General features: G+C 38.0%; 2 protein-coding genes and 1 long non-coding RNA gene across 3 annotated transcripts; 1 reads left to right on the forward strand and 2 right to left on the reverse strand.

Moving 5' to 3' along the window:
• Positions 1-9,536: 9,536 nt before the first annotated feature.
• Positions 9,537-34,513, reverse strand: APIP (APAF1 interacting protein). Its single transcript, XM_058161647.1, has 7 exons — positions 34,357-34,513; positions 28,847-28,947; positions 24,424-24,472; positions 21,627-21,744; positions 18,693-18,828; positions 11,226-11,393; positions 9,537-10,328 (listed from the first exon to the last, which is right to left on the reverse strand). Exons 1-7 carry the CDS (start codon positions 34,414-34,416, stop codon positions 10,229-10,231), a joined length of 732 nt encoding a protein of 243 aa, XP_058017630.1. The 5' UTR covers positions 34,417-34,513; the 3' UTR covers positions 9,537-10,228.
• Positions 34,514-36,184: 1,671 nt separating this feature from the next.
• Positions 36,185-93,744, forward strand: PDHX (pyruvate dehydrogenase complex component X). Its single transcript, XM_058161648.1, has 11 exons — positions 36,185-36,345; positions 40,291-40,374; positions 45,190-45,290; positions 52,232-52,422; positions 53,998-54,096; positions 71,003-71,180; positions 71,592-71,739; positions 77,913-77,971; positions 80,962-81,120; positions 85,262-85,326; positions 92,761-93,744. Exons 1-11 carry the CDS (start codon positions 36,204-36,206, stop codon positions 93,023-93,025), a joined length of 1,491 nt encoding a protein of 496 aa, XP_058017631.1. The 5' UTR covers positions 36,185-36,203; the 3' UTR covers positions 93,026-93,744.
• On the reverse strand, positions 71,754-89,756 carry LOC131187414 (uncharacterized). The gene is made up of 4 exons (XR_009152546.1): positions 86,983-89,756; positions 84,784-84,865; positions 78,004-78,150; positions 71,754-77,563 (listed from the first exon to the last, which is right to left on the reverse strand). It is a non-coding gene; the product is annotated as an uncharacterized LOC131187414 (long non-coding RNA).
• Positions 93,745-144,179: the final 50,435 nt, after the last annotated feature.

Here is a 144,179-nt window from a genome sequence, read left to right on the forward strand (position 1 = left end):
AATAATATGAAAAAAAAACTTAAGGGATAAGGGATAAAAGACTGCAATAACAACCATCATTACTATTGGTGACAATTTTTAGTATTTCTCTCCCTGCCCCTGCCTTCTAGCCTCTATCTTAATATTAATGGTGTTTTTAAATAAGGGGTTTCTAAAATATGTATTTTAGTCAGTCCTAGAGGAGATCAACCCTGACTGCTCTTTAGAAGGCCAGATCCTGAAAAGGAAACTCAAATACTTTGGCCACCTAATGAGAAGGAAGGACTCACTGGAGAAGAGCCTAATGCTGGGAAAGATTGAGGGCAAAAGAAGAACGGAACGACAGAGAACGAGGTGGCTGGATGGAGTCACTGAAGCAGTAGGCATGAGTTTAAATGGACTCCAGAGGATGGTAGATGACAGGAAGGCCTGGAGGAACGTTGTCCATGGGGTCGCAATGGGTCGGACACGACTTTGCAACTAACAACTACAACAAAAATATGTATAGCAGTGGTGGGATTCAATTTTTTTTTTACTACTTTGGACATTTCCAAGGGAGGTTAGGGTAGAGAGCTTCCCCAAGATTACAAACAGCAAATTGCAGAAGGCTACCAAGTTGAGTAGTACACTGCTTACTGCTTCCATGTCTTAATCAGACACCAGGAACATTGAAAAGAACAATAAAATCTTTCTAGTACTGGATCAAATCTTTGGTCTACCCAATATAGTACTATCTTTTGGAGTTGTTTGCTTCCAAATCAAAGCTCAGTGTGACAGTATCATATTCAGTTTCTAAATGATTCTCTAAGGATTTATGTGAAGTCGTTAATTACTAATGTACTTTTTCATGAGTTGTTCTTTGTTAGACTCCTACACTGGCACTCCTGTCTTTATAGACAAACTGAATAAAACACACCTAGTCATATTGTGAAATTTTATTGTTTGGTTTTTGGCTAGATCTCTCCTAGGTGTAGACTGGAATTCTTTATTTTTGTAACATGATAGGTGTATCAAAAGTCAAGGTAACCTGCTGACTGATACACATAATAGAGCTTTGACCCAAGAAAATATGTCAGCACAAATTATGGCGTTTGAGATAAGTAACACCCCAAAGGATTGAATTTATACTATGTTGGCTTAATTAAAACATATCCATTGTGGCAGCAAAGTCATAATCTTCTAAATTGTCTTTGTGGACAATGACCTACCTGAGAATGTGACCCTATGTTATAAGAATAGTCCAAAATTCTAAGAAACTGAGTAATAAAAAGCTTCCATATAAATACAGTATATTTTGGGTTTGGTAATCTTTCAGGTTTTCCCTTGCTCTTCCCTGATATGCTTATGCAAATCTTTAACTGGAAATTATACTTGATTGTAGATGTTTTCATGCAAACCACCAGAGTTGTTGCAATAAAAAGTGTGTGAGTAATAAAAATCTCATGATTTGTTGGAAATATGTCCTTGGCTAATAAAATAGTAATACAGTCTGATGTCCTTAGTAAGGCAGTCCCTTGCCTTCAATGAATTATGATAATCACTTTTTTTTTAATAACAATCACTCTGTTCACCTGGCTTCTAAATTAGCAACAGCTAGTTAGTTTGATGTGATGGTTGAAAGTGGTTGACTAGAAGTAGGAAAACCTGAGTTCTAGTCACAGAACTCAGAAACTAGACATAGAAACTAGGTGACTGATTTGGGGCCAGTTTTCACTTAATAAAGAGGTGATTGGCAAGTAACTAAAAATGTTGCCAATACAAATATATTAACCTGTTAATGTGATCACCAGGAATCCTGACCATAGATAAGGACCATAACAACAGTTCTTCCTTAAGACACTCAAAGTGCCTTGAAGAGTCCACTTGTTGACCCCTCTTCTAAAGTGTAAATTGCAGGATTGTTTTTCTGGATTCCTCTTGCAATATTGTGCAAGGGACAGATTGTAGAAACTATACTAGACAGCTTAGCTCATGAATCACCGACATGGCACCTGCAGACACTAACATCTATATAGAAAACAATCCTTGGTGTTTACTGTGTTCTTAACATCCCTGGTTTTTAATTGATTATTTTAATTAAAATTAAAGAGGACCCCAACATGCAATAAAGCAAAATGATGGCCCCAGACATGATTTTTAAATATATATATAGGGAAATATATATAGAGAGAAGATTTCCGATGCTTTCCAGATTCCAAGGAAATTCAGTGGGGAATCCGGAAGGAAGTCAGAAGTTGCTCCTGCTTCTACTACTTTTTTGCCTACCCTTGTTGATTTTGTTTCTGTTTTATAAAGTAATAGCTCAATACCAGAACAGAAACAGAATCACCAAGGGTTGGAAAAAATTGGTGGAATAAATGGAGAAAATCAGTTAGCCTTTGAGTTCATATCAGCCATCTTGTTTGCCCAAATGATTCTTCATCTGAAGCATTTGCTAGCAGCCCAATACAGTTAGAGATCCTGGAATTATCTTTGACGTAAGTTCATCATAAATTACTTTACAGAATGCTTAACATATCTAACTCAGTATCACCCTGATTAACACTATGATTTCAGGAAGAGGCTTTATGCAGATCTAAGGATTACACCTGGTTGGGATTTTATCCAGTGGTGGGATTCAGCCAGTTTGCACCACTTCGGGAGAACCGGTTGTTAACTTTCTTAGCAGTTTGGTGAATTGGTTGTTGGAAGAAATCATTAGGGCAGAGAAGCGGTTGTTAAATTATTTGAATCCCACCACTGATTTTATCTGCACAAAACATGCTATATCTGAACATGAGTAGCCTTTTTTATATATATAGTACAATGCAAATTACTGGCACTTTCCACCTTTCCCTTCTATATTTTCACTACATCACCATATTAGAGCTGCTAGCAAATGATTCATTGAAATCTGAGGTTACCAGAAAACCCACACTGACAATGCTGATGCAACAGATGACCTAGCCCAGCCCTTTACTCTATTGACATGGTGATTACAAGGAAGTTAATTGAAAATATTAACTATAAAAGTTCAAAATAGAGGCTACCTCTGATTGTTTATTCTTTAACATAATATTATAAATGCTGAAAAACAAAAGCTATCTACCTCAACCCTGCAATTTTAATTTCTGATCAAGGAACTAATGGTAAACTGGATGAATTGTGAATTGTATTGGGTTTACATATTGTACTATGCAGCATGGTTTAATTGGTTTGGTATTAAATTTTTGTTTATTTTGTTCACAAACTTCACTCTTCTCTTCACTGAAACAGGCTTTATTTTTAATTAACTGAGTACCTTGCTGAGGTCTAAAAAGCCTACATATTCAATAGAAGTAATTCATTTTATGGATTACATTCTTGTTGAGCAGGTTTCTGAAGATTAAAAGCTTTACCATTATATTTCAATGTCTGCTCATAAAAAATTCTCAGAAGAGAAAAACAATGAGATTGTCTATAGTTCTTCCTATGGTAGTTTTGAATGATGCCATTCACCATCATCTCTGTAATGGACAGAGACATAAAGACTTAATAAGGAATAAATAACATCTTCCTCTTATACAATGCCTCTATGTAAGATTCACCATGGCAGTTAAGGTCTTCCATGTTTGATCAAGTTAACTCTGATATAACTCACTACCTATTGTATCCCACCAATGGGAAATGTGTGTGCGTGTTCTTATAAACTTTAAATACAAAGTCTTTTCCATAATTACGATCATTGTCCTAACTATAACCCATACTGTACTGAAGATAAGTTGTAAAATATTTATCAAAAAATAATTCGCATGATGAAATACTAATTTAAAAATGGTAACATTCTTTAAATGTTTAAGGCACCAAGCTAAAAACCAGAAGATTTTGAGTTCTAGTCTTTCTTAGGCATGAAAGCCAGCTGGGTGACTTTGAGCCAGTCACTGTCTCTCAGCCCAATTCACCTCACAGGCTTGTTGTTCTGGAGAAAATAGGAGGAGGAATGTGTGTTAAGATATGTTTCCTGCCTTCAGTTATTTATAAAAATAATAAAAGTAGGATTTTAAAAAAGCTTTTAAAAAGACTAGGGCAGTTTTTAGCTTTGGAGACCTCCTCCAGCTTATGAAGCAGATTTGGGTAAGTAAGTTCTCATTCATATAGTGGTTGAATGCCAAATGGAACAGGCATGGGAAAATTGTAAGTAGGAAGTAAAAACAATCTGGAATAGTGTAGAACAAAACATCTTCAAACTAATTCTGATCAACTGTAAATTCTTTACAGCTTGTTACATGAGCTCATCACATTAGCTCAAACTATTAATCTGATATGTTAGACAATGAGCTATCTAATATATATAAGAGTTTGCTTTAGCTGTGAATGGCTAAAAACTTCATGTGCTTTTTCTTCCCAATTGCAGTTGCATAATATATATGCATAAAAAAATTAATATTTTTGTATGACATATATATTGTTGTAACAAAATAAATAAATAAATAAATACTTTTGAAAAATTATCCTAAAAGCTATATATTCAAGGAAAACTAAAATATTTAGATGCATATTATGTAGTTACTTTCCCCCCCCAACAGAATTGGGATATTCTATTTCATTGATTAACTGGCCATGTACCATCAAGGTGGTGTTGACTCTTGGCAATATAGATTTTCTCCCAGATAACCTGTTCTCAACCTGGTTCTTCAAGTCTTTCGGTAATGCTCCTATCACTGCTGTTAAGTGAACCCATGCACAGATTTGCTCTACTCTAGAGCAACCTGAAATCAAACTATTGACAATAGCTTTGAAGTCTACAATTGGAGGGTAATCTATACCTTTGTAATACATCAGCAGCTTCAACCTGGAAATATTCATGGAAGATGCCATCAGAATAGCCATCACTTTAGGGAAATGTCAAATACAGATACAAATACAAATTGACTGCTATAGCATTTCCCATAAACAAAACTAGATTGCCATAAATATCAGCATAATGGAAAAGAACAGTGATGTTCCTCCAACTTCTCAAATGTCTTTATTTGAACACTATGTGACGGAACATTGGACCAGATAGACTTTTTCCTTGACGATGTAGTGCTCTTGTGACCAGGAGCTATAATGTTCCAATATGATCTTTCAAAAGGAGCTAAAAGAGCTAGAACATTTTGTGAATCCCTTCTGTTCCAAAGTTAAAACCAAATGTTGTGTTGAAGTGGAAATTTTTTTTTAATGGTGGGAAGCCTTTGCGTCAAAGTCATATATCATGCAGAATATAAAAAGAAGATATTTTACTATTTCTACGATCACTTCGACTTTGGAAATTAAGAGCCAATTTAGATACAAAGCTTGTGCCACACATCTGGAAGATCCTCAAAGAGATGCCTCCCATGACTCATGTTAGAAATATTTCTAACAAATTTCAAAGCAAACTTCTAGTTTGCAAAGAACCAGGATATCCTGTATGCTTCCATTAAGCTTCTGAAACGGTTTTGATCTAGTGGAAACCTTTTTCCTCGCTCCCTACTTTAGTTGAACTAAACTTTACCTCACCATTGCTTATCACCTTTCATGTTGTTCACCAAAGAACAACATGAGCCACGGTGTGGCTCAGGCTGTAAGAAGCCTGTTATTAAACACAGCTGCCTGCAATTACTGCAGGTTCTAGTCCCACCAGGCCCAAGGTTGACTCAGCACTTCCATCCTTTATAAGGTAGGTAAAATGAGGACCCCCATTGTTGGGGGGGCAATAAGTTGACTTTGTATATAAATATACAAATAGAATGAGACTAATGCCTTATACAATGTAAGCCGCCTGAGTCTTCGGAGAAGGGCGGGATATAAATGTAAAAAAAAAAAAAGAACATATTTCTACGCCCCGCTGTGGCTGCAGCAGAAAAGGGGAGTAGCTGAAAAACGCCTGCCCTTTGATAGTGGCAAAAATGCCTACTTGATGAAAAATCATTCTGCAAGCATACTAAAAGCTTAATTATTCTTACCAAAATACCTTTTATGTACAGCATGCATGTGCACCTATGCATATGTGTATATCTGTCTGCATGTACATAGGTATCACAGAATAAAATCTGACACTGGAATTGGAAGAATCCAGAGAATTCAACCTCTTCCTCAATGCAGGAATCCAAGCTAAATAACTTCAAGAGACGACTAACCTTTCACTTAACATATCAAAGAAAGGGAAGCCTACCACATCTCTAGATAACTGGTCCCCTTGTTGATCTGCTTTTCCTAACTGGAATTCCCCCAACAGAATTGGGATATTCTATTTCATTGATTAACTGGCCATGTACCATCAAGGTGGTGTTGACTCTTGGCAATATAGATTTTCTCCCAGATAACCTGTTCTCAACCTGGTTCTTCAAGTCTTTCGGTAATGCTCCTATCACTGCTGTTAAGTGAACCCATGCACAGATTTGCTCTACTCTAGAGCAACCTGAAATCAAACTATTGACAATAGCTTTGAAGTCTACAATTGGAGGGTAATCTATACCTTTGTAATACATCAGCAGCTTCAACCTGGAAATATTCATGGAAGATGCCATCAGAATAGCCATCACTTTAGGGAAATGTCAAATACAGATACAAATACAAATTGACTGCTATAGCATTTCCCATAAACAAAACTAGATTGCCATAAATATCAGCATAATGGAAAAGAACAGTGATGTTCCTCCAACTTCTCAAATGTCTTTATTTGAACACTATGTGACGGAACATTGGACCAGATAGACTTTTTCCTTGACGATGTAGTGCTCTTGTGACCAGGAGCTATAATGTTCCAATATGATCTTTCAAAAGGAGCTAAAAGAGCTAGAACATTTTGTGAATCCCTTCTGTTCCAAAGTTAAAACCAAATGTTGTGTTGAAGTGGAAATTTTTTAATGGTGGGAAGCCTTTGCGTCAAAGTCATATATCATGCAGAATATAAAAAGAAGATATTTTACTATTTCTACGATCACTTCGACTTTGGAAATTAAGAGCCAATTTAGATACAAAGCTTGTGCCACACATCTGGAAGATCCTCAAAGAGATGCCTCCCATGACTCATGTTAGAAATATTTCTAACAAATTTCAAAGCAAACTTCTAGTTTGCAAAGAACCAGGATATCCTGTATGCTTCCATTAAGCTTCTGAAACGGTTTTGATCTAGTGGAAACCTTTTTCCTCGCTCCCTACTTTAGTTGAACTAAACTTTACCTCACCATTGCTTATCACCTTTCATGTTGTTCACCAAAGAACAACATGAGCCACGGTGTGGCTCAGGCTGTAAGAAGCCTGTTATTAAACACAGCTGCCTGCAATTACTGCAGGTTCTAGTCCCACCAGGCCCAAGGTTGACTCAGCACTTCCATCCTTTATAAGGTAGGTAAAATGAGGACCCCCATTGTTGGGGGGGCAATAAGTTGACTTTGTATATAAATATACAAATAGAATGAGACTATTGCCTTATACAATGTAAGCCGCCCTGAGTCTTCGGAGAAGGGCGGGATATAAATGTAAAAAAAAAAAAAGAACATATTTCTACGCCCCGCTGTGGCTGCAGCAGAAAAGGGGAGTAGCTGAAAAACGCCTGCCCTTTGATAGTGGCAAAAATGCCTACTTGATGAAAAATCATTCTGCAAGCATACTAAAAGCTTAATTATTCTTACCAAAATACCTTTTATGTACAGCATGCATGTGCACCTATGCATATGTGTATATCTGTCTGCATGTACATAGGTATCACAGAATAAAATCTGACACTGGAATTGGAAGAATCCAGAGAATTCAACCTCTTCCTCAATGCAGGAATCCAAGCTAAATAACTTCAAGAGACGACTAACCTTTCACTTAACATATCAAAGAAAGGGAAGCCTACCACATCTCTAGATAACTGGTCCCCTTGTTGATCTGCTTTTCCTAACTGGAATTCCCCCGCCCCAACAGTCAGTCAGAATCAGGGGTGAAATCCAGCAGGTTCTGAAGAACCGGTAGCGGAAATTTTGAGTAGTTCAGAGAACTGGCAAATACCACCTCTGGCTGACCCAAGAATGGGGTGGGAATGGAGATTTTGCAATATCCTTCCCCCTAGAGTGAGGTGGGAATGGAGATTTTGCAGTATCCTTCCCCTGCCACGCCCACCAAGCCACGCCCACAGAACTGGTAGTAAAAAAAATTGGATTTCACCACTGGTCAGAATCTGCCTTTCTGTAATTTAAATCCATTAGCCCATATCATGCACTGTGGGAAGTGAAAAAACAGGACCTGACTTTCTATTCCAACATCCTGTCAGGTATTTGGAGAGTGCTATCATATTCTCCCTGTAGCTCTTTTTGCAGGCTAAACATGCTCAGCTCTTTTAAAATCCCCTTCATGGGGTTTAGTTTCTAGTCCCCGATCACTTAAATTTTCCTAAATCCACTTTCTCCAACTCTTTCAAGTTCAATATCCAGAGCTGGGCACGCTACTTGGGGTGGGATCTGCTCAAAACAGAATAAACTGGTGTGATTACTCCCCTTGAAGTGGCATTACTTCCATTCATGCATCCTGAAATGACATATGCCTGTTGCGGAGACAATCCACCTGGTTAACTCACAGTAGTTTCCAATCAATTACTTTTCCAATATTATTTTCACAACTGCCATTACCAAGCCAGCAGTACTGCATTCTGTACCTCTGCACATAGATCTTTATCTTTTATGGTATAGTAAAACCTGAACATTGCTCTTTGGAGGCTTCATGCAGCTTTCCCTGTACTATCTTTTTAATGGTTATGGAGCTGTGTTGAAGTTAATGTTAGTAACTAGAGTCAACATAAAATCATCTCTGTGTATCAAATGCTTGTACAATTGGAACGCACAGTTCTCTTTTCAGCATTACTTGTTTTTATTTCTGTAGCAGATTATGTGATATATGTAATTGAAAAATAAATATTTAGTTAATTCTAGACAGTGTTTGCATAAACCGTCACCAGGGCTAAAGAGGTCTTCTGTTCTTTCTATTGCACACAGTGTTATATATTTTAATGGCAGGATACAGTAAGTGGCTCATATCATTTTGCATTTTAATAGTATTTTAATAGGAGGGATGCGGTGGCTCAGTGGCTAAGACGCTGAGCTTGTCGATCGAAAGGTCGGCCGTTCAGCGGTTCAAATCGCTAGTGCCACATAACGGGGTGAACTCCCGTTATTTGCCCCAGCTTCTGCCAACCTAGCAGTTCGAAAGCACGTAAAAAATGCAAGGAGAAAAATAAGGACCACCTTTGGTGGGAAAGTAATAGTGTTCTGTGCGCCTTTGGCGTTGAGTCATGCTGGCTACATGACCACGGAGACTTCTTCGGACAGCGCTGGCTCTTCGGCTTTGAAACAGAGATGAGCACCGCCCCCTAGAGTCAGGAACGACTAGGACGTATGTGCGAGGCGAATCTTTACCTTTACCTTAGTATTTTAAAATTTGGCTGGAGGACCTTTTAATAAATAATTTTGATATCATTTCATCTATGGCAATATTCAACTCTTTAGTTACTAGTCATCTTCACAAATGTCTGCCTTTCAAATTTTGTTCCTGGTAACCCTCATATGCCCACAGAGCAAGTAACACTGAAGTGTAAATTACAGCAATATTTCCCATTTTACTTTTTCTTAACATATCAAGTTATAAGATGACATATGGAACTTTTATAATGTTATTAAATACATTGGCAAAATCTAAAACATTTTGATATAATAAATATACTATTCATTTTTGCATACTTTTTTTTCCAGGATGCTTTCATTACTTTTCAAATACTGGTACCTAAAATTTTGGAATCATTTCCCTGCTGAATGTATATTGAATTATCTGAAGAAAACAGCATGTAGGAGAAATCGGCTCACTGTCATTTTTCAAAAATAAAAGCTAATGTCTTATTTTGGCATACTTTTATTCATGGTAGTCTTTCAACACCTATATGAAATCGTTTTGAACATTTCCCCTGTTGGATACCATGATGTGCTACTTCGATAGAAAAATAAATTTTAAAAAATCCTGAATTTAAAAGTTGCAAGGCCATCATGTTTTAATAATGTATTGTTCAACTCTAGAATATGAGTTACAAAGAAGATTCTAAAAACAAGAAGTTATCACATAAATTTAGAGGTAAAGGGGTTTTATATAATTTAATATCTTCATGAGAAATATACATTAAATTGGGTATCCTTCAGACTTTTAATAAACAATGCTGAATGGTTAGTGTTTAATAATCAGACACATCCTAGAAATCCAGTAATATTGTACTGAAAGGTAGTTTTTAGGAAAAAAGTTACTAAACGATTCCATTTTCTCCACTAGGAATTATAGAAGGATCAATTCCATGCTGTTTCATTTGTACTGCAATGTCAAAAAGGTAGTCGTAACATTCACACCTGAAGAATACACAAAGGAAAAATAAAGTTATATACTTTGGTTATATACACTTTGTTTTCAAACCTGTTATATAAATATAAATCAACTAATTTACTATTACAGCAGAAATAAAAGTGAAAGTTTTCACAATGTACAATACTGCATTCACAGTAAAAGAAGACAATTCTGAATTTAAGATAGATACAGACAGAAAAAAACCAGGTTATCTCAAATAGCAATAGCATAGCAATAGCATTTAGACTTATATACCACTTCACAGTGCTTTGCAGGCCTCTCTAACTGGTTTACAGAGTCCACATATTGCCCCCAACAATCTGGGTCCTCATTTTACCGAGCTCGGAAGGACGGAAGGCTGAATCAACCTTGAGCCTGGTGAGATTCGAACTGCCAAATTGCCGGCAGTCAGCAGACGTAGTCGGCAGTATTGCATTCTAACCACTGCGCCACAACTCTCAACCAAACTAAGGCAACCTTTCCCCTGTAGAATAATGTACTTGAGGGGGAAAAAACCCTAATATTTTGTTAAGGTGAATATAGTATTATCTTGTTAATAGTATCAATTTAAAAATATTTCTCACTACGGAAAAAAATAATTCTGATGTACCAGTATTTTCCTTACACAATTGGTAAACCTATGCTGTATTTCCCTTATCACCATTCAAAAATATTTTTTAAACTTTGTTGTTAATAACAATAGAAGCTCTGCAAGTGTAAAAATAGAATGGAACAGTGGATAATATTTTTATATTTGGTAACTGGAATAATTCTCAATTCTCAAAAATAAAAACAGAAAAATCAGGTGAAGTAGAAGCAAACACAATCCAGCTATACTTATATGTTAAGAAGAAGATATAGGCCCACCAATATATATTGGTTTACTTCCTCATTCTACTCACATTGTCTTGGCTTTTTCCCATGTTTCACCCCAAACATAAACACCATGACGCCTGACCAGCACAGCACAAGTGTCTGGATATATGTTCATTGCATGTGCCATTCTCTCCTTCAAGTCCTTCTCTTCAGGTGTATTCTCAACAATAGGGACTACTAACATGTCATCGTATCTGAAAAAAAATGAAGTAACACTGACATGAATAACATGGTCATTTTAGCCTCTTATACAGTACCTAGTTATCATTGGATTGCTTGTTCAATTTGTTTATGTCCATGTTTTCTATTTAATGTATCCAAATGTGGCAACAATTAAAGCAAGCAATAACATACCCCCATTTCAGAAGCAAGAATCTATGAAATCATTACAACAAAGGTAACTGCAGTACTGTGCTATCCTAATAGAGTAGACCATCATCAAGTATACAACTGCCTGTTTAATTTTGACAAAGGAAGTAAATGAGAAAAAATGTAATAAGCATTACAGCTTATTCACAATGGGAATCTTTAAAGACTTATTTTAAAACATTGTTTTTTCACCTATTTCAAGATATTGACCATCACATAGGGGAAAAGTAATTAGGTACATACATTCAGTGGGCATAATCCAAACAAGAATTAAGATAGCAATGACAAAATTACTTAGAACGAAATTTGATTGAACTCAGTGGTGTTTGCCTGTGTCTTTAGTGTCTAGTTTCGACTGGATAATATACGATTATACTGTACCAATTATACGATTATCTGAAATTTATCTTAGATATAACAGTGAAAGATATTGCACTTTTTTTTACCAACAGTTGATTATATTCTTGTTTTCAAAAAGTAGCAAAATGTACCAAAAGTAGCAAAATGTACCAAAAGTAACAAAATGTACCAAAAGTAACAAAATGTACCAAATCACTACTTGTTACCACTTGTTATTTTTTACCTAAAAGGAAGATGAGTTTAAATGTAAAAGTTTTCTTTTACATTTTACAAAGTACAACATACATATTATTCTCTCTTGCATAATAGAAACAGCTCTACCAATTCAGGAAAAACATCAGATAGAGATGGGATGGAATATAGGAAGGAAAAGAAAGTAAATATATAAAAATGGGCTGTTTTCGGGAAGTGGTAGAAAGCAATTTGTGCTAGTTTCTGTAAGCATAAACCCATCCATGTTTATACCACATTCAGTTCTTCAGCTATGAATTGAATGGCTCTTATTCCCAGAAAAGATTTGCAGACCATGGCTTTCTAGGAATAGATCTCTCTTAATATGGTTTACTCCATGTGGTAGTTGGAGGATATCTGGGGGGGGGGGGGTGTTTGGAGAAAACTGGTTTGGGAATGGCTTATTTCTTTGGGAAATAAAATCAACAGACATTTGTGCTAGGCTGGAAAGCAAATGAAGGTTAGAGCATGTTTACTTTGTAGCAAGCTGAACTGAGCTCAGTGGCTCTTACTAGCTAGGTATGTCCAATCCAACTGTTATGAAATCTGGCAACAGCTTACTTATGTTCAAAGAATGCAAATAAATATTCTAGCCCTGATCTCCTCTTATTGCCCTCCGTATGGAAAGGCTGAACGTTAGTAATGGCATATTTATTTAGTAGCTTTCTGAATGACTGAGCATTCTGATCTTAACCCAAACCTGGTATTCTGCTAAACAGAAATAACATTCAAACTGGCACCAGAATGATAGGGAAAATTGAGGAGTATGGAGAAGTTACAGGATTGAAAATAATAATTTAAAAAACCTCAAAAATAATAGTTAAAAATCTTACAGAAAAACAGAGAAATGAATTGGCAAAGAAGGTAGACCTTCAGATAGTAAAGAAAGTGAAATATTTAGGAATCTATCTAACAGCAAGATACATAACAATTAAAGAGGATAACTAGACAAAGTTAATGCAACAAATTAAGTTGGACCTGGAGAAATGGAAGAACGTACAACTCTCAATGATAGGGAAAATAGCTACTATAAAAATGAACATACTACCGAAGTTACTTTTCCTATTTCAAACAATATCGATAAAACTAGAGAAAAAAATATTTTGAAGAAATAAATAAAATGACTTCGATGACTCTTTTATTTGGCAAGAGAAAAAAGAATAAAATTGAAAGTATTACAGGAATTTAAAAGACATGGGGGCTTTGGGCTACTGGACTGGGAGCTATACCTCATTTCGGACATTAATACAATTGAGCGTGTCCAGAAATATTTTACAAGAGTTCTCCACTCCTCTGAATACAAAAAAATACCTTATGCCACCAGACTTGAAATCCTGGGTTTAGAAAATTTAGAACTCCACCGCCTTTGACATGACCTGAGCTTAACTCATAGAATCATCTGTTACAACCTCCTTCCTGTTGAAGACTACTTCAGCTTCAATCACAACAATACACGAGCACACAATAGATTTAAGCTTAATGTGAACCGCTCCAATCTTGATTGCAGAAAATATGACTTCAGAAACAGAATTGTTAATGCCTGGAATGCACTACCAGACTCTGGGGTCTCTTCCCAAAATCCCCAAAGCTTTAACCAAAAACTATCTACTATTGACCTCACCCCATTCCTAAGAGGTCTGTAAGGGGCGTGCATAAGAGCACCAACGTGCCTACCATTCCTGTCCTAATGTTCCTTTTGATTGTATACAATTTCATATAGTTATTACATACTTATGGTTATATATATGCTTATATATCATATAGTTATTTCATGCTTATGCTTATATATACTGTTGTGACAAATAAAATAAATAAAAATAAATAAAATTATCAGGCATCTGTACTTACATGTATTAATATTTATTTTTATTTATTTTTTTATTTTGTCACAACAGTATATATAAGCATAAGCATGAAGTAACTATATAATATATAAGCATATATATAAGTATGTAATAACTATAAAAATTGGATACAATGAAAGGAAACAGTAGGACAGGAACAGTAGGCACGTTTGTGCTCTTATGCACGCCCCTTACAGACCTCTTAGGAATGGGGTGAGGTCAACAGTAGATAGTTTTTGGTTAAAGTTTTGGGGATTTTTAGTAGATATCACAGAGTCTGGTAGTGTGTTCCAAGCATTAATAACTCTGTTACTGAAGTCATATTTTCTGCAATCAAGATTGAAGCGGTTAACAATAAGTTTAAATCTATTGTTTGCTCTTGTATTGTTGCGATTGAAGCTGAAGTAATCTTCAACAGGAAGGACATTGCAATAGATGATTCTATGAGTTAAACACAGGTCCTGTTGAAGGCGGCAAAGTTCTATGTTTTCTAAATCCAAGATTTCAAGTCTGGTGGCATAAGGTATTTTGTTATATTCAGAGGAGTGGAGAACTCTTCTTGTAAAATATTTCTGGACACGTTCAATTGTATTGATGTCTGAAATGTGATATGGGTTCCAGACAGGCGAGCTGTATTCAAGAACTGGTCTAGCAATTACATTTTTTACATGGGTAAAAGAATGGATAAATTTGAAGCATAGAAGATTACTATTACTGGAGAGACATGATCTCCAATTAGGATGGCATTCCTTTTTATGGTAGAGAAGGAACACGGCACACAGATGTTTTCAAAGACACTATGTGAGGAATGCTTTATTTTTACCGTGTTTCCCCGAAAATAAGACCCTTTCTTATTTTTTTTTGAACCCTGAAATAAGTGCTCGGCCTTATTGGGGAGGTCTTATTATTTTGGGGCACGTGGAACAAGACGGGGTTCCTCTTGCCGTCTTACCTGATTTCCAGCTCTGTCTCCCTAACCCTAACCAGAGGAAATGGAAGGGACTGGCTATGGATGTGTTTAAATATTTTCGGGGAGGGCTTATTTTCAGGGGAGGACTTATTTTCAGGGAAACACGGTATTATGGGAAAAAATCAAATCACAAAATTATATGAAAATACCAGTCTGGCTCTCAACAATGGAAGCATTGATACAGCCAAATGTTAATTTGGAAAAAACGGTAACCTATAAAGACATTTTAAAATTTAAATGATAAAGGAGAACTTAAAACAAGACAGGAATTACAAAACCAAGGGGTGAATTTAGCGTGGTGGCCAACCTGCAAATACAATTGAGTTATGAGAAAGATGCGAAAACATGGTGTTTTTATAAAGAACCAACAATATGCGACAAGGCGTTATTAGGGACAGATGAAAAATTGATAAGGAAAATATATACTTATTAAATTTTAAAATGGAAGATGAACAAGTAAAAGAAACAATGATAGTATCTGCAGAAAACTTTGGCTATATAACAGAATTAGACAAATGGCAAAAACTTTGGGATAGAAACTATAAACTGACAATGGCTACTACATATAAAGAAAATCTTTACAAATATTTTATAGGTGGCATTTGCACTGGCTAGGTTAGCAAAAATGTTTAACAACATGTCCATCAAATGTTGGAAATGTAATCAGACTGCAGGTACTTATTATCACATGGACATGTGTGAAGGCAAGAAAGTATTATCATATGGACATGTGTGAAGGCAAGAAAGTATTGGATAAAAATACATACATGGTTGGACAAGATCAGGGGTCTGCAAACTTGGCTCTTTTAAGACTTGTGGACTTCAGCTCCCTGAGTTCCTCAGCCAGCAAAGCTTAAAAGAGCCAAGTTTGCAGACTCCTGAACAAGATGATTACCGATGAAATATTTTTGCAAGGTATAATACCAGAAAATTATGACAAAGGGACTACATACTTAATATTACATGTATAGACAGCAGCAAAAATTGTATTTGCACAATATTGGAAAAATGACACCCCAGATGAAAATATAATCCAGAAAAGACTGGACTGTGCAGAGATGGATAGACTGACACTGAAAATAAAAGATAAAGGAGACACAGAATACTATTTAATGTGGAATAGGTTTTATCAATGGTTAGAGATAAAAGGTAGAAATTAGATGAAGAAAGAGTATTGTTATGTTTAAGTAATATATGAATATTTCTTATACTTACTGTATATGTAAGCCAATATATTTAATAGGAACATAAATAAGCTAATATTTATAAATATGATTAGAATTATTTTTATTATTATTATTATTATTATTATTATTATTATTATTATTATTATTATTATTATTATTATTATTATTATTATTATTATTATTATTATTATTGCTATCAGTATATGTGTTGTCTTTTTTTTCTTTCCTTTTTGTAAAATGTTATGCCTGGACAATATACTGTATTCAAAATACATATATAAATTTTTTTAAAAATTGACCTAAAAAAAAAAAGTGTTTCAGCTGTTTCCTTCTTCTGCCTCTGTTCCAGTCCTCTGCTTTATTTCCGCCATCTCCTTGCTTTCAACAGTGTTGACCATTAGGACTATATAAAATACGCAGAATATCTAGGGTCTTAAAAGCCCAGTGTTATTATCCATTGGAAAAGCAGCAGAGAGATCATTGGTCAGAAGTCAGATTCCTACTATCAAATTACATATCTATCCGCAGGTTACTAGAAAAAAATCCCATGTTTTCCTAGTAACTTTGGAGTCCTGCATTAAGAGCACCCACTGTAAACTTGGTAGCTAGTTTTTAAACAGAAGTAATAATGATGATACATAACATGTTTACAGCATTGCCCAATTGTTACAACACATCCCCAGTTTCATGAAGGACATGTGGAAACATCTCCTTTCATACTGCTGTATTTTCCAGGGTGTCTAGAATTCTATGTTCCAAACTTAAGCTTTCTAGGTAAAATACTAGGTAAAATACTAGGTAATATATCCCAGTGTAAGAGAAGCTGCAGTATCTTTTATTTATGGTAGTGATATATTATCCTAAAATCAAATAAGTATGAAGTATATAGGTAGTAGTCTGACAATTTGAATTTAATTGGTTTGAACAGTGCCAGGATAACTTAATCCCACTTCATTATTCATTGTGCAAATTCCAGTGAGTAATCTGCTGAATCTTGTTCATAGCTGAAATTTTTAGAATGCTATGTTGATAATATCAATCCACTGAAATGTCCAAGCCATTTTGCTTAGGGACTTGAGATACATTTTACTTGTTTTCTCTCTCAAATTCATAACTGAAAATCACAGGTTCACTCCTGGAATTGTTAGGTGACATAATCTTCAAAACATTAAAACTTGCTTTTTAATGAATACCGTATATACTCGAATATAAGCCGATCCGAGTATAAGCCGAGGTCCCCAATTTTACCCCAAAAACTGGGGTAAACTGGGGACTCGAGTATAAGCCGAGGGTGGGAAATGAGGCACCTACCGGTCGGCGAAACCCTCCCTCCCTCGGCCGAGAAGGCTGGCGGCTCCCCCGCCCCGCCCTCTCACTGCACCGGCAGGGCTTCCCCGCGCTAAAGCAAAAGCCCGCCAAGTTCGCGCCGGCCGGTATAATGTGAAAAAAACGAAAAAAAACAAAACTCGAGTATAAGCCGTATATACTCGAGTATAAGCCGAGGGGACGTTTTTCAGCACAAAAAACGTGCTGAAAAACTCGGCTTATACTCGAGTATATACGGTAGTTAAAGCATAACAGTGACTGCTAAACTAAATAATATTTTATAATGGGTGGAAGTGCGAAGTAGTTTAACCCTCCAGCTGATAAATTATTTTGCCCTTCTCATTTTATCCCTCATACGTTCTCCAAATTTCCAAAGTACTAAGTGATTAACCAATTTTTTATGATACAAAGAATAAAAGAAATTTGTTGTGATCTTAAAAGTTATTTCTTTGCTTGAATAGCTACTCCAATAGAGGGAGGTGGGAGTTTGAGCCCATGGAACTATAAATATAAACAATTCTTTATTGCATCATGATAAATTTATGAAGAACAGGATAAAAAGCTTGCTTTTACCTTTCTGGAAAAGGTTTCTGGGTATTCACATAATTGGGAGTATGTGTTTGGGATGGATTCATTTTAGATTCTGGGAGTTTGGGATAAAAGTTGAATACAAAAACTGTAAATGTTTTTCTAGCACATCAAAGACTAGCAATTATCACATACACTTTTGTGGGTCATAGACCCCTTCATCCAATGCATAATGTGATAATTTAAGGAGTCTACAGATAGTCCTCGATTTACGACAATTGATCCCAAAATTTATCTTGCTAAATGAGAAATTTGTTAAGTGAATTTTGCCCCATTTTAAGACCTTGCCACAGTTGTTAAGTGAATCATTGCAGTTGTTAAATTAGTAATATGATTGTTAAGTGAATCTGGCTTCCACATTGTCAGAAGGTTGCAAAAAGGCATGACTCTGGGACACTGCAACCGTCATAAATATGAGTCAGTTGTCAATCATAAGTGTGAAAAATGGTCATAAGTCACTTTTTTCAGTGCTGTTGTAAGTTCGAACGGTCACTAAATGAACTGTTGTAAGTCGAGGACTACCTGTATTGTTTTATTAGACAAAAACTGACTTTCAAAAATTGCATGTATGAAGAAGTACGCCATATTACTCCAATGTTATTTATTATTGTAAATTACCTGAAATACGCCCCTGTAGTACATTTTTTGATTCCTTTTATCATCTCCTGATGAGTGATTTTAAACTCTTTTCCTGGATACAAAAGTGTAGCCATCACAGCAGCTTTGGAATGAGTATGAATCACTGCTCCTGCTCCTAAAACAATATTTTTAAAGAAGATATAAATTCAAAAATTCAGTATTTGTTCTCTAAGTTGGCCATTTTAGGTACCTTGGTTCAAATATTATTTCCCTATGATTCACTATTTTGCCCAGTTAAAGGTTACAGACCCAAGAATTTGTAGTATACGAGTAATCCTTGATTTACAATCACAACTAAGCTCAAAATTTCCATTGCTAAGCAAGACACTGGTTAAGTGAGTGCTGCCCATTTTACAACCTTTCTTGTCAGAGTTGTTAAGTGAATCCCTGCTAAGTTGGTAACACGTTTGTTAAACAAGCCTGGCTTCCCCCATTAACTTTACTTGTCCGAAGGTCGCAAAAAGGGATCACATGAACTGGAACATTACAACTGTCAAAACAACCAGCCAGTTGCCGAGCATCTGAATTTTGATGACATGACCACAGGAATGCTGCAACCATCGTAAGTGTGAAAAAACGGCAGCAAGTCACTTTTCATTGCTGTTGTAACTTCACTAAAATGGTCACTAAACGAATGGTTATCTATCGAGGATTACCTATATAGATAAGTCCTAATTCTTTTGTGGCTTAATAACTTGTTCCATGTAATTGACTGATGTTTATATATGTGTATGTGAAGTGGCGGGGGAAGGGCAGAGGACAAAATATGTGTCATAATGTCACAATGCAAATCTCATAACTTATTTATTATTTATTTATTTATTTATTTGCATTTATATCCCGCCCTTCTCCGAAGACTCAGGGCGGCTTACACTATGTTAGCAATAGTCTTCATCCTATTTGTATATTTATATATAAAGTCAACTTATTGCCCCCAACAATCTGGGTCCTTATTTTACCTACCTTATAAAGGATGGAAGGCTGAGTCAACCTTGGGCCTGGTGGGACTAGAACCTGCAGTAATTGCAGGCAGCTGCTGTTAATAACAGACTGCATTAGCAGTCTGAGCCACAGAGGCCCCTATGTCTTACCATGCATCTGTCATTATGTCTTCACCTTTGTAAGTTTCCTGAGTACACTTATGCATGTATTCAGCAGTATATATTGCAAGATACCCTCCTCAATTTGGTACCTACCAAAATGTCTGCCATACAGTAAGGCAGAACTGCCAAACTCCTGGCCTGTGGGCCCGATGCGTCATATGCTGGCCATGCCCATGCCTGGGTTTAGCAAAGGGGGAAAAAGTCCTGATACATCACATGACGCCACTGTGATGACTTGAGTTTGACACCCCTGCAATAAGGAGTGTAACATGGACTGCATGATATGGAAGTTAGTGATCTCAATACATCTTTACAGTAGGTTTAGGAAAAGATGCAAGATAGTGCTTATTGTCAGATCTATTAGAATCATGACTATGCAAGGAAATTATGTCTGCATCACTATAGCCTATTATAATAGTCTTAAACTAGTTTCTTCCAAAACACTTTTTAACACTGGGATGCTGCCACCAACAGATTAGAAATAGAATTGTTTCAATATTCATAATTTCCTGTCTTTAAAATTTGAATGTCTGAGAATAAAAAGGATGGATGCAATCTTCTATTGTTATAATTCTCAATGTGGGAAGAAAAGAAGATACACTGACTTTGACTGGACTTCTTCTAAATCAAAAGCTCCCTCTATTTCGATTTTTTATTCAGCATCATCCTCTATTTCAGGATATACATATTCTTAATATAAGGTTTACAAGAATTCAAGAAGCACAGGAAGAGCTTTCTTTGCACACCTTCCAGCTTTCGTTTTCCTTCTCTTTCTTTTTACTCCAACTAACAGGAGGACTCAGACCAGCTAGTAACTTGGGAAGCATATACATTAATTAGTTTTTTTTAAAAAAATTATTACAAAAGTAATAAATTACTAAAGTAACTGCTACAGTAAGATTTCCATTATAACTGGAAACATCCTACTTATAAAATAAGGGCTGTTGTCAATGAATTTGCTGTAGTTTTGGAATCTGTTCCAATAAGACATTACTGGGATCTCTCTAGGATGCTCAGGTCTATAGGCTAGATTGGGAGGTTAAAGAAAACCCCTCAGGAACTAACTACATCCTTTAATTACATAAACTGGTTTAAGGCTCTTTCTCCATATCAGCTTGATGATTCTAAAAAAATGAATAGAAGGGGACCAAATTTGGTATGGGGTAAGAAACTGGTAAAAGAAAAGAGAGTTTAAAAGTGGGCTGAATAAAGCTGGAAGTTGTGGAGCAAAACAAAAATGTCTGCTGTGGGAGAGGCCAATGACTCAGAATATTTCTGGGGTTCCCTCCCTTCTGGCCATATTTTCTACATCCAGTCTATTATTATTCATGCCCTTTTCTTCTTTTTCTTTTTTGGGGAAAAAAAGGGGGACTGTACTGTAATATATCTTCACTCAGGCCTTGGCTGAAGATGAACAAGGCATCCTTTTAACCTAGGTTGTTTTGTTTCTACCCGGTTTGTTAGCCATGTCATCGTTTGTTATCCTTCTTTTGTTTCTCATTTTTATTGTCTTGTTTTTCATGTTTGAAATCATTTGTAAATCATCGAGAATTGCTGGGAGTTTGGTGGCCTCTATAATCGGGGTCTCCAACCTTGGCAACTTTAAGACTTGTGGACTTCAACTCCCAGAGTTCCTCAGCCAGCAAGCTGTCTTGATGAATTCTGGGAGTTGAAGTCCATACGTCTTAAAGTTGCCAAGGTTAGAGATCCCTGCTCTATATCATCATAATCATCTGCCTTCCAGTCACGTTATGGGAAAAAATCATTTTATTATCAATGGCGTCTACCGCCAAGAATATTTAGGCCATACCTCTCATAATGTAAGCATTCATGAACAGAGGTGTACATTGACTCTTCCTGAGTTTCTTGTAGGATGGAGGGCCACTGATGTCTTTTTCTTTGATATCACACACAAACATGTCTTCAGGCTACAATGAAAGAACAGCCAGCTGGGATAACCATCACTTTTCAACAACAACAACAACAACAACAACAAAAATGCTTTAGAAAAGTTTGACAAACTACGGAAATCTATTTTTGACAAGGGTATTTCAAACTGAGAAACCACTAGAACAAAAGCATGTTGATACAATTGATTCAATTTACTGGGGTTCTGAGAAAATGATTTTATGAGGCAGGCAAGCACCTATGCAAGTACACACTACATTACTGACAGTCCAAAAATATCCTTTGCAGGTTCAAGCTGAATAGAAACTGGTTTTTCTACTGTGCAGGAGGAGCTGGCTATAAGCAGCATTGACTGGCTAAAATGCCTGTACTGTCGGAATCTCAGCTCTTCCTATATAGGCAGTATTTTACACGTCTTTAAAATGTATCTTCCATTCAAAGGTAAAATGAAGTGAAAACCTTCTGAACAGAGAGCCTAGCAAGACATTTAATCATGTTATTTTTGTTCATAATATAACTTCTATGGTTAGCTATTTTTGCACATAGTATATCATTTTGTCCCCACTTCAATACAATACAGATGTAACACTGATACGCATACAACCTGCTGAACTTATATATCACAGTACAGCCACAGGAAGGGGCACTGGCTTCACTAAGATTACATATAAGTAAGAGAGTATGATTTTCAATTTAATTGTTCTACTTTATACCCAATGCACTTGCTTGATTTTAATGGACTGAAATTATTAAGCACTAGTATTTGCAATCACCACAGCCTTGGTGATCAGTTTTCAAACATTTCTCCTTGAAAAGATTAAACAAACAAATGAAAACTGAGACTGCAGTTACCCACAATCCATCTTCTAAATCTGGCACATTCAAATGAATAAGTAAACACAGCTCTGTTTAATTATGCACAATGTAATCAAATCCATTTAATTCAGTGGAACATACACCCAAATAAATTGGGATAAGATTCCAGTCTTAAATCAGAAAATATGCATTAATAGCGATGAAGATTAATGCAATCTTAGAGGCCATAAGTTAGTTCTAACTAATAATACTGCTTTTTATAATAGCATCATAAAATTTGAGAATTATAACTTTTCATATTTGCAAAACTTCTAATTTAAAATCCAGGGATTCATTGCAGTATGTTTCTCATACAGGACTAGTATTTTTCATTGTTTGAGAAATGTTGGTAACATTCTAGAATTATAAAAGGGGAACCTCTTCCCATCTAGCTTCCAAATTGAGAGGAAGGGTTCGCCAATCGTTAGATAATAGATAGAACACCCTAAAGCCAAAAGGTAAAACAGATAATCTGTATTTGCTCTTGCCCAGTAAGACTGGAAACTGCTACCCTGAATGTGGTTCTTTTGTCATGCCTTGAAAACGAATTTCACCTTAACGGAGGAACAAGGAATAGGAGAGAAAACTCTTTGCCCTTTTTGTTGCCTGCCACTCTCCCTCAACCAGATCCCTCTTGGGGGAAAGAGAGGGAGGCAGCAGAAAAATGGTAGAGTGTGTTCTTTAGTTCTATTGACTAGCTGACTTGCTGCCTCAATCAGGGCTGGCAGCAGTCCTCTCCAGCAAGCCCAGAGGTCATGGTAGAGGTCATGGAGAGAAGAAGCCAGGGATTTCTACTTGGAGTGGATGGGCAGGGAAGAAAGTAGACATATAGCCCCATGGCTGAATCGAGCAGGATAGTATGAGAATGGGCTAAATGGAGTTCTCCAGGTACCCAACCTGCCTTAGGTTTCTCACCATGCAAATGTTTACGCAGAGGAACTCTTACAGCATTTTCTACTGGAAAACACTCCTTTCTTACTAGATCCTTTTGATTCATCTTCAATATGTCCTAGCGGCAGGCTGACACAGAGATGGAGGCTCCTGTGTAAGGACATCTCCTCAATAACAAGAGAAGAGGCCATCTGTAGAGAGCCAAGGGAATCTCTTGAAGGACAAGAGGAAGAACTATTATCAAGGCAACTGTCAGATAAACGGGGCCTGAGCCCGGGGCAAGAAAGGAAGCGAAATAAATGTCTCAAATGAACCCCTCCTTAGTTTACTGGAAGGAAGGGAGAAGGAAACATATTCAGACTTGCAATATTATCTTACCATAGCTTTACAATAAAAATAGAAGTGACCTCTTTGGTTTCCTAGTCTGGTCTACCTTGAAGGGATGACATCAGCCCAGGTGATCCATATATTTCTTCACTGGTAATTGCCAAATAAAGGCAGACTTAGCTAGTCTCTGGTTTTTCATATAGGAATATAAAATAGGAGAGATGTAAGAGGGTGACTTCCTTTTATGACTTCTAACAAGCTTCCTACCATGGCCTGTCAAAGGGATTGTCTTTTGACCATCTTACAGGAAGGGACTGTCCTTCTACATATTAATAAAATGTCCTAATTAGATAGTATGCAAAAGAAAAGATTCCTACAGTATACTTCACTTTTGCTGCCCCATTCATTCATACTGCCTCCTAGAGTTCAACTTTAAAATCTCATATAGTCCAGTGGAAGCAAATAAGAAAAATGAAAATTCTTTTTAAAAATACATGCAATAACAATTCTACATGTGTTCATCTAGAAATAATTCCGGAGGACTTTCTCATGAATAAGTATGGATAGGCTGTGGATTTATTTTCAAGGCTACATTCCAGATAGAAATACTACTCATGTTTACTTACCTGTATTCTTTCTTTTTGGACACCAGACGGAGCAATATATATTTCATTGCTGGGAGGGAAGGAAAAATCAGAATTGTAGTTGTAGGCACAAGGCAACAGGAAAAACTAAGCTTCATTTACAGACATAACAGGATATACAAAACTTGCTTCCGCTACTACATTTTAGCAACTGTGCTTAAAAAATTGCCAAACCAAAAATAGGTTTGGCTAGCTCGAGAACAATCAGCATTAATGCAATGGAGTTACATTTATAATCCCTGACATTTTGTCTCACCAGTACAATCAATGCGATTATGTAGAATAAGCTTCAAATATGGTCACTGTAAAATGTACCAGTGAAAAACATATGCAGTTAATATTGCAGAGACAAAATGAAATCAACTTAATTAAAAATCAACTTAATTAAAAGAAGCTACAGGATCCTGGACGGAAAAATGGAAACAAAAAGCTTTATGGCCAATGACTACGGTTAAAAGAGAAAAATATTTCACACATCTCTATATAAAATCTGTGGGACAGGATAAAATACCCTTCTTTAAGAGCTACTATTTCAATCATCTTTACTTTTGGAAGCATGAAGAACAGGGACATCTAGTGGTTAATTAGTCAGGTAAAACCAGATTTTCTACTGTTTGAAGGCAAAGTTAGCATTATTTTTACATCAGAAAGAAGAGGCAGAGATTCTATCTTCATGAGTCAGATCTCATTGGAACCCTAATTTGTCAAGTATACACAAACAGCAAAAAGCCTACCGCACAGCTATCGGCAAAGTTCTGAATTTAACCATTTGTAATCTGTTTGTTAATGCTAACACATTCTCCAAGTCACTTATGGCAATATGCTTGCTCTAACTAACCCATTGCAATTTTTTTGGCTTTAGTATGTATAACATTTGGCTGTGATGGCAGATAACCGATGATGGAAAAATGAAAAAATATTTTTATTCCCTAGGAAAAAAGTGATTTTGTAATTTTCCTGCCTCCCTTAAGACAGATCATTATAAAAACAGTTTCAGCAGACATATATGAGCAACTGACACAGAGCTGTAATAATACTGGACATCTTTTAAAACCCCTTATAACTAGGAAGGATAATATATTGTATTCTGAAACGTAAAGCAGCATATGCACAAAAATATTACTTTCAATCTACTATTTGAAATTATTGAGAAATATAAACCCATGAATTTATTATGTGACTAATTTATTTTTTTTACTCTGAAGTGGAACATGTAAATAGCTACATTTGCTCAGCAGAAAACATCTTAAAACAGAATTTAAAATATTTCTATTAGGAATACTTTGAAGAGCCATGGCGGCGCTGTGGTTAGCATGCAGTATTACAAGCTAATTCTGCCAATTGTCAGCAGTTCAATTCTCACCAGTTCAAGGTTGATTTACCCTTCCATCCTTCTGAGGTCAATAAAATGAGGACCCAAGCTGTTGGGGGCAATTTGTTGACTCCATAAACTGCTTAGAAAGAACTGTAAAGCACTGTAAAGCATTGGGAAGCACTAAGTGCTATTGTTATTGCTATTGCTATTGCTATTACTCAAAAATCTAACAATTAAGCTATCCTAAAAGTTTCTTTGTACAAAATTGATCATTATTCCTAGTAAGGTCCTCCCTAGGTGTTGTGCTTCTATATTTTCAACCCTGGTGCTCTGGATCCAACTATTGCCATAACTCTTTGGATTCCAAGAATTCTTGATGGAATCCTGATTGGAATCTGGGAATACAGGAACATCAATAGCAGAAAACTCTTCCCTGCTTTTTCTGATAAATTCTAGCTCCTAACCTTCAATAGTCAGCAATGTCACTCCTCAGAGGGGATCAAAGGGGCAGAGGATTTTACTATCATTTGAAGCAGAGTTTAGTACTCACTCAATTAACAAACATTGTTTTTCTATGACTTTTTGATTTAAAAAAATCCACAATGAGGTTAGTTTTGAGTATGTGAATCAAAGATTTTGGATAAAAAGAAGTATGACAGGGTCCTGATTAAAACCTAAGGATTCTCTTTCAGTATGTGAATAAACATTTCCTTTATCATGAACCAATAAATCTTTCGTGTTCCTAAGATTGAGATTGAAAAAATCTTGAGGTAAAAACGTTAGAACAATTTCATTTGAAGGACCAGAACTTACATTAGGAAGTTATTTTATGTAGACAGATTACATGATTTTCCTTTTATTACCACTATGTGGAGCTAACAACCCGCAAAGTAAAGTACTGACATGATTTCTTTCAAGTAGAAATGATTTTCCGGAAGTTTCCAAGACACCAATAAAGCAGTTTCAGATTGATAACATTTGTGAACGTATATATGTATACAGATTAAATAAAACGTGTATGCAATCATAAAGTTTATTCAGCAAGAACGGAATTTGAATTTTTAAAAGGCATTGTGGTATTATTGCTGAGATTATTTTCCCATTTTAAGGAGATTTCCAAACTTCCACATGTTGGGAAAAAAGGGGATCTCCTATTTCATCAGGTTGAATGACTGTACTTATCTAACTAAATAACCCATGCCCTGTTGGATCATCATTTCAGAAATATGAGAAATCTTACCTAAATACAGAAATAGAATGATCACAGATAGACAAAAAAGCAATAGGAGTGAGAGCAATTTCCAACTTCCTGCCAGCTTGCCTATTGTGTTCACCTATTTATAAAATTTACTAGGCATCCATTTTACCACTGGGTAATTCTTTCCTAGAGTTTCTTCTTTCCTCCCTCCCTTCCTCTTTCTTCCACCTTTCTTCCCTGCCTTCTTTTCTTCTTTCTTTACTCTTCATTCCCTTCTTTCTCCTAAGCTTCCTCCCTTCTTTCTTCTGTAGAATTCCTTCTGGCTTTTCCATGTGAGAAGACAATAATCAGTTGGAATTCCAAGGGCAGCAGGTAGATAAGTAACTCCTGTTGAATGGAGGATGGAGCAAGGAGGTGTTTGGAGATATTGGTCAGGAAGGGTGCGTGAGGATGCACAACAGGTACTTTGCTGGGCAGGAAAGGAAAGGTGTAAGGTGGATCATGAAGGGTGCATCGGGATGCGTAAGAGGTGCTGGTGGGTCAGGGAAGGTACGGGGATGTATGTGTCTTGGGTCAGGGAGGGTGCGTAAAAGAGGCTGTGCATGTTGGAGATGACAATTGGGGTCGGGTGGATTGAGAGGCAAATGGGAGGCTTGCCTGTTCCTTCCAATTCCTTCCACTCCCCCCCTTCCCTTTCCAGTTGGAAGATAAGTATGGCTGCTGCAGAATGCGGAAATGACTAAAGCAGCGGCCCCAACCCATTTTGGCACCAGGAACCTGTTTTGTAGAAGACAATTTTTCCATTGAATGGGGCGGTGAATGCTTTCAGTTTTGCTTGATCACCACTATGCAGCCTGGTTCCTAACAGACTGGTACTGGTCGGTGGCTCAGGGTTGGGGACCCCAGGACTAAAGGATTGTGAGAATGGCTGGGAAACTATAACAGAACATTGAAAATGATCATGTGATTGCTATATCAACCCTGCAGCTCTAAAGCTTCCCACATTTCATTCCCTCAGTAGTCATGAGTCCTGGAATTTGGACAAATTCTGTAAACCAGCCCATTTGAGGAAACTTGGTTCAAAATTATTGCTCTATGATGCAGAGTTTTGCCCCGTTAAGGATCACGAAGTTTCTATAATACCGTTTCCCTGAAAATAAGACCTCCCTGGATAATAAGCCCAATCGGGCTTTTGAGCGCATGCGCTAAAATAAGCCCTCCCCCTGAAAATAAGCCCTCCAAGAAAATATTTAAACACATGTGCAGCCAGTCCCCACCATTTCCTCTGGTTAGGGTTAGGGAAACAGAGCTGGAAACAATCAGGTAAGATGGCAAGAGGAGCCCTATCTTGCTCTACGCGTCCCAAAATAATAAGACCTCCTCGAAAATAAGGCTAAGCGCTTATTTCGGGGTTCAAAAAAATATAAGACAGGGTCTTATTTTCAGGGAAACATGGTATATAGACAGACTTATTTGTGATCTAGTAAATATTTCAGTAAATACAGAATTTTATTTCTTTCATGAATTTGTACCAATAATGTGTGTTATCATTGCAAGCAATTCATATGTACATTTTTTGGAATACTAAAGAGATGACCCCATTCAGAATTGTCTGTTTTGTGTTCTACATTCAATCAATAGATTTGTTAATTATGCTAAAACCATTTGAATTATTTAAGCATCAAAATCTTTTATCATATTCCACAACATTTTTGAGTTATTAAACTGTATGTAGTTTTCTCCTACATCAGGAGATAAATAATATCTACTTAGTTTTGAGTTGCCCGAAGAGTATCATGCACCTTAATATGTGTTGTGTTTTATTTTTCACAAACTATTTTTCAAAAACTGGCATGAGTTAAAACAATTTTAAAACTTCTCGTATTATTTACCCATGTTTCATGCTGATTCCACCACCAGTTCCTGTAACCCATCCTAAATGATAAAATTGCCGACAAAGTTCTGGAATCAAATTCCTTGGGTGCACATTTTCCTATAGGAGAAACATAAAATATCTGATCATTTAATATATTTTCTAAATACATCTGTAATGGTTAGTTTATTATTTGGGTTAAAGATATATGCATTACAGTATTTATATATCCTGTAGAAAATCTCTGACCGCCCCAATAAAAATCATGTATTGAGATGAGCCATATTGAGATGAGCTTATAAATCAATAAATGATTATTGAGAGTCAACATTGTAGAATCAACATTGACTCTACAATAGGGTGGTATCTGCCCAGTAAGGAAAATCATATTAAGAATCCAATGCCATATAGATCAACTATTAGTTTTATTATAAAGCTATAGTAATAGAATCTTGCAAATTTGAATGAGCCTCTCCCCTCCCTCCCTTTATCTTTGTGAGAACTAGGGATAGTGTTGTCCAAGTCATTTAATCAAATTACATTCCTGCAGCTCTTTCTGTTATCCTTCAATGCCATTTCTTTTTCCCTCTACAGATGGTGATAATGGCATGAATTATTCTAGCTAGGTCCTCCTAACCAATAGGTTTGCAATAATCCACTAATTACAGCTGGTTATAGGTCTCTCTGGCTTGGTTTCTACCTGCTATTCCAGGCAAAGCCTGGAATCTAAGTTTTGAGCCTGCTCTCTGATGGCTAGTGCTTACCTCTCAAGGAACAACTCTACTGGCGACTGAGTACTTTAATGAATTTACAAAAGCTCATCTTATTAGGATTCAATTTCAGACTATTCTCTTATCCAGATCCTGACAGCATCTAAGGCATCAGGAAAAGACATTGACAGTATTTCCCTCAGAATTCACTGTAGCAATTTACACTTAGGTATTATCCACATATTGGTAATATGGCAACCGAAATTGTGGGATGACCTCTCCCAGCAGCTTCATACATATGTTAACGGCATTAAAAGCCACTGAGAGGTCCAGTATGTCCTTCAGGTCTTGACAAGTTATTTAGGAGAGGTTTTGAATATACCTTAAGATGTGTAACAGATGTTTCAATTTAAATATTTCATTATGATTGGAATTTTTTTCTTAGAAAAGAACCACTTTCTTTTTCAGATAAAAAGGACAATTTAAGTTTCTCAAACTCATTCCATTTGTTTGAGTAAAGCTGTCAGCATAATCAACTTTTAAAAAAGCTTTTAAATGGAGTTTTCCCTGCAATTATCACTAACATCTGCAGTTTGACATCCTTCACTACCACATTTCAACAGATGCAAAATAACAATCCCAGAACAATTAATGCGAAAGGACGTTGACAGAATGCAGCTTTGTACAAGTTCTTCACCATTAATATGGATTTGGTTATAGTAACAAACCGTCCTTTGTAATTGTTCATATTACTATATATAATCTAGCCTTTATTCATGTACCCTTGAAAAATATTAGACATACTTCCATAAGCTGAAAGGTTTTTCTCATTCAGTATCTTTCAAGATAAGCTGCAGCTTATGTTACATATGGAAGTAACGGCAGACATTTCTGAAAGGATTCACCAAGGATTTATAAAATTACTGTTAAGCCATAGGGCTGAAATACATTTGAGAAAAAATATTCCCAACTTTCTTTAACTGGATGTCTAAGAAAGGTTAGATATTTATTGTGTTTCATATTAAACTGTACAAAGGCTATGAACATTTTTTTTTTTTTTAAATGCAGATAGATCTGAGTTGCAGTTCATCTCTTGTAGACTTTTTTCATTCAATTCTGATCAATTATTGGAAAATGTGTGGAAGAGACCCTGTATTTTTCTTGGCATGGTTTTTCAAAAGAGGGTTGCCATTGCCACTTTCTTAGGCTGAAAGAAAGTGACTGGTCCAAGATCACTCCACTGGTTTTGTGATTTGTGCAGAACCAAAACTCACTACTTCCAGTTTCTAGCCTGATGCCTTAATCACTACACCAGATTGGCTCACACATTCTTTCTAATCTCACACTAAATCAAGGCTGTCTTGTGTATGAAAGACAGCGACCTCTAGATAAACCTAAATTGTAAAAGAATTTTGGATCAAACATGTTATCAATATATAATTCCCTGAGTTAGATTTATGTTAAGTAAAACAATACTTTCAGGAATATTTGTGCAGTACCTTTTTTTAAAAAATTCTGTTGCTTTTCATAGTCTGGCTAATATTCAAACAATTTATGGTTCTGACATAATATTTTAGGGTCTTTCCTATGTGTATGTTTCTCTGACATAGTGTCACCAAATTTGCCAGATTTAAAATTAAGAGTAAGTTATGCAAGATGTTTTCTATTAAATTGTTTATTAATTTCTTTTTTCCCAGAATTCTTTTCTTTTCACTGGCTTGTAATCAAATGTTTTTTTTCTTGGAGATTTTTAATAGCTGATTCACAAAAATTAAACTGTACAAATGGAGCTACTCTTCAGGAAGTACCAGCAAATGTTATCCCAAACAGCAAGTAACCATTATTCTACTTTTAAATCCATAGTAGATGTTTTCTTATCTTTCAAGCTGCACTTGTGTGATAGTGAGTTGATACAAAAATCTTCCAAAAATGTTAAATGCAGCTGTCACTAAAATTGGCCATCTTTAATTTAGTGTTCCATGAATATTGAGCATGTGTTCTCATTTTTCCTCTCCACTGGCTATTATTTTTTCTTTAATGGGAAATTAATAATTTGCTAACATAGTTGGATTGGCTTTTGCTTCAACAGTTTTCTCATTGTACAGCAAATTATAGAAAAGTCCCAATCGGATCAATCGGATCAAGGCTTGCAATTTTATTTTTCATGTAAATTGACAAATTATAGTTCAGAATCAATGGCAAACTACATTTTGGCACAAAAAGGAGGGAACTGATGGTTATAATTGCATGCTTTCCATGTCATACAATTTTAATTAAATTTATATGCCACCCATCTCATTCTGCAAAGCAACTCTATATAGAGGATTGTGAAGAATTCTTCTTTACAAATTGATAATTCCTGCTAAACAAGTCTTGTAAACAAGAACAACCAAATTGGGAAAGGTTTTTCTATGTTTAGTGCAAAGGGCACACCAAGGACTTTCCACTGGAGTAATTTATAGACTTGAAAATCAGGAATAAAACAAGTTTCCTTCTCTGGCCTGTTAAAAACCAGACATGCTTAGTTTATAATGCCATAAAGTTGCCATTTGTTTTGGTTTCTTGATTTTATTGACTAAACTTCAAACCAGAAGCTTTAAAACAAAATGGCTATGTTTACAGGTATTCCTGCCATTATTTTATAAACCAGAGTTTGTTGAATAGAGCAACATTGACTGGTTTCATACAAATCAAACAAGAGAAGCATGGATCGGTGCAGTATGACATACATATACCAGCCAAACCTAGGCAACTATTAAGATTGTTGACATTCATGTGACAAAACTCCCCAACAAGCATAGATGTGAAATGTGAGAGTAGGTGTCACATATAAAAAGGGTCAAAACTGGAAAAGATTGAGTGGCCATCATGTAGGAACCTAGACAATTATCAAATTTGGCATGAAGATGGCTGCAGTGGGTCAGAGTGAAGATGTGAAATTGATGTAGGCTGACTTGGGATTTTCTGTTGTCAACCTCTTCCTGCACTGCTTTGGCAGGTCCTTTTCTTTAAAAAAAACCCTCTGTTAAATTCATTTTAGAACTTATACTGCAGTTTGATGCACTTTCCATCTTAACATGTGGCATCATCTGACCAATCTTACCTGGCTTGGAAACTAAACAGAGTTAGACATGATTAGTACCTTAATAGGAGACCACAAGGAATATCTGGGCTGCAAGTTAAACTATAAACTCAAAAAATATCCTTAAGAAGGCAACTGCTACCAAGAAAACTACATGTTTGGGTCTTTGGAATGATTAGAGGTTGAGTCTGAGGTCATCATTTTATTTTTTATTGATTTGATTTCTAGAAAAAAAATATGTGCACAATGGAGTAATGGCTGATGAAAATGATGGAACTTGCAGGTTTGGCTAAATTAACTTCTTTGGAGAAAAAACAATGTTTACATTTATGGCTAATTGGAAGCTGCCTATAGACTTTTTTCAAGAAATTAGAGGAAAACTGCACCTATGATTTCTATGATGACTAGAAAAAACTGGATAATAGAAAAAGTGGGCTTTTTTCCTTTGTAATCATAGAGTAAGAGTTAATTTTGTCAACATACTTAATTTTGGGACATATAAAATTAGAAGCTTCTTTTTTTGTTCTCTCCTTTTGCACTTTTTTCTTCCTTTTTTCTCCCTTTACTTTTCATTAGTTTGTGTTATTTTTTAATGTGTTTTGTAAAACATTTAATTTTTTTAAAAAAGGAAAACGGTATGAGGAGATCAATCTTTGCACTAGGTGGAATACTACCAGGCTCCCAATTAACATTAGAGTCCCCCATGACTCTACTATATCTGCTGCATTAATCTTACCTAATAGTAAATCCAAAAATCGGATGTTTACAGCAGAAAGGTCAACTCCACAGTCCGTTCTTGGTTCAATACTGTATCCAAGCACCCGTCTGGCATCTTCCCTGTCTACAGTTAACTAACAGTCTGCATTAATGCTTCCTGACACATTAAATTTAAATAAACGTGTCACAGGCAGAAACTCGACCACAAGCGAAGACTACTTTCCTGTGGCTTTTAACGGATGCTATTCCTACTATAAATAAAAGGAAGCTCTTTTGCAGCAATGTCGATTTTTTATCGGTCGTCATTTTCGTCTCCTACCGATCATTTCTGCTGGCCACACCTTTAAGCAAAATTCAGATTTGCTGGCCACACCTTAATCTTAATTAATGGGACTCCTTAATGGAATGCACTACCAGACTTTGTGGTCTCTTCCCCAAAACCCCAAAGCTTCAACCAGAAACTATCTACTATTGATCTCACCCCATTCCTAAGAGGTCTGTAAGGAGTGTGCATAAGAGCACAAGCGTGCCTACCGTTCCTGTCCTAATGTTCCCTTTCATTGTATCCAATTCGTATAGTTATTACATACTTATGCTTATATATATGCTTATATATTGTATAGTTATTTCATGCTTATGCCTATATATACTGTTGTGACAAATAAATTAAAATAAAATTAAAATAAATAAATAAATAATCCAGGGGTCTCCAACCTTGGTCCCTTTAAGACTTGTGGACTTCAACTCCCAGAGTCCCTCAGCCAGCAAAGCTGGCTGAGGAACTCTGGGAATTGAAGTCCACAAGTCTTAAAGGGACCAAGGTTGGAGACCCCTGCCTTAATCAGAAGGTGCAGGAACCCTCCCGTTAGGGGAGCGATCGAATTCTAAAAATCGACCTGGATACCCGGAGAGCAATTGACACATGCTCGCCACCTCAGGTTACTGCGCAACTTCTCCCACTCCCTCACCTCTTTTGGGTGAGAACTGACTCGGCGGGTGCCGCTGAGCGCATCCCGTTACCTTTGCTTCCTCGAAGCCGTTCCTGTATGGGCAAGCGCAGTCCCCAAAGGGCTCCGCCATAGCGCTTACAGCTAGAGAGCCTTCTTAAGGCCGGAGTAGCTCCTTTCGGAGAAAGACCCGAGCCCTTCCGATTCCGGCGCGGGGAGGAGCCTCCTCGCGTATCTCGAAAAGTAGCGGCGCAAAGAGGAACGGGTTTGGTGGGTGGGAGGTCGTAGTACCGACCCGGAATAAAGTTGCTTTGGTTGAGGGTCTGTCCGTTTTATCCGTTGCACCGTTACTAAAGGAGCCGTAGCCGATTAAAAAAAAAAAGGGAGATGAGACGCGCAGTTGCAAACGTGCCTCCAAATGCCTCGCTACAAGGATAACATTTTTTTCTAGCATTCATTCCTAGCATGTCACTCTTCGTTTATTTTTTTCGGGTCTGGTTAGATTGTGTGAAAACGGACCTTTACAACCGGGTAACGTGCTTGGGTAATTGAAACAGTAGGATATACACAGATGCTACAGAGCACTGTACACCAGAACAACTAGACACAAGAATAGTTTTTCCCCAAACGCCATCACTCTGCTAAACAAATAATTCCTCAACACTGTAAAACTATTTACTAAATCTGCACTACTGTTAATCTCATCGTTCCCATCACCCATATCCTTCCACTTAGGACTGTATGACTGTAACTTTGTTGCTTGTATTCTTACAATTTATATTGATATTGTTTCCTGATTGCTTATTTGTACCCTATGACTATCATGAAGTGTATCATGAAGTGTTAAATTTGTACCCTATGACTATCATGAAGTGTTGTAAGTGTTGTACCTTGATGAAGGTATCTTTTCTTTTACGTACACTTGAGAGCATATGCACCAAGACAAATTCCTTGTGTGTCCAATCATACTTGGCCAATAAAAAATTCTATTCTATTCTATTCTATTCTATTCTATTCTATTCTATTCTATTCTATTCTATGTAGATTCATAAAATACCGCCTTGTCCATCCTTTCCTCGCCACCTGATTGTTTAATAGTCTATTTTACAAGCGGCTGGATGGCTTGTGTTTTTTCCTGAACATATCAAATGATATTTCCTTCTTTATATCCATTCGGTTATCTAGCAGAACGTGCCGGGTTAAAATTGTTTTTAACACCACCCCCCCAAGCATGTTAAACATCAGATTACTGGTGCCAAACTCTGTATTAAACACATATAAATTGCGATTGCCTTTACCCGGTACGTTCTGCTAGATAACCGAATGGACTTCTAAAGAAAGTTTTATTCTGCAACAACTGATTAAATCGAACTGATCAGGCAATTAATATTTACACACACACGCCCTAATTTGCTTCGATGTTTACTATTCTGCTGATAGGCAGTATAGAAAATGACAGAGATGCTATTATAGTATATTTCATTTTATATGCCCTTCGTGAAGTGGCAATAAAGAAATGAGGCTGGGAAGATTTTTGTGTCTCACAAACACACACGACTGTTTTACTCTTAAAATACTGGGAGGAAGTGAACTGTAACCCGGTACACACATATATAAGAAATTGGGTGAAGTTGTGCTCATAGTCATTTTTTAAAAAACCGTTGAAACAGAAAATATGTAGTGAAAGAAGTCGGAATCTGCATTCTATTTAATGCAAATTGCGCTTTAATAGGGCAAATTACACCTTCACAAAAGATTCCCCCCACCCTTCAGAGAATACGTGGCTGGTGTATGACTATCGAGTTCGTGCGCGAATTCAGGCAGAAAAGACACCTTGCCATGTGTCGGGCGGAGAGAAATACTATTTTCAGGCAATGCGATAGACAGCCTGGCCTCGGAAGGGGAGGGAAAGGGGGAAAAATGGCAGCCTCCTTGTGGCTGATCCACCACTGCAGAGGGACGATCAACCGCTTGCTGGGCAGGAATTTAATGCGAGCGCCCCTCGGTTCCTTAACCCAGGCGATGGGTTGCAAATTCCTACATACGACCCCGGAAACCTTGGGTGAGCACCTGACTGTTCCCGGGAAGATTGCTCTCTTAGTCATTTGTTGTTAAGCCGGGGGTTCGGCTTGGTGAACCGCTGAAGGTAGCAAGGATGGGGCTGTGCTTCTGTAGGCGTGGTGGGTTCAAGAAACTGGCAAGGAATAGGAACGGGTGCCAAATAGCCAGGAGGATGTGGAGCGGAATGCAAAGTTTGCATTGCTTGGCTTCCGTGGTATAAAGAAGGACCTTGCAAGTGGCTGAGGCGGCTCGGATGAGCTTTAGGCTTTCTATTAATGTAGATCCATTTCTTTCAGTCCCTTGAAGGTTTCCTTTCAGAATCAACGAACTAATTTTAGAAGTTTGGCTTCCTGATATAACGTAGGCCACAGGGAGAACTATCTATTATAGGGTTAAATCGTGCATCCCAAGATTGGCTTTTGTGAAATGAAATGTTTATCAATAAGCATATTTTACATTCTCCTCTGGAATATGTCCTCAAATAGTTAATCGTGTAGGGTAAATATTAAATATAGAGAAGCAAAGCATTGCTGCCATATTTTGCTCCACATTACATATTAAGGGGAAGATTTGCCAAATAGTGGGAAAAAACACTGCTAAGTTCAGGCAGAATGCTAAAGGTTAAAATGTGTTTTGATGATGCATTATTTTTATAGTACAGCTATATTCCATACTTAACAATATTCTTCATGCATATGTTATATTTAATAAGATCACAGTATTGTATATTGGTTCACATTAAGAATATATGTTCAGTATAAAAAGATATCCAGGCAAATAGAAATGGAAATAGAAATGGAAGTAGTGACAGATTTTATTTTCTTGGGCTCCAAAATCACCGCAGATGGGGATTGAAGCCAAGAAATTAAAAGACGCTTGCTCCTGGGGAGGAAAGTTATGGCAAATCTAGATAGCTTACTAAAAAGCAGAGACATCAACCTGCCAATAAAAGTGCATATAGTCAGGGCTATGGTTTTCCCAGTTACAATGTATGGCTGTGAATGTTGGATCATAGGAAAGGCTGAGCGTCAAAGAATTGAGGCTCTTGAACTCTGGTGCTGGAGAAGACCCCTGTGAGTCCCTTGGACTGCAAGGTGATCAAACCGGTCAGTCCTAGAGATCAACCCTGACTGCTCTTTAGAAGGCCAGATCCTGAAGATGAAACTCAAATACTTTGGCCACCTAATGAGAAGGAAGGACTCAATGGAGAAGAGCCTAATGCTGGGAAAGATTGAGGGCAAAAGAAGAATGGGACGACAGAGGATGAGGTGGCTGGATGGAGTCACTGAAGCAGTAGGCATGAGCTTAAATGGACTCCAGAGGATGGTAGAGGACAGAAAGGCCTGGTGGAATGTTGTCCATGGGGTCGAGATAGGTCAGACATGACTTCACAACTGACAACAACAACAACAAAATAAAAAGATAAAATGGCAGATGATTAATAGGAATTATATCTGACTATGATGATTGAGGCTTATTTCCAGATAAGTTCTAAAGTGAGGATTTAATAGTCTTACATGCTTGAACCAATCTCTCTGTGCATGCAAATGTTTAATTGGTATATTACTTTTTAATAAATTCACATACAGATTTTGTTTTAAAATGAACTGTTGGTAGTCCTCAACATACAATCAATTGCTTAACAACCATTCAAAGTTGCAACAGCTTTGAAAATGACTTTGTAAAATATCATCCCCCATCACTCTAGTCATATTATGGCTTTTGGGGTAGCTGACAGCTGGCTCACATTTCTATCCTGTTACCAAGTGCCTTGCAGTCATGTAATTGCCATTTGTAATCTCTGCCACTTTCCCTAGAAAGTCACTGAGGAAGCTTGCAGGGAAAGTTGGAAGCAGAGGGAACGGGGGAACTACAGATTTTAATCAGTGTGAGTCTCTCATTGATGATAGTATAAGCAGTTAAGCATTAAATAAAGGATCAATGCAAATATATAAAATATCTGTCCTAATTTGGTTCCAGGAAAAAATGTGTTGTTTTGCAATTATCACTTTTTTGTCCTTAAGATTCCTGGGTATTCATTCATTCAGTGGAATGATATTGTATGTTGTGCATAAAGGCTAAAATAGATGTATCCACCCAACATCCCTGAACAGCTGGAGTCTCACAAGATCATAAACTGTTAACATTATTATGTACATTAATATATACATTATATTAATATGTGTACACATAAACATACACATTATATTAAACATTTTATATGCTGCCCAAGGCAATTCCTCTTCTCTCTTCACTCAATGGGGCTGAGGCAAGCCAAAAGGTTAAACCCCCAAGGGCTAAAATGTCATTGAATTGCTGAATCTAGCTTGTCAATCATGCAGCATTCTTGGCAGCATTGCCTTTTTCTGAAATGTTTTTTTCAATGTACTTTTGTCTACAGTTATGGAGTTTCCTGATGATCTCTTTTTTTCAAGCTTTAATAAGTCTGTCCCTCATGGCTATATCTCTGTTATGAGACTTAAGGGAAAGTGGACTATACCATTGTGATATCACTTCAAGGTAAAAGATTACCTTTGAATCAAAGCCTATGTCTCAAAAATTTAGGAAACAACTTTCAAGAATAAAGTATTTACTTCAATTACAAGTTATTCAGATTGCAGTAGGCGATGAAAAATTCCACGCAGGTTGATGAATATGCTTGAGAAGGATGATCTACATGGTTGCAAAAGAAGAGAGATTTCTTCTTCGGACCTGCCTTTTCCCTGTCAATCCATTAGGCAGAGGTGGGCATTTTGTGGTGGGCTTGTTCGGTTAGGAGGAGTGGGTTTCTGACCCTCTTCTGCTAGCATAGAATTGCAAGCTAATTTTTTGGGGATGGGTGGGGATGGAGGATAGGTAAATCATTTACAGTCTCTTATTAGAACTGAAAATAAAGCCCTTGGCAGGTAAGTCTCTGTAGATTCTGTCCACTCACAGTCTGATTACCCATCTGAAATGATCACATTTCACAATACAATCCGCTTTTGCAACTTCGTGTCAAACTACCTTTCTTGCTTAATCTACACCTATAATTTCTTTGCTACTTCTAACACTACTAAATAATATCACAGGTTAGTTACAGGTAGTACTTGACTTATGATTAATTGCTTTAGTGACCATTTGAAGTTTTGAGGGTCTCTCGGGGGGTACTTATGACCAGGATTCAAATTCTGATGGCCCTCCCTCCCCAATAAAAACATGTTCACACTTTGGGTGCTCAGCAGTTGGCCCACATTTATGATCATTTGCAGCATCCCACGGTTAAGTGATCACATTTTATAATGCAGAAAAGATTGCAAAATTGGTCAGTCACATGGGTCATCCGATTTACAACTATCATGACTTACAATTTACAAACCAGGCTCCATTATGGTTGTAATTCAAGGACTACTAAGTTTTTCTTTATAGAGTTGTATTATTTGGATTTGTTATACATTGCTTTAGCCTAATGTGGGATCAATATGCAACATTACACTAAAAATCAATATCCTACAAAGTCCGCAGTCAGTTAGACCATCAGCAGTGTTTTTGGAAACACCAAAGACAGACTGAGAATGTTTTGCTTTCCTTTCTTGTGTCAGATATGACATAGTTAAAAGTAATTTTTGAACACTGATGGAATATATTTTGTTTTTCAGAATTTAGCTTTGTATTTCTCTACTCCACTTTTTAATACATGGTACCCAGTCTACCTTTTCCATCGCCAATGAGTAGCTGTAAGGATATGACATTAGGTCAACTAAGTTAGCTTATGGGGCAACTTTCTTCACAACCTCGAGTTACTCTTCCTTCACTTAAGATTGTCATCATAGCAGCTCCTTGTAGAATCACTATACTATGAATTACATTTAGCACACATGGTTCTATGAATTTGGTACTGAGAATTTGTTGACTGTTCTCATGAAACTGAAACAATATGATGATGATACATTTTTGCTCCTGCTAGGTATCGCTGCTATTAAAATCACTATGCCTGCTTTATCACCTACAATGGAAGAAGGAAATATAGTGAAATGGCTGAAAACAGAAGGTAAGTCTGAACTATTAAAATACTGTCCTGAACATTGAAATATTTTACCTTTTCCAGTACAATCTACTCCTGTATACTTGTTCCATAAAAAATAGATTATCATTATGCTGCTACTCCCTTATGACTGATATTTGTTATTGATTTAGTATGCATAATTCTATCAGTTTTACAAAGTATTGAAGATCTCATTAATTCATATGTTTATTAAATTTGCATTTTCCCATTATAGGTTTGGTTGGATGTATGGTTTAAACAATTTATGATTATGGTATAAACTAGCTAGACGCCCGTGCTTCGCTATGAAACTATGTGCTCGGGCTTTATAAATTGACACTTGCAGCCTGAAACTTAATGTAGAACGTGTAACTCCGTAGCATCAGAGTGTTGTAACAGAGGGAAGAGGGGGAGTACAATGTCCCAGCCCGCAGCATCCATCGGTAGTCATTTGGCTAGCATCCTGTCAGTGTATGAGAGAGTTGAGGGGTGTTTGGAAACTCAAACAGTATTTGGTGTGTGAGCAAGAAGGAGACAGAAAGGAGGCTGGGCGTGGCTTAGCTCAACTGTTCTGTAGTAAAGCTGCTTTCTGCTGTGAAAGTAAAACTCCTCTGTTTGTGTTTTGCATTTGGAACAGATTTCTTTTGAGGTGGGGAGGGGGAGTAGAATTCCTTAGCATCAGAGCATGGAACAGATTTCTGAACTTGCGAATACACAGTAACAACAAACCTTGGTTTACACCTAAACTTAAGCAGCTACGACATTCCAAAGAGGAAGCCTACAGAAAAGATGATAAAATGCTGTACAATCAGGCCAGAAATGCACTAACAAGGGAGATCAGAGCAGCAAAAAGAAGCTACTCTGAAAAGCTAAAGAATCAGTTTTCAGCAAATGAACCAGCAAACATGTGGAAAACTCTTAAAAATATCACCGGCTATGGCAAACCTCCTTCCCAGGCTGAAGGTAATCAACAACTGGCAGATGACCTGAATGAGTTTTACCGTAGGTTTGAAAGGAAACTACAGCCACCTATCTCCACAACCCCCATCTCAGACACACCAACAACAGCCAAGCCTCCTACAACTGACCCCATTTCATTGGGTTCACAACCCCTAGTGATCACAGAAAAGGAAGTGCAGGACCTATTTCACAGACAAAAGCCAGGAAAAGCTCCAGGCCCAGACAAGATAACTCCTTCTTGCTTAAAAGTCTGTGCTGACCAATTGGCCCCCATATTTTCAATAAATCACTAGAGATGTGTTATGTTCCTTCTTGCTTCAAACGCTCTACCATCATCCCAGTGCCGAAGAAGCCCACCATCAAGGAACTGAATGACTACAGACCAGTTGCTTTAACATCTGTAGTCATGAAAACCTTTGAAAGGCTAGTGCTTTCCTACCTGAAAACCATCACGGATCCGCTGTTAGACCCCTTGCAATTTGCATACCAAGCAAATAGATCAACAGATGATGCTGTTAATATGGCTCTGCACTACATCCTACAACATCTTGAGTCTCCAAAGACCTATGCAAGGGTCCTTTTTGTAGACTTTAGTTCAGCATTCAATACCATCATTCCAGACATTCTTCTAACTAAGCTAAACCAGCTACAGGTACCGGAACAGACTTGTAAGTGGATCACAAACTTCCTAACAAACAGGAAGCAGCAGGTGAAGCTAAGCAAGATCACATCAAATACCTGTACAATTAGCACAGGGGGCCCCCAAGGCTGTGTGCTCTCCCCACTTCTCTTCTCTCTGTATACCAATGACTGCATCTCCAATGATCCCTCTGTTAAGCTACTGAAGTTCGCAGATGACACAACAGTGATTGGTCTCATTCGAGACAATGATGAATCCGCATATAGACAAGAGGTCGAATGACTAGCCTTGTGGTGCAACCAAAACAATCTGGAACTGAACACACTCAAAACCGTAGAAATGGTGGTAGACTTTAGGAGAAACCCTTCAATACTTCCACCTCTCACAATATTTGACAACACAGTATCAACAGTAGAAACCTTCAAATTTCTAGGTTCTATCATATCGCAAGATCTCAAATGGACAGCTAATATCAAAAACATCATTAAAAAAGGACAACAAAGAATTTTCTTTCTGTGCCAACTCAGTAAGCTCAAACTGCCCAAGGAGCTGCTGATCCAATTCTACAGAGGAATTATTGAGTCTGTCATTTGCACCTCTATAACTGTCTGGTTCGGTTCTGCAACCCAACAAGAAAAACACAGACTTCAGAGGATAATTAGAACTGTAGAAAAAACAATTGCTACCAACCTGCCTTCCATTGAGGACCTGTATACTGCACGAATCAAGAAGAGAGCCGTGAAAATATTTACAGATCCCTCACATCCTGGACATAAACTGTTTCAACCTCTACCCTCAAAACGACGCTATAGAGCACTGCACACCGGAACAACTAGACACAAGAACAGTTTTTTCCCGAAGGCCATCACTCTGCTAAACAAATAATTCCATCAACACTGTCAGACTATTTACTGAATCTGCACTACTATTAATCTTCTCATAGTTCCCATCACCAATCTCTTTCCACTTATGACTGTATGACTATAACTTGTTGCTGGCAATCCTTATGATTTATATTGATATATTGACCATCATTTGTGTTGTAAATGTCGTACCTTGATGAACGTATCTTTTCTTTTATGTACACTGAGAGCATATGCACCAAGACAAATTCCTGTGTGTCCAATCACACTTGGCCAATAAAATTCTATTCTATTCTATTCTATTCTATTCTATTCTTTTTAGGTGGGGAGGGGGAGTAGAACTCCTTAGCATCAGAATAATAATAATACGTTATAGTATTTCCTATAATATAGGAAATACTAATGTTCTGATGGTCATTTCGAAAAATCCTTTCTTAGTGACCACCTAGAAGCCAAGAGGTACATACATGGCAAATTTCAAGTTTGTAGGCTTTTCGTGATTAATGCGTGAGTGGTTTTCACTTTTATATATATAGATGAAGGTAATTAAATTATGTAAACGAGAAACATATTAATTCATTTTCTATTTATACATAAGCAGTATTCTAAGGAAAAATTGAAAAATATTTAAGGTTGCTGATGTAACTAAAATCTCATGGTGTAATTATAGTAATGGTTTGTATTACAGCAAATGGAACAAATTGCATTTTTGAATTTACTGAATAGATAAGTACTTCATTATTTCCTTGTCCTCCTTTTCCTTTTTTTCTTCTTCAGATTTATTATACATTCTTCTAAATGAAATGTCTGCAGAGATCTAATACTGATTTCGAAACATTTCCCAGTGGCTGTTGTTTATTTGTGCCATTTCAAAGGAATATGATCTACTTACATCATTACCCTTCAATATTCTCTGTATTTTATTTTTACATAATATAACAGAGGAAGTAGATGTCAGAATTGTACATGTCATTTCAGTGACCTAGCTGTTAACATTCTGAACGTAATTGTGCAATATTTAAGTCTTTGACGTGGGAAATAATGAGAAATCAAATTTAAAGCTTAGGCAGGTCAGTTTGCTTTCTTTCAGTAAGACAATTAAATGACCTTTTCCTTTTTTAATAAAATCATCACTGTACACAATGTCAGTCAAACGACAGCGAATCAAACCTTTGTTAGTACAATTTTCCAGTTACTGAATATATTAGATATTTTGACTCCAGAACCATTTAGGAACTTAACCAGTTTAGTTCATTTTAAATGGAAAATGTCTAACCAACTTTTAGTTAATGAAGAATTCTGGATCAATTAGCGCAATAACACAGAAATCAAATGGCATATTTAGGAGAAAATGCTAGCTAAATTATTTCATTTTAAAAATAGTATTTTATATAGAAATTCCTATTAAGTTCTTCCTTTTAAGTTATGAAGTTAAGCATATAAATTAAATCTTAATAGGATTTTTCCTCCCTTTAGGAACTTCCAAAGCAATTTCAGATTACTTTTTAAATTTGTTTTGTGTGAGTGTATTAAAAAAAGGGAGAAACGGATAGTACTATTTAGAGAGATTTTTAATACTAAAATATTAGATTGCATGAAATTTCTGTTTGCAAGCTCATTGCAATTTATTACTTACGATAATTTTGTTTATTCTTAACTACCTGGCATCCTTTATTGACACAAGATAGTAATCCCTGTCTTTTTTTTTTTTCTTTACTCTTAGATAATTTTGGTTTCCTTCTCTTCTTGGGAACATTGCGTTATTTCTTATAGTTGCCCTGTTAGTACTTTTTCCTTTTAATCCTGGGTATTGCTATGAATGTCTTTCTGTAAACTTCCTTCGACTTACTCTCATTCTTCATTTCTGTTGCTGAGTTAGCCTTCTGAGAGTTGCAGTCTTAACAGGTATGGAAAGAAATACATTGGAGAAGGGCTAATACAGATCAATTAATCTTTCGATACTGAATTTTATTTGCAAGCAATTCTAATACAGTTGGTTGTACATCAGCCAATGATCAATATCACTTTTTCCTACTCTCACTATTTTTTACATATGGGCACAAACAATAAAGGTAAGGGCGTCATTTTTACTCAGTGCCACAAGCCATATTAATTTCATCCTTAATTTACCTTATTGATACCATTTATTTTGTATTTGTACTGAAATGTACTTTCTTTATCTAAAAACAAATTATTTAGTATCTGTTCATTACAGTTTTAACAAAACTCATTGTGTTTTAAGTTAAATGATTTTATTTTTACATTACAAACTATAATTTAGTTTATAAACTTAATATAAACTATGAATGAAAACATATGAAATTTGTTGAAAAGATTGGATTTTATTTCATTTTACAGGAGAAACAGTGAATGTTGGAGATGCCCTATGTGAAATTGAAACAGATAAAGCAGTGGTTACAATGGAATCAAGTGAAGATGGCATATTAGCTAAAATAATGGTAGGAGTAATTTAAGTTATAATAAATTATGGTCCTTAGAACATTATGACCTTTAGAATATATATTTAAGTTTCACTAGACTTAGATTTATTTTTCATGATTTTAAGTATTTTATTAGAATTTTTTTACCTAGTATTCCAGATTAGGATACAACTCCCAGAATTTGAAACCACAATGATTGAAATGTATTTTTATTGCAATACATACAAATAGGAAGGATGCTAAATTGGAAGGGGGGGAATACAGAAACGAATGTGATTGGTTGTGTGTGTGCTTACATATAATTGGTCTTATTTTACTTTTGTGAAACTACTGAATTATTAGTATTCACTTGAATGAATGTTTAGATCTTGCATGACATTTATTTATTTATTTACTTAATTAATTAGTAATAATAATAGCAACAACAACAACAACAGAGTTGGAAGGACCTTGGAGGCCTTCTAGTCCAACCCCCTGCCCAGGCAGGAAACCCTACACCATCTCAGACAGATGGTTATCCAACATTTTCTTAAAAATTTCCAGTGTTGGAAATTCACAACTTCTGAAGGCAAGTCGTTCCACTGATTAATTGTTCTAACTATCAGGAAATTTCTCCTTAATTCTAAGTTGCTTCTCTCCTTGATTAGTTTCCACCCATTACTTCTTGTTCTACCCTCAGGTGCTTTGGAGAATAGTTTGACTCTGTCTTCTTTGTGGCAAATCCTGAGATATTGGAACACTGCTATCATGTCTCCCCTAGTCCTTCTTTTCATTAAACTAGACATACCGAGTTCCTACAACCATTCTTCATATGTTTTAGCCTCCAGTCCCCTAATCATCTTTGTTGCTCTTCTCTGCACTCTTTCTAGAGTCTCAATATCTTTTTTACATCGTGGCGACCAAAACTGAATGCAGTATTCCAAGTGTGGCCATACCAAGGCATTTTAAAGTGGTATTAACACTTCACGTGATCTTGATTCTATCCCTCTGTTTATGCAGCCCAGAACTGGGTTGGCTTTTTTGGCAGCTGCTGCACACTGCTGGCTCATATCTAAATGGTTGAGCCAGCTAAATTGATATGGGTACCAGCTCACTCTCAGTGACTCCAGGCGGCTTACAAAAATAAAAACCCAATAATTTTCTTCTTTTCTATGATATCTAAAGTTGTTTTTTGAATATTTGCTATTTTAAAACCATAATTGGCAGAATTTAAAAAAGATACTATATTGAAATAGATTTACAGATTTCTGCAACAATGATCCAACAGCAGTCCCACAAGTCTGCTCAGCTGGACTACGATCCTAGAAAGTATTTTATTTCTTTGCTTTCAAGTTACGTTTATTGAATTTTTATTTATGATCATTCGTTTTAGGAGGACTTGTTATTTTAAAATTGTGGATATAAGGCATGATAATAAACATAAATCATATGGCTAGAAATCTAAACTCTGTAAGCTGTGAAGAAATCAAAAAAATTATCCTAAGAGCATGTGAATAATGCCATTTTGAATTGAAAATATTGTTCGTGGAAAATTGTCATATAAATAAGGAAATAAACTTTTAATGTGGACTAATATGATCGCAGTTAGCAGGCATATATTATTTAGTTAGCATATATTATTTAATTTGTGGGTATACTATCAAATCGGGATGCGGTGGCTTAGTGGGTAAGATGCTGAGCTTGTCGATCGAAAGGTCGGCAGTTCAGCGGTTTGAATCCCTAGTGCCATGTAATGGGGTGAGCTCCCATTACTTGTCCCAGCTTCTGCCAACCTAGCAGTTCGAAAGCACGTAAAAAATGCAAGTAGAAAAATAGGGACTACCTTTGGTGGGAAGGTAACAGCGTTCCGTGTGCCTTTGGCATTGAGTCATGCCGGCCACATGACCACGGAGATGTCTTCAGACAGCGCTGGCTCTTTGGCTTTGAAACGGAGATGTGCACTGCCCCCTAGAATTGGGAACAACTAGCACGTATGTGCGAGGGGAACTTTTTCCTTTATCTATACTACCAAATCAGTATAGACTTGTGGCAATTTACAAAACAACTAACAGAGCATCTAGTCTTTCCCTTCTACAATACATTGAAAAATACTGTTTGCTATTGACTTGTTAACAATACATTTTCATTGAAGTGTAACACATTTGAAATGTTAACCTTTTTATTAGTTTAAAATATACATAAAATATATTTGGTAAAACAGTTTATTATTCATATGACTCTTTATAGGCTTGTTTTGGTTTCAGAAAATGATTGTTAGCTGAATCGGACAGATACCTGCTCTTGAAATCATGCAATTATAAATGTTGCCTAACAACCTGCTTTGGTTTGAGAGAAACATGTTGCACATCACATAATTCTTAGGTTGAGTAAATATCTTTTTTGCAATGCCAATATGATGAGTAGTTGTAAAAATAGTAGTGACTCAAATATTTGTAGATTAAAAATACTACTGATGAAGGAGACATGACAGAAAAGATCACTAGCCATTCAAAGCCTTGTACAAAAGCACTTTTGTTAGCGTATTTTGTACAAAGTCTTAATTGTACACACTATTATAACCATGTTAAAATCCTATTATACCAATATCATACTGTAAAGTTGCTTCCTGTATACAAATTTAGATCACTTCACTGTTTCACCGGCTATGGCAAACCTCCTTCCCAGGCTGAAGGTAATCAACAACTGGCAGATGACCTGAATGAGTTTTACTGCAGGTTTGAAAGGAAACTACAGCCACCTATCTCCACAACCCCCATCTCAGACACAGCAACAACAGCCAAGCCTCCTACAACTGACCCCATTTCATTGGGTTCACAACCCCTAGTGATCACAGAAAAGGAAGTGCAGGACCTATTTCACAGACAAAAGCCAGGAAAAGCGCCAGGCCCAGACAAGATAACTCCTTCTTGCTTAAAAGTCTGTGCTGACCAATTGGCCCCCATCTTCACCCATATTTTCAATAAATCACTAGAGATGTGCTATGTTCCTTCTTGCTTCAAACGCTCTACCATCATCCCAGTGCCGAAGAAGCCCACCATCAAGGAACTGAATGACTACAGACCAGTTGCTCTAACATCTGTAGTCATGAAAACCTTTGAAAGGCTAGTGCTTTCCTACCTGAAAACCATCACGAATCCGCTTTTAGACCCCTTGCAATTTGCATACCGAGCAAATAGATCAACAGATGATGCTGTTAATATGGCTCTGCACTACATCCTACAACATCTTGAGTCTCCAAAGACCTATGCAAGGGTCCTTTTGTAGACTTTAGTTCAGCATTCAATACCATCATTCCAGACATTCTTCTAACTAAGCTAAACCAGCTACAGGTACCGGAACAGACTTGTAAGTGGATCACAAGCTTCCTAACAAACAGGAAGCAGCAGGTGAAGCTAAGCAAGATCACATCAAATACCTGTACAATTAGCACAGGGGCCCCCAAGGCTGTGTGCTCTCCCACTTCTCTTCTCTCTGTATACCAATGACTGCATCTCCAATGATCCATTTGTTAAGCTACTGAAGTTCGCAGATGACACAACAGTGATTGGTCTCATTCGAGACAATGACGAATCCGCATATAGACGAGAGGTCGAACGACTAGCCTGTGGTGCAACCAAAACAATCTTGAACTGAACACACTCAAAACCGTAGAAATGGTGGTAGACTTTAGGAAAAACCCTTCCATACTTCCACCTCTCACAATTGTTTATTCTTAACTACCTGGCATCCTTTATTGACACAAGATAGTAATCCCTGTCTTTTTTTTTTTCTTTACTCTTAGATAATTTTGGTTTCCTTCTCTTCTTGGGAACATTGCGTTATTTCTTATAGTTGCCCTGTTAGTACTTTTTCCTTTTAATCCTGGGTATTGCTATGAATGTCTTTCTGTAAACTTCCTTCGACTTACTCTCATTCTTCATTTCTGTTGCTGAGTTAGCCTTCTGAGAGTTGCAGTCTTAACAGGTATGGAAAGAAATACATTGGAGAAGGGCTAATACAGATCAATTAATCTTTCGATACTGAATTTTATTTGCAAGCAATTCTAATACAGTTGGTTGTACATCAGCCAATGATCAATATCACTTTTTCCTACTCTCACTATTTTTTACATATGGGCACAAACAATAAAGGTAAGGGCGTCATTTTTACTCAGTGCCACAAGCCATATTAATTTCATCCTTAATTTACCTTATTGATACCATTTATTTTGTATTTGTACTGAAATGTACTTTCTTTATCTAAAAACAAATTATTTAGTATCTGTTCATTACAGTTTTTAACAAAACTCATTGTGTTTTAAGTTAAATGATTTTATTTTTACATTACAAACTATAATTTAGTTTATAAACTTAATATAAACTATGAATGAAAACATATGAAATTTGTTGAAAAGATTGGATTTTATTTTCATTTTACAGGAGAAACAGTGAATGTTGGAGATGCCCTATGTGAAATTGAAACAGATAAAGCAGTGGTTACAATGGAATCAAGTGAAGATGGCATATTAGCTAAAATAATGGTAGGAGTAATTTAAGTTATAATAAATTATGGTCCTTAGAACATTATGACCTTTAGAATATATATTTAAGTTTCACTAGACTTAGATTTATTTTTCATGATTTTAAGTATTTTATTAGAATTTTTTTACCTAGTATTCCAGATTAGGATACAACTCCCAGAATTTGAAACCACAATGATTGAAATGTATTTTTATTGCAATACATACAAATAGGAAGGATGCTAAATTGGAAGGGGGGGAATACAGAAACGAATGTGATTGGTTGTGTGTGTGCTTACATATAATTGGTCTTATTTTACTTTTGTGAAACTACTGAATTATTAGTATTCACTTGAATGAATGTTTAGATCTTGCATGACATTTATTTATTTATTTACTTAATTAATTAGTAATAATAATAGCAACAACAACAACAACAGAGTTGGAAGGACCTTGGAGGCCTTCTAGTCCAACCCCCTGCCCAGGCAGGAAACCCTACACCATCTCAGACAGATGGTTATCCAACATTTTCTTAAAAATTTCCAGTGTTGGACCATTCACAACTTCTGAAGGCAAGTCGTTCCACTGATTAATTGTTCTAACTATCAGGAAATTTCTCCTTAATTCTAAGTTGCTTCTCTCCTTGATTAGTTTCCACCCATTACTTCTTGTTCTACCCTCAGGTGCTTTGGAGAATAGTTTGACTCTGTCTTCTTTGTGGCAAATCCTGAGATATTGGAACACTGCTATCATGTCTCCCCTAGTCCTTCTTTTCATTAAACTAGACATACCGAGTTCCTACAACCATTCTTCATATGTTTTAGCCTCCAGTCCCCTAATCATCTTTGTTGCTCTTCTCTGCACTCTTTCTAGAGTCTCAATATCTTTTTTACATCGTGGCGACCAAAACTGAATGCAGTATTCCAAGTGTGGCCATACCAAGGCATTTTAAAGTGGTATTAACACTTCACGTGATCTTGATTCTATCCCTCTGTTTATGCAGCCCAGAACTGGGTTGGCTTTTTTGGCAGCTGCTGCACACTGCTGGCTCATATCTAAATGGTTGAGCCAGCTAAATTGATATGGGTACCAGCTCACTCTCAGTGACTCCAGGCGGCTTACAAAAATAAAAACCCAATAATTTTCTTCTTTTCTATGATATCTAAAGTTGTTTTTTGAATATTTGCTATTTTATAAATATAAATATTTATACCAATATCATACTGTAAAGTTGCTTCCTGTATACAAATTTAGATCACTTCACTGTTTGTGATACGAAACCTTCAGTTGAAACTTCCTGCTTCACTATGCTATGCAAATGAGTATCAAAGACAGCTTGATATATGAATGGATTGTAAAATATCTTTCTGGGCAGTTAAGAAGAAATCAAGCAAGAAAATGCCTGTCTGGAGTTTAAGATAATAGGGCTGCATCTAAGATAATGGGACCTATCTTTCACAATGGAAGATTCACACTGTTGGCGGTTCCTTGTGAAACCATAATGTGTAGATTGTGTCAATCCTTCAGAGCTGCATCATCAGAGTTTTTCTTTCAGTCAAGACCTTCATCTTCTATGAACCAGTTTCCTGCATAAATTTTATTAGAACAATTGAGACTCTTAAGAAGCAAAAACCAGTAAATATTTCTTAACAGATGATACAGTATAAATAATATAGAAAGTAAGGTCTTTTTCTAAAAGGGTTTGCATTAATTTTTATTGGCATTCCTTTCTTTGTTTGTGTTTAATGGATCAGTTAATGTAGCTTTATCACAATTAGTTTTAGGCCTTTTTCTTGAAAGGTCTTTTATTCTACTTTTTTGTAATTTCATTGAAACAATAAAATGTTAGTGATTTTTAGAATGGGCAATAGGTTATCATTTTTCTCGAAATCAAGGAAAAATTGGTATATTTAATTTTAACTATCTCATATGTTGTTATCTTTAGTTACAGGAAGATAAATTTCTTACTATATTTATGAATTCTTTCTAGTAAAGATAACTAACAGTATTTGAAAAATGAGATGGTAATGAGAGGAAGTGTAACTGGACAGAGAGGAAAAGGAGAAAAAGGAAGTCAGGTGCCAACAAGGACTAAATTTACCAAACAGACATTTACTCATTCCAGAGATCTGCAACTAGTTGTAGTTCCTGCTCCTTAACTGTCAATTTTCTGTTTAATAGCAAATGTAAGGCTCCCCCAAACCTCAGTCACATACAGTTCCCTGAAGATGGGCTCCAGGATGAGCCCAAAAGCTCTGAAGACAAAATCTCTGGTCCCAATGACCAACCCAGATTGGATCCTGTTAGTATCTTAGTTTAATTGTATGTTTGCAGACTGGGATTGATTTAATTTTTAAAAGTGGTTGTTCACTAAATTTTTTTTAAATTTACATTGCATAAATGATGCAAAAACATGGTAATTTCATAAGTCTTAAGCATTCTGTTTTCTGTTCCATTTCAGAAGGAAGAGGGAAGTAAAAATGTGCGCTTGGGTACACTAATTGGTTTGCTAGTAGAAGAAGGACAAGACTGGAAGCAAGTTGATATACCAAGTGATGTACCCTCTGAGCCTGTGACATCATCAGCATCAACAGCCTCTTCCCCAAGTCTCCCATTAGCTCATAAAATAGAAGAGCACCAAGGAAAAGGAGAGTAAGTCTCTGGGTACCTCATGAACTGATGTATTTCAGTACATATATCTACTGAGTCTTCTATAGAATTTTGTATTTGTGTGAGAAACTAGATAGTTCCTGATGCATAAAAATCCATATCTTAATATCCTATTCTAAAAGTTGCAGAATAATCAGGAAATAATCAGAGTTTATATCTTCGCCTAACCTCTCACAGCAATTTGTACTTTGTATTCTAATAATAGAGTTTATGGAAACCTAGAAAATTCTAATTTCAGTCCATTTATTCTTAGTGATACCAGCAGTGCTATAGTAGTAACTATAGCTCTAAAAATTATAGATCTCTATGCATTATAGAAATAGTAAATGAAATAAGTGGAAATACAACCCTTTACATCAGTACATTTTTGGGTGGAAAACTTTATTTATTTACAGTGTTTGTAGAAGACTGACTCCAAGAAACTAACCACCAAAACGACCGATATATCAATAGTCAATTTGATCTATTCATACAAATCCATACAATCCACAAAACAACAATAAAATATTCCAGCAGCACAAATTTACTTCCTAGTATGTCAGTATTATTGTGTGTTAGATATCAAAGGCCTCAAAATGTTCAGTCATGACTGCCATACAAAATTCAGCAAGCATTAGTATCATTTTCATCTCCAAGGCAAGGTGTTCCATATCAGGGGCATAGATGCAATAAATCTTTTCCTATATAATTTACTATTGAAATATTGGCTATCTTAACATTTCAATGAATGGCAATATAAGAATGACCAGGCTGTGGACAAGGTAAATTAATACATGGCTAATGTAATGACTCTAGACAGTTAAAAAAAAAGTACCTAATATTTTATCCTACACACTTCTGATCCACATTGCTTAATTCTTTTTTAATTTTAACTCATAGGATGTCTCTAATATATCCCAATTTGATGTTTTTCCATTTAGTTAAAAATGTTAATAGGTTTCAGCTTTTGGCTACAGTAGTATCTTTTTTTTAAGTTGCCGTATAACATTATAGTTTATTAAAGGATGAAATGGATAATTCCTTTACATATTCAAAAGGTAATTCCTTCTGAATATGTAAAGGAGGAAATATCAATAATTGGAGCAAATTGTTATCAGTTCAGGAATTATTACATATTACATTACATTACATTATATTACAAATATACTTGCAATAAAGCAGCATTTTCTTTGAAGATGTATTGAACTGTCATACTTATCATTATCATGTTGACTAGGGTTAATGGATGTGTTGGATACCAACACATCTGGAAAGTACCAGATTTTGAGTGGGGGGAGGGTTAGTTTGTGTCTGCAAAGTGCTGTTAAATATGTTTTTTGTTGGCTATTGCTTCTCTGGATAAATTAATTTTACGTTTAAGAGGTTGTTGTGGAAGACGTCAGTATCGCTTTAATAATTAGAATTGTTTTGGCATTTAAATTTTAGAAAAAATTAAGAATGGTGTATACTTAATTAAGTATATATATATTTAATTAAGTAAGTATATATATATTTAATAAATGCTGTGTTACTTTTTTGTATGTACCCATTTAATACAGCTATACCTTCGCTTTTTAGGTTTCGCTTAAGCCCTGCTGCCCGTAATATTTTGGAGACACACGGACTTGATGCAAGTCGTTGCACACCCTCGGGACCTCGAGGAATTTTCACAAAAGAGTATGCGAAATGTGAACTTTTTCTTTATGTATCATATTCTATAAAATTTATTCCTTCTAATTTTTGTAAGAGTCAACTATACCAGTTGATATCTTACTTTCCTAGCAAATGGAACTTTGTACTAGTTGTAATAAGGTCAAAAACAGGAATATGGGGATGAAGGAATTAGTTCGTCAGTTGAAACTATGAAGACAGTGATATAGAAGTGCCATGACAGTATTTTAAGTTACACACGGAGTAAAACCTTATGGTGAATCACATGGGTACAGAAATAATAGAATGTAGATGGAAAAGAAAGGGGAAGAAAGTGAAAGGGAGAGCCAGTGTTTTTCAAATTGACATCTTAAGATGCAAGAGTTTACAGAGCTGAGCAACTACTGTACCATGCCAAAATTAAGTTTAACCAATGGTGGGGTTGCTACCGGTTTGCCCCGGTTCACATGAACCGGTAGCAGCAGGAATGGGAGGTTCCGCCCACCCGCCTGGACGTCATCAAATATGCTCTGCGCATGCGCAGAAGCTTCTGCCCATGCGCAGAAGTGGCACACAAGTGAGTGAAGCGAGCACGTGTGCACGAGCAAACCGGTAGCAAAGTTAAGTGAAACCCACCACTGAGTCTAACAGAAGGTTTGGCAGAATTCAGGGAACAGAAGAAAAAGGTCATCAAAGAGATGGATGCTCTTTGTGGACTGTTCAAATCCACAAATCAAGTGGACTATTGCAATGTATTTGGAAGAGCAAGAGTTATTACCAGGGACAAGCAGGCATCTTCCAAGATAGTCACCAAAGGTCAAGTCTGAGTCAGACTAAAGTTATACAGAATAAAGAAATTATGCAAACATTTAAAGCAGCTGATTTTTGTTGGAAAATGGAAACTTCAAAATTGAGCCATACAGACTTCTCTTTCGCAAGGACCAAAAGTTTTTCTTTCATCCAGCTACTCAATGGCTGCCACAATTGCGAAAATGCTATGCTTTGAAAGATGTTGTTAAATCAGTTCAGTTTCTGATTCTATTTCTAGAATGGCGGGGCCATTTATACAACCAAGTGATCCTACCAGGGTTGCATTGCTCCTACTTGCACTGAAATTAATGGAAAGATACTTTGGAATGATGGATCTTGTATGGAGCTGTGTGTCCTACAGACTCCTTGGTAATAAAAGATTTTAGATCTTAAGCAAGAATCCTTACCCAGCGTTTTCTAAATCAGTTATAATAGTTGAGATTTCTATGCTTAGATTTATGAGTGATTGTTTCATAACTCTTGGCTTTTTCTTTCTATTAATAAATGAACTGCCTTTCGTAACAAAGCACTTAAATATTACTAACTTCTCAGAGGTAATGGGAAGCCATCCGCTAAGATAGCGCCAATACTGAAATGGCATAGTAGATCTTTGTATTAAAAATGAATAAACACAACCTTTATTTTGTTCTTGTTGTGACCCAATTTAGATAGAAGAATAAACTGAATACATAATATCTCACATGTAATAGTAATTATGAAGAATCTTAGTAATTGTAAAAACGTACGTCTAATTTATAGTATATAATTAATTCAAGGCAGATGGCAAACTTCTATAGATTACTGAAATGCCTACAGTAATTAATTTTTCCTAGTAGCTATGGACATGTAACACAGATTTTTGTACAAGGACAAAAATTAATGCTTTTTATCCTTAGATATGTCTTTAACTACTCATCCACATCATGAGTTAAGATAAGAGCAAGTCATATTTTCATTATGTTACCTGATGATGGAGGTATCATATGGCAGATAATTCTTACCACCTACCCTCAATTGTTTATTATAGCCAATAATGCTAATTAAAATAAAACAATAAGCAATGGACTATTTGATGTTGTAGGGTTTTTTCCCCAAGTCTGAAAACTGCAGGTGGCAGCAAAACACAATTTTCAGTAAAACTTTATTACAATAAAAGGCACACTACAGTGAATGAAGCTAAATTTCTTGTGCTGACTCTCACAAATTACAATTTTTGATAGAAGTTATATTTCATACAGAGCACATGTTTCAACAAATCTGTGATATTGGATTTTATACATTTGTCAATTCTGGTGTTTGTTTTGGGAGAGAAATCTCTGCTTTAAAATGGTGTTTTAAAAAGCCCCCTAGAAGTAAAATTGGTAAATAGGTTTGCATTTATTTTGTTCATCATCATGAACCTTACCTAATCTACTGATAAGGCATGTCTTGAGAATGTAGAAGACTGCATTTTGTATTTTTCAGAATTGGCAAAATGAATTGAGGAATTACTCATGGTGAAATTCATATTTAATTGAAGTCATTGGCAAAACCGTCCTTGATTTTAATAGTGCAGTTGTGTTACAGTAATTAATAACTAAAGTCCTAGATATCACAGATAGATTCATTCATAATAGATAGATTGACTATGTGCTATCAAATCAATGTTGACTCTTAGTGACTACGTGGAGCTTTTCCTAGATTATCTATCACCAATCTGGTCCTTCAAGTCTTCCACCCTTCACCATTGTAATTGAGTCCATTTACCTTGCAGCTAATTGTCCTCTTTCTCGCCTCCTTTCCCATCATAATAAATTTCTCAGAGGAGCCATATCTTTGTATAATGTCTCCAAAGTTTTGATTTGAACCTGTTATTTATGCTTAAGTGAGAACTCTGGATTGATTTTTTCAATGATCCATTTTTTGGTTTCCTTGACTATCCATGATATTCCGAAGAACCAGCTTTCAAAATCACGAACTTTCCTTCTAGCTTCCTCCTTCAAAGTCCAACTCTCAGTTCCATAACCAAAGAGAAAGTATTGCCTACACAATTCTGATATTTGTAGGTATCTTGACATTTCCTAAGCCTTTCAGTTCTGTCCCACCAAATGCCAATCTGATGTGTACTTCTTGACTGCTGTTTCCTTACCGTTGAAATTATCCAATAATTAAATTTATTTATTTATGTTTCATATTTCTAAATATCTTTTTGATTAGTTCTAAGGGTTATCATTAGCTTGGCCCTCTTTATATTTAATCCTTCTCCCATGTTTTCTCTACGATCCTTGACTTTCATTACTAAAGCTTACAAATAATTTGTATTTTCTGCTGACAGTGTAGTATCATAAAATAGCACAAGTTAATGATGTTTCTTCCTCCAATTTAAAACCACACTCCTCTCCCTTCAATCTAGCCACCCTAAATATTCTGTAAATAGTTTGAATAAATAAGAAAAGAACATACAACCTTATCTTACTCTTTTTGCTGATCTGGAGGCAAAATCTTTTTTTCATGTTCTGTCCAGATTGGAACTTCCTGACCTGTATATATATATAGGTTTTGCTGAACTTGTTCATAAAAAAGCAGCTGCATGTAATCTACAAAAATCATAAATGAAGCAATTGCATTTTATGGGAGACTTGAGTTTTACAAAAAGGCCATGTGTGTAATATTTAGTAATTTAAAGATTTCTATAAGTAATGCATTACTTTTTAAAACTCTGTAATTATATTTTTAACTCTATTTTCATATTTTTAAACATGTTAATTATTCTGCAGTAGCATGAAAAAAAGAATAGTATTTTGCAGATTAAAAATTAGGATGAAAATCTCAATATTCAAATCTGTATAAATTAAAACAAATAATGAAGTTGATGGTATAAACTTTCTACTGGATACTTTAAATTCCTCATTATTTCTGATTATCTCTGCACATAATAGTAATTGCTTTTTCAGTTAAGAAAATTGTTTTCCATAAAATTTTACTGCTTTATTAAATAAGCAATTAAAATAGCAATTGTTCCATAATATGAATGTTAAGTTTTTTTCTTTTATATATATTTTATCAGGCGCATATGCTTGCATTACCAGTGATGTCGATGTGTAGTGTAATTTTTAAAAAGTTTTATTTACCATATTTTTGTTAAACATATTTCAAAACAGTGCATGTAGTTAGAAAAACATAATTAAACAGAGAAGGAAGAAAATAGTGGAATTGTTTCTCATTGTTTTGGAGCCAGTGCGAAGGTATGTTTAGGGTTGCTGAACTGAGAGCGCTCCGCTCAAGTCTACATTTAGCAGTGGAATCTTAAAGGATGACTTCACACCAATTACTATTTCTCAGCAAAGTTCAGGGTTATTTTGAGAAACAAATAGGAGGACCTAGTGGATATACAGAGTTCCTAGATAATCAGAAATAAGGAGCAATTTAAAGTCTCTAGTAGAAAGCTTATACCATCAACTTCATTATTTGTTTTAATTTATTTTTAATTTAAGTTCCTAGAGGCAAGGCAAGATAAAATTCTGACAAATAAACAAACTCCATTGGATCAGACGAAAGATCCTCCCATCTTAAGAACTGTTTCTAACTGTACTTCATTCCTCTTTGCCTTGAAGATATACCACTGAGAGTTATATTATCAGTGACCATTGATGTCCCATTTAATTGGCTTTTCCAATGACTGCTAAGAGACATACTATATTCTCCACAAAACTGTAGATGTTAATAAGCCATCTAAACTAGCGGTCATCACCATGCAGGATTTGTGGATGAATTTCTTCTGCATATTCATCCATAGTCACAAGTCAAATTAAGGATTAATTAAGAAAACGATGCAATTTTTAAATTATTATTACCACAGTTAAGAAGACAGAATCCAAATTCAGGAAGGAGGGGGGAGAGATTTTTTCTCTCCTGCTTAACCAGCATTAGTCATTGTTAGGGTATTGTTAGATTTTGATGTTTGCTTAAAGCGTACAGTAGCTGATAAGGCAGTTCACTCCAGAGGGGGATGGAAGAACCTGATTTCTGAAGAAATCAGCAAAGCATCTGCTATGGGTTAAGCTTGTTCTAAAAAGAAGCTGTCAGAAATTGCCTTTATTGTTTCCCAATGTGCTTAAATAAATTGGAGTAATGGTTTGAAAAGATATAATCCATTAGATCAAAGAGAGGGAGAAGAAATGAGGACACATATCTTGGCAGACTAGATGATGTAAATGAATGAACCCCTCAACAAAGAAAATCCCATTCCTGCATAGAACAGCTTTCTGTTTTCTATGCAGTTGTGTTGAAAATGCAAGACAGCAAATGCAGATGAATAAATTATGCTAATCTCCAAAGTGAAACAAAAATTAAAGTGACTGGAAAGACTATTCCTCATCCCTTTTCTTTCCCTCTTTGTTACCGGAAATGCTGTTGTAAATTGAGATTTTGCTTAGTGGGTTCCACCTTTGAAACATTTGTAGAGGAATTGATTTTTATGTATTACTCTGATCTCTTCGTTTTCCTCCTCATGATTAGTTGAAAGAGGTTACAGTACTGTCAATGCCACCTTTCCCCAAATTATTTATGGCAATGGTTGCACTCAAACCAAATACTTAGCAGGAATTAACTCAAAAGTCAAGAGCTTGACCTGTGCCTATTACCAAAGTCTGAATTTGGAAGCAAGTGGGAAGCATATAATAGCTTCCTTTTTTAGTAGTTTTAGGAATTTCACCAACTTCATCCCACACATTTTTGTGGCTGAAGTATAGAGTTCAGTCAGAATACAGCTGGGAGCCACCTTGGAGGTCTTCTAGTCCAACCCCCTGTTCAAGCCAGAGACCCGATACCATTTCAGTCTTTTCTTTAAAACCTCCAGTGATGAATCCACTACAACTTCTAAACTTCCTACCAGCATGCCAGCATTCCTGCCTTATTTTGTGTTAATACAGCCTTCCAAATGCACCAATCAAATTATTGAATATCCAGTTTCTAGTACTGGATTTTCATATCATGCTAATAAATACAATATATTATACTTCATATCCCATATTGTTATACCTTACTGCAGAGTTCCCCAACCTTTTTGACTTTGTGAACTGATAGGAAGGGAAGAGAGGATGGTTCCACACACGCAACCAACAAGTGCATGCAGCTTCATTTGCTTGAGCAGCAGGCAGGCACACACACGCGGTGGTGGGGTTCAAATAATTTAACAACCGGTTCTCTGCCCTAATTATTTCTTCCAACAACCAGTTCACCAAACTGCTCAGAAAGTTAACAACCGGTTCTCCCGAAGTGGTGCGAACTGGCTGAATCCCACCACTGCACACACGGCTCACGCAAATGAAGCATGCATACATGTGCTCACCCTCGTGCTCATACAAATGGGGATGCACATGCTCGCATGATCCAAATGGCTTATGGACCAGAAGTGGGGGTTGGGGACCCCTGCCTTAGTGTATAATATAGTGTATAATATATGAATCTAGTTTATGAGTTTTATTCCACCTAAAAAGGTTACTTTTAATAGGATAATTTAAAGTGTTTTTGGTTTTTTTTGCAAAGATTTCCATAGAACCTAAGCATAACAAATGTAGTCTGTGTCTGGTTCCATTTTTCCAAAATTGAAAAATTCATCAGTAATTGGCCATTACCTTTTGAAATATTACCAAGACCAAATGGCTGTTAGTGTTTCAACTATTCAGATCTGGCAATATTCCCTCATCGACCTTGGATGAGGTTCCACTTTCCCTTCAAGGTCGGTGTGCAATCTGGAAATCTTCCTGGATTAGCAACTTCTGCTTAAGAGTTGCACTTTTTTCTAGATTGGGACTGGATTGGTGGGCTTTAGGTAGTCTCTCATGCCCTAGTCACCTCATCGCTTGATTACTGCCACACGCTTAACATGGAGCTGCTGTTGAAATTTCAGCTGGTACATAATACAGCAGCTGCAAGTGATGTGCATTTCTTAATGTGCCATGTAACATCCCTGCTTCACAAGTTGTACTGTTTGCTAGTTTGTTTCTGGGTGTGATGGTTACCTGTAAAAGTCTTCATGGCATAAGGCCTGGTTGCTTCTTGAACTGCCTGTCTCCCATAGTATCTGCCTAGCCAATTTGATCTTCAAGCATTGGCACAATCCAGGTTCACTCAATTAAACAATACCATTTCTCCAGGACCTCAGAAGCATGCCTTCTCTGTAGCAGTGCCTTTCTCTCTAGAACAAATTGGAACAAAGTTCCCTTTGAGATCCAGATGGCCTATGCTCTGTTGCTAGTTAGAAGAGCTATGAAGACCTGGTTCTTCACCCTGGTGAGAGAGAATGAAATCCTTGCTTTGTTCCATCCAGTCTGTCATTCTTGCCATCTTTTATTGTGTTATTGTAATTTCTTTGCTGTAACCTCCTCAGAATCATTGGGACTTGGGCTGCATACATGTTTAATACATAATCATTAATGATCAATAAACAACAATAATAACCTATAATAATGTAACATATTTTTATGAATAAATAATACAATAATATAAATGTAATATAATTATTTATTAAACTTGTATGCTATCTGATTCCCAATGACTTTCAATAATATAATTTATTGTATAATATATCTAGGTGCTTGTCTGGAAACCCAGAGACTGTAACTTATAGTTCCATCTTAGGCATAAGAGCCTACTGGGTGGCCTTGAGCAGTCACTCTGTCTTGACCCAATCCACCTCACAGTGTTGTTGTTGGGTGTTGGGGGCCAAGTAAGAATATTAAGTACATTGAGTTATATATAAAAATAATAAATATGGATTATAAATAAATATTGTAAACTCAGGAAGCTCAAACTGCCCAAAGAGCTGCTGATTCTGTTCTACAGAGCAATTATTGAGTCTGCCATCTGCACCTCCATAACTGTCTGGTTTGGCTCTGCAACCAAACAAGACAAACACAGACTTCAGAGGATAATTAGAACCGCAGAAAAAACAATTGCTACCAACCTGCTTTCCATTGAGGATCTGTATACTGCACGAGTCAAAAAAAGGGCTGTGAAAATATCTATAGACCCCTCATATCCTGGACATAAATTGTTTCAACGTCTACCCTCAAAAAGACGGTTAAAGGGCAATGCACACCAAAACAACTAGACACAAGGACAGTTTTTTCCCAAATCCATCACTCTGCTTAACAACTAATTCCCACAACTCTGTCAAATAATTTACTAAGACTATATTATTATTATTATTCTCTTCCTTACTAGTATCTATTTCTTCCCACTTATCACTATAACAATGTTGCTTGTATCTTTGAATTATATTGTTTTTATTTATTTCCTAGTACGATTTAATAGCTTATTAGTAACCTTGACTATTACTAAGTGTTGTATCTTTTTATTCTTGATGAATGTATTTTATTCTCCTTATGTACACTGAGAGCATATACACCTAAGACAAATTCCTTGTGTGACCAATCACACTTGGCCAATAAAGAATTATATTCTATTCTAAATAAATATTGTAAACTTGAAATGCACAGGGGGACAATTAGTTTTCATTTCAAAATATAGTACGATGAAATGCCACTGCAATCCTTTTTTAAAAAAACAAGTTTTATCTCGCCCTCTCCGGCGAAATTGAGTGCGGCGGCGGTGGGGGTGGGGAGGCCGCCGTGAAGTGCCGGCTGGGGCCGGGATTGGCTCCTGGCCCCCAGCCGGCACTTCACGCGGCCTCCGCCGCTCGCACTCAATTTCGGCTGGAGAGGAGGGCGAGAGTGACAAACAAATAGAGTTCTTCTCGCTTGGCGTTGTCACTCGCCCTCCTCTCCGGCCGAAATTGAGTGCGAGCGGCAGTGGGGGTGGGGAGGCCGCCGTGAAGTGCGGCTGGGGAGCCGGGATTGGCTCTGGGCTCCCCAGCCGGCACTTCACGGCGGCCTCCGCCGCTCGCACTCAATTTCGGCTGAGAGGAGGCGAGAGTGACAAACAAATAGAGTTCTTCTCGCTTGGCGTTGTCACTCGCCTCCTCTCCGGCCGAAATTGAGTGCGGCGGCAGTGGGGGTGGGGAGGCCGCCGTGAAGTGCGGCTGGGGAGCCGGGATTGGCTCCTGGCCCCCAGCCGGCACTTCACGGCGGCCTCCCGCCGCTCGCACTCAATTTCGGCTGGAGAGGAGGGCAGAGTGACAAACAAATAGAGTTCTTCTCGCTTGGCGTTGTCACTCGCCCTCCTCTCCGGCCGAAATTGAGTGCGAGCGGCAGTGGGGGTGGGGAGGCCGCCGTGAAGTGCCGGCTGGGGAGCCGGGATTGGCTCCTGGCCCCCAGCCGGCACTTCACGGCGGCCTCCCCGCCTCGCACTCAATTTCGCTGGAGAGGAGGGCGAGAGTGACAAACAAATAGAGTTCTTCTCGCTTGGCGTTGTCACTCGCCCTCCTCTCCGGCCGAAATTGAGTGCGGCGGCAGTGGGGGTGGGGAGGCCGCCGTGAAGTGCCGGCTGGGGAGCCGGGATTGGCTCTGGGCTCCCCAGCCGGCACTTCACGGCGGCCTCCCCGCCTCGCACTCAATTTCGGCTGAGAGGAGGGCGAGTGACAAACAAATAGAGTTCTTCTCGCCTTGGCGTTGTCACCTCGCCCTCCTCTCCAGCCGAAATTGAGTGCGGCGGCAGTGGGGGTGGAGGCCGCCGTGAAGTGCCGGCTGGGGAGCCGGGATTGGCTCCTGGGCTCCCCAGCCGGCACTCACGGCGGCCTCCGCCGCTCGCACTCAATTTCGGCTGAGAGGAGGCGAGAGTGACAAACAAATAGAGTTCTTCTCGCTTGGCGTTGTCACTCTCGCCCTCCTCTCCGGCCGAAATTGAGTGCGAGCGGCAGTGGGGGTGGGGAGGCCGCCGTGAAGTGCCGGCTGGGGGCCGGGATTGGCTCTGGGCTCCCCAGCCGGCACTCACGGCGGCCTCCGCCGCTCGCACTCAATTTCGGCTGAGAGGAGGGCGAGTGACAAACAAATAAGTTCTTCTCGCTTGGCGTTGTCACTCTCGCCCTCCTCTCCGGCGAAATTGAGTGCGGGCGGCGGTGGGGGTGGGGAGGCCGCCGTGAAGTGCCGGCTGGGGCCGGGATTGGCTCCTGGGCTCCCCAGCCGGCACTCACGGCGGCCTCCGCCGCTCGCACTCAATTTCGGCTGAGAGGAGGCGAGAGTGACAAACAAATAAGTTCTTCTCGCCCCTTGGCGTTGTCACTCTCGCCCTCCTCTCCGGCCGAAATTGAGTGCGAGCGGCAGTGGGGGTGGGGAGGCCGCCGTGAAGTGCCGGCTGGGGGCCGGGATTGGCTCCTGGCTCCCCAGCCGGCCTCCGCCGCTCGCACTCAATTTCGGCTGAGAGGAGGCGAGAGTGACAAACAAATAAGTTCTTCTCGCCCCTTGGCGTTGTCACTCTCGCCCTCCTCTCCGGCCGAAATTGAGTGCGGCGGCAGTGGGGGTGGGGAGGCCGCCGTGAAGTGCCGGCTGGGGGCCGGGATTGGCTCCTGGGCTCCCCAGCCGGCACTCACGGCGGCCTCCGCCGCTCGCACTCAATTTCGGCTGAGAGGAGGGCGAGTGACAAACAAATAAGTTCTTCTCGCCTTGGCGTTGTCACTCTCGCCCTCCTCTCCGGCGAAATTGAGTGCGAGCGGCGGTGGGGGTGGGGAGGCCGCCGTGAAGTGCGGCTGGGGGCCGGGATTGGCTCCTGGCCCCCAGCCGGCACTTCACGCGGCCTCCGCCGCTCGCACTCAATTTCGGCTGGAGAGGAGGGCGAGTGACAACGCCCCTCCGCCCACCGCGGGCAAGAGGAGGAGTGAGAGGCGAAATGTCGACGCCCCTCCGCCCCTCCGCCGACCACCGCCGCCGCCGCCATCAAAAGCGGCGGAAGCGCCGGAGGCCAGCCGCCGCCCAAAACGAGCCGGCCGAGCTGGCAAAGCATGCCGGCACTTCAATCCCGGCTCCCCAGCCGGCACTTCACGGCGGCCTCCCCACCCACCCACCCACCCCACTGCCGCCGCACTCAATTTCGGCGGAGAGGACGGCGAGTGTGTCAAACGCCAAGGGGCGAGAAGAACTCTCTTTATTTGTTTGTCACTCTCGCCCTCCTCTTACTCGTCCTCCTCTCGCCCGCGGAGGGGGCGTTTGTCACGAATACATCCCAATAAAATGCAAAGGTTTCAAAGCATGTTTTGGAAAAGCAGCGAGGGATGGGGGGAGAATGCTGCCTTGAATGTGAAAGAAACGTGGAAAACTCCAACTACAGTATAAAAAAAAAACATTTGCACTCAGTACTTTTTATTTTATTTTATTTTTTGCCAAGTTTTCCCCAGGGTTTTTTTTCCCCCCTATGGAAATTGGGGAGGTGGGGAGAAAGAGGTGAAAAAGAAAAGCCTCTTGGAAAGCGGAGAAATACGGCAAGAACAAACAATTTCTCCCCCCGAGAGGGGGGCAGGAGGAGGAGGAGGAGGAGAGATGGGGGCATTGCAAGCTAGGGTGGGAAGAAGGAGGAGGAAGAAGAAGGGAGGCAAAAGAAACCGACCCTCGCGCAGATCAGCAAATTAGCTTTCCTTCTCCAAACCAATTTTTTTTAAAAAAAAAAACCCGTTCTACCCAGAGCAAATGGCAAATAAGCAGCCCGTTTTGAGTCTGATTATTGTTTCGAGGTGGTTGCCCTCTCTGATCTCCTTGTACATGACAAGGCACCTCTAACCCAGCGCTTTGTGTTTGTTATTGGTAATTCTCCTCTCCTTCTTCCATTGGAGTCCTCTCCTTCCTTTCCGAGCAGGCGGGCGATTTACCTTCTCTGCCTCTTTTATTTTCCTGGAGGTGGAGGTGTATTCCTAAGGATGCCTTCAGTGCTGGGAAGGAGCCGATCCATGGAGGGAGGGGGCGGCGCTGCCGAGAAGCCGCTGCTTACAGAGGCGAAAGAGCCAGGAGACCTTGGCATGGGTGGGCGGCTGGTGTAAGGCAGGGCAGAACCTTCGACCCGCAAGGATCCCGGGAGGTGGGGGACGAAGAGAGGCAGAGAAGGAGGAGGAGGAAGGAAAAGAAAGAAAGGGGAGTGAAAATAAGAGCAGTCCGAGCAATAAATAAATATTGCTGGGCTGCTTTCCAAAAATCCTCAGCACGGAACTAAAAGTTGCAAGTGTTTTGTGAGTTCAAACAGTCCCTTCCAGACTAACACGTTTCATTAAAAGATACAAAGTTTGGTAAACTGTAGCTCGCTCTGTCCAATGCAAAAATCATCATCATCATATAATGATAATAATAATAAGAATGATAATAATAATAATGATGGTGATGATAATAATGATAATGATAATGATAATGATAATGATAATAATAATAATAATAATAATAATAATAATAATAATGATGATAATAATGATAATAATGATAATGATAATAATAATAATAATAATAATAATAATGATGATGATGATGATGATGATGATAATGATAATGATAATAATAATAATAATAATAATAATAATAATAATAATAATAATAATAATAATATTCAGCCGTGCTTACTTTGATGGCAGCCTGACGTAAAATGGGGGCAGGGGATACATACAGTTAGGGAAAATAACAAAACAATGTTTTGGGCTCAATTGCAGTCTTAAATTGAGGACTACCGGTACTTGCAATTTGAACCTTATTGGACACTTCATTCCTGGAGGGTTTTTAAAGAACAGACTGGACAATCCTTTGTCTGAAACAGTATAGGATCTCTTGCTTGAGGAGTGGGGACTGGACTAGAAGATCACTGTTAGTTTGGGATATGTTCAGAGCCCACACATCTGATGACATAAAAAAATTGGCAAAGTCATCTCAAGTCACTTTGGCCGTTATTCCAGGTGGGCTTACATCTGTATTGCAGCCCCTAGATGTCAGTTTAAATAAACCTTTCAAGGACCATGTGCGAAGGATGTGGCATGAATGGATGACATCTGGTCAAGCTCGTCTGACAAAAGTTGGAAATCTGAGAAAGCCAGACATAGAACTAATAGCACAGTGGGTTCGTGATGCATGGGAAGATATTCCAGAGGACATGGTGCAACGTGCCTTCAAGAAATGTGGCATTAGTAATGCTATGGATGGCAGTGAAGACAGCGCATTGTATGAGAGTGACAGCAGTGATGATGGCGACTGTGAACTCAGTGATGGCGACAACGTATATCGGATAACATCACAGAAGCTGAAGTAGCTGAAGCTCTGTTTGGACAAACAGATGATGAGGAGGAGAACTCCAGTTTTGAGGGATTTTAGCTCTCGTTAGCTTGGTTGCTGTTACTTTTAAAGATACTGTATTTTTGATACCATATTCTTTTTGGGGACCCCCTTTTGCACTTTTATTGTTTTTCGTTCAAATAAATATTCATGTTATTTTACTTGGCTCTATCTTTATTTTTTACATTGACCAGTAGCTGCCTCATTTCCCACCCTCGGCTTATACTCGAGTCAATAGTTTTTCCCAGTTTTTGTGGTAAAATTAGGTACCTCGGCTTATATTCGGATCGGCTTATACTCGAGTATATACGGTATTTATTAAACTTATATGCTATCTGATTCCCAATGACTTTCAATAATATAATTTATTGTATAATATATCTAGGTGCTCGTCTGGAAACCCAGAGACTGTAACTTATAGTTCCATTTTAGGCATAAGAGCCTACTGGGTGGCCTTGAGCAGTCACTCTGTCTTGACCCAATCCACCTCACAGTGTTGTTGTTGGGTGTTGGGGGCCAAATAAGAATATTAAGTACATTGAGTTATATATAAAAATAATAAATATGGATTATAAATAAATATTGTAAACTCAGGAAGCTCAAACTGCCCAAAGAGCTGCTGATTCTGTTCTACAGAGCAATTATTGAGTCTGTCATCTGCACCTCCATAACTGTCTGGTTTGGCTCTGCAACCAAACAAGACAAACACAGACTTCAGAGGATAATTAGAACTGCAGAAAAAACAATTGCTACCAACCTGCTTTCCATTGAGGATCTGTATACTGCACGAGTCAAAAAAAGGGCTGTGAAAATATCTATAGACCCCTCATATCCTGGACATAAATTGTTTCAACGTCTACCCTCAAAAAGACGGTTAAAGGGCAATGCACACCAAAACAACTAGACACAAGGACAGTTTTTTCCCAAATCCATCACTCTGCTTAACAACTAATTCCCACAACTCTGTCAAATAATTTACTAAGACTATATTATTATTATTATTCTCTTCCTTACTAGTATCCATTTCTTCCCACTATAACAATGTTGCTTGTATCTTTGAATTATATTGTTTTTATTTATTTCCTAGTACGATTTAATAGCTTATTAGTAACCTTGACTATTACTAAGTGTTGTATCTTTTTATTCTTGATGAATGTATTTTATTCTCCTTATGTACACTGAGAGCATATACACCTAAGACAAATTCCTTGTGTGACCAATCACACTTGGCCAATAAAGAATTCTATTCTATTCTAAATAAATATTGTAAACTTGAAATGCACAGGGGGACAATTAGTTTTCATTTCAAAATATAGTACGATGAAATGCCACTGCAATCCTTTTTTAAAAAAACAAGTTTTATTAGAATTTTTCTTTCTAATACATATTTTATGAACAGATGTTGACTGGGTCACATCTTATACATTTTATATATATTAATCTATAATCTATTCCAGTCTTTCCATTTTTTTCATATTCATCTCTTTTATATAATTCTTTATCACAAATTAATCATTTTTCACCATATCTTGCTATTTCAGCTTCTGCTATATTATTCTATTTTTCCCCAAGTCCATTTTACATGTTTCCAATTTCAGCCATAATATTCTTTTTCCATACTTCTTTATCTTATCTTAATTTCTTCTTAATACATATTACGTTAACAGTATCACTATCCACCCTTAATTCCTAATATCTTACAATAACATCAATTAATTATCTTATTTCTCCATTACAGAATTTATGTCTCAAAATCCCCATCCCACTTTTAATATTTCAACTTTGTCTCTTAATTTAAATTGTCTTCAAAATTAAACCAAATTGCCATTTCACATTTCATCTGTTATTCTGTTTTACTATAAGCAATATTCAAATCTTACATTTAAACCAGGGGTGAAACTAGCGGTTTGGACCAGATCACCTGATCTGGAAGTGATGGTGGCAGGTGGTTCGGAGAACTGGTAGCAAAAATCCCTGCCCGCCCCCCCATGCCCACCTGAGCTGTGCGATCATCAGAGGTTTTTTTAAAAAACTTTTAAAAGCATTTTTTTCTTCAGCCAAAAAAATGCTTTTAAAAGAAAAAAAAGTCTCTGATGATTGTGCGGCTCAGCAGGGACTGTCAGAGCCTTTTAAAAGCATTTTCTCTACAATCTCTTTGGCTGAAGAGGTTGTAAAAATGCTTTTAAAAACTCTGATCAACTGAGTTGCCTGATCATCAGAGGCTTTTTTTTCTTTTAAAGGCAAAAAAATGCTTTTAAAAGAAAACAAAAGCCTCTGACAATCAGGCAACTCAGCTAAGATCGTCAGAGCCTTTTAAAAGCATTTTTTACAACGTCTTCATCTGAAGAAAAAATGCTTTTAAAAGTCACATTACCCCCCACCAAGCCATGCCCACAGAACTGGTAGTAACAAATTTTACATCTCACCACTGATTTAAACCCTTTAACTTAGTTGATCATCCACAATTAATAATATTAATACAGTTCCCTTAAATCTACAAGTAAATACCTTATTTCCCTTCCTCTTTTCCACTAATCTTCCCTTCTTTAATCATTTTCTCTTGGTCTCTCCAAAATTCCACTTCTTGATAGTTTTCTCCTTTTATCGCATTCTCTTAACTTCTTTTTCTTTTTTTATATTTATAATATCTTTTCTTCTGAATCCTTTTTCTCACTTTTAGATATATTATTCGAGTAGTTCTCCCCGAGCTTGCTCCTAATCTCTTTCCACTATTTCCCCTCTTTACTCTTTGATTGATTCTTTTTGGGGGGATGTTCCCAAATCTCTCTCACACATCTACAATATTCTCAAACCAACTAAATGTCAAAGCTGTCAAAAATATTTAAATCCACATAAAAAATATTTTTCCTCAGATTCTTTTCTTTTTATTATTTTTAGTTTCTCCAAATCCAATTATAGATACGAAAACTTTCTTGGGCTTTAATATTCTAGCCTCCTCTTTGTTCTTCTCTCTCCATAGAATTTCTCAAGTGCCAATTAGCTCCTCATTTCAGCTCCGGGACACCTTTTGATGTTCAATTTGAAATTTTCTTTAATCTGTCATTTGGCCAATCACTCACCTCGTACCAGCACTCCATTCAAACACTGCTCCTGCATAAACACTTAGTCTGGTTTCCCCGGCTTCAGAGCAGTCATTTTACAATCACTATCAATCCAAAGAGCTGCCTCTGACCTTTCGAAGACCTTGTCTATTCCTCTTGGTCGTCCGAGACGCCTCTCCTTCTTCACCATCCCTACAGGACGGTTCCAGTCTGAAGACCCACCCACCCCAACAGTAGTTTTTCCGGCTAGATTTTCATGGAGTTCATCAGAGCCCGCTGGTCTCTCTGCAATGCTTCTGGTTTTCCGAAATATGTTCTATGTTCTATTTTCAATTTTATCTTCCTAGACAGCACCATAAACCCAACTCATATTCTAATTTCAGACATGGGAGAGGATTTAAGTATAGTCCTGACAGGGAAACTTTGGCATTTCATATGGTGAAATAGTATTTATTGTCCAGTATTTTTTCAAACTTGGCGACTTTACAATGCATGAACTTCAGCTTTCAGAATTCTGCAGCCAGCATGCTACCTGTGATATTCTGCGAGCTGAAGTCTACACACCTTAAAATTGCCAAGTTTGAAAAACACTGCTGTAGTCCAAATGGCTTAGTTTACAACTTAAATCTGTTGTTCTATAAATGAATGCTTAATAATGAGACCTATAAATTGCTTGGTAAATAACAGGACTGATTTTGAAGTGGATTTTTGTTGTGCTTTGTTATTGGTCCTGTTCAGTTGCTAAGTCATGACTGACTGTTTACGACCCCATGGACCAGAGCACACCAGGCCTTTATGCTTTGCAGAGGTTCTTTTATAGATTTATTTGCACTTCATTAGATTTGAAGTGTTTCTTAAACCTTTCCACTTGTGTCTTTGAATTGACAGGGATGCCCTCAAGCTTTTAGAGCAGAAGCAGAAGCCTGTGGAAGCAAAACCCATTGTTTCTTCACTTCCTCTACACAAAGTTGGAATGCCTTTGTCTGCACCATCAGCAAGCGTGCCCATTAGTGCTTCACGTCCTCCAGTTACCCCTGTCTCTGTTCCTGGCCGGCCAGCTTCCATGGTATTAACTTTCTCAGATTTATAGCTACGCTAAGATCACTGCATCACATTATATAAAAATAAATGATAGAGTTATACCAGGAGGGTTTTAGAATTCAATTTAGAGTTTTATTTATTTGTGCAACTTAAGGACACACCGATCTGTTATGATTCTGGGTGGACTTCAGTGGGAATTGTAATGAATATTTATACATGCCTTGTAGTTTATATGCCTATGCAGAATGTTCATTTTGATTTAAGAAAGCTATAATTGGCATCATAGTTATTTAGAAAACATTATACATTAAAACCAGTGGTTTTTCCACCACTGAACGTTTTGATTTATAGGATGTCCTTTATTGTTGTGATCCTATTCTATGGAAATCATCTTTCTTCCTTTAATTTAATATGTAAAATGTGTTTTTATTGCAAGAGCCCGTTCACTGAAATCCCTGCTAGCGACACAAGAAGAGTTATTGCTAAGAAACTAACAGAATCAAAGACCATGGTACCTCATGCATATGCATCAGCTGATTGTGACCTTGGTGCTATACTAAATCTAAGGCAAGAGCTGGCAAAAGGTAAAAACTCTTTCTATTTTTTAAAACCAAGTATTAAAATTCTGATCTGTCTACTCAGCTATGCTGCATTTACTGCAGGGCGCCTCAAGCTTTTCTGAAAAGAAACAAAATGCCTGTCAAAATTCTGCCTTTGATCTTATATGTAGATGAGTATTTTTGTTTGCATGTGTGACATCTCTTGCAATTAGCATGGATAGTTGTTAATTGGTTTTGATAACAACTGTCCCGCTGTTATTGTCGCAGAGGATTTCTACTTAATTTATCTATTTTTTTGCTTAAGAGTTAAGTAATTGTACACCTATCCACAAAAAGAAGCTGCACATTCCACTATAAACCTATTCACTTGAATGGTTTTACATTTTGAATGAAGCATTTGAAGGTTACCGCTTAATTAGCAGCCTTAGGAGGTGCAGAGGGCAAATTCTTTCATTAGTATTCTAAACAGGTACGATTATTTAAATGATGATGTTTTTCCACTTCAGCCAGCCCTGGTGAGCTTTACTGTATGTGTGTTTTTTGAATACTTTTTACTAAGTAATTCTGCAACTGATGAGGCGGGGGGGGAAGGGGGGAGATAGAATTCCAGCTTTTAGTTTTGCCCACAAGAGATTTCTCTTGTTGCATATTGCTTTGCATAGAGTTTTGAATGTGTGTGTCATATTTTTTCCTTAATCCTGGTAAACTATACTCATTACAGCAATTTGGAAGAAAGATACCAAAATTCAGGGTTAATGGTTGGTTATATTTTTCTGGAATTTAGATTTTTCCTTAAACATATATGGAAAAGTTTATACATAATGAACTTATACAGTATCTTATAGAACAGACACTGTGCTCAGTTGAATTATTGGTTTGGAGGAATTTTTTACTGGTTTCAAAATATTATTGATTTAAATTTAGAACCAGAGAAACCACAGACTATCCACTGTTTTCAAAAGAGTTAGATTTACTTCTTTCCGCGTCATATTCTTTGCCTAAGTATGATAGGTCTGCATAAAAAAAGGTGATAATCATTCATTAAGGTATACTGCAAATATTGTCATGTGTATTTATTTTTAAAGTTATCTATTTTCCTTTGTATGATATATTATCGTGTCCTAAAATAAAAATTTTCCTTAGTTTCAAAAGTATTTTACCACGCTGATGTGACATTTAAAAGAGAGAGTTTGTTTAAACCCACTTTCATATATTGGACTAATTAACAATAAAAGCAGAATAAAAACAGTATTAGCAATATAATAATGCAAAAGAAAAATAGAAAGCTAAGTGATTAAGTTATAAAGAGAACATTCAGAATACTTGCTCAAAAATTTCCTTGCCTCTTTCAAAGATTAACAGCCAACCATCTACATCTGCATTTCACATGTGTAATTGTATAATTCTTTTATCCAGCCTCTATGCCCCAAATATATACTATACATCTAGAAACCTTAATAATGTCCAAGCACTGGGGAAAAGCCAGGGCAAACATATGCCTTTTTAATGCACAGCTGTCATCCAAAGTCATATTCATAACTGTTGGTATAAATCCAAAATGTGACAGTAATGGGATACTCCAAACCCTACTAGTTAATATTCCAATTCATGAGTTTCATCTTAGCAAGGCAGTTGCTCTGTTATTTATTATTCTCTGAGGTTTGAATAATATTTTTATTGTTGTAATGACCACATTTAAGATCACAGTGAATTGAATATTGTATTATTTAAAGCAACCTTCCACTGGTTTCAGTGGAAAGGAAATTCATCTCATTTGTTGAAATGAACTATGACTCACAAAAGTGCTTTTTAATAACATCCTAGTTGTACTGCCAGACTCTTTCTTATAGGTTGCATTGGTAACTAGTAAATTGGTAGGGTCAAGTTGGAGTCAGGTGGGACAGAAATCAAATCAAATAATATCAGTTTCATCAATTTCCTATTAAGAGAAAGGCTGTTGGCTTAGGAGCCATGACTAATTCTTCCATAACTTCCATCCATTATGGAATTTCCATAAGTAGCAATACCATCTGGACCTCATAGATTGTATAACAAATACTTGCGCTGAATGAAATGCCAAAAAGCACTCTGGAGAAAAACTGATTTATTTTTTCATTCTGCAAAAGTTGTTTAAAGGCCCTTTATTTTAGATTAGGTTAATCTAAAATAGTAGTACTATCAAAGGCCCAGTTTACCCAAAAGATTGATTTGCCTGCATTTTCAAAATTGGGAAAATCCCAAAATATAATATTTTAGTGATTATTAAGGCTAGGCTGTATCTTAGGATTTCACTATGGTCAAATAATAATTCTTTTGCTGAGAATAGTTGAGAATAGAGAATAGTGGTCAAAACTTGGATAACTGCCTAGCGATAAGCCTGAAAGTATGAGAACTTAAAGCCACTTTCTATATCTGTCTATAAAGCATAACATATTATCTGCATGTAGTAGAATATAATTCTCCAATTCTTTCATAGTTCCACTTTTTGAAACAGTAACAGCAAAAGAGAAAAAAGAAAAAAAATCTGAACAAACTAGGCATATGAACTGTAAATCAAGTATTGATATATCAAACTTTCCAATTTAAGTATCATTAATTGAGTGTCAGTTCCATTTTGTTTGGTGTGCCTTATCTGTTTATTGTATACAGTTTGGATCATGTGCTTGACTGGGTGATAGATCATATGCCACGATGTAAAAAAGATGCTGAGACTCTAGAAAGAGTGCAGAGAAGAGCAACAAAGATGATTAGGGAACTGGAGGCTAAAACATATGAAGGAATTGGATATGTCTAGTTTAATGAAAAGAAGGACTAGGGGAGACATGATAGCAGTGTTCCAATATCTCAGGGGCTGCCACAGAGAAGTGGGAGTTGGGCTGTTCTCCAAAGCACCTGAGGGTAGAACAAGAAGCAATGGGTGGAAACTGATCAAGGAAAGAAGCAACTTAGAACTAAGGAGAAATTTCCTGACAGTTAGAACAATTAATAAGTGGAACGACTTGCCTGCAGAAGTTGTGAATGCTCCAACACTGGAAATTTTTAAGAAAATGTTGGATAACCATCTGTCTGAGATGATGTAGGGTTTCCTGCCTGGGCAGGGGGTTGGACTAGAAGGCCTCCAAGGTCCCTTCCAACTCTGTTGTTATTATTATTATTATTATATACAGATCCATTGATCTGTTAAAGGGACCATTAATGTTCAAAGTCACTAAAAGGTTGATTGGTCAAGAGAGACCTTCAATCACCAACCAACTTCTGGGTTCAAAACTTATGCAGACTACAAATACAGCCAGGCACTTCCTCTTCTGAATTTTTCACCAAAGAAAGCTTGATGGTACATGGGGTCAAATATCTGCAAAACAACCCTGATCAATATATTGGCATTGATCTCCCAAAGCCCAGACAATCCAACCAACAAGTTGTACAGTTTTAATTCAATCAACAATTTCTGGTATTTAAAACAAAAATAACATTCACCCAGTTTTTTTTGTAAAGATACTGATTTGTTTGAACCTAGCCATTACACTGAGCACCAAAGAATTGAGACCTTTGAACTATGGTACTGGAGAAGACTCCTGCGAGTCCCTTGGACTGCAAGGCGATCAAACCAGTCAGTCCTAGAGGAGATCAACCCTGACTGCTCTTTAGAAGACCAGATCCTGAAGGTGAAACTCAAATACTTAGACCACCTAATGAGAAAGAAGGACTCACTGGAGAAGAGCCTAATGCTGGGAAAGATTGAGGGCAAAAGAAGAACAGGACAACAGAGAACGAGGTGACTGGATGGAGTCACCGAAGCAGTAGGCATGAGCTTAAATGGACTCCAGAGGATGGTAGAGGACAGGAAGGCCTGGAGGAACATTGTCCATGCGGCCGCGATGGGTCGGACACAACTTGGCAACTAACAACAACAAGCCATTGCACTGAATTGTTGACTTTTGTACATTCATATACTAACCACTTGTATTTGTGGTTGCAGCATCATTTTAAGATGGTAAAAGTTGCTACAGTAAAGAAGTATGTTAACAATAAAACAATATCACATGCTGTAAAATGATTGTGTAATATAGAAAAAGGGATCAGTGACTGATCAGCTAAAGAAAATAAACTTATTACTGTCTCAAAATTTAGAACTACCAAGAATCAGTGTGCATCATCAAGCTAACTATTAACCAAGAAGAAATGGTTTTATGATAGTTAAATCTTTTAGATTTTGCAGCTTGCGGATAAAGTTCCTTTCTGCTCTCTGTTACCGTTAACCCGATTTTAAGGATTTGTGGATGGCTTTATGTCATTTAAATAGCAGTAGCCCCAAGGTCATCACAGACTGAGATGTCACCTACTTATGACTGAACAGATATAAAACAATCATTTTGATTCTTCCACTTCATGCTTGACGGGATTTATAATGCCTCTTTTGGAGCTTATTTTCAGATTTAAGAATAGATTTGGAAATAATGGAAGATTGATACATGAACGTTACAAATTGTAAAAAGTTATAATGCGTATTTTTCATTCACTGATTACTTTCTGGCTTTGTTTCTCTTAAAATTATGAATTATAACAATAATTTATGAATGAATGTATGAATCATATCCTAATGTTACTAAAAATAACAGCTTCAGCTTCATTATGCAGATCTGCACACAATATACAGGTAGTTCTGTTAATTTCTGTTCAATTAGGTGTAATTATTATAACGTTTCAATATTCTGTGCTCACAAATTATGTTTGTACATCAGCTATGTTTCAGTACATAACATTCAAAGGGATTTTATGTTCTATTTTGGTAGTATTCTTTGCTTCCATTATATTTTGTTTAATTTCATTTAATTTTATTTATATGCTGTCATGCTCTGGGTGGTTTACAAAGAGTAAGAGTGGGTATTTAAAATATATAAAAACAAGAAGTATCAGGTTGTTATATTTTTAAAAAATCACACAACACACACATGTATGTATGCATATAGCTTTTTATTTCATTTTTATTTCATCCTACAGTAGTGATATTCCCAAAAAAAAAAAGTGAGTTTAAGCCAGGGTTGCTTGCATGAAAACAGATGTTAAAATTGATTCCTGGAGGCTTGACATATTATTAATCATGGCTTGAAGAAACATTATTTGAAATGAAATAGATAATCTATAAATTCCACAAAAATGTACATCGACATGAATGTGATTTTGCATTTAATGGGGGAGTTGGATCTCCCTGCCTTGGATAATCTATTAACTCAAGGTTTTACTTTATGTGATTTAATTCTGTAATGAAATTTTCTACGGTATGCTTAGACAATGTCACAGAGATTGCTTGGTCCTCGCATGGGAAAATATCAGGTATCAAGTAAAGTGAAAAGTTAAAAAAAACTATTGAAGCAGGTAATGACAGGCTCTTTCTGCATTGTTCATAGGTGTAGTTATAAAGAGGCTGTCCTTGTTAGACGGAAGATAATTACGAAGCAATGAACAAATAAGCATGGCCCAGTGGCTAAGATGCTGAGCTTGTCGATTGAAAGGTTGGCAGTTCAGCGGTTTGAATCCCTAGTGCTGCATAACAGAGTGAGCTCCCGTTACTTGCCCCAGCTTCTGCCAACCTAGCAGTTTGAAAGCACTTAAAAATGCAAGTAGAAAAATAAGGACCACCTTTGGTGGAAAGGTAACAACATTCCGTGCGCCTTTGGTGTTTAGTCATGCTGGCCACATGAGCACGGAGACGTCTTCGGATAGTGCTGGCTCTTCAGCTTTGAAATGGAGATGAGCACCGCCCCCTAGAGTCAGGAACTACTAGCACATATGTGCAAGAGCCCATATAAAGGTACAGATTTACAAAAATGCATAAGCAATCGTCTCCCTAATTGAGATAAAAATAAAAGGAGGAGGAAGTGAGATATATTCAGATTTGCAAAACTCTGTTACTATAGTCATTCGGATAAAAGTAATTTTAGGCCTTCATGGTGTCTGTTTCCTGATCCAGTCTACCTTATAGGGCTGCATTAGCCAAGCTCATGAAATCACCATGAGTGGGGCTCAGCCCCAAAGGAAATTGTGTTATGGCACAAATACATTTTGAATTTCAAATATGTGATACCGTGAAAATGCTACTGTGAAGATAAATAATTATAATGTTTTAACCATATGATTTTCCATGTCTAGAATCCTAGTTTTCCTATTAAATTATAATTTATTTCTCTTTCACACAGATGATGTTAAAGTATCTATAAATGACTTTATTATCAAGGCAACTGCAGTGACCCTGAAAGTAAGTAAATCAGTCCTTCAAAATATACACACCTGATTTCTGCCACCTTAACTATTTCTTAAACCTGTATTTTTCTGGGATTGTGTTCCAGATCAGGAAAAGATGTTTCTTAAAGATGCTGTATCAGATACAGTGAATGTTTCCAAGCCAACTACACAGCACCTTTGAACAACTCCTGCCTTGGAGAAAAATTGCACAAAATACGTTAAGCAAATATATCTATAAGGCTTTTCTTTTTTGTGCATTTACCAATACATTACAAGATTGTTTTCAACAATATTTTATAAAATATCATGAGATTTGAGATTATTCTTGTAATTCCTCTTTATTAAATATTATGGATGGACACTGATATTGGTGATCACTGGCACTATATTATCTTTTCTACAATATCCTTCAAGTAATGATAAGTTTAACTAAATATATTTTTCAATTGTTTTCCAACTATTGTACTGTATAATATCTAGCTATATAGGTTTATATCCTTTGGTTCAATGACTGTTGTTCCTACTGATAAGGGATTTAGCCCTCTAGAGAAAGAAACAAATATTCCTTCCAAAAAATTATTTTAATTTCAGTTTATATTCTAGGATTTCCAAACCATTACATCTATTTGTTTGATATTCACTTGTATCTAAGTTCAGTTCAAGATGCAATGTGTTTAGTTGGCCTTTATGGAAAAAATAAAAGGAACGTGGTGGCTTAGTGGGTAAGACGCTGAGCTTGTCAATAAAAAAGGTCGGCTGTTAAGCGGTTCGAATCCCTAGTGCCGTGTAACAGAGTGAGCTCCCATTATTTGTCCCAGCTTCTGCCAACCTAGCTGTTTGAAAGCATGTAAAAAATGTAAGTAAAAAATTAGGGACCACCTTTGGTGGAAAGGTAACAAGATTCCGTGCGCCTTTGGCGTTGAGTCATGCCAGCCACATGGCCATGGAGACATTTTCGGACAGCTCTGGCTCTTCGGCTTTGAAACGGAGATGAGCACCGCCCCCTAGAGTCGGGAACGACTAGCACATATGTGTGAGGGGAACCTTTACCTTTACCTTATGGAGAAAATAGGCAAAATCCTTAAATGAAAGGATTTGTTTCCATAAGTATAATAAAGAAAACTTAATACTGACTTTCCACTAGTTCCTATTTTTTCTAACCCATCGACATTGATTTTTATAATATATTTTAGAATTCCTTAGTCCATAAGGATCTTTCAGTAGTGTACCATTTGTGTTGAATTTGATCTTTTATGTGGATAGTAATAAATACTATTTATTCAAGATATAATCATAAGATAAGATACACTGTTTCAACTTTTCAAATAGTCATGTGGAGGTTTGCTTGCTTTTGCCACTGTGAAAATCAATTCTAAATATTGTGGGAGACTTCTATGCAGCATACATTATGTGGTGTGAAAAATTGCAACTGAAAGAAGAAATTGGCAGTGGCAGTTTGTCAGTGCATACATTGGTGTGATTAAGGCCTGTGTGGCTCTCATTGAATCAGTGTCGGCTAACGCTTATTAGGAGAATATTACAAATTGAATTGAAGAGTCAGATCTGCTTGTTTTTAAAATTAGCTGCCTATTTCACTATTCCAGTGAAAGCTCAAAATATTAAAGGGGAAAAACCTTTAAAAAAAACCCAAACTGAATTTTAAAATGTTAAGAGTTGACTTTTGAAATTAAGGTTTCAAATTAAACAGATCTAATTGGTTCGCCTTTCAATATGGTTATGTGATTCCCCCCACACCTTTTAATTTTTAAAAAATATTTAGCTCTTTTCTTTTTTGTGCATTTACCAATACATTACAAGATTGTTTTCAACAATATTTTATAAAATATCATGAGATTTGAGATTATTCTTGTAATTCCTCTTTATTAAATATTATGGATGGACACTGATATTGGTGATCACTGGCACTATATTATCTTTTCTACAATGTCCTTCAAGTAATGATAAGTTTAACTAAATATATTTTTCAATTGTTTTCCAACTATTGTACTGTATAATATCTAGCTATATAGGTTTATATCCTTTGGTTCAATGACTGTTGTTCCTACTGATAAGGGATTTAGTCCTCTAGAGAAAGAAACAAATATTCCTTCCAAAAATATTTAGCTCTTTTCTTTTCTCCTCCTGATTTAAATGGGAGCAGAAATTCTATAAATCTTCCGTTAGGTTTTGGGCAGAATGTCACACAGTTCTTTACTAGCAAGGAACAAAATGAGAGTTGCCCTCCAACAAGTTTGAATTCTGTTAATAAAGAAAACTTAATACTGACTTTCCACTAGTTCCTATTTTTTCTAACCCATCGACATTGATTTTTATAATATATTTTAGAATTCCTTAGTCCATAAGGATCTTTCAGTAGTGTACCATTTGTGTTGAATTTGATCTTTTATGTGGATAGTAATAAATACTATTTATTCAAGATATAATCATAAGATAAGATACACTGTTTCAACTTTTCAAATAGTCATGTGGAGGTTTGCTTGCTTTTGCAATGAAACATCTTTATACCTCTAATTTCATAAGGCAAAGGTGATGAGACTTATTTGTTTATGGCAGATGGTCACCAGTCTTTCTTGAGGTAAACATCTAAACCTCATGGCTCCACAAATCATCTTCCTCCTTCCTAGTCTCTGCTGACTAGCTTGCAGAGAAGGATTGTGAAGAGATCAATATTTGTCATTCTGCCTTTGCAGAAACTGCATAAGCCCATCTACTGTGTGGTTGCCTGCAGCTGTAATTGCCTGTGACCATAATTTGCATTCATCTTTTGTGACAAAATTGATATACACTAATAAGATAAGTCTATTTTTAGAGTCATTTGGCCTTTTTCTTGCTATTATTAACTTGATCTTGCTTAAGGCAAATCATTTCCCATATGTTATTGCTTCTATCACCACAATTCTAAAAGGCTTTTTAAAACTTCATAATTGGTTTCAATGCTGTTTTTTTAACATCTGTGCACTCTTCTGTTTCTGTTTGTTCCAGCAAATGCCAGATGTGAACGTGACCTGGAATGGAGAAGGCCCCCAGCAGCTGCAATCAATAGATATTTCTATAGTTACGGCAACAGACCAAGGTTTTATTACACCTATCATAAAGGATGCTGCATCCAAGGGAATTCAGGAAATTGCTGCTTCTGCAGAGGTGTGTCTTCAAATACCCAGGCCTCTTTTAGTTCAACAATTGAATTGAAGAGTCAGATCTGCTTGTTTTTAAAATTAGCTGCCTATTTCACTATTCCAGTGAAAGCTCAAAATATTAAAGGGGAAAAACCTTTAAAAAAAACCCAAACTGAATTTTAAAATGTTAAGAGTTGACTTTTGAAATTAAGGTTTCATATTAAACAGATCTAATTGGTTCGCCTTTCAATATGGTTATGTGATTCCCCCCACACCTTTTAATTTTTAAAAAATATTTAGCTCTTTTCTTTTCTCCTCCTGATTTAAATGGGAGCAGAAATTCTATAAATCTTCCGTTAGGTTTTTGGGCAGAATGTCACACAGTTCTTTACTAGCAAGGAACAAAATGAGAGTTGCCCTCCAACAAGTTTGAATTCTGTTAATAATGTAACCCAGAAACTGCATAAGCCCATCTACTGTGTGGTTGCCTGCAGCTGTAATTGCCTGTGACCATAATTTGCATTCATCTTTTGTGACAAAATTGATATACACTAATAAGATAAGTCTATTTTTAGAGTCATTTGGCCTTTTTCTTGCTATTATTAACTTGATCTTGCTTAAGGCAAATCATTTCCCATATGTTATTGCTTCTATCACCACAATTCTAAAAGGCTTTTTAAAACTTCATAATTGGTTTCAATGCTGTTTTTTTAACATCTGTGCACTCTTCTGTTTCTGTTTGTTCCAGCAAATGCCAGATGTGAACGTGACCTGGAATGGAGAAGGCCCCCAGCAGCTGCAATCAATAGATATTTCTATAGTTACGGCAACAGACCAAGGTTTTATTACACCTATCATAAAGGATGCTGCATCCAAGGGAATTCAGGAAATTGCTGCTTCTGCAGAGGTGTGTCTTCAAATACCCAGGCCTCTTTTAGTTCAACAATTGAATTATATGGTTTCTAAGAAAACGTCCACTGTTCTTTGATTATGTCTTTTTGGCTGGCTTTAAGATAGAGAACAAGATTGATTTACAAAGATCACAAATCTTGAATAGAAGGCAATAAACTCTGTATACCATTGTGGCACAGTAACCTATCAATAACTCATTTATGATTCAGGAGGCATTGATCTAGTGCATGTTAATACAAATAACAGCTTCAGCTTCATTATGCAGATCTGCACACAATATACAGGTAGTTCTGTTAATTTCTGTTCAATTAGGTGTAATTATTATAACGTTTCAATATTCTGTGCTCACAAATTATGTTTGTACATCAGCTATGTTTCAGTACATAACATTCAAAGGGATTTTATGTTCTATTTTGGTAGTATTCTTTGCTTCCATTATATTTTGTTTAATTTCATTTAATTTTATTTATATGCTGTCATGCTCTGGGTGGTTTACAAAGAGTAAGAGTGGGTATTTAAAATATATAAAAACAAGAAGTATCAGGTTGTTATATTTTTAAAAAATCACACAACACACACATGTATGTATGCATATAGCTTTTTATTTCATTTTTATTTCATCCTACAGTAATGATATTCCAAAAAAAAAAAGTGAGTTTAAGCCAGGGTTGCTTGCATGAAAACAGATGTTAAAATTGATTCCTGGAGGCTTGACATATTATTAATCATGGCTTGAAGAAACATTATTTGAAATGAAATAGATAATCTATAAATTCCACAAAAATGTACATCGACATGAATGTGATTTTGCATTTAATGGGGGAGTTGGATCTCCCTGCCTTGGATAATCTATTAACTCAAGGTTTTACTTTATGTGATTTAATTCTGTAATGAAATTTTCTACGGTATGCTTAGACAATGTCACAGAGATTGCTTGGTCCTCGCATGGGAAAATATCAGGTATCAAGAAAAGTTAAAAAAAACTATTGAAGCAGGTAATGAGAAGGAAGGACTCACTGGAGAAGAGCCTAATGCTGGGAAAGATTGATGGCAAAAGAAGAAAGGGATGACAGAGAATGAGGTGGCTTGATGGAGTCACTGAAGCAGTAGGCGTGAGCTTAAATGTACTCCAGAGGATGGTAGAGGATAGGAAGGCCTGGAGGAACGTTGTTCATGGGGTCGCGATGGGATTCATCCAAGAAGCTTCTTCAGCTTTGGGAAATGGTGAGCATGAAGCTTCTTGGATGAAAAGTGAAATGTCTTCAAAGAAAAACAAGAAAGTCCAGTTGCCTCTTGAAAAACATACCTTTGGGAGAACCTAAGAAAACTGGACTTTGCTTTTTCAAACCACCTATTGGGTTCTTGCTAGACTGAAGAGCATTTGTAGTCTTATGGAATTAAGAATTACAGTGGATACTTTTTGGAAACATATTTTGTGGGATTTGGAGAATCTTCTGTAAACTTGCAGATTTCACAAAAGACCTTAGAAGATTTAATATTGAAAAATGGATCAATCATAATAATTTCCTCCTTTTGAAATGAAACATCTTTATACCTCTAATTTCATAAGGCAAAGGTGATGAGACTTATTTGTTTATGGCAGATGGTCACCAGTCTTTCTTGAGGTAAACATCTAAACCTCATGGCTCCACAAATCATCTTCCTCCTTCCTAGTCTCTGCTGACTAGCTTGCAGAGAAGGGATTGTGAAGAGATCAATATTTGTCATTCTGCCTTTGCAGAAACTGCAAAGAGAGACTTAGTCTGCTTCCCCACATAGACCTTCAAACAAAATATGACTGTTTTACCAAATTTAAAAATGCTGTTCCAAGAAAACCAGTTCATTATATAATCTGTGATAAGAGTACAATTTTATATCGGATGTAAGGTGTTTTAAATAAATTGCTTGTGCCCACTTCAGTTGATTAGCACTCGCTTTGAATACAAGTTCATTACTTTGCTATTAAATATGTTCTTCGGGGACACGTTTTAAGAAATTGGCAAAAATTCAGTTCAGTTTCCCTTTAATTCACATATACAGCTTCTGTATTTTGAACAAAATGTACCAGAAATCAAAAGTTGTTTTATTGTGTGAGTGATTGATTGAGTCCTTTTACTTTAATTGATATTTAAAAAATATTTAAAAAATATTTAAAAACAAAGTACATAATGTTTTGTTCTCTCTATCTATTGTGGCACTAAGTTGATTTGGGGAACAGATAAGTAAAAGAGCATTTGGATAAAATTGTAAATTCACAATAATGCCTATATCACAAACATTGGATCAATGTTTCTTAAAGTGTGGCCCTAGGATCCCTGGGGGGTTTCCTTAAGACCTATCCAGAGGTCCACAAATTCAAAATTATTTGCCAGCCTATGTTGAAAACTATTACAATATTAAAATTCCATCAAACAATAGTAAGAAGTGGTACTACAACTAATGTAGTAAAATTTTTAATATAGCAAACATTGATGAATGTCTCTCATACAAACAAAAGCTCTTAGCAGCCCTCCATACTTTTCTAAAGTGGGAAATGGTCCTGAGAGAAAAAAGTTCAAGAAACACTTATCTAGATAATTCTTAATTAATTCTTGCCATTTATTTGAATCTTTAAAATATCTCCTATAACTATCCTATTTTTAAGCATTCAGAAGGCAAGTTCTATTGTTTAATTCTGAAGTACCTAAATATGGTGTATAAAATTATAACACATCATGATTTTTGATGAGTTTTATTGCCTCCTGGGGGAAATTAATTAACACTGATTTATTCTCACCTGTCTGTTCTGAATCCTCCTGCAAGGCTTACATTTTTCTATGACATTTGCTATGATTTCTGTTGACATTTGGTGGGATTTCCTGTTAATATAAAAATGTTAATTTATAGCTATAGCGGAGTAATTGCTTCTGAATTTTTAGATTCTGTAAACAAGACAATGATAGATTTTGGATAACCACATATGCTCTCCATAAGGCAACATATGTGGAATTTTAAAAAGCAATTTAAGAAATCTCCATGAAATGTTTCCATATCTCTGCTTTACTGACAGTTCTTTTTCCACATGTGAAACTCATTCCCAGGAAATGCAAATATATGACTTCTTCTAACTGCCTCTCATAGATTGTGGCAACTGTCTGGATCTATCAGAATTTTCTCATAAAATTAGCAATCCAATCAAATGTGCATAAAAGCGTGTACTTTGTTGAAAGCCATGGTCATTTAAAATAATTTCTATTTGGATCTTGCTCCCTTAGGCTTTAGCAAAGAAAGCAAGAGAAGGGAAGTTACTTCCAGAAGAATACCAAGGAGGATCTTTGAGGTAATTTAAATGCAAACAAAATGATCGGGGGAGGGCGGTGGCGGTGGTGGAAATATTTGAGATAGTCTTTGTAAATTTCTTAAGTCTATGTTTTATAATCCCACCTCCATTATAAGGCCTATGAACAGAACAATGAATGGGGGTTACTTAATCTAGAAATAAGTACTCTATATTCTCTTCTGTTTTTTCCTGCTGTATTTTGAGATTGCTGTCAAGTTGTTTCTTGAATTTAATCCTGAAGCCTTTCAGTGGCTGTTTAGCAACTTTAATAATGCTCTATCTAGAATCTCTAACGGTATTTGGAGTATAGCATTGAATTATTAGGATTGTCACATTCATGAAAATGATTCACTCATAGTAAGCAAGCAAGTCAAAATACTTTTAAAGCTGACCCTAAAAAAAAAGGCCAAAAGACTTGGCATTTTCATTTATCAGTCCCGTGAATCTGAAATAACACTGTGTGGAACTAGCATAACTTGGAGGAATGACATTTATGCTAGATCACTGAATTGGAAACCGGTTAGCTTCAAACTGGAGATATTTTGAGTAAATTTAATGAATTTAATTAACCCTTAATTCTCCAAGGCCCTTATGCAGCACATATAGTTGAAGGGAAATACATATAAGGAAATACATTTCTACAGATATAATCTTGCAAGAATGGAAAACTGCATCCAGCCCACACTTTCATTACCTCTCATGCTTGGTAGATTGGTTGAGGATGGGATATTAAGGAGAGCAGACATCTCTCTCCCCCTCCCTCCACCCCCCCCCCCGGTTTGCCCTTCAGTGGTTATTTTCTTGAATAAGATAGTAGCTACAAGCTTTCAAGTGACCAGGAATAACAGGAAGAACTGCTTAGAGGTACAAGGAAAGCAACAAAATGAAAAACTCCTCTTTTGTCAGCATCGACCATATCTTACCTTTCCTAAGCAGATAAAACGTGTTGGACTGTTGCTAAAATGAAACAAGGTGTATGTGGTAGTTTTCTTCCCTTTAGAAAGGAAGACAGCCTTTTCTAATGGCATCTGATTTCCTTTCCAAACTGACTCAAAATCAGAAATTAGTGTGAGTGTAGTATTAAGAAGAAAAATGTTCCTCTAAAGCAGGGGTGAAATGCTCTCGGTTTGCACCGGCTCCCCCGATTAGGTAGCGATGGCAGCTGCTGGTTCGGAGGACTGGTAGCAAAAATCCCTGGCCCCGTCCCCCTGCCCCTGCTGAGCCGCACCATCAGCAGAGGTTTTTTTTTTTAAAAAAAGTTTTTCTTCAGCCAAAAACATGCCTTTAAAAGTAAAAAATAAAAAAACCCTCTGATGATCGTGGGAGCTGAGCAGGGATCATCAGAACACTTTAAAAGTTTTTTTAAAAAAAACCTCTTCAGCCGAAGGGGGAAAAAAGCTCCTCTGGCCATCCCAGCTGAGTTCCTCATCACCAGAACCTTAAAAAACATGTTTTCTACATGTTAAAACAGTTATTTTAAGAGGTTCTGGGCTGCTATGAGGGAACTTCAGCTGAGATCGTCAGATGAGCTGACTTTAAAACTTTTTTCCCTCTGGCGATCCCAGAGAAGTTTCCTGATCCTAGCAGGCTTTTAAAATCACTTTTTAACATCCCCCACTTACAAGAGCGCCCACCCAATGCCCCCTCCTCACTTACCTATAATTACTGCTCCTTTCGGGCTGGCAACACAGTGCTTACTTCAGCTACTGATTACAGCCTGCTTTGACTTCCTGCTTTGCTTAATGAGGAACTCTGGAAGATGAAGTCTACAAACCTAAAGTACTAAAGTTGGAGATCCCCTGATCTAAAAAAATAAATAAAAATAATAAAATAAAATATTTGTGCAACTTTCTGAGATTTGGTGTGTTTCTGTAGTGTTTCACTCTAACGACACAAACACACAAAATCTCACAAAGCTGTATGTGGCATTTTGTGTGTGTGTGAGTCAGTTGTGTTGTGTGTGTGTAAAGTGTGAAAGTGTGAGGTTCCTGCTTGTTGCAGGGGTCATTTTGGGTGAAGTGCAGCTGCTTTTACATTGTGTGTGAGTCAGTTGTGTTGTGTTGTGTTGTGTTGTGTTGTGTGTAAAGTGTGAAAGTTGGTTTTTGGTACCTCTTATTGTTTTGTATATTTTGTTATTTTTATTATTTATTGTTATTGACCACGCCCACTCAGTCATCTGACCACCAAGCCACGCCCACCAATTAAGCCACACCCACAGAACCGACAGGGAAAATTTTTAGATTTCACCCCTGCTCTAAAGGAAATCTTCTGTACATATGGACTTTTTGGGGAATGGAATGCTGTTTCGTTGCATATATTCATATTCTCTAAATCTTGATGGCAAGAATATGTCCAAAAAAAAAAATAACAGCATTTTTATTAGAGTTGTCATGTACAGTTTACAGACGAGACGATGGACCTTACCTGGCAAGGGGAAGATCATAAAACAGATTTGCAGACTACTTACATAAAAACAATGAAACGTATTTCATTGGTTCACTATATTTTAGTGCCAATACCATTTTATCAGATTTCCTAGTATTGATTCTGCTGCAATGGAACAAGAAAGGCTGCTTCCAGAGACCTTGAAATCCTCCTGATAGAGATTTTTCCTCACCTCATTAGACACCGGTATTGTAAAACCACAATACAACATTGTATTCTTGTAAACAAAAGAATCCTTTTTCCTCAAGCTGCAAAGAAACAGTATAAAACAGTATTAAACCCATGGCCTATATAAAGGATCTGCTTTCTGGCATTCTCTGAGTCAGGCAAAGTCTACCTTATATTGCTGAAGTCACTTTCTGGTCTCCTGCCTGCCTTGAGAACTTTGCTAGGACTTTGGCAGAGCTGCAGAGGCACGCCTGATATGGACTTCCCCGACCCGGCCGTCAGCGGAGGAGTGGGACACGACACATTGTTTTCTACTTATGTCTGGCCATTTGCCATTTTTTCATTAAAATAATCTCTAAAAATCAGCAGAGCACATGTGGCTCATTGATGTTCATGGGTCCCATATTGAGCAGCCAAACAATAGGTGTGAATGGGTAAGCCTTGCTAATAAAGGTTTGGCATTTAACAGCCTTAAACTGTTCCTCGTCAGCCAAATGTATCTCTTGTAGTGCTATAAAATCTATCGTATTATCTATTGCTAGTCTGCTTAGGTACTCACATTTATTTCTACTTAAGTATTCTATGTTTAGTTACAAAATATGGATCTGGCGTCCAATATATATTTTCAGTGAGTCCTTAAAGGACAGTTGTGATCTAATTGCTGTTTCCATAGTTTTGCACAGTGAGGGATGCAATATCCAGTTCGGTCGCTGTGTGTATAGACTTTTAGCTGCTCTGATGGAATATACTATCGTGGAGGTAGCTGTTATGTCCTCTTCGCCTCTGTCTGAACAATGGCTTAATTAGCCGGCTCTTATCAGCTCTGGCAGCAAAAGAGCCAGAGTCTACCAAGAGCCTTCGTTAGCTGCCAAGACGCTGGTGAGTCACAACCTTCAGCTCTAGTCAATCCATGGATTTGCCTGATACAAAGAGACACCCCAGCTCCTGCTGCCTTTTATATCCTGTGGGGTGTGGCTCCATGACTCAGCACTTCCTAGGCCAGCCCCTCCCCTGCTTCTGTTGTTCCCTTTTCTCCTGCCTACGAAACCTAGGATTCAGCCAAGCCTGATTGCTGTCAGCTGGGTCTGCAGGTGTGGCCTGGGGGAGAAAGAGTCAGGAGAAGGAGGCCTCGTTATCTCTTTCACCTGGCCTGCTTCTGGCTCCTGGAGCTGAGCCAGGGAGACCGGTGCTTCCGACATAAGTCCTGACGGCCCTTCCCACTCACTGTCCAAGTCACTTTCTGGCAGCAGGCCTGGCTCCAAGGCACTTTCGGGCATGGGGTCAGGTTCGGGGGTGGGAGCCACCCAGTAGCCTACACTTCGTATCCCTGAGGTGATCTCATCGCAGCCACAACAGAAACAGTTAAAATGATTAGCTTCCTTTGATATCAAATTATAATATCTATCCCATTGCAATTCTATGGCACCATATTATGGTGATCTTCTTACGGTTTTATCTTAATTTTATATTCCCTTCCTCCCTCACTGTGCTGATGCTTTATTTAAACTAAAATCATTGTATATCAATGATTGCATGGCTTCTGTAGATGCCATACATTAAATAAATAAAACTTAACAGCTATGCTAATGACTCAATAGCCATGTTTCATCACATGGAATTTTGAACCAGTTCTTACCCCCAAGTACCCCTATTCTCGTGTTGATGGAGAGTGAGACTACTTGACTGTTCTGTTCAAAACCAAATTCAAAATCCAGACTTAACCATCACAACATATTTATTTCTATCTACCTATACTAAACGGCTTCTGAATTATTTTTCCAAAGTGTCTTATTTTTCTATTTCTTGTCTTTTTTCCAACAAAAGCATCTCAGATCTTGGAATGTTCGGTATCAACAGTTTCATTGGTCTCGTAATGCCTCCTCAAGCCTGCATCTTAGCAGTGGGAGGATCTCGGACAGAACTCACTGTTGTGGAGGATGAAGATGGGAATGAGAAGGTTCAACAACACCAGCTCCTAACGATAACTCTGTCAAGGGATGGTCGAGTGATAGATGATGAACTAGCTTCTAAATTTTAGACACACTCAAGGCAAACTTGGAGAATCCAGTGCGTCTTGCTCTGTGTTAAAAGATAAAGATTTCATCCTGTGTTTGACAAAATATTGAAACTGAATTCCAAAAGAAGATAAAGACAACTAGGCACAGAAGCTAGGAAAATATGTATAGTGTGACATGGACAACTTAAACTGCTTATTTATTTAAATAAACTTTAAAAGATGTTTAATGATTTCTATCTCTTGGCTTTTATATGTTGAAGTACTATTGTGCATGTAACATCTACAAAATTGGTTCAGAGTAGTTTTAGAGTATATTCTAATATAAATGGGTATTGCCTGTGTATCATGTAGAACTCTTGGGTAAGACTGAATAGTACTAAAAGAAAAGAAGACCATCTTTCCTTCAAGCTAAACTTTTATCTAGGCTGAATACAAACCGTCTTTTAAGTCATACCAAACTGAGATGGCAAAATGTAATTGATCTGAGTCAAGTGTGTTACTGTTTAATTTTAAAAAAGCAGTTAGAATAGGATTCAGCTATAAGAGTCTGAGAATTCTGTATGAAGAATTATCTGCATACAAAAAATACAGTGACTAATAGTGATAAATAGTTATGAGAAGAAAATGCAGGGTGCCAAAATTCAATTACCTAACAATATTAATCATTAGACTTAAAGTACATTCTATATTCTATTCCTGTTAAACATGTTTTCTACCTACAGTTCTTGGCAATATGTATTGTGAGTTTTGAAAACAATGGTTTCAGAATAAAATCTGAACTTAAATATTTGCAGTGGACTGGTGGCATTAGATTTTTCTCTTAGCAGTGCTTCCAGCCATAACCTTGGGACATCATATAAAGAAAGTTTGCCCAAATTTCATGGACCCAGTCTTCTTCTTCTATATAGAGTAGGCTATAACTTTCAGGCTAACGGGATTGCTACTGCTTGTATATAAATCTGAATGTATTTGTATGTTTTCAAGTGCAAAAGTAATACAATTTTAAGAGTTCCAATTAGCATACGTAATACTTAATCCATCTTTCAACCGTATTTGAACATTTAAATATAAGTGATTGTTGTTACATTTTGTTTGAATACACAGAATTAAATTTCAGCTAGGCAGTTCAGTATGGAAAATACTTTTGCTGTTCCAAATGTAACTTGTCAGAATGTTCACTGTGTCCATATTCCAAAAGGTGTGTTTATTCTTGATATTCAAGGCACTCCAAATGGAATTCAAAATTTAATTAAACTATGACTTTTAACCCTCACCCCCACCCTCAATCTAGTATGAAATATCTACCACTCAACTTCTGTATCTGCTGAATTTGGAATTGAGACCCATTAACCTTAATGGGATTCTCTTCTGGATAAGTATATACAAGATTGCTTTGCTATTCACAACTGCCAGATTTACTGAAACAATTTCCTCATAAATCTTTCCAGTGAATAGCCATGAGGGATTTTTTAGCTTTATAATTACATAGTTACTAATGAAATACAATATGTCCTTGCATATTTGCTGCTAAATTTAAACATTCAAGCTCTAATTGAAGTAGCTTCATTTTGGCTTCGTTGAGATAATATAGTACATTCTGCCTTAAAACTGTACTCTTGTTAAAATTCGTCCTGGCAAGATTTCTGATTCATGGTAGAATAAAAAAAAACTTCACATTACAATAGTTTCTTATGGGCTTAATTAGTTGGCATTCTACAGCTACCACTAGGAGTATTCAGTGCTGCTAGCAAGATGTCATTTAGCGTAATTATGGTTCGAAAATAGGCTCCCAAAGGACAGAATCATCCCTGTTTGGGAGAAAAAATATCAAGCTTAAAATAATAACTGTTTAGTAAAGTAGCTCTGCTTTGCCTCAGTTAAAAGTTTTCAATGTTTTAAAAAGATATTTTTAGCATTTATTTAAGTGTATCCTCTTTTCTCTTTATTGTTTGAAAAAGACTTACTGTGTCCTAGTTCCATAACAACTGGGCCTGTGCAAAATTTCTTCGTGACCAAGGTAAACCCATTGAACAATCAAGTGAAAACTCTCCTTGCTAGTTGCTACAGCCTACTGCCTCAGGATGTTCATATTTGTCATGACTGTAAAGCTAACAAACTACTTTTAGACATATAATTTATACATTTATAGATATTTGTATACATATCTTCTCTTTACTAGCCCATTTATAGGAATGTGGAATTTCAGATAGATCTCTGGCGTCTTTCTTTTACATGAAACTATTGTCTGGTTTATAAACGTACCTAAGATATAGTGTGGTTACATTGAATGCATTATTAAAACTAGACACTTGGGCCTAGATTGAAAGCAAGTTTCTGTTTCATCGCGCAGGACTGGCCTAATGGTTTTAAATGGGGTTTTTATTGGTTTTTATTGATTTTAAATGGTCCAGCCAATCCTGAATTTTTGTTTTTAAACTGGTTTTAACTTTTATATTGATTGTTTTATTTTGGCTGTAAACCACCCTGAGTCCTTCGGGAGAAGGCGGTATAGAAATTTAAATAAATAAATAAATAAATAAATAAATAAAACTTAACAGCTATGCTAATGACTCAATAGCCATGTTTCATCACATGGAATTTTGAACCAGTTCTTACCCCCAAGTACCCCTATTCTCGTGTTGATGGAGAGTGAGACTACTTGACTGTTCTGTTCAAAACCAAATTCAAAATCCAGACTTAACCATCACAACATATTTATTTCTATCTACCTATACTAAACGGCTTCTGAATTATTTTTCCAAAGTGTCTTATTTTTCTATTTCTTGTCTTTTTTCCAACAAAAGCATCTCAGATCTTGGAATGTTCGGTATCAACAGTTTCATTGGTCTCGTAATGCCTCCTCAAGCCTGCATCTTAGCAGTGGGAGGATCTCGGACAGAACTCACTGTTGTGGAGGATGAAGATGGGAATGAGAAGGTTCAACAACACCAGCTCCTAACGATAACTCTGTCAAGGGATGGTCGAGTGATAGATGATGAACTAGCTTCTAAATTTTTAGACACACTCAAGGCAAACTTGGAGAATCCAGTGCGTCTTGCTCTGTGTTAAAAGATAAAGATTTCATCCTGTGTTTGACAAAATATTGAAACTGAATTCCAAAAGAAGATAAAAGACAACTAGGCACAGAAGCTAGGAAAATATGTATAGTGTGACATGGACAACTTAAACTGCTTATTTATTTAAATAAACTTTAAAAGATGTTTAATGATTTCTATCTCTTGGCTTTTATATGTTGAAGTACTATTGTGCATGTAACATCTACAAAATTGGTTCAGAGTAGTTTTAGAGTATATTCTAATATAAATGGGTATTGCCTGTGTATCATGTAGAACTCTTGGGTAAGACTGAATAGTACTAAAAGAAAAGAAGACCATCTTTCCTTCAAGCTAAACTTTTATCTAGGCTGAATACAAACCGTCTTTTAAGTCATACCAAACTGAGATGGCAAAATGTAATTGATCTGAGTCAAGTGTGTTACTGTTTAATTTTAAAAAAGCAGTTAGAATAGGATTCAGCTATAAGAGTCTGAGAATTCTGTATGAAGAATTATCTGCATACAAAAAATACAGTGACTAATAGTGATAAATAGTTATGAGAAGAAAATGCAGGGTGCCAAAATTCAATTACCTAACAATATTAATCATTAGACTTAAAGTACATTCTATATTCTATTCCTGTTAAACATGTTTTCTACCTACAGTTCTTGGCAATATGTATTGTGAGTTTTGAAAACAATGGTTTCAGAATAAAATCTGAACTTAAATATTTGCAGTGGACTGGTGGCATTAGATTTTTCTCTTAGCAGTGCTTCCAGCCATAACCTTGGGACATCATATAAAGAAAGTTTGCCCAAATTTCATGGACCCAGTCTTCTTCTTCTATATAGAGTAGGCTATAACTTTCAGGCTAACGGGATTGCTACTGCTTGTATATAAATCTGAATGTATTTGTATGTTTTCAAGTGCAAAAGTAATACAATTTTAAGAGTTCCAATTAGCATACGTAATACTTAATCCATCTTTCAACCGTATTTGAACATTTAAATATAAGTGATTGTTGTTACATTTTGTTTGAATACACAGAATTAAATTTCAGCTAGGCAGTTCAGTATGGAAAATACTTTTGCTGTTCCAAATGTAACTTGTCAGAATGTTCACTGTGTCCATATTCCAAAAGGTGTGTTTATTCTTGATATTCAAGGCACTCCAAATGGAATTCAAAATTTAATTAAACTATGACTTTTAACCCTCACCCCCACCCTCAATCTAGTATGAAATATCTACCACTCAACTTCTGTATCTGCTGAATTTGGAATTGAGACCCATTAACCTTAATGGGATTCTCTTCTGGATAAGTATATACAAGATTGCTTTGCTATTCACAACTGCCAGATTTACTGAAACAATTTCCTCATAAATCTTTCCAGTGAATAGCCATGAGGGATTTTTTAGCTTTATAATTACATAGTTACTAATGAAATACAATATGTCCTTGCATATTTGCTGCTAAATTTAAACATTCAAGCTCTAATTGAAGTAGCTTCATTTTGGCTTCGTTGAGATAATATAGTACATTCTGCCTTAAAACTGTACTCTTGTTAAAATTGTCCTGGCAAGATTTCTGATTCATGGTAGAATAAAAAACTTCACATTACAATAGTTTCTTATGGGCTTAATTAGTTGGCATTCTACAGCTACCACTAGGAGTATTCAGTGCTGCTAGCAAGATGTCATTTAGCGTAATTATGGTTCGAAAATAGGCTCCCAAAGGACAGAATCATCCCTGTTTGGGAGAAAAAATATCAAGCTTAAAATAATAACTGTTTAGTAAAGTAGCTCTGCTTTGCCTCAGTTAAAAGTTTTCAATGTTTTAAAAAGATATTTTTAGCATTTATTTAAGTGTATCCTCTTTTCTCTTTATTGTTTGAAAAAGACTTACTGTGTCCTAGTTCCATAACAACTGGGCCTGTGCAAAATTTCTTCGTGACCAAGGTAAACCCATTGAACAATCAAGTGAAAACTCTCCTTGCTAGTTGCTACAGCCTACTGCCTCAGGATGTTCATATTTGTCATGACTGTAAAGCTAACAAACTACTTTTAGACATATAATTTATACATTTATAGATATTTGTATACATATCTTCTCTTTACTAGCCCATTTATAGGAATGTGGGGAATTTCAGATAGATCTCTGGCGTCTTTCTTTTTACATGAAACTATTGTCTGGTTTATAAAACGTACCTAAGATATAGTGTGGTTACATTGAATGCATTATTAAAACTAGACACTTGGGCCTAGATTGAAAGCAAGTTTCTGTTTCATCGCGCAGGACTGGCCTAATGGTTTTAAATGGGGTTTTTATTGGTTTTTATTGATTTTAAATGGTCCAGCCAATCCTGAATTTTTGTTTTTAAACTGGTTTTAACTTTTATATTGATTGTTTTATTTTGGCTGTAAACCACCCTGAGTCCTTCGGGAGAAGGGCGGTATAGAAATTTAAATAATTTAAATTTAAATAAATAAATTTAAATAATAAATTAATAAATAAATAAGTGTGAGAGAGAGTGACACTTGGCAATCAGATCTTCCTCAAGGACCATCAGGATGCTGGTGACTTCTCCTTTAGATTCTTTGGGCTAATGGCTAGTATAGTTGAGCAGCCATCAAAAGAACAATGAAGGATACTTCATATTCATGGTCTCTGGTTTCAGGGCAATTGGCTTGTTTTCCTTTTACTCTCGGCTCCTGTTTAATCAGACAGTAGTTTCTTCATACTTCCATTATCATTCATTTTCGGGAGAGGATGAATCAGTACAATCATTACTGTGTCTGCTTCCAGTCATGGACTCATCTGGTTTTCTAGACTCTGTTGCTAGTCACTCACTGTTTATTTTACCAAGAGCCGGGATCTTACAACACAGTGCTGGGATTTCTCTCTTTATCTTTCTGTTCTTGAAAAAATTGATAAGAGCACCTGTAGTGTCAATGATTTAAAACTCTCTCATAGCCTTATTGCAGTTAAAATGTTTCTCATTTCTGCTCCCTGTTGCATCACTCTGTTTTGAGTAGAATTTCACACAGAACTGAGTAACTTCTAGTTATGCTTCACCGGTACAAGCAAAACAGATGTTTGAAAATAGCGGATCAACTGTAGAAAACATCCCTGGAAATACTGTGCAGCATCACGATCAAGCGAAGTTATCATTGTTCACTATTATATGTTAATCAGACCACCTACAAACTGGGCACCATATTTTAAGAACAACATAGACAAATCAAAAGCAAATCCCAGAAGACCAAGATCATAATGGACCTGGAAGTTTCAGCTTAGGAGAATTGGTTAATATTACTGAATATGTTTAGCTTGGAAAAGAGAAGTTTGTGGGGAAGCATATTAATTGTTTCCAAAAATCTGAAGGGCTGATTTATCTATTTCCTGGACTGAGGGGAGGAAGAATACGAAAATTATTTAGCATGGATGTGCACTGCAACTTCTTGTTAGTCAGAAACAGGCTTTCTATGATAACCCTCAACAAAGAGCTCATGAGATGACCTTACTTGGTGATACCACAGTTGAGTTTTCAGAGTGAACGACTGATTATCTCATGGTCTCAAGCTTCAGATATTTCTTTGCAGTTCAAATTCCATATAATATTACGGTTAAAAAAATATAAAAAGTTGTCTATGCATCTACGTATACCTAATAAAATAACCTATAATCGTTATAATCAGTAAATAATATCATTTGGTAACTGTTTCTTGACTGTTGCCTTGAAGCAAAATCTCTCAAGTTACATAAGTTACATAAGGAGCAGTGGAAGAGAGCCCACCAAAGATGCGTGCAAAAGTTTGGATATATTAGAGCTGTGCAGAGATTAGCCTGGGCATGTATGTAAGCACCTGTAGGGATTTCTTTGGGACAGCTGTAGCAACTAATGTGCAATCCTGGGAAAAATTGATTTTCTTTGAGCTGTTTCCAAGAGGTTCCATTTGCATATCCCCATGGCCTTCCAATCTGGATCTCTGCCCACAGGGCTCTATTACCATTTTATTAACAAGGCACTGTCTATGTCAAGGGTGGGAGTAGGAGTGTTATGGCTGGAAATAGTGGTGCAGCTGCTTGGATGAACTGACTTGGGTTTGCTCACACTGAGCTGCTCCCCTGGTAGAAGGAGGCTGTGGAGCAAGAGTGATGATCTAATCTGGAAGGTGCCCAGTGGGAAAAAATGAAGTCAGAAGGTTATCTTCCATTGCAGTTTCATAATAAGCTTGAGCTGCAAGTATGGGCTGGCATTATGTCGAAACCAAGCAACAAGTTTGATTGGTCAGACTTACTCAAAAAAATTGGCATCCAATCAGTTCAAGGGGGCAGGGGGTAGCCTCAGCATGAGAAGAACTAATTATTTAACTAATTAGTTTAAATAAGGTCCCTCTCCCAATTAACAAGCATTTCCCTGCCCCTCCACCACATCCCTGTAGCACAGTCCTAATGTATGTCTGGTCTTTCACTGCAATATGTTATGTTTTGGTTTCAGTAATGGAGGGATTAACCCTGATCCTTTGGAAATGGAATCTCTTCATTTCAGCCTGACAAAAGTTTTCTAATAAATGCAGAATGATTTATACAAGAAAACATCATGGTAAGGTGGAAGACTCCTGAGATATTAGAGCTAGCTTTTATTTTAAATGAACTGTTGATCGTATTTCTGAATGATTTCTATATTTTAAAAATGCCCTTGCATTCCTTAAGAATATGAGAAATAAGAACAGAATGAGAATAAGGCGGAACTATATATTTGTATTTCATGTTGATGATTTGCAAGCAATGTAGTCCATATGAAGCCAGTAAAATGAAGTTACTTTCCTGGAGTCCAGAGTTGTGTCTTTCAAATTCATTCAAGAATTTATCATTCTGTTCTGCCTGTTTTGCCCAGGCTTAAATAGCAATTAACAGTGTGATTGTGTGTTTTCTAGGGAGTTTTTCTACATAATGGCTGTATTATTTCAGGGAGGCCAGTAGGTTTTGATGAAACCTTGGGCCGGTTTAGCTCTGCCTGGTAAGGCCTGTTATTAAGAACACAAAGCCTGCAATTACTGCAGGTTCGAGCCCGGCCCAAGGTTGACTCAGCCTTCCATCCTTTATAAGGTAGGTAAAATGAGGACCCAGATTGTTGGGGGGGCAATAAGTTGACTTTGTAAATATATACAAATAGAATGAGACTATTGCCCTATACATTGTAAGCCGCCCTGAGTCTTCGGAGAAGGGCGGGGTATAAATGTAAAAAAAAAACCAAAAAAAAAACACCAGGTAATCATGAATTCCTATATTTCAGCTTAATTTACATTATACATTTATTGTAACCTTGAAAAATGGTTATGGGTTGCAGGCATATTTGCAGTTCTAACAATATATCAATAGAAATTGCATGTACTGAAAAACAGAAAGTCTTCCGAGAAAAACAATATGAAAGAAAATACATTTTAAATTTGACAGTCTAATTTTTGAATGTTCCATATTCTTCTTAATCATGCCAAATTCTAGCAAATGGTGCTCATGAACAAACATTGCCTATATTTTATTGCCATCTTGGTGATTACAAGAGCTATTCAGAAAAAGCATCATGTGATTGCAACTAATAAATAAGATAATTAGTCCAGTTTCTCTTAGTCTCAGAGAGAAAAGCAATATTGAAAGCAGTTTCTTTTAAAACTTGGTAATGGACAGAATATTATCTTGTTGACTGGTTTGAAATAACTGAATTTAAGCTCTACCAAACATTGAAGTTATACTTTGCCATATCCTAAAAAATAAGATTACTGTAGGGTAGCATTTTAAATGGTCGTTATGCTTCATTAAAATACCTGCTACTTAATTTTGCCAAATTTTGCAAACTGTCAAATTCCCAATGTAATGACATGTTGTTAATTGTGAAGTCGTGTCTAACCTATCGTGACCCCATGGACAACATTCCTCCAGGCCTTCCTGTCCTCTACCATCCTCTGGAGTCCATTTAAACTCACGCCTACTGCTTCAGTGACTCTATCCAGCCACCTCATTCTCTGTCATCCCATTCTTCTTTTCCCCTCAGTCATTCCCAGCATTAGGCTCTTCTCCAGCGAGTCCTTCCTTCTCATTAGGTGGCCAAAGTATTTCAGTTTTATCTTCAGGATCTGGCTTTCTAAAGAGCAGTCAGGGTTGATCTCCTCTAGGACTGACTGGTTTGATCACCTTGCAGTCCAAGGGACCCGCAGGAGTCTTCTCCAGCACCAGAGTTCAAAGGCCTCAATTCTTTGGCACTCAGCCTTTCTTATAGTCCAACCTTCACAGCCATACATTGCAACTGGGAAAACCATAGCTTTGATTATACGCACTTTTGTTGGCAGGGTGATGTCTCTGCTTTTTAGTATGCTGTCTAGATTTGCCATAGCTTTCCTCCCAGGAGCAAGCATCTTTTAATTTCTTGGCTGCAGTCCCCATCTGCGGTGATCTTGGAGCCCAGGAAAATAAAATCTGTCACTACCTCCATTCACCATCTATGGGCCAGGAATTGAAAGGGACAGATGCCATGATTTTAGTTTTCTTAATGTTGAGTTTCAAGCCAACTTTTGCACTCTCCTCCTTCACCTGCAACAAGAGACTCTTTAGTTCCTCTTCGCTTTCTGCCATTAGAGTGGTATCATCTGCATATCTGAAGTTGTTGATATTTCTTCCGGCAATCTTAATTCCAATTTTTGATTCATCTAGCCCCGCCTTTCTCATGATGTGGTCTGCATGTAAGTTAAATAGGCACAGTGATAGTATACAGCCTTGCCGGACTCCTTTCCCAATTTTGAACCAATCAGTGGTTCCGTGTCCAGTTCTCACTGTGGCTTCTTGACCCGCATACAGGTTTCTCAAGAGACAAATAAGATGGTCTGGTACTCCCATCTCTTTAAGAACTTGCCACAATTTGTTGTGATCCACAATCAAAGGCTTTAGCATGGTCAATGAAGCAGAAGTAGATGTTTTTCTGGAACTCCCTAGCTTTCTCCATGATCCAGTGTATGTTGGCAATTTGATCTCTAGTTCCTCTGCCTCTTCGAAATCCTGCCTCTACTTCTGGTAGTTCTCGATCCACATACCGCTAGACCCTAGCTTGTAGGATTTTAAGCATAACCTTACTAACATGTGAAATGAGTGCAATGGTACGATAGTTTAAAGAATCTTTGGCATTGCCTTTCTTTGGAATTGGAATGTAAACTTACCTTTTCCAATTCTGTGGCCACTGTTGAGTTTTCCAAATTTGCTGGCAAATTGAGTGTAGCACTTTTACTGCATCGTCTTTTAAGATTTTGAATAGCTCAGCTGGAATACTGTCTCCTCCACTAGCTATGTTGTTGCTCAGATTTCCTAAGGCCCATTTGACTTCGCATTATAAGATGTCTGGCTCAAGGTTAGTGACCACCCCATCGTGGTTATCAGGGATGTTAAGCTCATTCTTGTATAGTTCTTCTGTGTAATTTTGCCACCTCTTCTTAATCTCTTCTGCCTCTGTTAGGTCCCTGCCATTTTGGTCCTTTATCATGCCCATCTTTGCATGAAATGTTCCCTTCATATCTCCAATTTTCTTGAATAGATCTCTGGACCTCCCTATTCTATTGTTTTCTTCTATTTCTTTGCACTGTTCATTTAAGAATGCATTCTTATCTCTTCTAGCTATTCTCTGGAATTCTGCATTCAACTGGGTGTATCTTTCTCTTTCTCCCTTGCCTTTCACTTCCCTTCTTTCCTATTTGCAAAGCTTCCTCAGACAGCCATTTTGCTTTCTTGCATTTCTTTTTCTTTGGGATGGTTTTAGTTGCTACCTCTTGTACAATGTTGCGAACCTCCGTCCATAGTTCTTCAGGCACTCTGTCTATCAGATCTAATTCCTTCCAGGTTCCTATGAAGAAAAAACTTTACAGCATCGGACTTTCCTTTCACCACCAGATACATCCACAGCTGAGTGTCCTTTCGGCTTTAGCCCAGTCGCTTTATTCTTCCTGGCGCTACTAGTATTAGCCTGCCACTCTTCCCCAGTAGCATATTGGACACCTTCGGACCTGAGGGGCTCATCTTCTGGTGTCATATCTTTTTACCTTTTTGTACTGTCCATGGGGTTTTCATGGCAAAGAAAACTATTTCCTTCTCCAGTGGATCATGTTTTGTCAGAACTCTCTGCTATGACCAGTCCGTCTTGGGTGTCCCTGCATGGCATAGCTCATAGCTTCATTGAGCTACGCAAGTCCCTTCGCCATGACAAGGCAGTAATCCATGAAGGAGTGTAATGACATACAGTGTATTAATAACATAATATTTTTAAAAAAGAAAAAAAAGTTTATTTGCTATTGTCATTAGATTAAACTCTATACAATCAAAGGCCGAAATACATATGCCAGTGCCAGTGTAAAATTTGAACGACAAGGAAACCCTGATAATATACTGAGGAATAAGGTGTTAATTTCGCATGATAGATAGCAGTGGCAACATAGCAGAATGTTGTGATCTGTCTAGAAATGTCCATTTCCTGTGAGCGAAGACAAAAAGAATCTTTTAAGTGTCTAAAAATAAGAGTAGTGAAGGCTGGGAGGTTATATATTGTAATATGAAGACCAAAGATATACAAGGATTTTAGACTACAAACAGGACCAGAATTTCCATTGTTAAGCAAGATAGTTGGTGAGTGAGTTTCATTCAATCTTATCATATATATTTTTGGCAGTATGCTGTATGCTCTGCATGTTCTTTTAGAAGTTCCATCTATATTTATCTATCTTTTCATTAAGTGGGTGCTTTGTAAATGTGGAAACAAACATTTAAAATCTCAATAATCAAATGAGAGTACATAACAGCAATTTACAGAAATGCTCCAAATAAAGTATCTTTTTTATAAAGCCATAATGTGCATCTTCCAACAAACTTTCATTACTTTAAACTCTCAGGTGCTTGCTAAATTCCAAGATAAGCATCAAAAAAAAAATCCAAAGAAATCCTCAGGCATTAGGAGATTTCAACACAGCGTTACCTTCAATAGCTCTGAACTTCATAAATTAACTTTAAGGTGATTTAAATTAGTATGGCTTGCAATCTTTCAGATTAGATTCTAAAAAGGTGCTTTGGAACCCTCTTGGCATGTATGTAGCACCTGATTGCAATTCTCCAAAGCAGCCATGTCAATTCCAGGAAACATGTAGCAACAAAAGAAGGGAGATGTGCAATCCTGAAAAAAAAAGATGCAGCTGCTTTAAAGAGTTGCAGAGAGGTGCTATGTTCATGCTCCAGTATGCTGTACAGTATCTGTCTGAATTATTTCGTCAACATGCCTCACAACAGGCCTATTACAGTAAGTAACAATTAATTAACAATTGCAGAACTATTAACAGGCCAAATAGAGTTAGACCAGCAGAGGGCAATCTGAGCAACTAAATTATTTTTTTGTGGATTTTTCCCCCCATTTGACTATTTCAATGCAACCTTGATCTTTGCTTCCTCATTGAATAAATTTTTATGGGTAGGGATTTTAGATACATACCGGTATATTTCAAATATTCAAATTTGGTTACTGGATGCATGCCATCAAAAACAGTATTAATAAACAGTCTTTTTCTAGGCTATTTGAATAATAACAATCCATCAACTCCCTAAAATATATCCTTTCTTTATAACTATATCTGCATTCTTGAAATTGCAATCAAGCCTCTTTCAAGATAAACTGTTGGCTTCATGAGTACATTCACGTTGGGTTCTTAGCAAAAAAATAGGGAAGCAGTGTGGCATTGCCTTTTCACCCCCAATCTCCCAGTAAGCCTTAGTCTCCCTATGACTTCATTAGCATATCCATGTAGTTTTTCTTGGCAAGGCTATAGAGATGGTATGCAATTGCCTTGTTCTCAGTGTGCTTTTCACTTCACAGTCCAACCCGTGATTCCCTAAAGCTCCTAACTAGTCCTGATGTTGCTGAGGTTTCAAGCAAAACCAAAAGCTCTTCCCTGCAGACTGTTAAAACATCATCGACCAGACCTTGAGCCGAAATAAAAAATATTGGTGTAAGACGTGAGGTCTCCAGTTCTACCCTGCTCTTTTGCCACCCTAATAGAGACAGAAGATTTGTGGAATCAAAAACAACAGAGGCAGACATAAAAGTTAGGGCAAAAGTACAACTTTTAAGTGAAAAGTGTAATACAGAGAGGAAATATCCACAGAGAATAAAACAAGACATGGCCGCCTTTATAAAGGCAGGTAAATACAGACTATCACATCACTTCAGTAGCTATGAACCCTGTCAAAGGCAGCCCCAGGCAGTCCCCCAGATTGTTCTAAGTGATGTACAGTATCTTATCTGGGTGTGTCTACACTGAGACTCATCTCTTAGGAATAATTTAAACAATTATTTAACATCAACAATCACTTCTGTTGTTCTGAGAAATTAATCTTCTCAATCATTGTGATACATGCTGTGGAGAGATAAAGAAAACATGCCGGTCCTCGACAATCTGACTACATCAAGTGACTCTGAGATCATGCTATCTGACATCCTGTTCTAAAATCAAAGGACGTAAGATTCCAATTAAGCTATTAGTTACTGGTTGACATTAAAAAGGAAAATCCAGGCTCATTAGAAAATGGATTCCACTACATACTTGCTCTTTTTCCACAATTCCACTGCTATGAGCTGTGGTGGAGCAGTGGTTAGAATGCAGTACAGCAGGCTACTTCTGCTGACTGCCGACTAACTGCAGTTTGGCAGTTCGTCTCTCACTGGCTCAAGGTTGATTCAGCCTTCCATCCTTCCAAGGTAGGTAAAATGAGGACCCAGATTGTTGGTGACTCTGGCTGACTCTGTAAACCACTTAGACAGGGCTGTAAAGCACTGTGAAGCGGTATATATGTCTAAGTGCTATTGCTATTATCACATGTAATGATGCTGGCAATGGCACGATGCTCAATTACTGTATGCAGCGCGTGTTAATTAAAGGAATTGATGGATTCTCCAGTTTTGGTGCACAGCCAGGTAGTTGCATCGAAGTGCCACCCACCGGTCAGTGAAACAATCTCCTGATTAAATAACACTGCCCCAGTAGTCAAACCAGAAATTGGTGTTATCCTAACAATTATAATGTGAAAGGGATTTAGTTAAGGAAAGTGATTGCTGGATTCCTCTGGAATCCTCCCCCCTCACCGCTGAACATCACCTGCTGGCAGGAAAAACCAATTCCTCTGCTTTATAGTGAGTGGAGCTGAGCTGTTTGATTAGTTGGTTCAGCTATCTGTTAAGCTGCCTGACCAATAAGGGATAGAGGTGGAAGCCAATTCAGCTTCCTGATCAAGCTGCTTTTTGAAATAAGGTCTCTCTAAACTCATATAGGCAGTCCCTAATGTACAATCACAATTGAGCCCAAATTTTCTGTTGCTAAGCGAGACAGTTGTTAAGGGAGTTTTGCCCCATTTTATGACCTTTCTTGCCACAGTTGTTAACTGAATCACTGCAGTTATTAAGTTAGTAACACGATTAAGTGAATCTGGCATCACTTTATCACCCCATTGACTTCGTTTGTCGTGAAAGATGATCGCGTGACCCCAGGATACTGCAACAGTCATAAATATAAATTAGTTGCCAAGACATCTGAATTTTGGTCAGGTGAGCACAGGGATGCTGCAACGGTTGTAAGTATGAAAAATGGTGAAAAGTCACTTTTTTAGTGCCGTTGTAACTTCAAACAGTCACTAAACAAATGGTTGTAAGCAGGGGTGAAATCTAAATTATTTTGCTACCAGTTCTGTGGCTGTGGCTTGGTGGGTGTGGCTTGGTGAGGGGGTCATGTGACTGGGTGAGCATGGCTATGTGATTGGGGGATCAAAAGACAGAAATTCACTAACAATGTCCTGCTGGAGCAGGGTTGGACTAGATCAGAGGTCTCCAATCTTGGTCACTTTAAGATTTGTGGACTTCAACTCCCAGAGTTCCTCAGCCAGCTTTGCTTGGACTTCTGGGAGTTGATGTCCACAAGTTTTAAAGTGACCAAGGTTGGAGACCCCTGGACTAAATGACCTTCAGGTCCCTTCCAGCCCTGTATTATCCTCTGAAGCTGCATCTAGTGCCAGGTTTGTACTCCTTCCTTCCTCTCCTCCTTCCTTCCTTCTTCCCTCCCTCCCTCCCTCCCTTCTCTCTCTCTCTCTCTCTCTCTCTCTCTCTCTCTCTCAAAAATGACCCACACACACCAAAAAACGGGAAGGGGGGAGTCTGTTTTTTCCTCCCAGCAGGCTTCAGGCTTCAGGGAGTCTGCTGGGAGGAAAAACGGACTCCCCCCCTGTTAGGTTCTGGAAGTAACGAGGCTGGAGACCAGGGTAGTGACAACAGCTCTTTATTATAGGGTGAACCCAGCAACAGGCTGGGGGAAAAACCTCTCCTTTTATACAGTTCTGCTGGAGGCTTCGACCAATCAGCAACGTGCTGATTTCCCGCTCAAATATTTAAAGGTACAAACATGAATACATAACACTCCTCCCCTCCCAGAAAACACTTTGCCTCTATTTACATATTTATTTACATGTTATTTTTCGACGTAGTCACGCAAATAACCTGGGCGTCTCCTAGTTCTTTCTGACCTGCGCGGTTCAGTTCTGGGTGGTGTTTTGAGCTGGTCGGAGGGGCTGTTTTCTCCTCCCAGCTCTTTCTCTGGGCCAACGGGCTCCGGATTATTGGCCGACTCTTTTTCTTGGCCATCCGGCCTTGGATTAATTTTGGAACTTTCCCTGCTGCTTCCCTCGGGAACCTGATGGCGTCGCTGGAACTCTGGGACCTCAGCTAAGTCTTGCGCCTCCCCCGGGTCATTGTCAGCTGTGGATTCAAATTGGTACTGGTCATGATCTGTTTCATTTGGTTCGATTTGGTCAGTTATTCGTTTCCTTAACTGATCTATGTGGCGCCTCCACACTCGGTTGTCGGTTAGCTCTACCACGTACGATTTTGGGCCGGTTATCTTTATTATTTGTCCTGCGAACCAACTAGGGCCGTCCCCATAGTTTCGGGCCCACACCCGGTCGCCTATGCTCATTTCCCTTGTCTTCTCTAGTTCGCCCTTGTACCCATCGGGTGTGTAATGGGGGTTCAACCGGTCAAGTGGACACCGGAGTTTCCGTCCCATTAGCAATTCGGCTGGGCTTTTCCCGGTGGCCGTGCTTGGGGTTCTGTGCTGGACGGCTAGGAAAAAGTCTATTTTTGTTTGCCAGTCACCTGGCTTGAGCCTGGACAATGCCTCCTTAGCGCTCCGGACGGGACGCTCTGCAAAACCATTCGTCGCAGGGTGGAAAGGCGCAGAGAGGGCATGTCGGATGCCTTCCTCTGCCAGGTATTCTTCGAACTGGGCTGCCGTGAATTGGGGCCCATTGTCGGACACCAGAGTGTCCGGCAACCCGTGAGTTGCGAATAGGTGGCGCAGAGTTGCGATTACTGCTTCGGCCGTAGTGGATTTCATGATTATGATCTCCAACCATTTAGAAAATGCATCCACAACCACTAGGAATGTTTGGCCGTGAAAAGGGCCAGCAAAGTCAATGTGGATTCTTGACCAAGGCCCTTGGGGCTTTTCCCATTCTCTGACTGGGGCCGTTGGGGGTAGAGGTCTGGACTCTTGGCAAGCTTGGCATTTCCCTACCCTCTCAGCAATCTCTGCGTCCATGAGTGGCCACCATACATAGCTTCTAGCTAACCCCTTCATCCTTACGATGCCTGGGTGACCCTCGTGGAGGAGGTCCAATACCTTGCCCCTTAACTTAACAGGAATTATTACACGATCACCCCATAACAGGCACCCCCCTTGAGCCGAGAGCTCATCTCGTTTTTTAACAAATTCTTTGAACCGTTCGCCCGGCGCAGCGGGCCACCCTCTCTGTACCCAACCGAGTACAGTCCTTAACACAATGTCGGTATGATGCCGAGCCACTTCCTTTGATGTGACTGGGCCAGAGTCCAACGAGTCAATAAGTAGGATGGGCGTCCCGGGTGGGGTCTTGATCGCCCCTGGTAGTGGGCATCGGCTTAACGCGTCTGCATGCCCACTTCTTTTCCCGGTCGATGCTGCAGCTTGTAGGAATAAGCGGCTAAGAATATAGTCCAACGGGTCAAGCGTGGCGAAAGTGCCACAGGCGTTGGGCGATCGCCAGCCAGTATCCTAGTAGCGGTCTGTGGTCAGTCACGATTTCAAAATTCCGCCCAAAGACATACTCGTGGAATTTTTGACCCCTGACACAATGGCTAGTGCTTCTTTGTCTAATTGGCTGTAGTTCCTCTCTGGGAGGACATCGTTCTAGAGTAGAACGCTATGGGGCTTCTGTGCCGTTTGAAGTCTATGGCTGAGTACAGCCCCCACCCCATAAGGGGAGGCATCGCAAACCAGCACTAGGGGTAATGAGTCGTGATATTGGATGAGCAGGCTATCACTTGAGAGCAGGTTCTTTACTGCTTCAAAAGCCCTATTTTCTGACTTTCCCCAAGACCAAACAGTATTTTTTCCTAAGAGCCTATGCAGCGGTTCCATAGCAGTTGCTTTGTTCTTTAAAAAGACCGCGTAAAAATTAACCAATCCCAGGAATGCCTGCAGCTCTGCTTTATTTTTGGGCGCTGGAGCCTTCCTAATTGCCTTAACCTTGCTCTCAGTAGGGTGAATTCCTTTCTTGTCTATCCGGTAGCCCAAGAAATCGACGGATTCGACCCCGATCTGGCATTTGTTTGTCTTGACTTTTAATCCGGCTGTCCGGAAAATGCTCAAGACCTTTCTTAACCGCTCCCCCAATTCCTCCATGTTTTCCCCTGAAATTAGGACATCATCGAAGTAGGGAACTACCCCTGGGAGCCATCAGGTTTTGGAACAGCCCTGGTGCCACACTGACCCCAAATTGCAATCGGGTGCACTTGAAGGCCCCCCTGTGCGTCACAATCGTTTGGGCTTCGGCTGTGCGGGCGTCTACTGGCAGTTGTTGGTAGGCTTGGGCCAAGTCTAACTTTGCAAAGACTTGCCCTTGCCCCAAAGAGTGCAATAAGTGTTGCACCACGGAACCGGTAAGCGCTTTTCTGTAAGGCTTTGTTAAGCGTCGCCTTGTAGTCAGCGCAAATTCTAATTGACCCGTCCGGTTTTATGGGGGTGACGATTGGCGTCTCCCACTTTGCGTGGTCGACTGGCACCAAAATCCCCTGATTAATGAGCTTATCCAGCTCCTTATCGATTTTTGGTTTTAGGGCAAAAGGGACTCTTCTCGCCTTAAGCCTAATGGGGCTACCTGGGGTCTAAGTTGAAGGAAATAGGGGTCCCCTTGTACTTGCCCAGGCAGTCCTTGAAGACATCTTGACCTCATTAAAGAGAATGTCTTTCAGGTTACAGTCACTTCGGTAGATGCCAGTCACTCCCATGCCCAGGGCACGAAACCAGTCTAGTCCCAACAGACTGGGCAGAGTTCCTTCGACGATCGTGATGGGCAGGGTCTTTTTATGTGGACCGTACTCGACTCGGACGGAGGTGGTCCCTCGAACAGGGATGCGATTCCCCTGGTAGTCGTGCACTCGTAGCCGTTGTGCTTGCAGGTGGCGCTTCGCGACGGACGGCAGCGACTTCGCCAAAGTGTCCCAGGACATGATGGTGATCGCTGATCCCGTGTCTACTTCAAGCCGGCACCGTACACCCTCTATTTTTGGCTTGGTGAAGATCTTCTTCTCCACTTTGGTCGAGGCGCGGCCTATGATCACAGTTGTTTGGTTGGAATCCGCGCCTTTTTTGTTTGAGCCAATCGCGGGCCGCCTTGCCGATTCCGTGCTCTGATTGGCCGATTTGAATTTTCGGCGGAAGGTTGGGCGCTCGACAAACTTGAGCTAGGTGCCCTTTCTTCCCACACCGCCGACATGTCGCGTCTTTAAACTTGCAGCGTTGGCGCTGGTGTTGACCCCGCAGCTTCCGCATTCGTCTCGGTCCCCTTGTCGCGTTTCTCGGTGCGGCAGACCCTTCCTCATCTTCACCGTCGGATTCGGTCTGAACCTCCTCCTGGTGCACCGGAGTTGCCTTCGCGCTCGCCTTTTGTGGGACCGGCTTCTGCAGTGTCTCTGCCGCTTGGGATGACATTTCATGTGCTCTGGCTTCGTCCAGAGCGTTGGCTAGCGTGAGGTTGCTCTTTGCCAGCAGCCGTCGCCGCAATCGGATGTCTTTGACCCCTCGGATGAGTTGCTCGAGAAGCACCTCGTCTAGGTCACGGTATCCGCAGTCCTTGGACGCTCTTCTTAGGGCGGCCATGTAGTCGCCTATGGATTCGCCCTCCATCTGCCTTCGCTCTCCGAATTCAAACCGCCGCACGTATTTGGACGGCGTTGGTGCGAAGTGGTTTCTTAGTAAAGTCTGTAAAGTTGGCCACGACACCGACTGCAACGGCGTTGGCTCTGCCAGGGCTCCCGCGATGTCGATGACCTCCGGACCGCAGTGGCTTAGGAAATAAGCCCTCTTCCGGTTATCTGGAACTCCGTGCAGTTCGTTGGCTTCTAGAAAGCTTTCGAAACGGGTCATATACGTTCCCCATTTCTCTTTAGCCGGGTCAAACGGTGCGGGCGGAGTGTAACTGGCCATCTCCGCTTTTCTGCCCTGGGTTTGCTGGGTTCGGGTCTATCGTGCTTCAGCTCGGTTCTGGTTCTCCTCAGCCTCGAAATCCCACCTTCGTCGCCAATGTTAGGTTCTGGAAGTAACGAGGCTGGAGACCAGGGTAGTGACAACAGCTCTTTAATATAGGGTGAACCCAGCAACAGGCTGGGGGAAAAACCTCTCCTTTTATACAGTTCTGCTGGAGGCTTCGACCAATCAGCAACGTGCTGATTTCCCGCTCAAATATTTAAAGGTACAAACATGAATACATAACACCCCCTTTTTTTGGGGGGTAGCACCCAACTGAGCCACACAATCATCATTTTTTTTTTACTATTAAAAGCTTTTTTTCAGCAGAAGAAAAAATGCTTTTAAAAGTAAAAAACCACATCTGATCACGTGGCTCAGCTAGGGCGAGGGGGGCAGGGATTTTTGCTACCGGTTCTCCAAACCACCCACCACCATCGCTACCAGATTGGGCGATCCGGTCTGAACCGGGAGCATTTCACCCCTGGTTGTAAGTCAAGGACTACCTGTATTCTAAAGAAAAACATCTTGGCTTATGGATTGCTAGTACAGAGAAAATATGTGGGGGTCAAAGCAGGAGCTTCTGTCATCCACTATGTTCCCAGTACATTCCTTCTCCTAACCTAGCAATCAGTTTGCAGGCCTTAGAGAGGTGGTGAGAGGGGAGATTGAGATAGATCCAAGAACTGACAGACCCAGGGGAAGGGCTTATGAAGTGTAGCGGGGGAACTCCCTCCCACTTCTTCACCACACAGCACTCTCATAATGCCTGCTGGTTATTCATTCCGATCATGAAATCAAAGTGATCCCACTTTCATAGACATTGACTTGGAAGTCTGACAGGTATAAAAAATTCTGTTGCCCAATCCAAATAACCTTTAACTGGGATATATTGACCCATAGTGATCATGAAAAACTATAGGAGGTCTATCAGACTTTCCTTCCTACATTAAACCATCTTACTTTCATTACTTATTCCTGAGTGTTTTGAAAACTCACTGTCTGCAGGATGTATTTTTCCCCATGTTGGTAAGATTCAATATTTGTATGAAAAGACCTTTATCTGGTGAATTGCTAATTCATTTTACGGAAATGATATCACTGAATAGCAAACTTAACTTTGCATGTAAAAAGAATATTTTGATTATTAAGCAAGGAAGTCTGTCTGAAGTAGCTTTTCAATTGTAAAAAAAAAATAGCGTTACAAATTGTGACTCAGGGAAAAATGAACTCTGTGATGTGCCCATTTTTTTTTTACATGGTTGACTAAAGATCACACCCCTGTTCCATCCCTTCTGATTCCACCCTGAGCTCTGATTCACTTTTTTCAATTTATTGTTAATATACACTTCAAATCCATCTAATTGGTTGCAACTTCCCAAGTTATTTTAATTGCACCGAAAGCAAGTACAGTCTCTTCTTTGGTGCACTTAATACTTATATTACCACAGTAAAAGAAAACTCTTAAGAGACAGAGACTACCGATATAAACTACTCAGAAGAAAGAAAGAAAAGTTATATTGTGTGATAGACTTAAAACATCTCGCAAACGGCTTAAACAGATTGGCTCCTCCAGTTACACTCTTTAGTGTATCAGGGCAATTTAGTTGAATAGAGTGAAACTGTTAAAGCAAGGAAAGAAATATTGGAGTTTAGAAGGCAAAGGAAACCTTGATTGCAAAGTGGCCTTAATATGTTGCTGTTATTTAGTTATTTTGATATTTAATACCGGTAGTAAAAAAAAACAACAGAATTATAGGGCCATGCAGCAAAGAAGCTAAGAAGAACACAAGCACATAACGCACCACATCATACTTGAATTATAATACACAGCAAATGGTTCAACATGGAGCAGGAAATAAGACAAAGAGATATGATGTCTCCTTGGCTATTTAATTCATGTATAGTTAAATGTATGAGGAATGTTTCTGGTAATACTAAAGGTGTGTTCATAGATATGCAGCAAAAGCTGGACTGAATGATGCAAGCAAAGAAAATATACCTGGAAATTATGTTCTTGAAGGAGTGTCTGTCTCTCATAATATTTGCCCAACCGATTCAATCCTGTAGGGTGGGCACGCTCTAGGTTCCTTTCATTAACCTATGTCATCTCTTAGGACTTCAGAAGTCTATCTTCTTTGTAGCAGTCCCTGCCCTCTGGAACGAGGTCCCCTTCCCCAAAAATCTTTCATTCTGCTGTTGATAAGAAGGGCCATGAAGCCTTGATCCTTCACCCAGGCCTTTGATGAGAGAGAACAAGACCCCTTGCTTCATTCCTCTTGTCATCTTTTAACTTTTTAAAAACTTTATTGATGTTATTTTTTTTTAATTTTTGTTATAAGCCATCCAGAGTAACTGAAAGTTAGATGACATAGAAGTTTAATAAATTATTAATTATTATTCTTATTATTCAAAGGTCAGGGTAGTTGAATCTAGTGGAGGAATGGAGTGAATACTGTACTGTCGTTGCAAGTTGGTGTGAAGAGCCACAAAGATGTCCTTGCAGAAACAAGAAGGTGACAATTAAAAAAAAACACCATGCTTTAAATCCAGGAAATTAAGAAAATTGTAGGAAAATAAACTGCCCTGACTTCCTAGGGAATAAGAAGGAGGGAAAACACAGACAGATTTTCCAAATGTTGTTACTATAGCTTAAACCAATAAATAAAGTTATTCTTATTTTATCCTGCACTTTTTAAATATATAACTGAAGGAGGTTAATATATCCAATACTGGTGTCTTAACCACTAAATTGGCTCTCGGGTTCTAGCATTTTTGCCTCTTTTCTGACTTGGACCAGCTCAAAGAGCCGTTAGTTATACAGAAATGGTGGAAGCCAGAGCAGGTAGATAAATTTGTGTACCTTAGTCAATTATTTACTAAGGGTGAGAAAATCGAAAGAAATAATCAAATATGTAAAAATTGTAGATAGCACGTGATCTATTACAAAGAATGGATGCTTATTGAAAGAAGTAAAAATGGCTATGTAAAAGAGTGGAAGAACAGATGATTTTTAAGGCTAGAAAGACACGGAGAGGGAAATATGACATAAACTAGCTGTAGGTATGTTCCTTTTCTTTCTTGTAATCGTATCATATTTTATTCTTACTGTCTCTGGCTTAGTGTTTCTCATCTCTTCTTCGTGCACTGCATACACTTCTTAGTCTGAAAGGGAATAACAGAATGAATACTATGTTCTCGACTGAGGAGTTCAACTACATCTGCACCAGGTACAAATTCATTTTGCTGTAAGAGAAAGTAGAGGAGCTGAAGGCACATTGGGCCACAGTGAGACTCATTAGGGAAGACAAGACATTTCTGGATATAGCAGAGGAATTTCTCTAAAATGTTCAGGAAGGAAGAGACCACCATAAAGAAAGCAGGTGTCCCAGGCAAGAAACTTGAGTAGTCCTTATCATTGAAGCTATGCTATCAGTGTCAAGTCCTCCCCCTGGATGGTATCTTGCAGACTTCTGGAGAAAAGTTTTCATCCAGCATTCTGGAACTGCAAAGGGAGATGCTCAGATTCCCACAGAGGGAAGGAACTTGCCATCTGCCCTGAAGAGGAAAAAGTGTGTGTTGAAAATGAATGACTCACTACTGAGAGGAATAGAGGTGGCAGTTTGCATATCACGCAAGGAAAGTGTGTTGCCTCCCAGGTTCCAAGATCCAGGACATGATAGACAGAGTGAATAATTAAAGTCACTAACCTCTGTCTCTCTCTTCTCCTTCATGTTGGAATGAATGATGCTGCTAGAAAGAGGTTGAATAGTCTAGCAGGAATGCACAAGGAGTTAAGCAAGAAAGAAAAAAGGGCTTGAGCACAGGTGGTATTTTCACATATTTCCAACTGAATGACATGGCTGAGAGCAAAATGGAGGATTGTGAAGGGGAACTGCTGGTTCTAGGGATGATGCCATCAAGAAAACAGATTAGTATTCTAGATTTCAAGACATCAGTAAAAAAAAAAGTAAGAAGTCCTCCATGGATTGATGGAGGGAGGGAGAGGGAGGGAGGGAGGAAGAGAGAGAGAGAGAGAGAGAGAGAGAGAGAGATTGTTTAATTCCAGTAGTGCACTTGTCTTATACAAAAAGGAAAAAGTGGTCCAACCTTCCAGAAACCAGATCACAGAGGGTGGCTGAGACTGGAGTTTTTCAAAACGAAATCCGACTCAAAATAAGGATGAATTTATTGATGACGAGAGCTATTAAGTAATGGAACAGCCTGTCTTTTAGAGTCATGGATGCTCCATCATTGGAGATTTCCCAGGCAAACAGGGCGCTGTCATTGGTGGTTTTCAAGAAAAATTAAAACCCATGTTGCAGGAATGGGTTGATATATGTCCTGGCAGGGATTGGACCAAAGGACTTCCTAGGACCATCTAACCCTAGCCCTCAACTTATTATTTGATATGTATATTTGCAATTTTATTTGATTGGTGTTTTTCCAGTCTAGTTTACTGTATTTTTTTTTTTGCTTTGCATTTTTGAGATTAATTACTCATGCTCACTGGGTGTGTGAGCCAGCGCAGACTGCCTGACATGTGGAAATTTTCCACTCCAACATATTTTCTTGTATCAACAGAGACAGAACAGAAGGTTTCCAAAATAGAGAAAAGATAAACGGGATAATAACATTGATGCTGATCTATTCTACAAACGGATACTTTACAGACATAAATGAAAACCAAAGTATAATGCTCAGCAGAACTGAGAAAGTAAAAGACAATGATGATTAGGGGTAGAGAGCCTTGAGAATCTTACATGTGCAAATTAAATTCTTTGATTTAAAAGAAAGAATTAAAGGAACATGCATGTTGCTTCATAAGCTGTCTGTGGATTACTAAAACTAAGCATTTCTGAATACTAAGAGAAGACATTTTTGATAAGAATGGCTGAGTAGGTAGTAACATTCATATTATCTGGACTGGCAATAATAAATATTCAAAGAAAACAGGCTTTATAGAAATCCTTTAGAAATATCTGTGCTCTGTGATACTGGGAAGAGCCAAAAAGGAAATAGCAATGATGATTTTTTTATTAGAAGAAATTTGGTTTCTAAACTTTGGCAAGCTCCTTAAGTATGGAATAGAATTATTATAACATTGTGGCTAACATAATAAAACAGATTAAACAGCAGTTGCTGGAGTTGAATAGCCATAACTCCATTTGAACTGATTAACCAATTCCTTACTTTCAATTTTCTACTTTAAAATTTATCTAGACTGATTATTTGTAAAGATTCAAAATAAAAGTAGCATCTAATTCTCCCATCCAGTAATTCTAGTTCTTTGGAATTCATAGTACCCAGTTTTAATGCAATCTGGATCTTCCTGTAAACTATTCTGAAAACCAGGTACTGGTTTGTTTATTTGTTTGATTTTTATCCCACTTGTTATTACTTTATAAATAACTCAAGATGTAAAACATACATAATACTCTTTGCTCTTCCTATTTTCCCAAAAACAACTACCCTGTGAGGTGAGTTGGGCTATTACATTTCCTGGATTGCTAGTTTGAGGAGCATGATTGGGTACATCATTCCAAAGTGGAGAATTTATGAAATTGTCCCTTATTTATTCTTGTTACAATTTCACACCTTAACGCTTTTTATGATGTAATATATAGGTGAGAGAATTCTCTGTACTAAAATATACCATTTACTGAATCAGGCACAATCCGTCCAAAATCAAGCATGTCTTAAATACTGTTTCCTGTACCAGCCTGATTTCCATATGTTTCAGAGATTGTATGATGCATGAATACTTAACTATTTTCATTTACTAAAATAGCCTTACAAGATGTCTCCATTGTTTATGAATACAAAATTCATGATATATGCAAATGATAACTGCATTTTCCTATAATACCAAATAAGGAAAACTTTTTTTTTCTTTTTTCTGTGCAGGATGTTTCAGTTTGCACATGCTTTAGACAAAAGGGAAATGAAAGGATCATGGGATGAGTTTGACCCTGTGGCTCCCGAGGACGTGGACAGGTTGTTGGGGAGGCTGCACGCCACTACATGTTTACTGGACCCGTGCCCTTCCTGGCTGGTACTGGCCACTCAGGAGGTGACACGAGGCTGGCTCCAGAGGATTATCAATGCTTCCTTGTTGGAAGGGGTTTTCCCTGCCGCCTTGAAAGAGGCGGTGGTGAGACCCCTCCTCAAGAAGCCCTCTTTGGACCCAGCTATTTTGGGTAATTATCGTCCAGTCTCCAACCTTCGCTTTGTTGCGAAGGTTGTAGAGAGTGCTGTGGCGTGACAGCTACCCCAATACCTGGATGAATCCGTCTATTTAGACCCGTTCCAGTCCGGCTTCCGACCCGGATACAGCACGGAGACAGCTTTGGTCGCATTGGTGGATGATCTCTGGAGGGCCAGGGACAGGGGTTATTCCTCTGCCCTGGTCCTATTAGATCTCTCAGCGGCTTTTGATACCATCGACCATGGTATCTTGCTGCGCCGGTTGGGGGGATTGGGAGTGGGAGGCACCATGTATCGGTGGTTCTCCTCCTATCTCTCTGACCGGTCGCAGACGGTGTTGACAGGGGGGCAGAGGTCGACCGCGAGGTGCCTCACTTGTGGGGTGCCGCAGGGGTCGATTCTCTCGCCCCTTCTGTTCAACATCTATATGAACCGTTGGGTGAGATCATCAGTGGCTTGGGTGAGATACCAGCAGTGCGCTGATGACACCCAGCTGTACTTTTCACCCGGGCCACCCCAATGAAGTTGTTGAAGTGCTGTCCCGGTGTTTGGAAGCCGTCAGGTCTGGATGGGAGAAACAGGCTCAAGCTTAATCCCTCCAAGACGGAGTGGCTGTGGATGCCGGCATCCCGATTCAGTCAGCTGCAGCCGCAGCTGACTGTTGGAGCAGTTACTGGCCCCAAAGGATAGGGTGCGCAACTTAGGTGTCCTCCTGGATGAACGGCTGTCGTTTGAAGATTATTTGACGGCCGTCTCCAGGAGGGCCTTCCACCAGGTTCGCCAGGTTCGGCAGTTGCGCCCCTTCCTTGATCGGGATGCCTTGTGCACAGTCACTCACGCGCTCGTTACCTCTCGCTTGGATTATTGTAATGCTCTCTACATGGGGCTCCCCTTGAGGTGCACTCGGAGGCTTCAGTTAGTCCAGAATGCAGCTGCGCGGGTGATAGAGGGAGCTACTCGTAGCTCCCACGTAACACCGCTCCTGCGCAGACTGCACTGGCTACCTGTGGCCTTTCGAGTGCACTTTAAGGTTTTGGTTACGACCTTTAAAGCGCTCCATGGCTTAGGGCCTGGGTACTTACGGGACCGCCTGCTGTTACCACATGCCTCCCACCGACCCGTACGCTCTCACAGAGAGGGACTTCTCAGGGTGCCGTCCGCCAAGCAATGCCGGCTGGCAGCCCCAGGAAGGTCCTTCTCTGTGGGGCTCCACACTCTGGAGCAGGCTTCCCCGGGTTTCGCCAAATACCTGACCTTGGACCTTCCGCGAACTGAAGACACATCTTTTCATTCGCGGCGCTGGCTTAAATTTTATCGGTCTTTTAAATTTCTTAAATTTTTAATATCAATTTTAAATGGGATTTTAGTTTTTATATATTTTAAAGTTTCGGGCTAATTATAATTAAGTTTTTTAATTTACATTTTAAATTGTACATTGTATTGTCTTTTTTACTTCTGCCTGTACACCGCCCTGAGTCCTTCGGGAGAAGGGCGGTATAAAAATAAAATCAAATAAATAAATAAATAAAATAAATGTGCTTTGGAATTCATTAGTTCTCAGATTAGTTTTATGCAACTGTGACTGATTTCCACTCTGTAAAATCAGGGAATCCATGTTTAATAAATCCATATTGAAGTTGTTTCCATGATGGATCGGCACATCTAATCTTTGGTATCAAGGATTTTAGGCATGCAGTTTAAATAAAAATGCTGACCACCCATAACAAACATACGAGATGGAACAGTTCTGAAACTATTATAGAAAGATATTCTCGTGTGATTTTAAGGAGCTGCCTTTCAATTATTAGTACAGCCTTACAGGCCTATCAACTTAATATAAGATTGAGCCATTGAGACACATATATAAGTTATATGTTTGTTTCTCCTAACTTGGAAAACACGTGGTTGCTAGAAATATTGGACATGATAGACTCATTTATATAGCAGCATCACAGAATAACAGAGTTGGAAGGGACTTGGAGATCTTCTAGCCCAATCCCCTGCTCAGGCAGGAAATCCTATACCATTTCAGAAAAATGCTTGTGCAATCTCTTCTTAAAAACTTCCAGTGTTGAAGCATTCATAACTTCTGGAGGCAAATTGTTCCACTGATTAATTGTTCTAACTGTCAGGAAATTTCTTCTTAGTTCTGGATTGCTTCTCTTCTTGATTAGTTTCCATCCGTTGCTTCTTTTCCTGCCTTCAGGAGCTTTGGAGAATAGCTTGACTGCCTCTTCTTTGTGGCAATCCCTTAGATATTGGAAAGCTGCTATCCCCCTAGTCCTTCTTTCTATTAAACTAGACATACCCAATTCCAGCAACCATTCTTTATACTGTATGTTTTAGCCTCCAGTCCCCTACTCATATTTGCTGCTCTTCTCTGCACTTTTTCTAGAGTCCCAGCCTCTTTTTCACACAAAAACTGGAATTTAATTCTTGTTTCAGAGAGCTTCAAACTCAAATTTGTTTCAAATAGGCTTCAAATCACTAATATATTACAACCTATCTTTACACTCCAAGGATTACACAATATTAGAAAACGCTGATGAATAACTTCATGCAGAAAAGAGCATAAAGTTGCACCAAAGCTGCAAATAATAATAGTGGCTTCAAAGTATTTAGCTCAGATTTTTTGCCTCAAGAACAGCAGCACAAGATTTTTTTTCTAGTTGCCCAATAGCTGAATGATTGAAAAATTTAAGCCAGACTTTTACGCATATAAATTACCCATTCCAAACTGAGCTGAATATACAAGCAATTTTTCTTTTCCCCATCAAGCAGATGTTAAGTCATTGTTGTGACAAAGTGGTCAGCGGATAGAGGCAACCTAGCTTCACCATTCTGTTTTCTACCCTCAAGAGTTCCATTAAGGCTTTTTGGCTTGTGATTCATCCATGACTTTGCTTTCTGAACTGTGTCTCTGGCAGTTTTCACCTTATACTTCATTATTCCAGGCTATACCATAAAAGAAGAATATGGCAGCAGCAAATTACACTGACAGAATTTGAAGCTTAGTTATTTAAAAAAATATTACCCCCATTATTTTCAGAAGGAAAATGGAGTAAAACCAGCTGAATGAAAATGATCTCTGTAAAGTACTTACAGTGTTCCATACTGGAATCATTAGCAATGTGAGACTAATTTTACAAAATATCTGGAAGGATTATAAACCGGCCAAACTGCTACAGCTCTAATCCTCTTCCCGTAAGAAACAACATTTTGCAACAATTAGAAGAAGCAGGTTTGTTCTCTGGAAGAAGTAGCTCCACTCTGAGAGAAGTGATAAATGAAAATAGAAGAAACTCTTCATAAACGGGAGTACATAAGCAGGAAATCAGACATGTACTTACTACAATGTCATTACCAAATTTAATTCTAAATCTGATTTTACAATATTGCCCTCCGTGTTAGTTAAAGTCCAAATTTTGGTTCATAAAACGGTGTGTCCCTTTCAGTTCTTCAAAGTATCATTTATTAGATAATTAGTACTGTGACTTTTTAAAATTAAGCAATTTTTATCTTGATTCATTTTTCACCACATTGAAGGGAGTGGCAGGCAAGGATTTCATACATAATCAACATTGAAATTCTAGTGATTGTCCTCTTAAATTTCTTCTAATATTCGGGATTGACAAAGGAGCACTTTTTAAATCAGAAAACTGCACTAGTTTTCAGCTGTGAGTTCATTAAAACTACTTAATAATATTGCCCTTTCATTGGTTGAAACCTTATGTTAATTTTTATTTACTTATTTCATTATACTGTATTTTCATTATACTGTATTGGTAGTTTATAGGACAAATAAAATAAAAAAAATACAAACACCATTCAAACACAAAATCAACAAAACAACAAACAATGTTGACTGGTTAATAAAATAACAGTGATGATAATTCTGGTCCTGACCCTATGCTATATAATTTGAAACAACCTCTGGAAAAGCTGTTTTAGCCTCCTGCAGATGGATGCTGAAGCAAAATGGCAGCCAACAGCTGGAATCAAGTTGGTCTACAGAGCAAGAGTCGCTATACAAAAGCATATGGATGGCATGTGAAATTGCAGTATTTCACAGTACTATTAACATTCCTTTTACATCCACAGGTTCTCCATGCTTCGGCATAACACCAAAAGGATGACTATTATATGATGCTACTTATGCAAGATGTATCTTTCTGTCCACTAGTCTATCCATTATTCTCAACACCGGCTACCACCGGGGATCCGCCAACTCCCTGATCTCCGGACCTTTCGACGCGAGCTGAAAACGTTGCTGTTCCATCGCGCAGGACTGGCCTAATAGTTTTTAAATGGGGTTTTATTGGATTTTTATAGTTCCTAGCCAAATTTAAATTTTTGTCTTTTAAATTTGTTTTTAATTTTTGTATCTGATTGTTTTATTTTGGCCGTATACCGCCCTGAATCCTTTGGGAGAAGGGCGGTATAGAAATTAAAATAATAAAATAAAATAAATAAAATAAATAAATAAAAATAAACAGATGGTTCTAATATTGTTTTCAGAAAGGTTCAGCATTGTTCTACTGCCACCGAATGCCTCTCACCGACCCGTGCGCTCTCACAGGGAGGGACTCCTCAGGGTGCCGTCGGCCAGGCAATGCCGACTGGCGACACCCAGGGGAAGGGCCTTTTCTGTGGGGGCCCCCACCCTCTGGAACGAACTTCCCCCAGGACTTCGCCAACTTCCTGACCTTCGAACCTTCCGCCGCGAGCTTAAGACACATCTATTTATTTGCGCAGGACTGGACTAGAATTTTAAATTTTAAATGTTTAAATTTTAAATTTGGTTTTAAATGGGGTTTTATTATTTATAGCTTTATTTTAAATATTCGGCCTATGTAATAAGTTTTTTAATTTAATGTTTTTATCTTGTACATATATATGTTTTTAAAGTGGCTGTAAACCGCCCTGAGTCCCTAGGGAGATAGGGCGGTATAAAAGTACGAATAATAAATAAATAATAAATAAATAAATAAATAAATTGTTTCTCATCGTAACTCTGACCAACCCAGAAAGGGGAGAACAAGATATTCTTTCTCCATCCCCATTTCTCCTGCCGTCTGTCCCATCTCTGTATTTCTCCTACAAAATATATAATTGGATCTACACCAGTGCCATTTACAGGACCCTGTGGTTCCAGGGAACAGTTTGAATACTGTGGCTTTAAAGTATATTTCCCAACCTGGCCATTTCCCAAATGTGCAGGCTATATCCTGCAATTTCCCAGATTAGATAATCATTGTTGAAAATTTCTGGAGTTGAAGTCCATATCAAGAAGACTTGGAAAGGCTACTTAGTAATCTTACGCAGTGTAAACAAGGTGGGTTTATTCACCAGGTACAAACTCCCGTATCCCTTAGTGTTCTCATACATTCCCACATATACATTCACTTGCACACAGGGGAGGATTTCCACCTTCTCCCCATGATGCAACTGTATGAAGGAGACCTGAATTAAACTTTGCACAGTCTTTTAAAAAGGGTTTTCAAATGAAATCACCATATAACCCGGTCATTTTTCTTCTCCCAGTTCCAACTCTGCAAGGTAGACCTTTGCACCTTTTCGCCACTTACAAAAGGAGAATGAAAATGAAATGAAAATGGTGATAAGGGATTTATTTATTGTTGGGGAGAAGTTTGAAAAAGGGGGTTTAATCTATACAAATATTTATAAAATATGGTTTACGGTAAGCATGCATTATAAACACTCATGTTTAAATGCAGGTTCTCAGAAAATACTATCCAACACCAGTAGAAGCTAGTGAGTGACTGTAGAAGCTAACTTATAAACATCCCACATTATTACTGAAGGTGAAGTTTTGACACTTTGTCTATTTAGTTTGCCAATCTTTTCTTCTCTGACAGTAAGTCAGATTTAGAGATAACTCTGAACTACAATTGTAATGGCTAACTTGGTGGAAGTCTTTTTCAGCTTTATGCCCTTTTCCTCAATTTGAGATACCTTGTTAACATAATTCCTATCTGGCTGGCCCCATGCAAAGGGGGCCATCCTATATGAATCTTTCAGAAAGGTCTGTTTTTTGATCGCATTCAAAATACAGTTATGCAACAGACCTAAACACTCTACTAAAAAGTTAGCAGGTATGCATTCAGAGCAATGCCCCATCATTCATATATAGATCCAAGTATATGCTCTATTTTTTTTTTCTGCAAAAGAATGAACAGAAACAAGATTTGCCTCCAGCAAACTTAACATTTAAATGTTTGTTAGCTGGAGTAGATATTTAGAGCAGAGAGAGTTTCAATGAAATTTCTTGGAAGGAAGAGCTTTTATGCCTCTATATTCTTGGTGCCTTAACTGATAAACTGCATTCAAACTTTTGCTAGTTAAGACAAAATAACAAGCAAACAAAAATACATCTCGGCCAGAACTGCTGAAGAAGCAAAGCTCTGGTTGACCGCATCTCTATAAACTTTTTTAGTCTTTCGTAGATCCCCATCAAGTTTTTGTCGAGCACAGTCTAAAAAACCCTAAGCTGGATCATATTGTTGGTTTTTTTCAAATGGTTGTATAATTTTCTGGGGAGAATGGTGAATTTTGTAAGCATCAATGCTTTAGCCAGCTAACTATAATCATTCCAGAGAGGGTGGTGAGAGAGAGAGATTCAAACTAGCATAGTTGTCTTCATTTGAGAGGCCAAATTTAATTCCTACCACTTCCTAAAGCAAGCATGCTATGAGATGAAGGGCATCCATAATTTTTAAAGGCTGTTTCATTTCTCTAAAGCTTAAAGGTCCTTCCATATCCTCTGGATAGTTTTTAATAATATTCCCACAATGAAGTCTTTGGATGGGCTCTTTGACTGTATTTTCAGTTAGAGAGCAACAGGGCAGGGCAGAGATAAAAGAATTTGGTGCCAGGCTGGCATCATTCATGTAGCCAGCCCAGAAAGCTTGTGTCTGGGATTCCAGCCAGGAGTTATTCAGCCTGACTTGATGGAAAACAACGAAGCCTTTAATGCTAAAACATTTAATTAAAAAAGGAAACCCTTTCAGCACTATAGCAAAATAAAATTTCCCCTCCTCTGCCGCCTCTTCCCTTTCTTTGCAATGTGTCATCTTCATATAGCTGCTCCATGGCCCTCTAGCAAATGTAGCAACGAGAAATTTTTGATGTGGTCAAAGCAAAAGGAAGTCACAAGATGGCAGAATCTTTGTTTTTAATCTGATTTTAAGACCTTATGTTAACAATACTGTGATTAAAGGAAGCCTTATTACCTTGGTCAATTGCTAGTTTCACCAAACATTTACAGATATAAATTGAAATTGGTGATGACTATTCTTCTCATGTTTTGCTGGCTACAGACACTGACAGAACCTGATTATCCAAGCAGTGATGCTGCTTTCTGCAGCCAAGGAAAGGAAGATAAATTGGAGTCCATATCAGAGGATAGATTTGTTATGGAATAGCACCTTCTGGTGGTCTTGCAAAGGCTGGAAGATGCACATGTACTCAAACCTTTTGTTTTAAGGAAGATTTTTTCATTGATAATCATATCATTTACCAGTGGTAAAGAACCACTGTCCATGGCCCAAATGTGATCCATGGTTGCTTAGTTTTAGACAATGGCATTTTCAACCGAGTTATATTCTTCATACGTCAAACTGTTGATACAGGAAGAGACCAATCTTTGTCTGGTGATTTCTAAACTATATTTTCAGAAGGAAAAGCTGCTTGATTTCCATCTTGCTAGCTTCCTCTTTGCTGGAGGAAGATTGCTGACTTCCTTCATTTGCAGCTGTAGCTGTTGCTATCTGCTGAAACAGGGAAACCACTTCCAAGCTGACGATGTAAGAAGAGAGAGGCATGCTCCACTTCTTCTCCAATTAGTCCAACTAATTAGGGAGCAGGGAAATTCATATGACTTTGAAGTAGGATTTATGTATGAATGTAATTGGGGATATTATTTGGATGGGGGTATGTCAAAATGTATGAATGGGATGTCCTTATTTGTTTTGGTTTTCAGGCCATCCCCCTAAAATGCAACTGTCAACCTCTTCATTAATACTTCCAATATTTAGAAACACAGAAAATATAAAATAAATGAACATGTGCTGAACATAGGCAATCTGAAACCCCAGAGTTATATTTTGTTTGATCTAGTTTCAAAACCCGTGCTCCCATTGCGAACTGGTAGTAAAAGTAAGTAGAACCCACCCATGGTTCAGAGTCAGACCTCTACCAAGAAGTATTATTTATTTATTTATTTTTATTTTATTTGATTTTTATACCGCCCTTCTCCCAAAGGACTCAGGGCGGTGTACAGGCGAAAGTAAAAAATGAACAATACAATATACAGTTTAAAATGCAAGTTAAAAAACTTATTATAATCAGCCTAAGAACTTTAAAATATATAAAAACTAAAACCCCAATTTAAAATTAATAATAAGAAATTTAAAATCGATAAAACTTAAGCCAGCCCTGCGCGAATAAAAAGATGTGTCTTCAGTTCGCGGCGAAAGGTCCGAAGGTCCAGTATTTGGCGTAAACCCGGGGGAAGCTCGTTCCAGAGTGTGGGAGCCCCCACAGAGAAGGCCCTTCCCCTGGGTGCCGCCAGCCGACATTGCTTGGCGGACGGCACCCTGAGAAGTCCCTCTCTGTGAGAGCGTACGGGTCGGTGGGAGGCATGCGGTAACAGCAGGCGGTCCCGTAAGTACTCAGGCCCTAAGCCATGGAGCGCTTTAAAGGTAGTAACCAAGACCTTAAAGTGCACTCGGAAGGCCACAGGTAGCCAGTGCAGTCTGCGCAGGAGCGGTGTTACATGGGAGCTACGCGTAGCTCCATCACCCGCGCAGCTGCATTCTGGACTAACTGAAGCCTCCGAGTGCACCTCAAGGGGAGCCCCATGTAGAGAGCATTACAATAATCCAAGCGAGAGGTAATGAGCGCATGAGTGACTGTGCACAAGGCATCCCGATCAAGGAAGGGGCGCAACTGCCGAACCAGGCGAACCTGGTGGAAGGCCCTCCTGGAGACGGCCGTCAAATGATCTTCAAACGACAGCCATTCATCCAGGAGGACACCTAAGTTGCGCACCCTATCCTTTGGGGCCAGTAACTCGCCTCCAACAGTCAGCTGCGGCTGCAGCTGACTGAATCGGGATGCCGGCATCCACAGCCACTCCGTCTTGGAGGGGTTAAGCTTGAGCCTGTTTCTCCCCATCCAGACCCGTACGGCTTCCAAACACCAGGACAGCACTTCAACAACTTCATTGGGGTGGCCCAGGGTGGAAAAGTACAGCTGGGTGTCATCAGTGTACTGCTGGTATCTCACCCCGAAGCCACTGATGATCTCGCCCAACGGCTTCATATAGATGTTGAACAGAAGGGGCGAGAGGATCAACCCTTGCGGCACCCCACAAGTGAGGCACCTCGCGGTCGACCTCTGCCCCCCTGTCAACACCGTCTGCGACCGGTCGGAGAGATAGGAGAAGAACCACCGATACACGGTGCCCCCCACTCCCAATCCCCCCAACCGGCGCAGCAGGATACCATGGTCGATGGTATCAAAAGCCGCTGAGAGATCTAATAGGACCAGGGCAGAGGAATAACCCCTGGCCCTGGCCCTCCAGAGATCATCCACCAATGCGACCAAAGCTGTCTCCGTGCTGTATCCAGGTCGGAAGCCGGACTGGAACGGGTCTAGATAGACGGCTTCATCCAGGTATCGGGGTAGCTGTCGCGCCACAGCACTCTCTACAACCTTCGCAACAAAGCGAAGGTTGGAGACTGGACGGTAATTACCCAAAATAGCTGGATCCAAAGAGGGCTTCTTGAGGAGGGGTCTCACCACCGCCTCCTTCAAGGCAGCAGGGAAAACCCCTTCCAACAGAGAAGCGTTAATAATCCTCTGGAGCCAGCCTCGTGTCACCTCCTGAGTGGCCAGTACCAGCCAGGAAGGACACGGGTCCAATAAACATGTAGTGGCGTGAAGCCTCCCCAACAACCTGTCCACGTCCTCGGGAGCCACAGGGTCAAACTCATCCCAAACGGACTCAACAAGGCGTGCCTCCTCTCCCTCGCTTGGATCATCCCAAGTAGCTATCATTTCCTTGAAGGAAGAATCATAAGGAGAGGCAAGTGAATATCAACAATTGTTGCCCCCATCCATTCTTAATTCTGGTGATGTGATAGAATGTAATGAGGAGGTAAATCTTCAGGAGGGTGAAAAATATATTTCAGAGCATAAGAAGCTGAGATATCATGTGTGAGAGAAAGAAGGTTAAAACAATATCTCCCACATAATTCATAGAATATATTGTAGATGTAAATAGTAGAGTCCTCAATCTGTCAAGGTTTTGTCTATAGGTATGAAACAATAAAGAACTCAGCTTGGAAGAATTGCCACCTGTCAGTCTTGGTTTTAGGCCTGACAGGTGCCATCTTCTGTTCTTCTGTTGTGGTACTCAACAGCATAAGTGTTGTTGATCCCTGGATATAATAGCAATAGCACTTAGACTTATATACCGCTTCAAAGTGCTTTACAGCCTCTCTAAGAGGTTTACAGAGTAAGCGTATTGCCCCCAACAATCTAGGTCCTCATTTTACTCACCTCGGAAGGATGGAAGGCTGAGCCAACCTTGAGCCTGGTGAGATTCAATATGCCAAACTGCTGGCAGCCGGTGATCAGCAGAAGTAGCCTGCAGTACTGCATTCTAACCACTGCGTCACTGCGGCTCATAATAATATAGTTAGTCCAACATTTTAAATGAATTAGTTTATATGATCTGCTGAGCAATGGCTAAAATCTAAGCTAAACCTACTATCATCAGCCTTACTTAGAGCATAATGCAGTAATCAAGACACACAGTACATCAATGCTGTCAAATTTACACTGGGTAAAGCTGTTAAATGCATCCAATTCTACCCAAGCACCAACAACTACTGTAGATTGAATTTCAGGAAGACTTTGAATGACAATCCTCATGGAGCCACTGTTAGGTAATTTTGCCACTGCGTAGATACTGCTGAGTTTGGGTTCTGTTGTATAACATTCTTGGTATAATCCAACTGTGAGGGAAATATCATAGGAACTTGCTAGACATTCCCTTGTGACTAATACTGATGCAACTCTTGTGGTAAAAGCTGCTCTTCTGTTGCAAATCATATTGACTTTGTTTACTTCAATAAGGCCATTCACTGTTATTGTTACCATGAGAACATGGTGAACAGATCTTTTAAAAAAGCCTTTCTCCACAATACCCTGAGGCAGAGAGAAGCAGAGTACCTATGGAAGGAGCCATGTTTCAAATATGTATGATTAAGATCAGACAGGTAATCAGATTGTGAATTAAAGGTTTATATGCCCAGCAGCAGTTGCTATGTTGCAAATCAGGTGCATTTTTCAATACTCAAAAGTAATCCCATATGGAAGACATTGTGCGAGTATACATTGCCCAGTTCTTCCCCTCTCTGTTGGTCTCTGAGGCCATCCAAATGAAATGGTGCTATTGCTATCTGCAAACAATGAAATTCCTGATTCCTGGAAGTTGTGCATTAATCAGAATCCAACCTGAGAATAGCTGGGCTAGGCAGGAGAAGGCAGATATAGGTGTCTCTTTCCTTCCCGGAAGACAAATGCTCAGGCAAGAATTGATTTAGAGTTATGGCAAAGGACTCATTAAGGCAATATAATTCATTCTGATTCTTCTCTTTCCTTTTTGTGTTAATGTTGCTTCAGTCAATAATCTCACCAATCGATTCACCCTAAAGCCCTGACTTTTTTTTTTATTTGAATTTATATCCCGCCCTCCTCCGAAGACTCAGGGCGGCTTACACTGTGTTAAGCAATAGTCTTCATCCATTTGTATATTATATACAAAGTCAACTTTTTATTGCCCCCAACAATCTGGGTCCTTATTTTACCTACCTTATAAAGGATGGAAGGCTGAGTCGACCTTGGGCCTGGTGGGACTTGAACTTGCAGTAATTGCAAGCAGCTGTGTTAATAACAGACAGACTTAGTCTGCTGAGCCACCAGAGGCCCTTCTTCTATCACTCGTTTTTTTAAAGGCAGATTTTAAGACCATATTCATACATTGGGGTATGTGACCCCACCATTGTCACTCCTTATGAATGCTCATCAGAAAGAACACACAAGCAACACCACAGTAATGGTTTTTAAAATTGCAGATTGCCTTTGAGTAAAAGCTCTGACCTGGCTCTAAAATAAGGCGATATATTCTTTGTATTTTAAGTTGCTGTTTGTGGAATTTTATGCTGCTTTTTAAATCTGATTATTAAATCTGATTATTTTTAGCTACTGAAATGTTAGGCCATCTTAAGAAAATGAAACTCTGAAAGAAAGAAAAAAGCATGGAAAGCTTTTACATAAATGATAAATAACTTTATTTTAAATAGTCACTTCATGATGAGATGGGTGGCAGACAAATTTAACGAATTTACAAATATTTTACATCAATAAAATAATATTAGATAGATAGATAGAGGGAGCCCCTCGCGGCTCCCACATAACACCTCTCCTGCGCAGACTGCACTGGCTGCCTGTGGTCTTCCGGGTGCGCTTCAAGGTTTTGGTAATGATCTTCAAAGCGCTCCATGGCATAGGGCCGGGCTACTTACGGGACCGTCTGCTGCCACCGAATGCCTCTCACCGACCTGTGCGCTCTCACAGAGAGGGACTCCTCAGGATGCCGTCGGCCAGGCAGTGCCGACTGGCGACACCCAGGGGAAGGGCCTTTTCTGTGGGGGCCCCCACCCTCTGGAACGAGCTTCCCCCAGGACTTCGACAACTTCCTGACCTTCAAACCTTCCGCCGCGAGCTTAAGACACATCTATTTATTTGCGCAGGACTGGACTAGAATTTTTAAATTTTTAAATATTTAAATTTTAAATCTGGTTTTAATGGGGTTTTATTATTTATATCTCTATTTTAAATATTCGGCCTTTGTAATAAGTTAATTACAAAAATTAATGTTTTATTCTGTACATATATACGTTTTATATGGCTGTAAACCGCCCTGAGTCCCTAGGGAGATAGGGCGGTATAAAAGTGTGAACAAATAAATAAATAAATAAATAATTACTAGTCTGTTATTTAGATCATGCTTTGAATATGCTGTTCATGTTGTGATTCCCTCATTATGGCAGTAAATAGGACAAGAAAGGTAGGATTACTAGGATTTAGTGTACTAGTAGTTCAGCATCATCTGGGGTGCAATAAGAAAATAGGGATGCTTAAATGGCTATTGAGCTCTACTGTCAACTGGCATATTTGCAAAGTTCCACACACATTCATTGTAGAACAAGGGTCCCCAACCCCCACGCACAGCCCACTAGCAGGTCATGGCCTATTTGGAACCAGCCCACCACTTGTGTAAATTGAGCTGTGTGTCCCCATGCGTGCACACCCGGCTTGCCGCTTGCGCAGCTGGTTCCCGCAGGGCCACCAAGCCACAAAGGGTGGGGACCGCTGTGGTAGAGGGAGCTATGTGGGAGAGGGTTTATTTTTTTATCAAATTTCGATGGACACCCATCTCACTATGGGTAATGTTACAACCATCAAGTCAAAAAACAAACATATCAAAACGATTGTTATAAAAGTATAAAACAATTGTTCTAAAAATTAAAAATATATAGACCAGAAATCATGGAGAGAGTGAAGTGTTGGCCACAATAGTAAAGCCATCTTGGGGTGTTAATTGGTTCCCTAGAACAACTCCCCATGCAGGGGTGAAATGCTTCCGGTTCAGACCAGATCGGCCAATCCGGTAGCGATGGGGGCAGGTAGTTCGGAGAACCGGTAGCAAAAATCCCTGCCCTCTCCGCCCATGCCCATCCAATCACCCGGTCCCCACTTGCCTACTTGGCAGCTTGCTGCTTCTTTCAGGCTCGCCTTCTTCAGCTGCTGCAATCAATTGCATCAGCTAGCAACTCAATCTGCCTGCCTGCAATCCATCTCATCGGTGACCAACTCAATCTGGCTGCCTTGTCCCTTCAGTTGGGTAAGTAATGGGGGGGTAGCTTTAAAAAAATAGTTAATTGGAGTTTTTTTGGTTTTATTTTTTTTTAGACATAGCAATTTAAAGTTAAGGAAGTTTTAAATTTAGCTGCTTTTATCTAAAAATATACATAAAATGAAATAATAAAATAAAATATTTGTGCAGCTTTCTGAGATTTGGTGTGTTTCTGTAGTGTTTTACTCTAACTACACAAACACACAAAATCTCACAAAGCTGTGGCATTGTGTGTGTGTGAGAGAGAGAGTTGTGTTGTGTGTATGTGAAGTGTGAAAGTTGGTTTTTGAGCTTTTTGTGGCTGTGTGAGGATCCTGCTTGTTGCAGGGGCCATTTTGGATCAAGTGCAGCTGCTTTTACATTGTGTGTGAGTCAGTTGTGTTGTGTTGTGTGTGTGTGAAGTATGAAAGTTGGTTATTGGGCCCTCTTATTATTTTGTGTACTTTATTATTTTTATTATTTATTGTTATTGGCCACGCCCACCGGGTCACCTGACCACCAAGCCACACCCACCAATTAAGCCACGCCCACGGTAGGGAAAATGTTTAGATTTCACCCCTGCCCCCATACCTGATGACATAATCAGGACTTGAGGAATTTTTGAAACTTTAGCAGGGATGGAGCTAATTTGACTTTGAGGGTGGGGTAGAATGTTCCATAAGGAGAAGAGAAACTCTTTGGAACCATCAAATGTAAGCATATCTTACATTTATATTTACATGTATACCTCAGGGGTAGAGCACTAGTTTTATAAAAATAAGATTATCAGTGGACCTAGGAAAGATTGTTCTCCCAATCTATATATGACATGCTGAGTATTTAGGTCTGACTTGTTATGATGCAACTTCCTACCACTATTTTTAATCTATTCTTTCCATTATTTCACTTTATGTTTACAGTTTGTTGTATTTTTAGTTGTGTAATGTCCCTCTTTTTGTAAGAGGGTGTGTTGGAATGTCTTCAGATTATAAAAACAGGATTGGTTGGGATCTTCATTGTTCAGGGCTGCTTTGTACATTTGAGCAGTGATCTGCAGCCAGAACTATAATTGACGCCACAATTAAATGATTCCATTCTCGGGTGGCCTCTTTGAGTCGTACACTGTAGCGGGAACACAACCCGTTATGGAGCACAGCTGCAGTCTTACAAACAAACCCCTAAGGGAGGGGAGTGTGGGAGTTCTCTTTCCTTACTCAAGTGGGGAGTGAAACTGGACAAACTTTCTACTGTATCAAGATCAAAGCTTGAAGGTCCAAGAGAATTGGGCTGCAAGTGCCAGAACTTTAGGAACAATTGTTCGCTTGGCACAGCACATTTCTGCTGTTCATGTCACTGTTTATAATTAATCTCCCAGACTTTGAAACCAAGTCATTCTTTTGGTATTCAGCTGAATTATGCTGCTGCTTTCGGCTTCCCTCAAATATACACAGTTAAGTTTACTGTAGACTAAGCTCAGGTTTCTGAGAGATGCATGGCAATTTACAGAGAGGCCTGTGATAAAATTAGCTTGGCCTGAAGGTAAACACAGGCAAGAGAAGATGGAGGTTGTAGAGAGTTTTGACAGAGGTGAAAAAGAATTAAAGAATTAAATAAGCCAAGCAAAAACATAAAGAACATAAAGAAAATTGTGTTATTCTGAGAATGATGGGCAATCATTGCCAATAGTACTTCTAGTTTTACAGCATTAATTTTATTTTATTTTATTTTTTTTAATTCAAAAAGTTTTACAAAATTTTTTTTTTCCCCTTTCCCCCCCTCCTTCCCCCTCCCTTCGCAACCCCCCTCCCCCCCCCGACTTCCCGGAACGAGCACAAGGTATAGTTAAAAGTAAAACAAACATATGCTAAAAGTTTTCGTCCCAACTTAATTATACCCTACAATCATCAATTCCTAACTTCCCCAAAAGCAATCAAAATAATACATCATAATCATTCAAAACAGTCTGATAACTCTTAGTCTGATATCTACGTTGAATATAGTCAATCCATTTTTCCATTCCTTTAAGTATCTTTCTTGCGTATTGTCTTTCAAAAGGCTGATATCTTCGCGATCTCAGCCAAATTGGCAACTTTCAATATCCATTCTTGTATTGTTGGTACTTCTTTTTTCTTCCAATATTGTCCTATTAGTAATCTTGCTGCAGTTATTAGATTTAAAATCAATTTAGTCTCAATTACTGTACAATCCGCAATAATTCCCAACAAGAAAAATTGCGGCAGGAACTTTATCTTCTTTTCAGAACATTTTGTAAAATCCACCAAATTTTTATCCAAAAGGCCTTTATGTCCTTACAAGTCCACCAAATGTGAAAATATGTAGCGTCATCACAATTACATCTCCAACATTTTGCTTGCATTTCTGGATACATACACGATAATTTTTTAGGATCTAGATGCCATCTATAAAACATTTTATAAAAATTTTCCTCAGATTCTGTGCCTGCGTGAATTTAACATTTCTAACCCAAATTCTTTCCCACGTTTCCAATAATATTGGCTCCTGAAAATTTTGTGCCCACTTTATCATACAGTCCTTTACCAAGTCCCTTTCAGAATCTATTTCAAGTAACACATTATACAATCTCTTTATATGCTCCTGAGACTGATTTCTAATTTGCTTTACCAAATTTCCCTCGTTCTGCTCTATACCAATTTTTTGATCTCCCTTCCATCTAGCATGTAATTGCTCATATTGAAACCAAGTATAATTTTTCCCTTCCTCTCTTAATACTTGCAGAGATTTTAACTGCAAATTACCTCTTTCAGTATACAAAAGATCTTTATATGTAATCATTTCCTGATTCTGTTCTATGTTTATATTTTCTACTGTATGTCTAGGACATGCCCATATAGGAACCTTATAATTTAGTTTATAAGAGTATTTTTCCAAACACGCAGAAGGGCATTTCTTAGCACATGATTTTTAAAGGCCTTATCCACTTTTTGTCATAAATTAAATATGCATGCCATCCATATAACAAATCATAACCTTCTATATTCAAAATTCTGTCCTCTGTTAAATTAAACCAATCACTTATTGCAGAGAGAGCAGCTGCTTCATAATATAATTTAAAATTAGGCATTTTAAACCTCCCTTTCCGAGAATCTTGAATTATTTTCATTTTAACCCTAGCTTTTTACCTTCCCATATAAATTTGTTAATTCCTTCTGCCATTCCTCAAGATTCTTATCTTTCTTAATTATTGGTATCATCTGAAAGAGGAATAAAAATCTAGGTAAAACATTCATTTTAATAGCAGCAATTCTCCCCAGCAAAGATAATTGCAATTTTTCCAAACAATCAACTCCTTCTGAACTTTTGCCATAAAACCTCATAGTTATTCTTATACAATTTCACATTTGATGACGTAATATAAACCCTAAATACTTAACCTTCTTTACAATTTCAAATCCTGTTACTTCCTCTAGTTTTTCTTTCTGTTGTCTGGCCATATTTTTATTATCACTTTTGTCTTTTCTGATTTACCTTAAACCCTGAGACATTCCCATATTGATCAATTATTTCCAACAAAGATTTACTAGAATTTATAGGGTTTGTTAAAGTAATCACCAAATCATCTGCAAAAGCTCTTAACTTATATTCATACTGTCTAACTCTAATTCCTCTATCTCCTTTACTTCTCGTATTTTATCCAATAATGGTTCTAGAGTTAAAATAAACAATAATGGTGATAAAGGACATCCCTGTCTTGTTCCTTTCGCAATCTTAAAAGGTTCTGTTAAGCTACCATTGATTATAATCTGTGCTGTTTGCTCTCCATAAATTGCCCTAATTATTCTTAAAAAACCATCTCCAAATTGCATCTTTTCTATTAATTTAAATAAAAAATCCCAATGCAATCGATCAAAAGCTTTCTCTGCATCGAGAAAAATAAATGCTGCTGGAATAAAATTTTTCTTTTCTAAGTACTCCAGTAAATTAACAATCTGCCTAACATTATTCCTCATCTGTCTCCCTTTTATAAATCCAGATTGATCATTATGAATTCTTCGCTGCAGAATCAACATTAATCTATTAGCTATTATTTTAACAAAATCTTATAATCATTATTTAAAAGTGAGATTGGCCTATAATTCCCAGGTTTAGAACAATCCTGTTCCTCTTTTGGTATCAATGAAATAAAGAGGTTCTCCATGAGAATTCCCCTCCTAGTTGTATCTGATTAAATAATTCCTTAAGTGGACCTAACATCTCATCCTGTAAATTCCTATAATAACTAACTGTAAGCCCATCCGTACCAGGAGTTTTCCCCATTTTAATTGTTTAATTACCAAAATAATTTCTTCCGAGGTTATAGGCCGATTCAATTCATCCGTTTGTTCTAAAGTTAAATTTTTAACCTTATATTCCTTCAAATATTATCAATATCCCTATTCAATATATTATCTTTAAGATATAAATTTGTATAATATTCTAAAAAGCTTTTTAATTTTATCCTGTTGATATCTCTCTTTACCTTTGTATTCTATTTTTCTATAGTACGTTGTTTTGTCTTTTCCTTAAAGTGTATGCTAACCACCTACCAGGTCTATTTGCATTACAAAAGTATTATGTTTGGCATATTGTATATTTGTTGCCACCTGATCAGCCATTATCATATTAAATTGATTCTGTAGTAACTTTATTGCATCTTTAAGTTTTTGATCATGTGGGTTATGTATTAATAATTGTTGTTTCTTATAAATTTCCTCTTCTAAATACCTCGCTGTCTTTGTTGCTTATTTCTCTGTCTATTATTAAGATATATTAATACACCTCTCATAAAAGCTTTACTGCAGTCCCAAACCATTTCTATCGATGTTTCATTATTCAAATTATAATCAAAAAATTCTTTCATCTGCTTTTTACATTGATTTACATTATCCTGATATCTAAACAAATTTTCATTTAATCTCCAAGTTCTTCTACCCTCTTTTCCATATTGCAATTCCATCCAAACAGGACTATGATCAGACAAACATCTTGGAAATATCTTAGTTTTCTTCACCCTAAAAAGCAAATCATTAGAAATTAAAATAAAATCAATACGTGAGAAGGATTGATGCCTATCAGAGAAAAAGTATAGTCTCTTTCCTCCAAATTCCAGTCTCCATACATCTCTTAACTCAAAATCTTCTATCATATCAAAAAAGGATTTAGGCAGCTTTGCATGTGTAGGTATCTTCTTGGAAGAAATTCTCTTGTCCTTTCGTGTATCTATTACTCCATTCCAATCTCCCAATATAATACACGATTTATAATCCCATAGAGTCAACTTATCATATAACATTCTATAAAATTTTTCTTGTTGCTGGTTGGGTGCATATATACCAAGCAAGAGAGTCCTTTTGTTTCTATTGTAAGTTCAATAGCAATATATCTTCCATAAATATCTGCCTCTATTAACTTGGCTGGTATATCTTTTCTCAAATAAACCACTATGCCATGTTTTTTCTCCAAAGCTGAAGCAACAAAATGTTTACCTAACTTTGAGTTTATTAGGTACTTTTGATCTGATAATTTAATATGCGTTTCTTGTAAGCAAATAACATCATTTTTAAATTGTTTCAAATAATGAAATATTTTTCTTCTCTTCTGAGCTGAGTTCAAACCATTGACATTCCAAGTCAAGATTTTATTTGCCATTACTGGGCTGCTGAAGCCTTTGGGCAATCAACTGAAGATCGTCCTCCCGTATCTTCGGCCGTGCTCCTCCCACCGCTTCTGTAGCAGAGTCCTGAACTTTACTTTGTTGCTCCTTTTCTTTACGCTTAAGGGCTCCCCTCGTCAGTCTTTGTTCTTGTGGTTGTTCCTCTGATGGTAACATCACTGGAATCACCTCAGCTTCCACACCCATTTGAGTCTCTTGAATTCTTTTTTCTATTATTTCTATTTCAAATTTCAGCACTGTAGAAAGAAAATCTTTGGCCTTAAGCACTGTGTCAATACGATATCTTCTTCCCTGATAATACACTGTCAAGCCAACTGGAACCTCCCATCTAAATTGAATCTGGTATTTCTTAAGTTCTTGTGTAAAAAATGTAAAGTCCTTTCTATCCCTTAACATCTTGGGAGGGATCTCTTTCAAAACCTTCAACTCCTGTTCCCCTATTTTCAAGTTTTTCTGAAAAGCAACTTGCAAAATTTGATTCCTCACTGTTCTTTTCAAAAAATAAACCACAATGTCTCTAGGAAGTTTCTTTTGCCTAGCAATCCAAGAATTAACTCTATAAATTTTGTCAATTTGATAAGCAACCTCTTGTGGATCAAGTTCAATAAATTCAGCCAGAGCTTCTGATAAAATTTTTAAATCTTCCCTTTGTCTTCATTCAAACCTCTAATTCTCAGAGCTCCTTCCATCATTCTATACTGCATCACCACCACTTGATCTTCATTTTATCCAATTTGATTTGCATTCCCCATTCTATTTTCTATTTGTTGATTTGACTGAACAATTTCTTGCACCTCCTCCTCCACCACCTCCAGTCTTTTGCCAAACCTTGAAAAGCCATCAAGATATCTTCTCTTATTTTTTTATTATTCTCTTTTATTTCTTCTCTTATTTTCTCATTATTATCCATAATCTCCTTAAACCTTTCTTCAGACACTTTCCCTTGCTCTTTAATCAGATCTTCTAAAGCTGGTTCAGAACCCCTTCTGCCCCCAATCTTAGGTGGTTTAGTAGCCATTTCAGTTTTAAAATTCACAAAATATAAGTCTAGAAACTTCTCTTTTCCCCTTTAAGTATAGGAGAGCTCAGTTCACTTCATTAAAATCCACACATAACATTTCTTATCTTCTTAGTTGCACAGACTGTTTAAAATTCCATTCGTCATTTTCACTCCCGTTCAGGCGCCATCTTTAAGAGTCAATTAGAACAAAGGAAGAAAAAAATTCTCTTTTTTAGAAAGTAGAAGTCAGGAAATCAAAAATACTTGCAATCCAATAATCGTCCGCTTGCACTCATTCCGTCTGCTTAAAGAGATCCATAAAGATAAGACAATTAGCAGAGATGGACACCTTCTTCTTTTCCTGCTTTTGCAGACACGCACTGAAGTCGGAGATGGCAGAAATATTTATGGGACCCCTCGACCCTTCGAAGCTCTGCTTAATTAAAACAAAGCCTCTGGGGAGGTCTACCAACATTCCTGCGCTCTTATCTTGCCCCTTTCATCCAGGGAAAAAGATTAAAGCCGGCTTTTCCTGGCTTTTACGATGTTCAGTGCGGAGCCCCTTTAATTAGGGCTCAGCGAAGAGGTGGAGCCACCCGGAAGTCTCTTACAGCATTAATTTTAGAAGTTATATTATAAACAAAATAATAAAGTATACATTTTGGCTAGCTTGCTAAACTTATCGAAATTAGGATGACTAAACATCAAGAAAATAGGGTTCCTGTTCCTTTAATAATATGGAGCGGTGACAAAAAAGCTGTCTGTTAAGTTTATTTCTTTAACAATGTTATTAAAATTGGAGGAATCTGTTTGTGTTTCCCTTATTGGAAAAAAGATAAAACCAATTACTCTTAATTTTCCATTGTACTCATTAACTCATTTTATTACAGTATTTATAACAGGAAATTGGGAAGAAAGGTATGGGTAGGTGGGAGAAAGGTGAATAAAAGGCCCAATTCTATTGTATGATCATCTAAAACAATATATAAACATTTATCCCGTGCATTCCCATTACTTGGCCTACTAAGTGTTAATCCTATTTGCAATAATCAGTGGCAGGAGGACATTGGTTACTTATGCTAATTAAGCTAATTAAAGTCCAGGATGGAAAAAAATAATCAATAAGCTTGGCTATTGCCCATAAAACTTCAAGAAACAAAACAGAAAAAAGGTGCATTACTGAAGGTAGAAGCTTTGCTTTTTTCCAAAGATACGGTTTCATTCTCAATTAATTTTGCTTTGGTCTTTTGTTCCCAGATGTATCTCTTTTATATATTTATTGTTGCAGATACTAACTTTACCATTCTCCCACCATCCCAAATTCAGTTTCTCACCCCTTTCACTCTCCAGTTTCTTTCCTTTAAAAAGTGTTTTTGCCTTTTGCCTGTTAGTAGAATTTGGGACAGAGTTAAAGGCTGCAATCTTTCATTTTCTTGATGCCTCTAATTACATTCTCACCATGTTTTTCCTTCTAGTTAATGATGGCATTGTCTTTCCCTACAGAACCAACAGTATATTTTCCTTATTCCTTGAGAAACATCTGAACTATTTCTTTTCACTTGAAGGGAGTTTCCAGATTTGTACAGTCTGGACTGCAGAGTTCAAGCAGTAGCCAGAAGGTCTTCCAAGTCTCCACAAAATATTCCCCTCCTGAAAGAAATAAAATTGGCATCAGATTTTGTCCCAAGATCTAGCCAGAAACAGACTGTCCCATTCAGGGTAAAGTATAATAGCACAGCTATTGATGAGAAGACAAAGCTGGCCTAGTATTAGAGAAATATCAGTCAGACAAATTTTTAAAAAAAGGAGTTTATGTGTGATCACTAAAGCAATAAACTCTGGTAAGTATTGGAGAGCAGAATCAGGAAACACAGTTTAGATTGAATATTTTTGCAGCCAAACATCTGGCGCTACTTCTCCACAACATCTGTAAGGGACAGTCCAAGGAAGCAGAAGGCTTTAACTCATGCTTGGCAAATCTGTGCCATTTGGGTTTGTCTATTCCTTTTCTGTCAGTGTGCATTGATGGAATTGCTGTTCTTTAGAAGGTATGTGGGTTTGTTCCCGTTAAACTGGAGTCAGTGAGTGAACACTTGTCACCTTCAAAGGACTTTTACGTAAACCCATCAAGATTAAATACCAGGGTAGTTCAAATACTGCTAGTTCAGTTGCTGATAAGACCTCATTTGAAAGGTTAGGGATAACTATGTCTTCCTAGGATATGTTGGGGAACAGTGGTGGTATTCAGCCAGTTCGTAGCGGTTCAAGTGAACCGGTAGTGGAAATCGGTAGCGGAGATCGTGGGCAGGTCCGGCCCATCCACTTACCCTGTTGCTATACCATCCTATTTAGCCACGTTTTTGAGGCCAGGTGCATGCACGGAAGGCACACACGTGAGCAAAGTGCATGCCTGGAAGGCCAGACATATGCGCAGAAGACGCATGTGCGGCAAACCAGTGGTAACAATATGTGAAACCCACCTCTGGTTGGGGAGTTTGTTGATTTATTAAAATATTTTATTAGGCTATGTTTGGTGGCAGTCTAAAAAATAGTCTTAAAATAATGGTTGACATGGTAAGGATCCCAGAATAAATCAAATGTCAGCTTTGGAAGTCATACTAGGCCGGAAGCTTCCCTGCTGCCACTTTCTCATGTGTGGGAAAGTGGGAGGGGGCAGGCGGAGTTTGTAGAGGGGCCCATTAGACACAATAACATTCTTCCTGCCGGTCAAGGTCAGGCCGGTACGGCAGCTGGAGAAGGAGTGGTCAGAGTGATATATCGAGATTGGACGGTTGGTGACTGGAGCATGTGATCGGCAGAGAAGTTAGGAGATGGTTTTGGAGTTTTGATTTACTGAGGGAAAACCTGGATGTCTCAGATTCAGATTTTCCCAGATGTGCCAGTTTAACTACCCTAGTAAAAGAACTTTGAAAGATGCCTGCTTCAGAATTTTTACTTGGGGAGAGGGTTTTCTGGAACGCTACCATCAAGCTAATGTCTGAAATTATAGAAAGTTGCAAAAAATAAATATATTTGAAATACATATTTCAACTTTTACAGTTGTAAATATAGTAAAATGTTCTGTTTATTGCTGGATAACAATCAATCAAACAGGACTGATCTGCGCATCCAGTTTCCCCGGCGCAAGTGTGGACCAGAAGTGTAGGCCTACTCATCCAAAAATGTCATCTACTTGCTCCTGGACCACCAAAAAGGTAGCCTCTGCCTGTCTTTTTTGCAATGCCTAAAAATAGTATTTTATGAGTTATGCTGGAAGAAGCAGTCTAAAAAAGCCCATAGATTTGTTTAAAAAATAAGCTGAATGGTGATGTTTAATTCTAAAATATACCAACTAACTTTCAAAATCTTTTTTTTTAAAAATTGACCATGGTTTTTTGACATGACACAAAGTAAAATATACTGTGATTATTAGGATTACCGGTTGAAATGACAAGCTTCTAAACCATTTTTATACTTTTTGGTCCTCTGTTGTCATTAAATTATTTTAGAGTGATGTGTTATATAACAATCCAAAGATAATGGGCTACCAGTTACCGCTGAGTCATAATTTTCTCCATGTGCTGTTTCAAAGCAATGATCTAACCTGTGTATTTAAGATTTGTATTAATGCTACAATAGCCAAAGAAATAAGAACCAGAAATATGAATTTCTTAGACACTTCTGATGTGCATTGTCTGGCAGTTGTAAGGAAAGAAGAATGAAGCAAAAGCTATTATAATAGTCATAATAATCCTACACTCCAAGTTCAGGAAAAACTGATCTACCAGGCACACTTTGACTAATCTGTAGGACAAATTTTAATTTAGTTAGATATTTTATAAGATAATGTGGCTCTGGAAAAGCTATTGGGATGGTTAATCATGTTTAACTACATTACAGCCCTACAATTAGATATAATTTCACATAACAACATCAACCTAAAATATTTGAAATTTCTAGCAATGAGGAAAGATATTGTTACCTACATTATCAAAATTTTATCACCTAGACAAGATTGAAATACAACATGCTAGCTTGGATCACCTTATAAAAGCACCAATAGCTGTTTAATAACAATTAACCATTCCATTGATTAATTGTTCTGTCAGGAAACGTCTCCTTGGTTCTAGGTTGGTTCTCTCCTTCATTAGTTTCCATCTATTACTTCTTGTCCTGCCTTCATATGTGCTATTCTCCTATGCTTAATCTTAGGTGAGAATAAGGGGAACAAAGAAATTTGGCTGAATTAAGGACAACTTCTCAGGGATCAGGGCAATTAAGGGCAAACCCATTTGTGTTTGTTGCCAATTAAATTGATGGTGTCAGGTGATGAGAAGAATGAGGATGGAGCAGCATTTAATATGGAATAGGGGACCACAAAGAGGGTCAAGGGGGAGAGTAAATGGTAGTGTCACAATGATGTGATTAAAATATTGCCCTCTTTGCATGTGTGATGTAACATTGCATGCACAAGGATGCAGGTCACTGGATCCTGGAGATATTGTTATCTGCATCATAGGAAATAATTTGGACCTGGTGGCTAAAAAAAGAATATCATCTGAAATAGAAACTGAATGTGTGTGTAAAATGGTTTTTACCAAGGAGGTGAGACAGTGCTGTGAAGACATTTAGTTCCTCATAAGTTAATTATCACACATCCTTAAGGAATATCCAAACTCACAAGTTAATTTGCATGTTAAACTGGGTAACTGAACAGCATATTTTAGGCTATTTTATTACCCTAGATACTGTTCAAGGCTCTTATGTTTATTTAAACAATTTGTATGTTTTATGACTCGTTCACAAATTGAGCAATACATTATTCTATAAACTCTTAAGATTTTTGTTACTAATGTCACTGGAAAGCTATTTACTGGAAACCCCCAAGGCCAATGATTCAGCAATAGCTCTTTTCTGGAACTGCGATAGTCCTACCTCTGTCATAGTTGTAACTAAAACACAAGCCTAACACAGTAGAATGTCTATAGGATTACATTTCTTTTATGAAGTAAGCAGTAGAACATATGAATGACAATGCAATAAATATCCTTTCTCATAGAATAAAAACTATTTGGGAAATGGTTTCTACCTAATCTGTTTTCATCATGTCCTATGAATGATAGACAGTGGTGGGTTTCAAGATTTTTTACTACCGGTTCTGTGGATGTGGCTTGGTGGTCATGGCATGGTTTGGTAGCCATGGCTTGATGGGCTTGGCAGAGGAAGGATACTGTAAAATCTCCATTTCCACCCCACTCCAGAGGAAGGATACTGCAAAATCCCAATTCCCTCCCCACTCCTGGGGGAAGGATATTGCAAAATCTCCATTCCCACCCCATTCTGGGGCCAGCCAGAGGTGGTATTTGCCAGTTCTCCAAACTACTCAAAATTTTCGCTACCAGTTATCCAGAACTGGTCAGAACCTGCTGAAACCCACCTCTGTTGATAGTTCATAAATCATCTTCTATGAATTTAAATTTTTTAAAAAAATCTTGCTTTGTTTATTTGTACAGATTTTTGTTCACTAGCTATTCTATTATAAGAACTTTTACCAGCATTTTAATGTTAGAATATTGAGACAATTCAAACGTGGGATGACCTTCTTCTCTACTGTAACGTAAGAATTGGCATGTGATGGAAACTATAAAAGACCAATTCTAATTCCTAGACAGATTATCTCAGACATTGTAGAGTGGTTGGTGCTCTCTCAGCTTGGCTGTTTCCTTGCAGGAATTTCATTACCAAACTAAATAACATCACCAGTGCAATGCATATCTCAGACATACATGTCATGGATAATGATGTAAATATTACATAAATATGATGATAATAATAATAAAAACCACCCAAATTGTTGAGACACGTGTTTGATAAATTATTATTATTATGGTAGATAGCATACTCAGAAAGATTTGACATTTTATCTTCTTCTTCTTCTCCTTCTCCTTCTCCTTCTCCTTCCTCTTCCTCTTCCTCTTCCTCTTCCTCTTCCTCTTCCTCTTCCTCTTCTTCTTCTTCTTCTTCTTCTTCTTCTTCTTATTATTATTATTATTATTATTATTATTATTATTATTATTATTTGTTCACAGCAATGTGAAATCACAACTGCCAATTCTTTAGCTGTTTTTTGTCTTCATATGCATCAAGGTCTTCCCAAGAACCAACATAGTATATGTGCGGATCCAAGCAGTGTAGCTTTTTGCATTACTATTTGTTGAATAGCCAATCAGATATCCAGATTGGATTTGGCATTTCTATCCATCTAGCAAGTTGTTTCTAAGGAACTAGGTAGGTGTGGATGTTTGAGGATGTTAACGGTATTGTTGCAGGTTGTAAGCTGTGCCAAGTAAAGCCGCCTTCTGTAGTTGACTGATGGTAATTTTGTCAATGCAAATGGTGTTCAAGTGGTGCTCCAGTTGTTTTGGGATTGCACTCAAGGCATCTATTAGCATTGGTACTACCCTTGCTTTCTTTTCCACACTTCTATTTCTATTTGCAGGTCTTGTATTTTGTGATATTCTTCAGTTCTTTCTCTTCTCTTCTGCTGTCTCCAGGTACTGCAACATCCAGTATCGAGACTTTTTGGTCTTTCTTATCGACAATTGTTAAGTCTGGGGAATTTTGTGGCAGGGAGCTTGTCTGTTTGACTTCTAAAGTCCCAGAGCATTTTAGCTTCTTCATTTTCCATTATTTTGTCTATTTTGCACTCCCATGAGTTTGTCCTTGCAGATAAATGGTATTTCTTGCAGATCTTCCAATGCACCTTTGTAGCTTTATTATCATGCTGTTGTTTGTATCTGTGAGATCTTTTTGCAGGAGCAAGTGGTCCATTGTTTGCTCAGCTTCTTTGCAGAGGCAGAATTAGCTAGCTATTGTCGTTGTCTTAATTCTGACTTTATATGCATTTGTTCTTCTTCTTACTATCATTATTAAGCTTTCTATCTATTCTCCTAACATAGCCTAAGAAGGCAACAGGACAACTAGATGGATTCTGAGGGTTGAATGGAGTGTTCATAAAACATTTCAGGATTACAGATTTCCAATCTAAGAAATCTGATCTCAAAATGGCCACTATAGGAGCCAATATGGATTGAAAATGGCCTGCTCTGAGGTTAGACCATTCCTGGTTGACTCAGAATTCAGAGGAGGAGAGTTCATTCACAGGTTGAGTGTTGAGTGACATTTCAATCTCACAATATTTTGTCTACATGGCAGGCTAACTCTGCCCACTGCCAGTAGTTCTATCCTGACAGGCTCAAGGTTGACTCAGCCTTCTGTACTTCTGAAGTGGGTAAAACGAGGACCCAGATTGTTGGAGGAATATGCTGACTCTGTAAACCACTTATAGAGGGCTGTACATCACTATGATGAAATATATAAGTCTAGGTGCTATTGCTATTGCTATCTTTTAATGCTTTACGGTGCTTCAGGTTTGATTCCAAAATGATATTCTCATAGCTGGGTCTACACACATACATATACATACACACAGAGAGACATATATCCTAGTAGCTAAAAAAGCTGGCCACGATCCTGTTACTGAATTTATTATAATGATTTGTAAATATATAGCCATAGTTGTTATTACAGGATATGTTTTCAAATAAAAACATTTAGCACGCAGGCAACAGAAATAACTTTTAATATATAAA

The sequence above is a fragment of the Ahaetulla prasina genome, chromosome 1 (assembly GCF_028640845.1).
Source record: "Ahaetulla prasina isolate Xishuangbanna chromosome 1, ASM2864084v1, whole genome shotgun sequence".
Taxonomy (NCBI): Eukaryota; Metazoa; Chordata; class Lepidosauria; order Squamata; family Colubridae; genus Ahaetulla; species Ahaetulla prasina.

Coding starts and splice junctions, on each gene's coding strand:
- APIP (XM_058161647.1), bottom strand. CDS start 34,416: ATGGCGGAGCCCTTTGGGGACTGCGCTTGCCCATACAGGAACGGCTTC. Junction 18,829..21,626: donor GAATGCTTACATTATGAGAG/GTATGGCCTAAA, acceptor ATATTGTTTTAG/GAGCAGGAGCAGTGATTCAT. Junction 11,394..18,692: donor ACTACAGGGGCGTATTTCAG/GTAATTTACAAT, acceptor ATTTTTTTTCAG/ATACGATGACATGTTAGTAG.
- PDHX (XM_058161648.1), top strand. CDS start 36,204: ATGGCAGCCTCCTTGTGGCTGATCCACCACTGCAGAGGGACGATCAAC. Junction 45,291..52,231: donor GCATATTAGCTAAAATAATG/GTAGGAGTAATT, acceptor GTTCCATTTCAG/AAGGAAGAGGGAAGTAAAAA. Junction 71,181..71,591: donor CTGGCCGGCCAGCTTCCATG/GTATTAACTTTC, acceptor TTTTATTGCAAG/AGCCCGTTCACTGAAATCCC.